The sequence below is a fragment of the Melanerpes formicivorus genome, unplaced genomic scaffold (assembly GCF_026170545.1).
Source record: "Melanerpes formicivorus ecotype bairdi unplaced genomic scaffold, bMelFor1.0.p_v2 SCAF_38, whole genome shotgun sequence".
Taxonomy (NCBI): Eukaryota; Metazoa; Chordata; class Aves; order Piciformes; family Picidae; genus Melanerpes; species Melanerpes formicivorus.
In genome coordinates, this window is record NW_027142390.1 from 714,841 (window position 1) to 825,343 (window position 110,503).

Sequence of the window (110,503 nt, forward strand, 5' to 3'; positions counted from 1 at the left end):
GCTGCTCCCTGCAGCCTCGGGGGGGAGCGACAGGAAGCATCACCGTGACTGGCACATGAGAAACCAGCAGCAAGGCAGTGCCAGCACGAGTGAGTGCAGCCTCCTCTCGGGGTGGCTCTGCTCAGGGCATGCCAGGGCACTCCCCAGGCACTCCCAGCAGCCTGCCTCAGCAGCAGCTGAGGGGCTGGCCCGGGCTGGGCAGGCAGGGGTCAGGCACGGCTGTGCTGGGCCAGAGCTCTGGTGGCAGGGGGCTGCTCCTCTGCCCACCTGTGTGTCTCAGAGCTGCAAAGGCAGCACAGACAGCACACGGTGAGCTTAAACCCAGGGAAAGCAGCAAGCAAACAGCAGGGGGTAAGCAGCAGCGCTGCTGCTTCAGGCCAGCCCTTCCTGACACAGTCCCACGCTGGCACTTGCAGCTCCAGCCTGGCTGCTGCAGCTCTGCAGCCAGCAGAACCAAGCTGCTCACACGCAGCTGGCTTTGCTGCTGCTGCTCCCAGGTCCCTGCTCTCCTGTTGGGAGAGCTTCCCCGGCTTCCCCACGGCACATCCATTGTGTGGCACTGGGCTTTGCTCTGAAGCTGTGCCAGCCACTGCTCAGCAGCATCTCCTCACACCCTGAAGCTGCTCTGAGCTGCATGGGAACAAAAGCCTAACGCAGCGAGCAAAGGGAAGGAGGGAGGAGAGGAGACAAATCCAATTAGAGTCTCTCTGCAGACAAATTGTCAAAGGCAAAGCCATGCTGGGAACAGGGGGAGCAGAGCAGAGCTGTGGAGCAGGGGCAGGAGGCAGAGGCTGTCCCTGCCTCGCTCCTGCAGTCGCTCTGCATTCTGCAGGCACACGCAGGGGAGGCCACGCCAGGGCTGCGCAGCTGTGCCTGCAGCTAATTGCTGCGGTGCTTCAGCTCCCTTGGCAGCGCTCTCCCCGAGCCCGAGGAGCTGCAGCATCCCTGGGGATGGGCCCTGCTTCCCTGCCCTGGGGTACCAGAGCCCTGCCGAGCTCCAGCTGCAGCCTGTGTGCAGGAGCCGCGCCGAGGGCCTGCATGGAGCATCCCTGTCCCCAGCACTGGCAGGGGGGCCGCTGGCCCTCCTCAGAAGGTGGCAGTGCATGGCTTGGGCATGGCAACACTGGGTGGCTGTGGGCATCTGCCCAAGCCCTGCTGCAGAGCCAGGAAGGGGCCCTGGCCCGTGCCAGCTGTGCTGATCCATCAGGTGTTAGCAAAGTGCTTGGGTTGCTTCTGGGAGGTTTGATGTGTGCTGCCCCAGGAACCAGCCCCAGCGGCACAGCTCCTGGGGTGCAGGGGGTGCAGGGCTTCCTTCAGCAGTGCTGTGCCCCCAGACAGGGGCAGAGTGAGCAGAGCACTTCACTTATCCCTGACTCTGCTTGAGGAGCCCTCAGCTGGCACCGCAGGAGCCCCCTGCGCTTTACCAGCCCTGTGCTCCTGGGGCGGGTTGCTGTGGCACCGTGGCAGCGCTGTGACTGGCACAGGACCCGTGCCAGCCAGAGCTGTGGTCAGTGGATGCACTCTTCCTCTCCCCAGTCCAGCAGAGGGGGGTGGTGCTGGCTCCTCGGGGCACTGGTGGTGGTCGCTGTGAGGGCACCCAGGCAGAGGCTGAGCCGGCTGCAGCCTGGGCACGTCCCAGCGCTGCCAGAGCCCAGCGGCGCAGCGCCTGCTCCCCTCAGCTCCTGGAGCTGTCATTAGCCTCAGCTGCTTTGCATGCAGCTGAGCTGCTGGGGAGCAGCAAATCCCTGTGTGATGGATTAACAGCGAAGCCAAGAGCTCAGGAGGGGCTGCTGGTGTCGCTGCTTTCTTGGTTGTGCCCCGGGGCAGATGCTCCCTGGGACACAAGAGCCATGAACACCAGGCTGAGCCCCCTGCCCTGCCTTGCCTGAGCACCAGCTGGGCTTAAACCCTCCTCAGGTGCCTTCAGCTGCAGCCAGCTGGCTGCCCTGCTCGTGGCCAAGCTGCTCTCTGCTCTTTCCTCTCCTTCCTGCACTTCTCCTGTTTTCCCCTTTATCAGCTCTGTCCCCTGCCCCAAGCAGCACCAAAGTGTAGCAGGAGGGAGGCCTCCTCTGTCTTCAGAGAGGAAACTGTTGTAGTAACAATGAATGAGGTGGTCCTTTCCCAGCATCAGGACCCTCTGATGCTCCTTTCTCAGCATCAGGACCCTGTGATGGCTCTCTCCCAGCATCAGGACCCTCTGATGCTCCTTTCTCAGCATCAGGACCCTGTGATGGTCCTCTCCCAGCATCAAGACCCTCTGTGATGGTCCTCTCCCAGCATCAGGACCCTGTGATGCTCCTTTCCCAGCATCAGGACCCTCTGATGCTCCTTTCCCAGCAGCAGAAGAGCGCTGCCTGCTTTCCTCCCTCTCGCTGCGCGGGTGTGGGAAGCTGCAGGGCTGAGCCGGGCGGCAGGGGAAGGGTTGCCCGGGTCTGTCACCGAGCAGGGGGCTCAGCCCCAGCCCTGCAGCCCGCTGCAGGAAGCGCAGCGCCGTGCTGGAATTCCCAATGAAGCTGTGAATGCGGCGCGGGGCTCCGGCAGGAGAGGGCCCCTGCGGCCGGCTGGATGCGGCTCTAAGGAGGGGGCTGAGCTGTCCCTGAAAGCGGCTTCCCTCCGGCCCCTTTCCCCCATCCATCGCTGTCATTCGCACGCCGCTCCCCCTTGGCAGGGGCCGGCCGGGCGCTGAATGCCGCCGGAGCCCCCCGCACAAAGGCGCTTTGTGTGCCGGCGCTGCCCGTTCCCAGGCTCGGCCGCTCCCGCCGCAAGCCGCCGGCTGCCCAACGGGGAGCACGGCGCCCTGGGGGTCCCTGCCTGGCCTGGGGGGCCCTCCGCCCCCGTGCCTGGGTCCAGAGAGCAGGGCCGGGGAGGAGCAGCTGAGGGAGCTGGGGGTGCTCAGCCTGGAGCAGAGGAGGCTGCAGCCGGGGGGGGATGGGCTCTGCTCCCTAGGTGACAGGAGGAGAGGAAATGTCCTGAAGTTGTGCCAGGGCAGGGTTAGGTTGGAGAGGAGGGAAAAGTTCTGTGCTGTAAGAGTGGTCAGGGGTTGGCACAGGCTGCAGAGGGAGGTGGTGGAGTCCCCATGCCTGGAGGTGTCCCTGAAACGTGTGGCCATGGTTTGGGGGCCATGGTGGGGTCGGGCTGGTGGCTGGACTGGGTCTCGGGAGGCTTTTCCAACCCAACCCCTCCGTGGTTTCAGCACGCAGTGCAAGGCAGGGAGCAGGCAGGGCTCCAGCCCCTCTCCAGCAGCTTCACAGGGGACAGGGGTGGAGGCAGCCTGGGTGTGCTGTGTGGGGAGCTGCAGCACCCCGGGGGCCCTGCCCTGCTGCTGCTGGAGCGAGGAGCAGCAGGGTGAGCTTCAAACCCCACTGAGCCAGGCTGAATCTCGGCGGCACGGGCAGCCACACACAAGCCTGGCATCAGCAGCACCCTCAGACCAAAGCAGGAGTGCTCACTCCGTGTGCAGATGAGGACAGAGGGCTGTGCCCTCGGTGTCCCAGCTCAGCCCCCCCATTCCTGTCCCAGTGGGCCCCGTGCCCACCCGCAGGCTCCTCCTGCCCTGTGCCCCTTGCTGCCAGGCGCCAGAGGCAGCTGTTGGGCATGCAGGGAAGTTCAGCAGCCCCTGGCCCTGTGCTGAGCTGGCAGGAGGGCCTGCTGTGAGGGGCAGTGGTGCTCTGTGAGGGGCACACGGGCAGGGGCACCCTGTCCCCAGGTAAAGCTCTGTGACCAGAGCAGGTGCAGGCTTCTGCCATCCTGCACTCAGCGGTCCTGGGGCCCAGAGTGCCCAGACCCAGGGCTAGCAGGCTGGGTGCTGCAGATGGAGCCAGACCCGTGAGGCCCAAATGAAGGGCAAACAACAGACAGCAGTGAGCCAGGTGGCAGAAGTCAGGCAGTGCCCCACAGCCCCTTGCCAGGCTGCAGCCTTCCTGCGGTGTCAGCTGGGCGCTGGGGGTCTGCCCCCTCAGCCAGCCCCGCAGCTGCCCTGTGCCCGTGTGCCAGCCGCGGGGAGGGGGCAGGCAGGGCTGTCCTGACGCACGGGCAGCAGCAGGGGGAGGCTGCAGCGCGCTGAGGGGCGCTGCTCTCAGGCCTGGGGAAGAGAAGCGCTGTGGAGGAGCCCAGGGCGGAGCTGGAGGCTCCCATCCCCGTGTGGCTCTGCAGGACCCGGCTGCACGGCTGCAGCTGCTGCTGGGTGTGCCTGCCCATGCGGAGGGGCTGGGGGACCGAGCACGGGCGTCCTCAGCGCAGCACCAAGCTCCTCCTCCCCTGCAAGTTCTTTTTTTGGTCTGTTGCTACAGCAACTCCCTGCTAAGAGCAGAGATGACAGCAAGATAGTACAGTTTGCAGCCACTCATCTGACTCTGGGTTTGCCTTCAGCACTCAGCCTCCTGCGCCGTGGAAGGCTGCAGATGGAGACTCTGCCTCCCTGCCACATGAACTCCTGCCCTGCCTCCCCTCCTTCCCTTGGAAACCCATTCCATCAGCTGGACTCCTGTGAAGGGTGCCTGAAGACACCCTCTGCATCCCTGCCTGTGGACGTGGTGCAGCCTGAGGCACAGCTCCTGCTCTGCACCACGGCCCCAGAGCGTCCACAGGCTTGGAAAAGAGGCAAAGCGTCCTTGGCAAGTTTGGCTCTGCAGCTGGATCGGTGCCCGTGGTGCAGAACACAACTGTTGGATCAGAGTGACTGCAGCAGGGGCCCCTGGGCCCAGGGCTGGGTTTGGTTTGAAGCAAGGCTGCATTCCAGCTCCTTCTCCCCACCCCACAGAGGATGTTTCTGGGAGGGCAGAGCAAGAGAAGGTCCTGAGTCTGCGTCTCTGGGCTCGCTGCAGCACACACAGCATGGCCCTGTGGTGGCAGAGCACAGTGTGTCCAGTGACCCACACAGGCTTTGGTGGCACTGCCTCCCTCAGAGCCCCAGCCCGTGGCTGTGGGAGGTCAAGAACTGCACAGGGCCAGTTCCAGCTGGAGGCTGGAGCAAGTGTCCTGTCGCTGTGTCTGACTGCTGTCTGTGTGTCCCATGTGATGGGCACTGCTCTGGGGAGGGTGAGCTGAGCCCACTGCTGCAGGAAATGGGTGCAAGGGCAAGGAAGGCCAGGGAGGTTTGTCTTAGGTGACACAAAACCTGCCTGTAAAGCTGTGAGGGGCTGCTGAGAGCACCCAGGGCAGAGCAGCACTGGGCCAGGTCACAGCCAGCTGCCAGCCTACACAGCTTTGTACCCAGGCCTTGGGGCTTGTGGGGAGCTGTGCCCCATGGGGGGAGCTGCTGTGGTCCCATGGGCAGGCAAGGAGATGGCACCAGGCTGTGTGGAGTAGCTGCTGAGGCCTGAGGACAAGATTACATCTAAGGAGTGAAGCAGAAAGAAGGCTCCTGGCACCTCTCCCTGAAAGCTGTTGAGCAAGGGCGCTTCTGTGTGGGCTGAAGCAGTGCAGGGCAAAGGACTCCAACTGCCCTGTGGGTAGGACTCCAGCAGCCACCCGGATTCCAGGTGCACAGCTTGGGTGTCAGTAGGCAGCAGCTGTCCCTCCCCAAAGAGCCTGGGACACCAGAGAGCTGCAGGGACAGCTGTGCCCCTTCCTGGCCGGGAGGAAGGACGCTGGGGCTGTGCTGGCTCCCATGCTGAAGGAGGGAGGCCACCTCCGCCCCTGCCTGACCCCTGTGCTCTGTGCCATGGGAGCAGGGGCTGGGTGTCCTCCCCCTGCAGCCCCAGCTGCATGGGCAGCAGCAGGACCTGCAGATCCCAGCAGGAGAGCACAGCCCTGACCCCACAGCCTCAGCGACCTCCCTGAGCAGAGGAGCAGATCTGCAGCAGGAAGCTGTTGCCAAGAGACCTTTCACAGCTGCCCAAGCAACCTGCAGCACAGCTTTGGCCCTGCAGTTACATCACACGGAGCAGGCTGAGGCTCAGACACCTTGCACAGGAGAGTTCCAGCGGCTGGGAGGTGATGCTGCTGCCAGGCTGGCCTCCAGAACTCTGCTTTTAGCCACAGGGGAACATGCCCCTTGCTGCTGCAGGGCTGAGTGTCTCTGGAGCAGGGTTTGCTGCTGCAGGGCTGAGTGTCTCTGGAGCAGGGTTTGCTGCTGCAGGGCTGAGTGTCTGTGGAGCAGGGTTTGCTGCTGCAGGGGTGAGTGTCTCTGGAGCAGGGTTTGCTGCTGCAGGGGTGTCACTGGAGCAGGGTTTGCTGCTGCAGGGCTGAGTGTCTCTGGAGCAGGGTTTGCTGCTGCAGGGCTGAGTGTCACTGGAGCAGGGTTTGCTGCTGCAGGGGTGAGTGTCTCTGGAGCAGGGTTTGCTGCTGCAGGGGTGTCTCTGGAGCAGGGTTTGCTGCTGCAGGGGTGAGTGTCTCTGGAGCAGGGTTTGCTGCTGCAGGGGTGAGTGTCTCTGGAGCAGGGTTTGCTGCTGCAGGGGTGAGTGTCACTGGAGCAGGGTTTGCTGCTGCAGGGGTGTCTCTGGAGCAGGGTTTGCTGCTGCAGGGGTGAGTGTCTCTGGAGCAGGGTTTGCTGCTGCAGGGGTGAGTGTCACTGGAGCAGGGTTTGCTGCTGCAGGGGTGTCACTGGAGCAGGGTTTGCTGCTGCAGGGGTGAGTGTCTCTGGAGCAGGGTTTGCTGCTGCAGGGGTGAGTGTCACTGGAGCAGGGTTTGCTGCTGCAGGGGTGAGTGTCTCTGGAGCAGGGTTTGCTGCTGCAGGGGTGTCACTGGAGCAGGGTTTGCTGCTGCAGGGGTGAGTGTCACTGGAGCAGGGTTTGCTGCTGCAGGGGTGTCACTGGAGCAGGGTTTGCTGCTGCAGGGGTGAGTGTCTCTGGAGCAGGGGGTGAGTGTCTCTGGAGCAGGGTTTGCTGCCCTGAGGCAGCTCTGTGTGTGTTTAGCAGATCAAGGAAACACTTAGAGGCCAAGGCTGGAAACAAAGAGTGCAGGACTGCTTCTGCCTGAGGAGTTTCCCTTCCAGGAGGAATTGCTTTAAGCCAACATTACCTCTGCTTCCCGAGCACACAGGAGCTGCTGCCCTGGAAGTAATCTGCATTAGCCCTGCTGGAGTGACCACGTTGCCATGGTGACTGTTGCTCTCCCTCTACCTCAAGTATTTGTGATGATTAAATCCCATCCCATCCTTCACTTTAAACTCCTGTGCTGGAAGTGCCACCAAGTGAATTCCAAGGTAATCCCTCCTCTGAAGCAGCATCAGGCAGAATCCCACAAAGGCTCTAAGCCACTGATACTTAGTAGAGATGATGAATTCCTGTCTGGGCTATTCTCCTGCAGACATCACTGCTGCCTCATTCTCAGCTGAGCAGCACAAAATCCTGAGGCTCTTGCTGAGTTCCAGGACAGTTTGGGTTTTTTCACCACTGTGGCCCTGTTCTGGTACAAGTTCAACATCCTCAGACCCTCAGCTCTGACCTCAGAGGCAGCCACACACTGGAGCCCATCTGGCTCTGTGGTGGGCACTGCCTGTCATTGGAGGTGGTGGTCCTCACTCTCCTGACACCCGGGGGGGTGGGAGGAGCAGTGCCCACCACTGGAGCAGTCTGTTAGCAGCTGGCCCCTGCTGCCCTTTGGCTCTTTGCAGAGAGTGGGCTCCAGGCTCCTAGCCTGGTGGGCACTGGGAAGGGCAGGCAGTGTCCCTGTGCTTCCAAGCCTGCAGTGCTTACCCGGGGGAGCTCTCCTTGCCTGGGGAAGTCACACCCCCGGCTGTCACAGGATCTGTCCAGCACAGAGCTCCCTGGCACCCTCCCCAGATGCCTCATGTTCCCAGAGGATGACTCTCTGACACTGCTCTCCCTGGCATCCCCTCTGCAGGCACCGCCCTGGGCACACCAGCTGTTTGTTGCCCATCCCCAGAAACTCCTCACCCAGCCTCGGCAGCAGTTTGCACTGAGTTCCTCTCTTCCAGCCACCTCCCTGCATGCAGCCTTTCGACTCCTCACCTGCCTTCTGCACCTCCCTGCACTGCTGAGGGCTCACAGCCCAGCTGGAGACAGCTGTGGGCACAGCTTCCTGTCCTTCTGGCCCTCTCTCACCCTTTTATCTCAGTTCAGCAGCCGCTGGTTTTTCTTGCAGGCTTCCCAGCTGCCCCTGGCTGAGCTGCCCCTGGCTGAGCTGCCAGTGCTCCTGCAGCCATGTTTCCCTGATCCCACCCCACCTGCCTTGCCAAGAGCAAGGGATCACAGGATCACTTTGGTTGAAAGAGACCTTCAGAGCAGGTGGCACTGCTCCCAGCTCAGCTCTCTACTTCTCCAGCCACCCATTTGGGGGCCCTGGTTGCTCTGTGGGTCTGCAAAGGTCACAAAGTGCATCCCAGTGCATGGCTTGCTGGTGTTCCTGCCCCTTCACAGCCTGGTGGCTGCCAGGCTCTGCTTGCTCACCTCCTACAGAGGCTGCTCCTCCACACCCAGTGCATTGAGAAACTTCTTTGGTGTGAGGCTGCTGGAGGCCTGGAGCAGGCTGCCCAGAGAGGTTGTGGAGTCTCCTGGTGTGGAGACTTTCAAAGCTCACCTGGATGTGTTCTGTGTGACCTGCCCTGGGTGATGCTGCTCTGGCAGGGGGTTGGACTCAACGATCTCCAGTGGTCTCTTCCAACCCCACCATGCAGTGATTCTGTCATTCATCCTCACAGAACAACTGAGCCCAGAGTCATGAATAACTCCCCAGCTGCTCCTCTCCCTGCCACAAGAAGCTGACCCATGCTCATGGCCACTGTTCCCGTGCCTGCCCACCCCATGTCCCACCTCTCCTTGTGCCCAGAGGGTGCCTGACGCAGCAGCTGCCCTCCCTCTGCAGAAGGCCCTGAGCCCCTCAGCCCTGCCAGCCCAGGAGCGATGGCTGCTGAGCCCTGAGCCCTGCTGCTCCACAGCATCCCTGCCAGCGCTTCCTTTGTCTGCCTCCCCTGCAGGGCTGCTGCTGGCTGCTGCAAGTGCAGAATGCTCTTCTGTGCTGCTGCTGGGGCTAGGTACATTATTTGTTTAATAGGCCTGGGTCAGTTTTTGTAAGCTGGTAGAATAACTGTGAATCATCACAGCTCCCTCAGTTCACCCCACACAAGGCGGCAACAAAAGGATTCATTGTGCGGAGCGGCAGCAGAGCTGGGGCTGCAGAGAGGCCACGCAGCAGGTCTGGCTCCCCGGGGGCTGCAGAGGCCATGCAGCAGGTCTGGCTCCCCGGGGGCTGCAGAGGCCATGCAGCAGGTCTGGCTCCCCGGGGGCTGCAGAGGCCATGCAGCAGGTCTGGCTCCCCGGGGGCTGCAGAGGCCATGCAGCAGGTCTGGCTCCCCGGGGGCTGCAGAGGCCACGCAGCAGGTCTGGCTCCCCGGGGGCTGCAGAGGCCACGCAGCAGGTCTGGCTCCCCGGGGGCTGCAGAGAGGCCATGCAGCAGGTCTGGCTCCCCGGGGGCTGCAGAGAGGCCATGCAGCAGGTCTGGCTCCCCGGGGGCTGCAGAGGCCATGCAGCAGGTCTGGCTCCCCGGGGGCTGCAGAGAGGCCACGCAGCAGGTCTGGCTCCCCGGGGGCTGCAGAGGCCACGCAGCAGGTCTGGCTCCCCGGGGGCTGCAGAGGCCACGCAGCAGGTCTGGCTCCCCGGGGGCTGTTGTAAGGGACCGAAGTATCTCTGTGGCCCAGCACCATCGGGAAAGTCATTAGGGATGATGGTTTGGAGCATGGGTTGAGAGCTCCTTTCTCTGCCTCAAGGGGCTCCTCACCTGGGTATCACAGTTGCCAAATGTTTTGTTGTTCATCTTAGAATCATTTGGGTTGGAAGAGACCTTTCAGACCATGGAGTCCAACCCTGCCCCAGCACTGCCAGGGCACCACCACCCCATGGCCCTCAGCACCACACCTGCAGGGCTCTGAAACCCCTCCGGGGATGGGGACTCCACCGCTGCCCGGGGCAGCCTGGGGGAGCACCGGACAACCCTTTTGGGGAAGAAACTGCTCTTCATGGCCAACCTGAAACTCCCCTGGGACAACTCGAGGCCACTTTTTTCCTTGTCCTATCACTTGTACCTTGGGAGCAGAGCCCAACCCCCACCCCACTGCAGCCTCCTCCCAGGGAGCTGCAGAGAGCAGTGAGGTCTCCCTCAGCCTCCTCTGCTCCAGGCTGCACACCCCCAGCCCCCTCAGCTGCCCCTCCCCAGCCCCGCTCTGCAGACCCTTCCCCAGCTCTGCTGCCCTTCCCTGGCCCCACCGTCCGTGCCGGGGCGCGGCGCCACGTGCAGCGCAGGTCCCTGAGCCCCGGCAGCGGCGCTCGGGACAGGGCTGCGCTGTGCCGCCGCTGTGCAGCTGCAGGGCGCCGCGGGCCGGGGACACGGCGGCTGGGGTGCCGTTACCGCACCGAGGACGGCCCTGCGCGGCAATTAACAGAGCGCCTTCCACGCACAGAGCTGCGGGGCCGCCGCGGGGACATCGCGGCCGGGGGGTACCGGCCGAAGGCTCCCTCCCGCCCCCGGCGGCCCCGCCCCGGGGCCGCCACCCCCCGCCCGCAGGGGCCCCGCCAGGCACGGGCCAGGGGAGGAGGAGCAGGGGCGCGAGGAAGCCCGCCCCGCCCCCCCCCCCCGGCGGCCCGGCCCCGCCCCGCTCCGCCCCGCGCGCAACCTGAGCGCGGGAGCGGCGCCAGGGCCCCGCCTCGGCTGGCGGCGGGCAGCGGCTCGGCTGGGCTCGGCTCGATTCGGCTCCGCTCGGCTGGGCTCGGCTCCGCGGCTCTCGCCGGGGCCCGGGCGCTGCGCGGTGTCCCCGGCGCCGCCAATGAAGGCAGCCGCGAGCGGCGGCGGGGCCGCGGCCGGGTGAGGCGGAGGCGGCGGCGGAGGCGGCGGGGCTGTCGGTGCAGAGCGGAGCGGAGCGGAGCGGAGCGGAGGCGAGCGGAGCGGAGGCGGGTGTCCCGTCCCGGCGCACTCCGCGCCCTCCCGCACGATGTCATCGCAGGGCAAGTTCAAGAAGGACAAAGAGATCATCGCCGACTACGAGGCGCAGGTCAAAGGTGCGCAGCGGGGCCGCTGCAGTGCGGGCGAGGAGCGGGGCACGGCGGCGGTGGCGGAGCCGCCTTTGTGTGCGGGGTGCGGCGGGGCGGGGGCCGCGGCGGGGCCGGCGCTGCCTGCGGGAGCCTGCGGGGAGGGGTGGGGGCCGGCGGCGACCCCTCCCCGCGGGCGCTGCGGCAGCACCGGGCGCGGGCACCTCCCGGCCCCGGGTCTGGCGGAGGCACAGGCTGCGGCAGCCCCGGCTCTGCCCGCCCGGGCGTGGCGACCGGCGGTAATCGCCAGTTGCCGGTAACCAGACCCAAAAAATCCTTGAGAAACGGGTCCGTGTTGACGGGAGAAGGTGGCCCGCGCCCTCCGGGGCTCCCGCGGCTCCGCGCCGGGCAGCCGTGGCTCGGGGAGCGCTCCCCGCCTGCAGCGGTGGGCTGGGGGAGCCGAGGCGAAGCCCAGGTTTATTGCGGTGATTCGGTAAAGAGCGAGGGGGGATGTGGATCTTGTAAGGCTTATGTAAGCAACTTCGCCGTGCATCAGGCCCGGCGCTTTCGGGGGACATCATCATCATCATCATTATGCAAGTCCTGGTGTTGCAGCATGGAAACCTTGGGAGCGGACTGCTCCCTTTGGAACTCGTGGGGAAGAATGTGATCAGAGGTGCTGTCTGCTGAGGCACCGAGCATCACAGCCCGGGCTCCACCGGGCATCACAGCCCGGGCTCCACCGGGCATCATGGCTCCACCTGTCTTTGCCCTGCAGTTAGACCTAGCGTGGCAAAGTTGGTACCGGTGAAGGAGCAGCGATGGCTGCGGGCTGCGGAGGGTGTGTGGTCAGGAGGAAGCGGAGCCTCTGCAGCCATCTCCCTCTGAGCAGTGCAGGGCTTTTGCTGTCAGGAGCAGGAGGCAGATTTCTTTGGATAACCTGTTTGTAGATCTCACTGCAGCCATTCTGAGTTCTGTTAGCTGATGGCAGCTCCTCCTCCCATCTCCAGCCTGAGCACACTGAGCTCCTTCCCTAATGCCTTTGCGTGGAGCTGCCCCCCTCCAGCCCCCTCTTACCTCAGGCTGGGCTCAGCGCTGCCTTTGGATGGGTGTTCCCCGGGGGGATGTGTTCCCCAGAGGGATGTGTTCACCATTTTGTCATCAGCCAGCCTCTGGCTGAGGCAGGGCTGATTAAAATGATAACCCAGCTTGCTGCCAATTAACCCCTGGACGTGCTAACCGGCTTCCCTGGGGTCCCCGAGGTCACCGTGCGTGGCGGGTCTTGGGCTCAGCTGGGCGCTGTCCTCTCTGCACATCCAGTGCCTGGAGCTGAGGCTGCTGAGGTGCTGCAGCGCGGTGCCAGCTGGAGGGGCTTTGGGGAAGGGGCTGTCTCTTGGTTTCCTGCCATTGTTTACTTTCTTGCTTCTCAATCTTTTGTAGTTGGCTCTGAAGAGTGATGTAACAGTCACAACACGCTCTGCTCAGTGCCAATTACCTTTCTGCTTGTGTGTAATTTGGGCAAATTGATGTTATTGCTCCCTGCAGTTAGGCAGATGAAATCCTCTCCTAGCTTGTGGTATTGTTCTGTGCCACGGGAGGGGAGCTGCTCCTCCAGGGCTGCTGTGGTCCTCTCAGAGGTGGCCTGGCCCAGGTAGTTTCTTCTCGTGGGCTTGGGGCCGCAGAGGGGCTCCTGGCAGCTGGCCCCATCAGGACTGGGGCTGGGCTGCTCCCAGAGCTGTGCTGCTCCCAGAGCTGTGCTGCAGGCATCTCCAGCATTTTCTCTCCTTGCTGTTTGTAAGTGGAATATCCATTTGCCGTGATGGCTCTTGGCCTGGCTGCTGCAGCCTCATGCTTTCCATATGGCAGCCAGTGAGCGCCGGGTGCTGCAGAAGGGCTTTGATTGCACCACAGCCATCGGGGCTGGGCTGCTGTGCTGGGCAGCTGTAACGCAGATGGAGCTGCCTGATGGGCTGGAATCATTTCCCTGGCTCTGCTTTGTGCCTGGTGACACCTCCAGAAGTGACTGCTTGCAGGCGGAGGGCACTCGGTCTGGGGTCTCATCACAGTCAAGGTGCATTTGGATGTGGTCAGGGTCAGCTGTGCCTGAAGCTGGGGCAGGAAGAGTCTGACCCCAGTGTCCGTGTGTGCTGCCTGCCTGCTGCCTTTGAGGTGTGGGCAGCTCCATCAGGCCCCTTACAGGAGCAGTGTGTTCTCAGGGTGACCTCGGTGAAGGGGCTCTGGAGCTCATGGCTGTGTCCTGGCAGCTGTCCCCCTTGCTGTCATCTCCCTGCAGGGACCTGGGTGACTGTCCTGCCCACCTTGCCGAGCTATCAGAGGAGGATGGACATCCAGCTCCAGAGGAGTGGTGGCAGAGGTCTCTCGTAACCCATGTGCCATCACTCAGCAGGGGCAGTGGGAGGAGAGGGAGCTGAGCAGGAAGGTTTAGTGCAGAGCAGTGCTTGGTGTCTCTGGGGCCCCAGGAGGTGAGGATGCTCTGCAGAGGGAGAGAGGCTTCCTCCTCGGTGAGTTGTGTGCTGAGTGTGCAAGCACAGCAGATCTGTGTGGTTGATGTTAGCAGCCCTGGCAGCAGGGAGGGTTTGCCATCACCTCAGCCTTCTCCTGAGGCTGTGGCAGTGACCATCAGCAGCCCCCTCCAGCGCTGCTCCCCTTCTGCAGGGCCTCTCGGCTCCTCCTAGGGCTTTCATGTAGGCCACCTCATTATCCCAGTTTCCCCATTTGCTTCCCTCGGGGATTTAGTCATTATTCTGTTCCTATCTGAGTCCTGCCAGCCTGCTGAAGATGGATGCCCAGCTCTCCAGAGGCACTAAGATGGGAAGGAGGCAGGGAGGAAGGGGCAGCGCCGGGAAGGAGGCGCGGACGAGGTGCTGGCACGGCAGAGCTGCCAGATGAGGATGATCAAGGATGGATGTTTGCAGGAGTGAGGGCTTGCTGGGCAGGATGGGGCTGGCTCTGAGCACGGCACAGGGGTGGCCTCCATGTGGGGCAATAGGACAGCAGGGAGGAGGGTGGGAAGCCCTGCCTGAGCCTGCCAGGGAGTGCCTTGGCGTGGCTGGGAGTGAAAGGGACTCGCAGCAGAGGGCTGGCAGGGCTGGAGGTGCTGCTGGGCAGTGTGACCTGCCAGGCAGCCTGGGGGTGCTGAGGTGCCACCTGGGCTCTCTGAGGCAGTGACCATCCAGCAGTGGTGGTTGGACTCAATGGCTTTGGAGGTCTCTTCCAACCCAAGCTGTCCTGTGCTGCTGTAGGATCCTTGGCTGCCCGCTGGGCGTGAGGGGCAGCTGGGCATGGCACAGTGGCAGAAGCAGGCTTGCCTGGGCTGGCTTTGGGCAAGGTGTGCTGGAAGCCCTCATGCTGGCTGCTGGGAAGCAGAGCAAAGGCCTGGGAGGGTTTGGGGACAGCCTGTCACTAACAGCAGCCAGGGCCCCTGGCCTCCTGTGCTAGGGGCAGAGGAAGGGTGGCTGAGGCCAGGCACTGTGTGGGGAGCAGCAGCGGCTGAGCGGGGTCTGGCTGGGCAGCCACCAGCCTGCCCTGGGCTGATTGAGCAGCCATAGGGGCTGCCTATCGCCTGCCCCTCCCTGGAGGTTGTGTCTGCTCGTCTGGGTGCAAAGATAGAAGGTGGGGGGTGCAGGGCTGTGGGAGTCCATCTGGAGCTGTGGAGGGGCCGGGGGGTGCCCGAGGCTGCTCTGGAGTGGGGCTGGCTGCCCTTGCAGCTCTGCAGCGTTTGCCATCTGCCCCTGCCTGGGGAGCTCTCTCTGTGCCCCCCCCCAGAGCACAGCCCCCGCTGCCAGGCTCCCTGCCACGCCATGGGCTCTGCTGCTGCCCTGCCCTGCCTGCTGCCCTGCCCTGGCTGCTGCCCTGCCCTGCCCCGGCCGCTGCGCTGCCTCCTCGCTCCGCTGGCAGCAGAGAGCTGAGCCCTGGCTGCAGGGCTGCCAGCAGCTCCCTGCCTGATCTTACTAGAGGGAAAACCCCGAGGCCCCCTTTCAGGAGGCAGGTTTTCTCCCGTGCCTGCCCGGCCCTGCAGGCAGGAGTGGCTGCACTGAAGAGGGAGGGCAGCGCTGCGTGTTCCCAGCGCCGCGGTGGGGCTGCTGCCGGGGTCTGGGTGCAGGAGCTCCTGGGGCGCACACCTGGGGGCTCTGTGCTCAGACACACCTTTCTCATCGGTCCCTCTGGCCAGGGAGACAAAGCAGTGTCCTGCCCTTGCTACTGCCAAGGCCATGACTGGGGCTGTGCAGCAGCAGGGACTGGTGTGGGGGATGTGGCTGCAGCCATCTGCGCTGCAGCACCGTGGGCCCTGCAGCAGGCTGGGCAGCGTCCCCAGGGGCTGCTGGTGCTCACCAGGCTCCACAAAGCTTTCCTTCTGCCCTGGCAAGGTTCAGGTCTCTGTGTGAGCTGTTTGGGTACGGTTGGCAGCGAGGCTGCTGCGGGTCAGTGGCGGCTGGTGGGTGAAGGGCATCCCTGGTGGCCCTCCGGAGCGTGGCCTTGGAGGGCTGCGTCTGGCTGCAGGGTGGCAGAGGGATGGTTCCCTGCTCTGCTGTGTCAGGGGCAGCAGAGCTGGAGCTTGGATGGAGCTAGCACAGAACAGCTTTACCAAGGCTTTGCAGGGCTGGGGCTGAAGCTGAGCTCTGCTGCTTGCTCCTCCTGCACAGGAGATCTGCAGCTTAGCTCAGCCTGCCTCTGCTTGGTAGCTTCCTTCCACTGCTGCAGGCATCGCCTCCCTTCGCTCTGCCCTCATCTCCTCCCTCTTGCTCCCTCTCCACGTTGCTCAGGACACTTGGGGAAGTTCCTTTGCTGGGACTGTGGCTCAAGGGGGAGTCTTGGTCCCAGCTGGAGGAGGCATTGAGGCTTGAGCCTCAACAGCCCCTTGAGTGAAATGGTTCTGTGCAGAAGGGAAGCAAGATGCAGCTCCTGGGTGTGCTGCTGGGACACTGCTGAGTGCTGAGGACAGAATCAGACAGAGGATCTCCACTGGCTTCATTGTCTGGCCTGGCAGAGTGTGGGAAGGGTGACCTGAGGGCCAGCTGGGAGCCTTGGCCTGGCTCTGGTGCCTTTGGTAGAGCCATCTGCAGCAGATGGCAGATGCTGATCAACCTGACCCAGTGTCTGCTGTGGGGCTGCAGCAGAAGGGCTGCAGGAGGAGGGCTGCAGCAGGAGGGCTGCAGGAGGAGGGCTGCAGGAGGAGTGCTCAGCATTGCTCCTTTTGGGCTGGTTCCCGAAGGGGGTTGCTGATGAGTACCTCCAGGGGCCCGTGGGGGGCTCTGATGGCATGGCCCTGGCACGTGGCTCTTAGAGACCTCTGCCTGGGGGCCTGGGAGGCCAAGTGCAGAGAGCAGAGCAGGGCAGATGTGGCTCCTGATAAGGATGAGCTGGCAGAGAGGGTTCCTGCAGGGCTGAGGTCCTGAGTGCTGCAGCAGGCTGGGAGGGTCCTGCTGAGTCAGCAGCTCCTGCCTGCTCCCTGGGGGTGCTGCTGGGGTGGCCTCCCTGGAGTGCCTTGGGTTTGGGGCTCCTCTGCTGTCAGAGGGGAAGCTGCAGGCTGCAGCTCTGGCTCCAAGCTCCCCAGGAGAGGGCAGAGGTCACAATTGGCAGCTTCTGAAACCCTGGGGCTCCTGTGGGAGCAGCCCTGTGGAATGGAAGGCAAGGCTGCTCCTGCAGCCTGGGCACAGCCTGGGCACAGCCTGGGCACAGCCTGGGCACAGCCTGGGCTGCCCATGGGAAGGGGCTGGGGCATGGTGCCCACACTTTGGTGTCTCCTGATTCATCAAAGAAATGGAATCCAGCTGTGTTTGGAAGTGGGGGTGGTGGGGAGGCCTCCTCTGGGCTTTGCTCTGCTGTGGAGGGCTGGTGGTGTCCCTGGGCTGGGCTCTTGTGTGGGGCCAGGGGGGAGTGTGTGGCTGAAGGGCACCGGGCTGGGCATCCCCAGCGGCTCCTCTGGCTTGTGTGGGTGCCGAGGGGGCTGCCCCATGGGGAGTGCCCAGGCCCTCCAGCATCTCCCTTGTGCCAGGGGCTGTCCTGCCTGTGGTCAGCAGTGCTGGCTGGTCAGCCCAGCCCAGAGGTCACGACCTGTGCTCAGGAAGGGGTCTGGGGACATGCAGGACTCTGCTGGGAGCTGATTGCAGTAGCAGGGAAGGGATTTGGGCTTCGTAAGGCCAGCAGGTGCCAGGGTGCAGCAGGGTGAGTGGCAAGGGTGCAGCCCTCTCAGGATACAGCTGGTGGCCTGGAGCTGCTCCTGGCTGCAGCTGAAGGGTTTGGAGGGCTGCAAGTGCAGCAGCAGAGGCTGCAGGTGCTCAGCAGCTCCTTAGGAGGCTCTGCAGGGTCTGGGTGCAGGGTTGCAGCACCTCTCAGGGGCAGGATTTACTCCCCCCTGCCCTGCTGGCCTGTGGAAGGTGGGGGGAGCCCTCCCCTCCCCCTGCAGCTCTGGTGCCTGAGCCTGGCTGTGTTTGAGTGGCTGCTGGCCAGGCTGCCCCCTGAGCACGGCAGCAGGCACCTCCTGAGGTGCAGTGGGCACTCAGGCACTGGAGCTGCTGAGAGGCTCCTGGGCATGGAGGGCTGTGAGCAGGTGGTGCTGGGCTGGGCAGGGGCCATGCCCCTTGTGCCAGCCTCCAGCAGCTCAGATGTGAACTCCCCTCCCCCTGCTTACAGCCCGGGTGGCTGCTTCATCCCCAGAGCTGATTTCATCCCAGGAGGCTCTTGCTGAGGAGGCTCTTCCCCTTCCTCCTCCTCATTTCCTGCTCGTGGCTGCTGTGTGCCTCACCTCTGTGCCCTGCTGGGCTGGAGGGAGGGCAGGGCAGGCGGGGGGCAGCTGAGCCCACGCAGCCACACTGCTGCTCATGGCTTGAACCTGCCCCCCCGGCTGCCCAGCAGTGCCCTGGGCTGTGCTTGGAGCTGGGGAGAGCTGCAGCAGCCTGGGCTGTGAGCCTTGCTCTGAGGAGCTGGCCCCAGGGGACCTGTCCTGGTGTCCCTTGTCTCACCTCTAGAGGACAGCTGCATGGGCTGGACCCTGGCCCTGACCCTGCAGAGCTGCAAGGGCTGGCAGCTGCTGTGGGCTTTGGTTTGTGGTGGGGCTGTTCCTGCCTGGAGCTGGCATATCCCAAGGGCTGAGCACTCCAGCAGGCAGTAGTGCCCAGCTGGGCATGCTGAGGTCAGCACTGTTGATGCCTCAGGGTGGGATGGGGCTGCCAGGGAGCTCAGGCAGCTCCTGTCCCCGTGCAGAGCACTGCACCACGGCTGGGTACCTTGGGTGCACTGCCCTGTGCCCTGCAGCACCACAGCAGTGCTCAGAGAGAGGCCCTGGCACTGCTGAGGGCACCCCTGGCAGAGCTGCAGGGTGGGCAGGGTGGCCCTGGGTTCAGGTGGCACTCCTGCTGCTCAGGCTGGGGGTGCAGAGGGGTGGGGAGGTGGGCAGGAGGGCAGCAGTGGGGAGCAGGTCCTGGAGCTGCAGCCTGGCAGGAGTGCCACAGGCAGGTGCTTTTGGCCTCTGCTGGGGGGCTGTGGCCCTGCCCAGCTGTCTGAGGCCTGGCTGGCTGTGGGGTCTGAAGCCATCTGAGCAGTGCTGACAGCTCCGGCCGAGGCCCCTGGCTGCCTCTGCCTGTGGGTTGGACTCCAGTGCTGCTTCCTGCTTGCTGCCTGGGGCAGCTGAAGTGCTCTGTGCTGCAGGAGGGGCTGCATCCTCACCCTGCTGCTGCAGGCAGTGAGCAGCTGCACGTCCTGAAGGTGCAGCTCCAGCTGCAGTCTGAGCCTCCCTCCATCCCAGACGGGGAAGCAGGAGCTGTGCAGGTGCCCTGAGGCTCTGCTCGCTGGCACAGCTGCCCGCCCTCCGTGCTGCCAGCCAGCTTCAGACCTGGCAGGGGGCTGGGGCTGGGTGTGCACAGCAGCCAGAGTGAGCTGGGGAGGGGGGGAGGTGGCCCTGCTGTGCAGCTGGCTGTGCATGGTCTGCACCCTGCAGGGCTGTGCCCAGGGGCAGCTGTGAGGCTGAGCCCCCCCAGCAGCCCTGTGCAGAGGCTCAGCAAGGCCTCCCTGCCTGGGCCCAGCTTTGCCTCTGGCCTCTCTGTTTCACTCCCACGGAGTGCAGTCAGTGTGCTGCAGCCACTCTCTGTGCCCTGCTCTGCTTTCCCCTCCCCAGGCAGTGGGAGCTGTGCTGTTGTGGTGAACCCAAGCTGGAAGCCAGGACCTGCATCAGCTCTGTCTCTTGGGAGAGCTCAGGGGGGGCATGGGGAGGGTGGCAAGATCTGAGCAGTGCTGAGCCACTTGGGGTGTCCAAGGCAGCTGGGAGCAGGCTCTCAGCAGCAGCTCCTTCCCAGGCCACCCTGCTGCATGGCCTGCAAGGGCCCCACCTCTGCCTGCAGCCTCTCCTGCACTGCCCCAGGCCTTGCCCTGCTCCTGCTCAGCTCCCTGCAGCAGCAGCCAGCAGGCACTGGCTGAGAATGTCACAGAGCTCTGAGTTTAACCATGGCCAAGTGCTGGTGGAGTCCTTGTCCTTGGGGCTGCCAGCTGAGGCAGGTTGTTGTCGTTGCAGCAGTGGAAGAGGTCAGCTCAGAGCTGCAGGGGAGTGGGAGGAGGAGGAGGAGAAGCCCAAACAGGTTGTTTGCCTCCTGCTGATCACGCAGCATGTGCTGAGCTGCTCCCTGAGCAGAGGCCTCCTCACTGCAGCTCCCTGAGAGGAGGCTGGAGCAGGGGGGGTTGGGCTCTGCTCCCTGGCATCAGTGATAGAGAGAGGAGAAGGCTGAGATTGTGCCAGGGGAGGCTTGGGATGAGGAACAATCTCTGTCTGCAGGAGTGGTGAGGGACTGGCACAGGCTGCCCAGGGAGCTGCAGCTGTGCAGGAGCCCTGTGGCCATGGCACCTGGTTTGGTGGCCACGGTGGGGTTGGGTTGCTGGTTGGACTGGAGGATCTTGGAGCTGTCTCCAGCCCTGCTGGCTCTGGGGTCTGTGCTGCTGGCTGGGGAGAGCTCTGGGGGGCAGGCAGGAGAGGCAGGGGGCAGGGGAGCATGCAGCAGCGGTGCAGCTGTCCTGAGGCACTGGGCAGGAGGTCATGCTGCAGGGCACACGGCAGAGAACTCCTCCAGGAGGAACTTCCACCGGGGTTAAACAATGCCTGGGGGAGCTGTCTCGGCAGGGGGCAGGGACAGCCGAGTGCCCCTGGGCACTGCAGAGCCAGCCCTGCTCCCGGGCACCCTGCGGGCACAGCGCTCCTGGCCCTGGGCACTGCGGAGCTGGTGCCACAGCTGCAGCCTGGCTGCGTCCTGCTGCACCCAAAGGCATCACCCCTGGGTGCTGGGGCCCTGGGGAGCAGCGGGCATGCCTGGGGGGCTGCCTGGGGCTGCAGGGGGGGACGGGCACGCCCGTGCCAGGCTGCAGAGTGGGCTGGCACTGCAGCTGTGAGTGCTGGGGCAGTGAGGGTGGTGGTGCTGCCTGCCTTGGAGGGGGTGGCACTGGGGCTGCTGGGGGGCTGCAGGCAGCGTGCTGAAGATGAGGCACAGCAGGGCTGGAGCCTTGGCTTGAACCTGCTGAGACAGGAGGTGGTGGTGACACAGCTGCTCTGCTGGGCACAGGGGGGCAGGACAGGCTCCACCAGAGGGCCTTGGCCATGGCAGCAGTCTCAGGGCTCCTTCACAGCTGCCTGGGTGCCAGCTGTGAGCCTCAGCTGCCCTGGTGCCTGCCAGGGCCTTGGCATCGCAGCAGCACGCCGAGGGCTGCCACGGAGGCTTGGCCACGCTGGCACCCGGCGCCTGCTGCAGTGTCCTTGGCTGTGCTGTGCCCCTGGTGGCAGCAAGGACAAGGCTGAGCTGGGCACAGCCAGGGGGGCACTGTGCCCAGCAGGGGCAGGAGGAGTGGTGGATGGCTCTGCCCTAGCTTTGGGGTCTGCAGGTGTGCAGAGCTCCCTGCCCCCTGCCGGCAGCTGCAGCGCCCCCTGCCGGCAGCTGCAGCGCCCGCTGCCAGCCTGCCCTGCAGGTGAGTTGCTAGGCTGGCAGCACAGCTGCTCCCTGCAGGCTTTCCTCACTGAAGCACTGGCACAGGCTGCCCAGGGCAGTGCTGGAGTGGCCATCCCTGGCTGTGGGCACGGTGCTGAGGGCCATGGTGACCTTGCAGTGCTGAGCTGGGGGCTGGGCTGGAGGGTCTTGGAGCTGCTGCAACGACAACAACCTGCCTCAGCTGGCAGCCCCAAGGACAAGGACTCCACCAGCACTTGGCCATGGTTAAACTCAGAGCTCTGTGACATTCTCAGCCAGTGCCTGCTGGCTGCTGCTGCAGGGAGCTGAGCAGGAGCAGGGCAAGGCCTGGGGCAGTGCAGGAGAGGCTGCAGGCAGAGGTGAGGCCCTTGCAGGCCATGCAGCAGGGTGGCCTGGGAAGGAGCTGCTGCTGAGAGCCTGCTCCCAGCTGCCTTGGACACCCCAAGTGGCTCAGCACTGCTCAGGATGAAGCCTTTTGTGTGCCCTGGGTAGCCCTGGCAGGGCCCTTCTCGGTGCCCCTGCCGGTGCCCGCGGGGCGCTGCCCGCCGCGGCAGCTCGCTGCTGCTGGTGGCTGGCTGGCAGGGTGGGGATTGCTTGTTCTAAGCCCAATTACAGCTGACAGCACTGAGCTGCTTATTTACAAACAGATCCATCTGCTGCTGGCCTGCCTGAGAGCACTGCCAGAGCAGCTCCAGGCCCCAGCTGCTGGGGGTGCCCAGGCTGGCACTCAGCGCGGCCGCAGGCAGCCTCCCCCCGGGGCTGGCATGGAGCCGTGTGGCACGCTCAGGGTGGGAGCTCAGACCCTTGGGAAGGGGCTGGGGGTAGGCACCAAGGCCCTGGGGGAGCATGCTGTGCCTCTTGGGTCTGCAGGGGGGAGGCTCTGGCTGGTGAGAAGTGCCCTGAGCTGAGAGCATCCTGCTGCTGGGCAGCAGCAGCCTGTGGCTCCGGGGGACCAGGGCAGCAGTTCTGGTGGCAAATGTTCCCCAAATGGGTAGCAGGAGGAGGGGCAACGGCTTGGAGCTGGAGGAGGGCAGATCTAGGCTGGGCATGGGGAAGAAATTCTCAACAGTGAGGCTGGGGAGGCTCTGGCACAGGCTGCCCAGGGAGGCTGAGGCTGGGCAGAGCCTGGCACAGGCTGCCCAGGGAGGCTGTGGCTGGGGAGGCTCTGGCACAGGCTGCCCTGGGAGGCTGAGGCTGGGGAGAGTCTGGCACAGGCTGCCCAGGGAGGCTGAGGCTGGGCAGAGCCTGGCACAGGCTGCACAGGGAGGCTGAGGAGAGCCTGGCACAGGCTGCCCAGGGAGGCTGAGGCTGGGCAGAGCCTGGCACAGGCTGCCCAGGGAGGCTGAGGCTGCCTCCTCCCTGGGGGTGTTCAGGGCCAGGCTGGATGAGCAGCCTGGGCTGGGGGAGGTGTCCCTGCCCCTGGCAGGGGGCTGGGGCTGGGTGATACTGCAGGTCCCTCCCAGGCCAGAGCCCTCCAGCATGCCCTGGGGGTGTGATCCAGCCCTGCTTCATCCAGCACCTGCAGCGTGCTGGCTGGGGGCAGCTGGCTGGGCAGCAGTGATGGGCAAAGGGATCTTGTGATGCTGTGTGGAGGGAGAGGGCAGAGCACAGTGAGACCATGAGGATAAAGCCTGAGTGTTTTGAGGCTCATTTGCTTCCTGGCAGTGAGGTCTGGGGCTGGGTTTGCTTCAGGGCTTGCAGATCCCTCAGCCTGCACAATCAGCCAGGGCTGGGCACCTGCCCTGCCTTGCTGTGTCCAGGCTCAGTGCTGGTTGGAGTCCAAGGCTCCCAAGAGAGGCTCCTCCTGAGCTCAGGAGTTGGGGATTCCCCCTGGTGAAGTGGGGTCCCAGAGCCCCCAGCCTGGGCCCCCTGCAGGGCACTGTGCCTGTGTGAGCTTCCCTTCCTCACATGCTCTCAGGGTGTGCACTTCAGAGCTTCCAGTGAGTGGCTAAGTCCTGACCTCCAGCTGGCTCCCCAGCGCTGGGGGCAGCCAGGGCTGGCTGGGAGGGTCTCAGATGTTGCCTGTCAGGCTCTGTGCCAGGCTGGCCCTGCCTGCTGCCACCCTCAGCTCCAGCAGCTTGCCCCTAATGAGCTCCCTGAAGGCCTCCCCGTGGGACCTCCCCCGGAGGGGAGCAGCCCAAGGCCATCAGAATGATAAAGGCCTCGAGAGCTCTGCCTGCTGCTTTGTGTGCAGGGATGAGGGAGCCTCCTGCCCCGCTGCTGGAGGCAGCCTGCAGCCCTGGGCAGAGCTTGCAAGTGGAGTGCAGTGGAATACAGCTCTGCTCTGGCTCGGTGCAGCCCCTGCCTGGCTGCAGCTTCAGCTCTGCCTGGCAGTGCAGGCACCCCTGGCAGATGCTCACCTGATCTGCTCAGCCCCCGGTGGGAGATGTGCCTCACTCCCTGCTTGCTCTGGGAGCTGGCCTTGCCTGGGGTCAGGCTGGGCTGTGAGCAGCAGCTGCCTGGTGCTGATGGAGAGCAGCCATCCAGCAGCAGCTCCTCCTGGGGGCAAGGCTGAGGCCAGGTCCTCCTGCTGCCTGCCCTGGGCTGAGCAGAGCCTCCCTCTGCAGAGGGAGACACCCAGCAGTGCTTCCCCCGGGCTTTACTTCTTAGTTCTGTACACCACGGATCCAGGCTGCAGGTTCAGAGCCTGCCTGCACTGGGGACTGCAGGTCCTGCTGCTGGGGTCCAGGCTGTGCCTCCCACCCTCGTGGGCTCCATGGCAGAAGGTCTGCAGGGCAGGCTTAGGAGATCCATGCAGTCAGAGAAAGGTTTGGGTGGGAAGGGACCTCCAGAGGTCACCTAACCCAACCCCCCTGCAGTGAGCAGGGACATCCTCTGCTGGATCAGGCTGCTCAGAGCCTTGGGTCAGGGCAGCCCTTCAGTGGTGAGATCCTGCTGCAGGCCCAGGGCAGGAGCTCTGCTCTGTGCCCCTGGTGGGGATGGAGGCAGCCTCAGTGGGTGAGCAAGAGCTGTCAGTGCTGCTGGAGCCCAGCACTTGGGGCTGCTTTGCATTTATCAGCATGCACCAAGGATTCCCAGGCTGCTGTGGGAAGCAGGCAGGGGCAGCAGGGAGTGGTGGATACCCCTCAGTGAGGCACAGCAGAGCGTGGTGGGGCCACTGCCAGCTCTGCCCTGCAGCTGTGTGCCTGCTGCTAAGTGCCAGCTGCTCAGGGAGCCGCTCCTGCTCTTGCTGCCAGTGCTGCCTCCCCTCAGGGAGGAGAGCCTTCGGCCTCTGGGGTGAAGGTGGAGGTGTTCCAGGTCACCCTGGGGAGCTGCTGGCCTGGCCCTGGACAGACAGCTTCAGATTCTCAAGTGCTTTGTCAGCAGGGAGGGCAGGAGGGCAGCAGGGGGGTGTTGTGTTGGGGTGGTACAGCTGCTGCTGGCTTGGGTCACAGCTGTGCTCTGCTGGCTCCAGAGCAGGGGAGATGCAGAGCCTGGGGTCACATCAGAGGGGTGGCCTCAAAAGCCTTCCCCACTTGGTTTGCTCTGGGTTACAGCTGGGCAGAGGCTGCTCTGAAGGCCAGATGTGATGTGATGAGATGAGAGTGCCTGGGCAGGCAAGGATCCTGAGTGAGTAATGCGTGGAGAAGGGCAGGGGAAGCACAATGAAGCTAAGGTCAGGGGACAGAGCAGGGGACTGTAGCTGGAGGCTGCGTGGCCATGTGCTGGAGGAGAAGAAAGATGACCTTGTGCTGGTTTGGTGCTTGCTGTGCTCCACAGCTCCCTGAGAGGAGCCTGGAGCTGCTCCTGTGCACCACTGCTGCCTGGCTGGGCTCAGCTGGGCTCTGCAGGAGCAGCCCAGGACCCTGGGCAGAGCTGCTGCCCAGGGGGGGCTCTGGAGATGCAGTGGGGGTCAGATGGCTGCCTTCATCTGGGTGCTCTCTGCGGGGATGAGGACACTGAGCTGCTCACTCTGGCTGCACTTGACTGCTGCAGCTTCCCCCCCCCTCCCCCGTGGCGCCAGGGGCAGCTTCCCCCCTCCCCCGTGGCACCAGGGGCAGCTTCCCCCCTCCCCCGTGGCGCCAGGGGCAGCTTCCCCCCCCCCCTCCCCCGTGGCGCCAGGGGCAGCTTCCCCCCTCCCCCGTGGCTCCAGGGGCAGCTTCCCCCCTCCCCCGTGGCGCCAGGGGCAGCTTCCCCCCTCCCCCGTGGCGCCAGGGGCAGCCCTGTGCTGCTGCAGCGTTCGGGTCGGCGTTGGCAGTGCTCGGGAAGAGCTGCCAGCGGCTGAGCCCCTCGTGTAGCAGAGGCTCCCAGCGGGTGGGTGATGAGTCGCTGTGGGGCAGAGCCTGGGGTCTGGCTGCCTGCAGGAGGCCTCAGCTGCCCCCACGCTCACCCAGGGGCAGTGCAGCAGCCGGCAGCAGCGCTGCAGGTCGCTGTGGAGCCCAGGGGTGCCCACGGGGCTGAGCCCCCTGGAGTCTCGCCCCGGGAGGCAGAGGGCTGTGGGATGCTGTGGTGATTGCTGACAGGCAGATGAGGGAAGATGGGAGAGGTGCTGCAGAAGGCTCTGCTGGGCTCCAGCGAGTGGTGCTGGCTCAGCAGGACCCAGGCCAGGCCAGCAGCGCTTGCAGCACAAGATCTGGACGTTGGGAAACGGAGCAGAACGCAGCAGAGGCCGAGGGCCAAGCAGGGTGGGGAGGAAGGAGCAGGGAGGGCTGAGCTCCATCCCCGGCTCGGGGGGAGGAGGGGTGGGCAAGGGCTTGGCTCCCCCGCGCCGCCGGGCAGGGCTCCGAGGCTGCCCGGGGGGCGAGGCGGCGGCGGGGGGGTCGCTGCTGCCAGGTCCCTCTGCGGAGCTGTGTCCTGGTGCCTGCCCTCGGGCCCAGCCTGCCTCTGCCTGCCTGCTGCGGCCGGGGGGCTCGGCGGGCACCCAGCCCCGGGGGGCGCGCAGGAGGCACGGGGGGCGAGCAGGAGGCACGGGAGGCGAGCAGGAGGCACGGGGAGCAGGAGAGCTGGGGTCTGGGAGCTGTGTGGAGGCAGTGTCCCGGCGAGGCAGGGCAGAGGGGGGCAGCCTGCGGAACATGAGATGATTTGGAGTATTTTTGGCTGATCCTTCAGGCTGGGAATTTGTTTGCAGCAGAGCAGTGGGGGAGAGAGGAAGGAGCTGTCTGGTCTGGTGGAAAAACCAGGCTGGGGAAGCTGGGGGCTGAGGCCCTGCTGGGATCTGTTCTGCAGCTGCTGGGGGGCTGCAGCCTGCCCGGGCGGGGGGCATGCCAAACCCACTGGATGTGAGCTGCCCCAGGTGCCCTGCCTTGGCGGGGGCCGGGGCTGGGTGATCTCCAGAGGGCACTTCCAGCCCCTGCCGTGCTGGCTGCAGGCTGCTGCTGGGGCCCTGACACCTCCGAGTCTCCAAACTGGGATCGCAGCTGGAGCCTGAGGGTGTGCAGGGGGGTGGCCGGTGGCAGGGGGAGGGGGGCGGTGGCAGGGGGAGCGGGGCGGTGGCAGGGGAGGGGGGCGGTGGCAGGGGGAGGGGGGCGGTGGCACGGGGAGGGTGGCAGGGGGAGCGGGGCGGTGGCAGGGGAAGGGGGGCGGTGGCACGGGGAAGGTGGCAGTGGCAGGGGGGCGGTGGCACGGGGAGGGGGGGCGGTGGCAGGGGAGGGGGGGCGGTGGCAGGGGGAAGGTGGCAGTGGCAGGGGGGCGGTGGCACGGGGAGGGGGCTGCCGGCTGCCTTCTCCTGCGTGCTGTGGGGCTGGCGATCCATCAGTCTGCACCATCTCCGCAGACTGCAGCCTGAGCTTATTTTAGCAGCGCAGCAATCAGCAGCAATTAGCAATCTGCTGCGGGGGGAGGCTGCCAGGGAAGCAGGCGGCAGCCCTGCCGCATGCACTGCGCCCGGCACCCCCTGCCTGCGGCTCCCCGCGGCCGGCACGGCCCCGCCGCAGCTCCCGGGGCTGCGGGGACCCTCCTCAGCCTGGCACCGATCTGCTGCAGCTGAAAGAGAGCAGCTGCAGCTCGGCAGCGTGGGGCTCTGCTCCCAGCTCAGGTGTCGGGGTGCGAGGGGTGGGAGCAGGGCGATGCCGGCAGCGCTGCGCAGATGGCTGCAGCCTGAGCTCCAGACGAGGCTGCAGAGCCCTGTGAAGGGCAGAGCCCTGTGAAGGGCAGAGCCTGCCCCAGGGTGTCCCAGCGTGCCCAGTGCCCCTGGCGCTGGTGGGAATGCCAGGGGTGGGGCGGGCCAGGCAGCGAGATCTGCTCTGTTCACAGACTCCTAGAATGGGTTTGGCTGGAGGGGACTCAAAGCTGATCCAGTGCCAGCCCCTGCCAGGGGCACGGACACCAGCCCAGGCTGCTCAGGGCCTCACCCACGCCTTGGTCTGCTTTGCCCTGCTCGGTGCCCTGTAGTGTTTTAGACAGACGTTCCCTGGCTGGCACCTCGGCCAGCCCCAGCCCCATGGTTTGCCCTGGGAGAGGGGATGGCAATGCCAGGAGTCAGAGAGCTCTGCAGGCCTGAATGGGAGCGGGGGGAGGAAGGCGTTTGGCGTTGCAGCGGTGCAGGGACAGGATGCTTTGAGGGGGCAGATGCCAGTCCTGCAGGCAGTGCCCCGCTGGTGGTGCCCGCCGGGGAGCACGGCACAGCCTGGCAGAGGAGCCGGGCGGGCACAGCTGGGTGGCTGCTGGCACCCGTGGGTGCTGCGTGTCCTGCCGGTGCTGCCGAGGAGCTGCACCCCCTGCGCACCCAGCGCCGGCCCCGCCGCTGCCTCGCCTTGCTGCGAGCCCTCTCCATGGCTGGGCTGAGGAATGCGGGGCGCTGGGGAGAGCCTTTTCATCATCCTCTCCTTTATTCCGTGCGGGGGCTCGGGGGTGATTCACAGCCCTGCGCAGCCCTTTATTCCTGCCACTCTGAATGCCTTCTCCTTTGCATCTTAATAGCCCCAAGCACAGAGCTCTGCTGACGCCAGCCAGGGGCATTCAGAGTGTCAAAGACTTTCTCCGGCGGCCCCGGCAGACAAAGCCTCCTCTGAACCCTGGCCGCGGGCTGGAGGGAGCAGGGATGGAGCCTCTGGAGCTGCTGCAGCCTGTGCCAGCAGGGCAGCCAGGAGATGGCTTTTCTCTGGGGCAGAACCTACCATCTGCTTCGGGAGGCTTCCTTTTGTTCTTCTCCAGCCTTCAACAAGCCCCACAGCAGCCCTGCCTGCCTCTTCTCTTTAATGCTTTAATTGGTTCTTAGGGGCTTCTCCCTGCCGCCAGGGACAGAGGAGGAGCAAACCCACTGAGCCCAGCTGTTCCCTTTCCCCTTCCCATCCCCTCCCTGCTCGGGAAGCAGCTGGGGATGGAGCTCACCTGGGCAGGGCTCCTGGCTGTGGGGACCAGCTGCTGGTGCAGGCAGAGATCCCCCAAAGACAGGGCCGGCAGAGCACTGCCAGCAGAGCACTGCCAGCAGTGGCTGGGTGGGCTTGGAATGGACCTCTTCCAAGTGTGGCTTGATGAAAACCGGCCCCAACCAGGCCAGACAGACTCCAAACACTCCCAGGGCTGTGTCGCTGTGTCCTTGGACTCCTCCACCTCCAGTCCCATCCCTTACCCCTCCCAGAGCATCAGCACAGGCAGTGCTGGGCAGTGGGGGCTCACTGCCCTGTGCTGCCCGGGCAGGCAGGTGTGGGGACAGCTGAGTGCAGGCAGCCTGTGGGGAGCAGAGCCATGACCCCCCCAGCAGACCCAGGCTGGGTGAATGCAGGCCCTGCAGCTGCAGCTCTGAGTGCAGTCTCCCTGTCTCAGAGCATGCTGCTTCCCCTGCTGACTCCTTGCCCCATGCTCCCTGGGGCTCCTGCTCCCCCCTGGCAGTTGTGTTCCGTGCTCGGTGCAGCCTCCAGCCCTGGCACCTCTGGGCCTGAGGCTGAAGTTAAGAATAGGAACTGCCTGGGTGGCTTTGCCTGCTGGGGCTTTGGTTTCCTTCCCTTTCCTGCCCGAGGAGCATGGGCTGTCCCAGCAGGGCAGAGCTGCCTGCACAGGGCAGGGGAGTGGCTGCTCTGCTGCCCCCCAGCCTCTCCTCCCCTGCTGCTGGGCACTGTCCCTTCGGGAGCCGCTTGGCCACTGCCAGCTCTGCATCCAGAGTCGGCCTGGGAGGGAGGTGTGCTGGCAGCAGCCTCTGGGGGTTTGGGTTGCAGGAGCCAGTGGTGACAGCCAGCAGCTGAAGTGGGCACTGCGACCGTGGGTGAGGAGCAGAGGGACTGGCAGTGCCTGGAGAGCCAGCTGGGAGATCTGCTGCCCATGGCTCATGGCAGGAGAGCTTTGCCTCTGGGAGTGCTTCCCAGCTGCTCTGTGGTGACTCCAGGGCTTCATGGTCACCAGCACAGCTTTGATCTGCCCTTGTCCTCTTTGCTCCCTACCTAAGCCAAGGGGGGCTGGGTACAGGTGGGCTGAGCACCTCCAGCGCTTCCAGGCAGCCTTACAGCGAAGCTCCAGTCTGAAGCAGTGAAGTGTGCTGCTGCTGGCTGCCACCGAGGCTGCTGCTGCGTCCTGCTGGCTGCCACCGAGGCTGCTGCTGCGTCCTGCTGGGTTGGGAGTGTGAAAGGCTTGGGGCAGGTCACCTGCAGGGACCCACTGCCAGCTCCTGCTGCAGGCTCAGCACAGCAGTCCTGCCCAGGTCCTGCTGGGGCTCAGCCCCCAGACATCCTTTGAGCCTCTGCTTCCAGCATGGTCGTGCTGGGGGTACCTCAGCTGGGCCTCTTCTGCTCCCAGTCATGGCTGTGTGTGGTGGGAGGGCTGGGCGGGGGTGGGGCAGATGATGGCTCGGAGCTGGTTCACTGCAGGACACATTGTGTGGGACCTCCCTGGCTCGGTCTGGGCTGAGCTGGGACCAGCACCTGGGCTTTGGGGGGGCTGGGTGAGCCTGGGTGAGCCTGGGTGCAGGGCCTGGGGAGCAGCAGGTGCCTGGCTGGGACAAACCTCCTGCCTGTGGTCTCCTGCGGTGGGAGCCTGCGCTGGCCGAGCAGTTCTGTCTTGAGCTGCTGGCGGCAGCAGCCTTGTTTGTCATCGAGGAAGATGACCTAGAAAGATAAGAGAGTGTGCTGTGTCTGCCGGGGTGGAGTTCCCCTCCGGCACCGGGATGGAGTAGCTGCGGCGCTCCCAGCAGGCTGTCAGGAGAGCATCTCCTGCTCGGGGCAGGCTCCTCCACACCTGCTCTGCCCCAGCCTCTGCTCCGGGAGCAGGCCCAGCCTCAGCTGCTGTGGTGCTCACGTGTGGGCACTTCCAGCTGCAGTCTGAATATTGCTGTGACAAATGACAGTGAGGGGAGCTGGAGCTGCCCCCGGGGAGGATGGCCCTGCTCCGACAGCCCTCCAGGAAGGGAAGTTCTCTTCGTGGCTGGCTGCTTGTGCCCTGCAGGCACGGTGGGGAGCCCATGGTGAGCTCCAGGCTCCTGGCTGTAGCCCCCAGGAGTGAGGGTTGAAGGGGCAGGGACTGGGGCAGGCTCCAGAAGCCAGCTTGGTTAGCAGCAAACCCAGGGTGGTGCTTCCCTGCCCCTGCCAGCCCTGAGCCAGGGCTTCCAAACCGCCTGGCCCCACATCTGCTCCCTGGGCATGCTCCCCCCAGGGCCCCCCCAGGCTTGCCAGGAGGGCAGGGGGTTCCCAGGAGGGCAGGAATCACCTAGGTCAGGGTCTGGTTTCTTACTTTCAGTTCCCTTTTCCGTGGCTGTGAATGGAGAGGTTGTGCTGCAGCCTGGGCAGCAGCTGCCTGCGGGCTCAGGGGGCACAGCTGGGGCTGCTCCCTGGCAGTGCCTCTGGTCTGGCTGTGTTTGAGGTGGGCTGGCTCCTGAGGAGCTCCCCTAGGCTGGGATTAAAGACATGCAGGAAGCTCCCCTGCAAAGCAGCAGTGTCCCTGGGCTGCTCTCAGCCTTGCAGCAGCCTCAGCCTGTTCTGTGCTGGGATCCCAGCCCCCTCCTGGCAGAGCAGAGCTGCCCCTGGCTCTGTCTCACCATGAGCCCAGCCTCTGTCCTTCCCAGGGCAGGAGGAGCCTTCCCTGCTTGCCCTGGGCTGTCTGCTCTCCTGGACACACAGCGGCATCCCCAGAGCAGCTGGGGGTGGCTGGGCTGTCCCCAGCCCCTGGGCTAGAGGCTGCTGGCAGCTTGGCTTGGCCCTGCTCTCCTGGTTGTGCCCAGGGAGGAGGAGGACTCTGGAAGCTTTCATCCTGTTGCCAGAGAAACCTCTGCCTTTGTCTGCCCCTGTCTGAGCAGCTGGAGCCTGGGGAGCTGGGGAGGGGGTGGTGTGCAGGATGCCACAGCTCCGGGAGGAGGAGGAGGAGGGTTCTCACTTGTGTGGGGTCCAGCTGTGGACTGTGGCTGGTGGGGCTGGGCCATGTGGGGCTCCCTGCCCCACGGCTCTGCTGCCTGGAGTGTTGCTGCATCCCCATCCAGGCTTTCCCACTTCTGGAGCAGGCTGGCTGCTGTGGTGCCTCCTCCTGCAGCTGAGGCTGCAGCCCTGCATCAGCCTGAGCCCTGCAGGCCTCTCTGCCCCCTGCTTTCCCTCACCTTCTGCCCGTGTGGAGCTCCTTGGCTTGAGCTGTCAAAGCCCATCCTGAGCTCCTGTGCCTTGTGCTGGCTCTGCAGCCTGCCCAGGAGCTCCTGCACGCAGCCACCCTGCTGGGGCCCTGCTGTGCTCAGCCCTTCCTGCAGCACTTGGGTAGGGCTTTGGGTGTTGGTTTCTGCCAGCAGTTCCTGTGAGTCCCGGGGTCAGCCCAGGCCTGCTGAGCTGCCTGCTCTGCTCCTGCAGACCTGCAGCATTCCTGCTCCCATCCTGCTGGTGCTGGGCAGAAGCTGGGCTGGGGGCTCTCTTTCCTGGCGAGGTTTGCTCTTCAGGCCAGCCAGGAGAGCTCTGCTGCTAGGGTCGTGGGCACTGCTTGAACCGAGGGAGCTCTGAGCCCAGCTTGGGTCATGTCTTTGAGACACCTTCGGCTCCCTTAGTGCTGCTGTCCAGGGCAGCTTCCCAGGTCGTTTCCCCCTGCTGCGGGGAAGGACTCCAGCAGCTGAGTCCCAGCGGTAGCCCTGCACACTGCCCTGGCTGCAGCTGCCTGCTGCTGCTTCTGTTGGTGTCCCTCCTGCTCCTCTGCTTCCTCAGGGCCACTGAGAGCTGCTCCGGAGCCCACCTTGGCTGGCAGCCCCGGGGGTGCCCCAGGGGTGCCCCGTGTGCCCCGCTCTGGGGGTGCCCCGTGTGCCCCGCTCTGGGGGTGCCCCAGGCGTGCCCCGTGTGCCCTGCCCCGGGGGTGCTCTGGGGGTGCCCCATGTGCCCCGCTCTGGGGGTGCCCTGTGTGCCCTGCCCCAGGGGTGCCCCGGGGGTGCCCCGTGTGCCCTGCCCCGGGGGTGTCCCGGGGGTGCCCCGGGGGTGCCCCGTGTGCCCCGCTCTGGGGGTGCTCTGGGGGTGCCCCGTGTGCCCTGCCCCGGGGGTGCCTGTGCCGAGGCCGGGAGGGGACAGCTCCCCGGGGCGGTGCTGCTGACGCCTGTGCTTGTCCTCTCCTCCCTGCGGCTGCAGAGATCCGGAGCCAGCTGGTGGAGCAGTTCAAATGCCTGGAGCAGCAGTCGGAGTCGCGGCTGCAGCTGCTGCAGGACCTGCAGGAGTTCTTCCGCAGGAAGGCAGAGATCGAGCTGGAGTACTCCCGCAGCCTGGAGAAGCTGGCCGAGCGCTTCTCCTCCAAGATCCGCAGCTCCAGGGAGCACCAGTTCAAGTGAGCTGCAGCCGCGGGGCCGCCGGGGCCACAGCCGGCCCGCGGGGGGCGCTCCGAGCGCACGGCCCCGCAGCCCAGCGAAGGAAGAGGTCGGAGGAGACCTCCTGCCCCAGCACTCAGCAGGGCTCACGGAACCCTGAGGCTTGGAGTGCTGGGGCCAGGGCGCTGCGGGGCCAGGGCGCTGTGGGGCTGGGCGCTGCAGGATGCTGCGGGTGAGGGCGCTGCGGGGCCAGGGTGCTGCAGGATGCTACAGGGTGAGGGCACTGCAGGGTTAGGGCAATGCGGGATGCTGCAGGGTTAGGGCGCTGCAGGATGCTGCGGGGTTAGGGCTCTGTGGGATGCTGCAGGGTTAGGGTGCTGCGGGATGCTGCGGGGTTAGGGCGCTGCGGGATGCTGCGGGGTTAGGGCGCTGCAGGATGCTGCGGGGTTAGGGCGCTGTGGGGCCGGGGCGCTGCAGGATGCTGCGGGGTTAGGGCGCTGCGGGATGCTGCGGGGTTAGGGCGCTGCGGGATGCTGCAGGGTTAGGGCGCTGCGGGATGCTGCGGGGTTAGGGCGCTGTGGGGCCGGGGCGCTGCAGGATGCTGCGGGGTTAGGGCGCTGCGGGATGCTGCAGGGTTAGGGCGCTGCGGGATGCTGCAGGGTTAGGGCGCTGCGGGATGCTGCGGGGTTAGGGCGCTGCGGGATGCTGCGGGGTTAGGGCACTGTGGGGCCGGGGCGCTGCGGGATGCTGCGGGGTTAGGGCGCTGCGGGATGCTGCAGTGCCGGCGCGCGTGTCCGTGCCCTGCGGGCGCTGCCCTGAGCCGGTGCTGTGCCCGCAGGAAGGACCAGCAGCTGCTGTCTCCGGTGAGCTGCTGGTCGCTGGTGCTGACGCAGACGCGGCGCGAGAGCCGCGACCACGCCACCCTCAACGACATCTTCCTCAACAACGTCAGCGTGCGCCTGGCGCAGGTCGGCGACGACGTCATCAGGCTCTTCAAGAAGGTGGGCAGGGGCCTGGGGGCTGCCGGGGCACCGAGGGGGCTCGGGGGGGGCTGCCCCCGGCGGGCTCCCGAGGCGCAGTGGAGGCAGAGGACGGAGGCCTGGGAGCTCTGCCCGGGGAAATGGGAAGCCAGAGCAGGGCAGGCCCAGAGCAGCTCCCCGCAGACACCTCCAGGGAGCTGCTGCGGGGTGGGGAGGGACAGGGTGCAAACGCTGCGAGGTGACAGCCAAAGGCTTCTGGAGCGTGGAACTGCTGTGGAAGAGCTTGGAGCGGGGGGGGGGGTGAGGTACCTTGCCCCACCGAGCTGCCAGGAGGTGCTGCAGAGCAGAGCTGCGCCAGGCAGAGACAGAACCAGAGTGCTGTGGGACGGAGGGGACCTCCAGAGCTCCTGCGGTCCCCCCCCTGCCGTCAGCAGGGACATCCTCCAGCAGAGCAGGAATATCGCTGCAGCCTCTCCAGGGGGTGCTGGCCCAGGGCCTGTAAAGAGCCTGAGGTGCCAGGGGAGGAGGAGGGAGGTGTCCCCCGGTGCCTGAGCTGGCAGCAGTGCCAGGGATGGAAGGTGGAAGTGTGGTGACCTTGGGAGGGCTCCTGCAGGGCTGCAGAGGACAGGGCAGCATCTGACACCCCCAGGCCGGTTGGGTGAAGCTCCAGGGAGGAGCAGGGGGCCAGGCAGGGGGCAGGCCCTGGGGGGCAGGCAGTGGCTTGCTGGGGAGTCATCCACAGGAGCCCCAGGGAGGTGTTTCCGGGGGGGGCACCGGCAGTGCCTCAGGGGGGTTGGGATGGTGCCTTGCTGGAGCTCCTGAAGCAGAGGAGCTGCTGAGATACAGGGGGGCTGCTTTGTGGGGTGATGCCTGCTTAGAATCAGGGATCAAGAGGAAGGGGAGGCCAGGGGGAGGCTGAGCTGTGTCATGGTTGCCCTCAGCATGGATCCCACCTTGGGGGCGTCCAGGTTACTGCAGGGACACCTCCAGGCTGACCTTGAATGCCTGCAGGGGTGGAGCCTCCACCACATCCCTTGCAGCCTGTTCCTGAGGGGCTGTGGGGCCTGGCAGCCGTGTCTGCTGGGAGGCATGGGGCACATGAGGGGCAGCAGGAGCAGCCTGGGGACAGCCTTGCTGGGACGTCCATCCCAGCCCTGCAGCTGGCAGGGGGAGCTCAGGGGAGGAGGAGGAGGAGGAGGAGGCCTTAGCTGCTCTGTGCACACCCTTGTGCCTGAGGCACCCCTGGGAGCCTGCAGGAGCGTGGGGTGCAGAGGGGTTAAAGCTCTGCAGCTGTGGCTCCGCTGCTGGCTGTGGCTGGCTCTGGGGGGGGGCTGGGGGCCATTTTTCTGCAGAGCTGTCACACTGAATCCCTCCCAGCCAAGATTTATCCATGGGCTGTGACACACTGTGGGTGCAGGGAGGGGCTGGCAGGGTTTGGTTTGTAGATGCAGAGGGTCTGGGGAAGCAGGGGGGGTGTCTGGAGAGGGGGTGTCTGGGTGGGTGGCATCTGCAGGGGTGGCATTTGGGGTGTGGGGAAGCACAGAGCTAAGGAGCAAGTGCTCAGCACCATGGAAATCTGCTCCTGGTCCCCTCGCTGCCCTGCCTGCTCCCAGGTGTTCACCAGGGAGCTCTGGCCTCCTGCTGAGCAGCAGCAGCCCTGGCCTGGGACATGCAGGCTCTGCAGGCAGAGGGCTGCTCCTCGGGGTGAGCAGTGGTGTCCCCTCAGCAGGGGCTGCAGAGCTCTGCAGGTACTGAAGGGTGCCCCAGAGCTTGGCAGCTGGGGAGCAGCCTCCTGTGCAGCCCAGCCTGGCCTGCAGCACAGCCTGAGCAGCTGGAGTGAGCAGCTGGAGTGAGCAGCTGGAGTGAGCAGCTGGAGTGAGCAGCTGTGTGCCCTGCCTGCTGCAGCAGGAGCCCTGCTGGCGAGGGAGGCAGAGCAGGGAAGCTCAGCTGGGCAACTCCCTGGAGCTGGCAGCCTGAGCCCTGCTCCTGGCACTGGAGATGGCCAGGGCAAGGTGTGGATGTGGCTGACAGGCAGGCAGTGAGGGGAGGTGCTGAGATGGCACTGCAGAGATCAGCCACTGGGAGCCTGTGCCCCATGGGACCCCAGAGCACCTCCACCGTGGCCTCTCCTCCCCCCATTTCTGCTGCCTGTAGTGCACTGCAGTCTCACTGTGCCTTTCAGAAGCGCACTCTGAGTGTGACAGAGTCTCCACTCTGCTTCCTTTGGTCTTGCAGAGCAAGGAGATTGGCCTGCAGATGCATGAGGAGCTGCTGAAGGTCACCAACGAGCTCTACACGGTGAGTGGAGAGCTGCCCCTGCCCAGCCTGCCCCTGCTCAGCCTGCCCCTGCTCAGCCTGCCCCTGCTCAGCCTGCCCCTGCCCCTGCCCAGCCTGCCCCTGCCCAGCCTGCCCCTGCCCCTGCCCCTGCCCAGCCTGCCCCTGCCCAGCCTGCCCCTGCTCAGCCTGCCCCTGCCCAGCCTGCCCCTGCCCCTGCCCAACCTGCCCCTGCCCCTGCCCCTGCCCCTGCCCAGCCTGCCAGGCCGTGGCTGCAGCCTGATGTCTGTGCAGGGCTTGGGGAGGCTCTGCCCCTCTGCTGCTCCTGCTTGTGCAGAGAGACTCAGTCCTCCTGGGCCCTGCTCTTGGAACTCCTCCAGGCAGGGACTGCCCCAGCCTGTCCCAGTGCCACTGCCTGAGTCCTTCAGCTCCTCCCCAGGAGCTCTGCCTGAGCCTGCTCTTCAGCACGAGGTCAGGCCTCTCCTGCCTTGTCAGGGCAATGTGAGAGCAAACATCAGATCCCGAGGGCAGGTGATGAGAGGGGACAGGGTGACTAAAGGCATCAGGAGAGAAGAGCAGATGTGCTCCTCTGGCCAGCTCCCTGAAAGCCATCAGCCTGCCCTGAAGGGAAAGGCTGTGGCAGGAGCTGTGCCTGCAGTTTCCCTGGCACTGGCTCAGCATCCATCCAGAGCCTGACATTCAAGGGGAGGTGTGGCTGCAGCCCAGCCTGGCACTGCCCGTGCCTGGCAGCAGCAGCAGGAGGAGCACTGAGTGGTGGCAGGAGACAAACTCCATTTCCACCTGGGAGCTGCAGCTCCTCCAGCTTCAGGCTGGGTTCCACTCTCAGGGAGGCAGAGCAGGGCATGTGCAAGTGTGAGGTTGGGTCAAGAGCGACTCCAGGCTGCCTTTGGCCTCCTGACAGCCCCTGTGCTGCGGCCCCCTGCCCTGCAGCCCCCTGCCCCGGCTGCAGAGCTCTGGGAGACGTTCCTGCACATGGAGATCTCTGGCCGTGGGTGTGCTGGGGGAACATCCAGCCCGGCCCTGCAGCGAGAGGGGGTGAGGAGGACAGCTCCTGCGCCACCCCTGTGCCAGTTCAGCACAGGGCCAGAGATGAGCTCAGCCCCAGGGGGCTTTCCCTTGCCCCCCTAATGCCACCACGGCCTCGGCCGGCCCCGGGGCCTGCCGCAGGCTGCCCGCGGCTCCGCTCAGCGCTGCCCGGGGTGGCTGCGGGGCAGGGCACTCACAGGCTGCTCCCCTCAGGTGATGAAGACCTACCACATGTACCATGCAGAGAGCATCAGCGCCGAGAGCAAGCTGAAGGAGGCTGAGAAGCAGGAGGAGAAGCAGTTCAACAAGGCAGGGGACAGCAGTGTGAACCTGCTGCGGCACGAGGAGCGGCCCCAGCGCCGCAGCTCCGTCAAGAAGATTGAGAAGATGAAGGAGAAGGTGAGGGCAGGGCAGGAGCCGTCTGGGGCCGGGCTCAGGGGGCTCTCTGCCCAGGCAGGGCCCTGCTGTGGGGGCTGTGCTTGGCCTTCTGGCCAAGAGGGCACTCTGAGCCCCGCGGCTGTCCCAGGGTCCCTGCCCGGGCTGGGTCTGTAGAGCTGCAGAGCTGCTGCCTGCACAGGCTGCTGGCTCCAGCAGCTGCAGTCCAGCTTCAGCACATCCCACGGAGCTCAGCACCTCCCACGGAGCTCAGCACCTCCAGGGCTGTCCTTCTCTTCCTTTTGGAGAGCAAGCAGCAGCTTCCCCAGCTGGGACCTGCTTGCTCCACGCTGTCCCAGCTGTGGGACATGGGCAAGCAGCAGCAGGCTGCAGCCTGTCCTGGTGGCTGGGGGTTGGAACTGGGTGAGCTTGGAGGTCCCTTCCAACCCAGCCCTCTCTCAGTCTCTGAACCTTTGAGGGTCCCTTCCCCTCTCTGCAGCCTGTGGTCCCATGAGCCCTGCCCCGTGCCCTGAGGCTGTGTTTTGCTCCCCAGAGGCAGGCCAAGTACTCTGAGAACAAGCTGAAGTGCACCAAGGCCAGGAACGACTACCTGCTGAACCTGGCGGCTGCCAACGCTGCTGTCAGCAAGTACTACATCCACGACGTGTCCGACCTCATCGACGTGAGTGCTGCCCCGCCCCCGCCCCGCCCCCGCCCCGCCCCTGCCCCCAGCCTGCTGGCTCCTGGCCTGCCCTCCTGCCTGCTGGGGCCCAAGGGGTTAACCACCCTTAGCGGGGGGGGGCTTGCTCTGCACCGGGCTTTCCCCCACCCCCCCTGCTGCTTTTTCACCCCCAGCTCCACTCTCTGCCTGGGCTCTGCCCCAGCTGCTGGGGCTGTGAGCAGAGCCAGGGCTGCCACTGATCCCAGGCTGGCTTGGGTTGGAAGGAGCCTGAAGCTCATCCAGTGCAAGCCCCTGCAGCCAGCAGGGCCATCTGCAACTGCAGCAGGCTGGTCAGAGCCCCAGGCAGCCTGACCTGCAGCGGTGCAGGCACAGGGCACCCACAGCTTCTCTGGGCAGTGCTCAGAGCTGGCCTCCCCTGACTCTGCTCATGTGAATTGCTCTCTCCAGTCCCTGGGTGAAAGCTGGAGTTTGGTGACTGCAGGCTGTGAAGCAGCCTGAGCCAAGCATGCTCCTGGCCTGAGCTCATGCTGCTAGGGACTGCTGCTGGAGTGCTCTGCACCTTGCCTGCTGTGTCAGAGCTTGCTCAGCTCTGGCTGTTGGGGACCTTAGCAGATGTGGTGCTTCCCTCCCTGCTCAAGCAAGCTCCTGCCCTGACCCCTCCAGCTCAGATCTGTTCCTCTGAGCATCCATTCCAGCAGGGGCTGCAACCCCTGGGGTGTTTGGGACCCCTGGGCTGTCCTCTTAGTTCTCTTTGGCATTTAAGAGGCCATGTGAGAAACTAACAACATGATAGAGCCAGCTGAGGGCTGAGAACCTTGGCTTGCTCAGGGGCTCTCTGGTCCAGCCAGGGCTCTCTGCTCCCCCTGGGGGCTCTCTGCTCCAGCCAGGGCTCTCTGCTCCCCCTGGGGGCTCTCTGCTCCAGCCAGGGCTCTCTGCTCCCCCTGGGGGCTCTCTGCTCCAGCCAGGGCTCTCTGCTCCCCCTGGGGGCTCTCTGCTCCCCCTGGGGGCTCTCTGCTCTCCCTGGGGGCTCTCTGCTCCCCCTGGGGGCTCTCTGCTCCAGCCAGGGCTCCTCTCCCTGCTTCATTTGGTGTTTTTTTAAGCAGGAATGGTTTGCTTCCATGGAGCCCTGGGGCCTTGGATTTCCTGGAGAGTTACTGAGCTCTGCTTAACTTCTGACTGTTTATATTATCCCTCCCAACTTTATTTCCTTGCTGACACTTCCACTGCAGTCAGCAGATGGCTTTTCTCCTGCACTCCAGGAATCCCTTCAGGGGCCTGGAACTGGAGCATCCTCAGCTCTGTGCAGCTGAACTCCCTGGTGACTGATGCTGCCCTCCAAAGGGAGCAGAGGGCCAGGAAGAGGGTTTGGGGTTAGCTCAGGGCTTCACCAGGCTCCCAGCAGTGTCCTTGCATTGCAGCTCCTCTGCCCTGTGTCACCCAGGACACAGCAGGGTGCTGGGGGGCTCACCCCTCCCTGTCCCTGCACGGTCAGGGCCGGGAGCAGCTCATCTCCCCCAGGCCCCTGCTGGCTCTGGTGTCATCTGTCAGGCACAGCCTCGACGCTGGCTCCTGTGACAAAGCCCTGGAGCTAATCTGCTCCGAAGAGGAGGAAGGTCCCAGCTGCTCTGGGAGAGGCTGGAGAGTCCTCCCAGGGCCCTGGGTTTAATGAGGAATGGAAAACTGGATCAGAGGAGCTGTGAAGTGGCACAGAGTGCCCCTCCCTCCCTCCCTCAGTCTCCAGTGGCCTCTTTGTTTTGTGCTCTGGCGAGGAGGAGAAGAGCCCAGAGGCAGACCGGAGGAGGCTGGGGCTGCACCCCTGGGCTCCTCCCATTCCTGTCCTTAACTGTGACCAAGTTAATCTCCTTGGCCACGAATGTGGAGTGGGGATCGAGCTGCTGATCCATCCCTCTGGAGTCCTGCCTGCAAAGCAGTGGCCACATGCACTGTGTCGACCAGAGCCAAATGGGACAGGGCCGGGGCAGCCCCTGCCGAACCTCCCAGCCCGGGGCAGCCCCTGCCCTGCCCTGCCCTGCCCTGCCCTGCCTTGCCCTGCCTTGCCCTGCCCTGCCCTGCCTTGCCCTGCCCTGCCCTGCCCTGCCCTGCCTTGCCCTGCCTTGCCCTGCCTTGCCCTGCCTTGCCCTGCCCTGCCCTGCCCTGCCCCTGCCCTGCCAGCCTGCTGTGGATCGTCTGGGAGCAGCAGCTGCTCCTGGCTGCTGTCTGTGTCTGAGGGAAGCAGCAGCAGTGCAGGGGGGCTGAGGATTCCCCACTGCAGGCTGCTGCCAGAGGGTTTGGTCCCTGGCACGCTGGGCTGCTGGCTGTGGTCAGGTGAAGCTCAGCCCAGGGAGCAGATGGAAGAGCAAAGCTGCTCTGCCAGGGCTCTTCAGCTGGCTGCTCTCAGCTCCCAGTGAGGCTCTGGGTTTGGGGGCAGTGTCAGGAGAGGAGGCCACAAGCTCCAGACAGAATGTGTAAGGTGTCTGCAAGGGAAGAGGAGGGAAGAAATGAGGAGAAAGGGAACAGAGGAAATCCAAAGCCCCAGACACCAAAAACCCTTCAAAAGAAGATGCTCTTGGGAGAGGAACTGCGCTGGAGGGGCTGAGGGGCAGAACGAGTTGTGGGCTGAGAGTGGAGCTCTGGGGACTGCAGAGTTAATGAAGTGGAGCTGGGGTCTGGGAGCTCTGCCCTGCAGCTGGGGACCTCTGCTTACAGTCAGTCAAAGCTCCTGCTCTGGGCCTTGGCTTGGTCACTGCTGGGCTCAGGGAGGACCCCTCCTTCCCCAGCGGGACCCAGCACCCTTCCCTGTGTGCCTACAGCCAGAGAGGGTCTTCGGGAGCTTTGCTCTCCTTGGTTGCTGCCCCAGGCGAACACTGAGGCTGCTGAGCCCAGGCTGCTCCTTGGGCAGGGGCTCTGGTGCCTGCTGGGCAGTGCAAGCCAGGCTGTGCTGTGCAGGGGGACCCTGCCTCTGCCCAGGGACCCTTTCCAAGCCTGCATTTGTCAGGGGCTGCAGGAGGAAGGCAGCCTGGAAGCACAGAATGGAATTGTTTGGGCTGAAAGAGACCTCTGGGATCCTCCAGTCCAACCATCAGCCCAGCACCACCACGGCCATCACGCTGTGTCCCAGTGCCCTGGGCAGGGACCTCCAGGCCAGGTTGCCCAGGCTGCCTTGGTAGCTCCTCTGCTTCAGCCCTCCTGCCTGCTGCCGTGCACGCCCCGCTGCCGGCCCCCGGGCCGCCGCGCAGCCTCCTCAGCCTGCAGAGCAGGGCGGGGGCGAGGCTGTGACCCTGCCCTGCTCGGTGTCCCTCAGTGCTGCGACCTGGGCTTCCACGCCAGCCTGGCCCGCACCTTCCGGACCTACCTGTCGGCGGAGTACAACCTGGAGACGTCGCGGCACGAGGGGCTGGACCTGATCGAGAGCGCGGTGGACAGCCTGGACGCGCGGGGCGACAAGCACGCCCTGATGGACCTGTGCCACCAGGCCTTCTGCCCCCCGCTCAAGTTCGAGTTCCAGCCGCACATGGGCGACGAGGTACTGCCCCCGGCCCGGCCCCGGGCACGGCGCTGCCGGCTGCCCGCTGCTGCCAGCTGCCCGCTGCTGCCCGCCGCCGGGGCTCCGCGTCGTGCCCCCGGGGCTGCCCGGCCTGGCTGCCTCCCGCCCCCGCGGCAGGGTGCAGGGTGGGAGGGACCCCCAAAGGTCACCCCCTGCAGTCAGCAGGGTCACCCCAGCTAGACCAGGCTGCCCACAGCCTCTTCACCAGCCCAGCCGAGGCATTTCTGAGCCCTTCCCCCTGTGCTGCCCTCAGGCTGCCGGTGGCTTTCCTCCCTTCATGGGGCGCTGGGCTCCCCAGTGAGGGCTCCCCCTGCCAGCCTGCCCTGCCTCCCTCCCGGGCAGGGGCGCTGTGCTTGGGTCCCTGGGGCTGCCCAGCAGCTTGGTGCAGTAGGAGGCCTGCAGAGGGCAGCTTTCACATGCTGGGTGGCGAAGGCCCTGTGCTGGCCTGGGTCCGGGCTCTGCTGGTGGGAAGCTCCCTGGGGGCTGTGAGGGGCTCCTGGGTGCGATCACCGAGGTGTTCCAGTGCGTGTGTGCTCAGGGCGCGACCTGCTGAGCCTCTCCTGCCTCTGCCCCGTGCCAGGTGTGCCAGGTCAGTGCCCAGCAGCCGGTGCAGACGGAGCTGCTGATGCGGTACCACCAGCTGCAGTCTCGCCTTGCCACCCTCAAGATCGAGAACGAGGAGGTAAGAGGTGCCCAGGGTTGTGTGGCCTCCTGGGCAGCTCTGCTGAGCCTGGCACCCATCACACTGGGGCTCTGCTGCCCTGCTCCTTGGGCATGGACTCAGAGGATGGTTCACAGAGAGGGTTGGGTTGGAAGGGAGCTCAAAGCTCATCCCGTGCCAACCCCCTGCCAGGGGCAGGGACCCCTCCCAGCAGCCCAGGCTGCTCGAGGCCTCATCCAGCCTGAAAGGGAGAGCCACAGCCTCCCTGGCAGCCTGTGCCAGTGGCTCCCCAGCCTCACCCTCAAGAATTTCCTCCTCCCTCTGCTCCCTCTGCCCCCCTCTGCCTCCTCTCCCTCTGCCCCCTCTGCCCCCTCTGCTCCCTCTGCTCCCTCTGCTCCCTCTGCTCCCTCTGCTCCCTCTGCTCCCTCTGCTCCCTCTGCTCCCTCTGCTCCCTCTGCTCCCTCTGCTCCCTCTGCCCTCTCTGCTCCCTCTGCTCCCTCTGCTCCCTCTGCTCCCTCTGCCTCTGCTCCCTCTGCCTCTGCTCCCTCTGCTCCCTCTGCCTCTGCTCCCTCTGCCCTCTCTGCTCCCTCTGCCTCTGCCCCCTCTGCTCCCTCTGCCCTCTCTGCTCCCTCTGCCCCCTCTGCTCCCTCTGCCCCCTCTGCCCCCTCTGCTCCCTCTGCTCCCTCTGCTCCCTCTGCTCCCTCTGCCTCTGCTCCCTCTGCCCCCTCTGCTCCCTCTGCCCCCTCTGCCCTCTCTGCTCCTTCTGCCTCTGCTCCCTCTGCCCTCTCTGCTCCCTCTGCCTCTGCTCCCTCTGCCCTCTCTGCTCCCTCTGCCTCTGCCCCCTCTGCTCCCTCTGCCCTCTCTGCTCCCTCTGCCCCCTCTGCTCCCTCTGCCCCCTCTGCCCCCTCTGCTCCCTCTGCCCCCTCTGCTCCCTCTGCTCCCTCTGCCCCCTCTGCTCCCTCTGCTCCCTCTGCTCCCTCTGCCTCTGCCTCTCCCTGCAGAGCTGAGGGCCCCCAGTGGCTGCAGCCAGCCAGAGCTGCCTGTGCCCTAGTGCTGGCTGGTGCCAGGCCAGTGGCAGGCCGGTGCCAGGGCTGTGCCAGGGCTGTGCCAGGCGGTGCCAGGCCAGTGGCAGGCCAGTGGCAGGCCCTGCCAGGGCGGTGCCAGCCGGTGCCAGGCCGGTGCCAGCTGGTGCCAGGGCTGTGCCAGGCTGGTGCCAGCCGGTGCCAGGGCTGTGCCAGGCGGTGGCAGGCCGGTGGCAGGCCGGTGCCAGGGCAGTGCCAGGCCAGTGCCAGCTGGTGCCAGGGCTGTGCCAGGCCGGTGCCAGCCAGTGCCAGGGCTATGCCAGGCTGGTGCCAGGGCAGTGCCAGGCCGGTGCCAGGCGGTGCCAGGCGGTGCCAGGCCAGTGCCAGGCCAGTGCCAGCTGGTGCCAGGCCGGTGCCAGGCGGTGCCAGGCGGTGCCAGGCCAGTGCCAGGCCGGTGCCAGCCAGTGCCAGGGCTGTGCCAGGCCGGTGCCAGGCCAGTGCCAGGCCGGTGCCAGGCCGGTGCCAGGGCTGTGCCAGGCCGGTGCCAGGCGGTGCCAGGCGGTGCAGCCAGCTGTGCCGCGGCAGGTGCGGAAGACGCTGGACGCCACGCTGCAGACGCTGCAGGACATGCTGACCGTGGAGGACTTCGACGTCTCGGACGCCTTCCAGCACAGCCGCTCCACCGAGTCCGTGCGCTCCGCCGCCTCCGACACCTACATGAGCAAGGTCAGCGTGGCCAAGAGGAGAGCCAACCAGCAGGAGACAGAGGTCTTCTACTTCACGGTGAGCGCCCCTGCCGGGCAGGGCTGGGTGCCCGCGGGTGGCTGCGCGCCGAGAGGGGCTGCAGGGTGCCGCTGGGCGGGGGCCGGCGCTGCCTGCTCGGTGTCTGCCTTGGCCTCCTCTGGAAGGAGCAGCTGGGGCAGAGCAGCTGTGACCGCAGCCTTGCACAGCTCTGCTGCAGCGGCTCGGAGCAGGGCAGCAGACCCCTGCCAGCCTTGCAGCTGGCACTGCCCCGTGGAGACCTGGAGAGTGCCACAGCTGCAGCATCAGCCAAGCCTTAGCTGCATCCAGGGCTCACACTGCCCCTGGCCTGGGGGGGCGCTAAAGGCTCCTCTGCACCCCATGCAGGGAGTGTGACAGCTGGGCCTGGCAGTGCCTGGCTCTGGCCTGGCAGTGCCTGGCTCTGGCTGTGCCATGCTGGGCCTGGCAGTGCCTGGCTCTGGCTGTGCCATGCTGGGCCTGGCAGTGCCTGGCTCTGGCTGTGCAGTGCCTGGCTCTGGCTGTGCCATGCTGGGCCTGGCAGTGCCTGGCTCTGGCCTTGCAGTGCCTGGCTCTGGCTGTGCCATGCTGGGCCTGGCAGTGCCTGGCTCTGGCCTTGCAGTCCCTGGCTCTGGCTGTGCAGTGCCTGGCTCTGGCTGTGCCATGCTGGGCCTGGCAGTGCCTGGCTCTGGCCTTGCAGTCCCTGGCTCTGGCTGTGCAGTGCCTGGCTCTGGCTGTGCCATGCTGGGCCTGGCAGTGCCTGGCTGTTGTGTGCAGGGGGTAGAGGCAGCTGTGCTGTGTCTCCTCTGCCACCTCAGTCCCAGCCTTCGTGCCCAGGCAGGTCTGAGGCCCTCTGCAGCAGCCCCCATGGAGCATGGCTGGCAGGCTGGGCTTGCACAGCTCCTGCTTTGCCTTGGTCCCAGGCTCAGGGAGCAGCTTCTCTTCTGGCTTGTGCTTGGGGTTGTATTTGATGCCCCTTGCAAGACTTTGCCCTGTGCCATGCCTCCCTCTCCCTCCTCTGTGGAGCTGCTTCCTCTGTGCTGTCAGCGGTGCCAGACAGCCCCAGGGCAGGCAGGAGCTGTGCTGCACACTTGCTGTCCCCAGTGCTGTGGCTGGGCCCTGCCCTGGGAAGCTCTGAGGCTCTGGGAGTGCTGGCTCTGCACCAGAGCCCTGCACAAAGGCACAGCTCCTGCTGGGCAGGGAGAGCCTCTTGGATCAGCCAGGCTGTCCCCAGCAGCCTGACAAAGGCAGCCCTGCTGCGAGCCCTTCCTCTGGAGCTGCCTGTTCCAGGCAGGAGGGGCAGCACCCAGGAGACTGCAGGGAGCTGGGGGGCTGAGCAGGGAGCAGGGAGCTGAGCAGGGAGCTGGGGGGCTGAGCAGGGAGCAGGGAGCTGAGCAGGGAGCAGGGGGGCTGAGCAGGGAGCTGGGGGGCTGAGCAGGGAGCAGGGAGCTGAGCAGGGAGCAGGGGGCTGGGGGGCTGAGCAGGGAGCAGGGAGCTGAGCAGGGAGCTGGGAGCTGAGCAGGGAGCAGGGAGCTGAGCAGGGAGCTGGGAGCTGAGCAGGGAGCAGGGAGCTGAGCAGGGAGCTGGGAGCTGAGCAGGGAGCTGGGGGGCTGAGCAGGGAGCAGGGAGCTGAGCAGGGAGCTGGGGGGCTGAGCAGGGAGCAGGGAGCTGAGCAGGGAGCTGGGGGGCTGAGCAGGGAGCAGGGAGCTGAGCAGGGAGCTGGGAGCTGAGCAGGGAGCTGGGGGGCTGAGCAGGGGGCTGGGGGGCTGAGCAGGGAGCTGGGGGGCTGAGCAGGGAGCAGGGAGCTGAGCAGGGAGCAGGGAGCTGAGCAGGGAGCAGGGGGGCTCAGCAGGGAGCTGGGGGGCTGAGCAGGGAGCTGGGAGCTGAGCAGGGAGCTGGGGGGCTGAGCAGGGAGCAGGGAGCTGAGCAGGGAGCAGGGGGGCTGAGCAGGGAGCTGGGGGGCTCAGCAGGGAGCAGGGAGCTGAGCAGGGAGCTGGGGGGCTGAGCAGGGAGCAGGGAGCTGAGCAGGGAGCTGGGGGGCTCAGCAGGGAGCAGGGAGCTGAGCAGGGAGCTGGGGGGCTCAGCAGGGAGCAGGGGGGCTCAGCAGGGAGCTGGGGGGCTGAGCAGGGAGCTGGGGGGCTGAGCAGGGAGCTGGGGGGCTCAGCAGGGAGCAGGGGAGCTGAGCAGGGAGCTGGGGGGCTGAGCAGGGCTGTGGAGTGTTGGCAGTGCCCAGCCCCTGCCCAGCCCTGCAGCACAGCTGGGGTGGGCTCTGGGGGGGGGGGCTGCCAGCCTCGCTGAGCCCCTCCAGCAGCCCCCTGGGCAGGGCTCCATCAGTGGCTGCCTGGAGCTGCCTGGAGCTGCCTGGAGCTGCCTGGAGCTGCCAGCAGCCTGAGCCCTCCCTGTCTGCTTCGCTCTCGTGCCAGAAATTCAAGGAGTACCTGAACGGCAGCAACCTGATCACCAAGCTGCAGGCCAAGCACGACCTGCTGAAGCAGACCCTTGGAGAAGGTGAGTGCTGGGGCTGGGGGCACCCCCTGAGCTGCTTCCCTCAGTGCTGAGATCCAAACCCACACCAGGGCAAGGGGATCCTGGCAGGCAGAGCAGAGGCTGCCTGAGGGTGAGGAGAGGGCCTCCCACCCCACCCCTGCCCCTGCCCCTGCCCCTGCCCCTGCCCCTGCCCCTGCCCCTGCCCCTGCCCCTGCCCCTGCCCCTGCCCTGCTGCCTTTGCCCAGCCCTCAGGCAGAGGAGCACTCAGTGCAGGGCCCTCAGGTTGCCTGGGCATGGACCTCACCTCAGGCCAGCCCTCAGAGGCAGCTGGAGTTGCCTTCCCTTGCCCCTGGCTAGCTTGGGCCTCTAATGTCTTCTAGTGGTGGGGGCTTGTCTGGCAGCCAGCTCAGCCCTGCCCAGCACCTGGGCACGTTCAGCTTCTTTTTGCCAGCAGCCCTGGGCCCTGGGCTGGCAGCACTGAGCCCCCAAGGCAGCCCTGGCCCCCCTGAGGCAGCCCTGAGCCCCCAAGGCAGCCCTGAGCCCCCTGAGGCAGCCCTGAGCCCCCAAGGCAGCCCTGGCCCCCAAGGCAGCCCTGGCCCCCCTGAGGCAGCCCTGAGCCCCCAAGGCAGCCCTGGCCCCCCTGAGGCAGCCCTGAGCCCCCAAGGCAGCCCTGAGCCCCCTGAGGCAGCCCTGAGCCCCCAAGGCAGCCCTGAGCCCCCCTGAGGCAGCCCTGGCCCCCCCAAGGCAGCCCTGGCCCCCCAAGGCAGCCCTGGCCCCCCCAAGGCAGCCCTGAGCCCCCAAGGCAGCCCTGAGCCCCCTGAGGCAGCCCTGAGCCCCCAAGGCAGCCCTGGCCCCCAAGGCAGCTCTGTGTGGCTGTGCTGTGTGCTCTGAGGGGGCTGTGTGCAGAGCTGATGGACCTTGTGTTTCCCCACAGGTGAGAGAGCTGAGTGTGGAACAAGCAGGTGAGCTGCTCCCCTCCATGGCCCCTGGGGCTGGCCCTGGGCAGGCTGCTTGGCTTTGCTATGGGCACAGCTCACTGGGCTGCACATCCCCCGTGGTGCCAGGCTGCAGGGGGTGCCCCCAGCCCCACATCACTGCCCTGCTGCTGAGCTGCTGACAGAGGGGCCCCTGCTTGGCTGTGGTGCCACTGCAGCTGGCTGGCTCTGAGCTGCTGTGCCAGCTGGTGTGTGCCAGGCCCCCAGCACAGCTGGCTTCAGGCAGTGCAGCACAGGGGTGGCCACCCACCCCCTGCCATCCCTGCCCACCTGAGGGCTTTGATGTGTCTCCACCAGCCCCCCAGCTCTGGCTGGGGGTGCAGAGCAAGCCTGGGCTCTGCTTTCTGCCAGAGGAGATGGTGCTGGCTGAATGTCAGAGGCAGGAGGCTGTGACCTGTGTCCAGTCCTTAGAGCATCTCCCCAGAGTGCTGGAGGCTTGCTCTGAGCCTGCTGCTTCCCCAGCAGGGCCAGCAAAGCCTCCCAGCACCTCCCAGAGCCAGAGTCCTGCAGTGCTCTGGGTGGGCAGGGACCCCCAGAGCTCCTCCAGCCCAGCCCCCTGCCCTCAGCAGGGACAGCCCCAAGCAGGGCAGGCTGCTCCCAGCCCCAACCACCCTGCCCTGCACTGCTGCCAGCCAGGGGGCAGCTCCCAGCTCTCTGGGCAGCCTGGGCCAGGCTCTCCCCACCCTCAGCCTCAAACCTTTCTCCCTTCTCCCCACTCTGAGTCTCCCTCTGGGAGCCCAAACCATCCTCCCTTGTGCTGTCCCAGCAGGATCCCTGCTCTAGAGTCTGTCCCCAGCCCTCTGATTGTCCTCCTGAAGCACTGCAAGGCCACCAGAAGCTCTCCCTGGAGCCTTCTCCTCTGCAGGCTGCCCAGGGCCAGCTCTCCCAGCCTGGCTGACAGCAGAGGGCTTCCAGCCCTGCCAGCACTGCTGTGCCCTGCCCTGGCCCTGCTGCAGCAGCTCCCTGCCTGTGCTGTGCTGAGGACCCCGGGGCTGGGCCATGCAGAGCTCTGTGCTGCCCTCCCCAGCCCTGCCTCAGTGCAGGGCTTCCATCCCAGCACAGCCCCAGCCCCCTGCAGGAGGTGCAGGAGCAGATGGGGCCTGGGCTGCCTTCCCAGGCAGGAAGGAGGTTCCTGAGCAGAGGGCAGGGCAGGAGCCCTGCTCCCTCTCCTTCTGGTCGGAGGGGCTGTGCTGCTGGCACCAGGCTGGCTGGCAGCAGGGCTGGGCACCCTCAGGGCTGCAGCACAGGCAGGGGGATGCCCTTTGTGCAAGGACAGGCTGAGCTCTTCACCTGGGCTTGCAGTCAGGGGTGCAGGGAGCAGCTCTGCTGTGCTTCTGAGCTGCCTACCCCCGGGGTCTGCTGCCTGGTCCCAGCCCTGCCAGCTGCAGCCAGGCTCAGCCTGGCCTGGGGGCCCTGCAGGCTGAGGCCATGGCAGGCAGGAGAGGAGCTGGCACCTGGTGGCGGGGTGCCCGGCCGGGGCTGCTGGGCAGAGGGCAGGCCCCCGGCAGCCACAGGCACTGTGTGGTCATGGCCCCCCGGAGAGGTTTGGCAGAGCCCTCTGAGGTGGTGGAGTCCAACACCCCCCAGGGCCACAGGCTGCTGCTGCAGGCCGTGGGGCCGGGCCGTGGGGCCGGGCCGTGGGGCCAGGCTCTCGGCAGGTGCCTGGGTGCTGGTGCAGGGGGGAGGCTCAGGGCTGAGCCCTGGGGCGCTCCCGGGGGGCTCCCTGCCGCTCTCAGCCGCGGCCCCGCAGTGCATTCCTGCTGCTGTTGCTGATGTCTTCTGTTCCATTCTCTCCCAGGCCCCCCTGCCTGCCCCCTAAGCCACAGAAACTGAGGAGACCTAGGCCCCTCTCAGTCTGTAGCCATAGGCTCTTTCACGGCAGCCTGGAAGCCTTCGTTCAGGTACTCGAGCCTGGAGGACCTGCTGAGCGCTCAGGCTGCAATGGTGGCCTCCTGCTGCCCGCCCCGGGGGCGCTGCCCCTGCCCCCCGCCGCCCCCAGCGCGCCTCCGAGGAGTCCTCCCCGCGGCCGCCCTGCCCCCGGCGCCCCTGCGGCTGTGCCGGCTCAGCGCCGCCAGGGGGCGCCAGGCACCGCCCAGGGCATCACCCAGCAGCGGCAGAGCTGGGCACACAGGGCACCCCCAGCCCTGGGGGGGGCCAGAGGAGGGGGGCCAGAGGAGGGGGGGCCAGAGGAGGGGGGGCCAGAGGAAGGGGGGCAGAGGAGGGGGGGCCAGAGGAGGGGGGGCAGAGGAGGGGGTGCCAGAGAAGGGGGGTGCCAGGGAAGGTCCAGCTCTTGCAGCTACTCAGGGCTTTGATCCTGCATGGGGAAAGCTGCAGGGAAGGCTGCAGGGAAAGCTGGAGGGGGAGCTGCAGGGAAAGCTGCAGGGGGGAGCTGCAGGGGAAGCTGCAGGGAAGGCTGCAGGGAAGGCTGCAGGGAAGGCTGCAGGGGAAGCTGCAGGGGAAGCTGCAGGGAAGGCTGCAGGGAAGGCTGCAGGGAAGGCTGCAGGGGGAGCTGCAGGGAAGGCTGCAGGGGAAGCTGCAGGGAAGGCTGCAGGGAAGGCTGCAGGGAAGGCTGCAGGGGAAGCTGGAGGGGGAGCTGCAGGGAAAGCTGCAGGGGGGAGCTGCAGGGGAAGCTGCAGGGAAGGCTGCAGGGAAGGCTGCAGGGAAGGCTGCAGGGGAAGCTGCAGGGGAAGCTGCAGGGAAGGCTGCAGGGAAGGCTGCAGGGAAGGCTGCAGGGGGAGCTGCAGGGAAGGCTGCAGGGGAAGCTGCAGGGAAGGCTGCAGGGAAGGCTGCAGGGAAGGCTGCAGGGGAAGCTGCAGGGGGAGCTGCAGGGAAAGCTGCAGGGGGGAGCTGCAGGGGAAGCTGCAGGGAAGGCTGCAGGGAAGGCTGCAGGGGGAGCTGCAGGGAAGGCTGCAGGGGAAGCTGCAGGGAAGGCTGCAGGGAAGGCTGCAGGGGAAGCTGCAGGGGGAGCTGCAGGGAAAGCTGCAGGGGGAGCTGCAGGGAAGGCTGCAGGGGGAGCTGCAGGGGGAGCTGCAGGGAAGGCTGCAGGGAAGGCTGCAGGGGAAGGTGCAGGGAAGGCTGCAGAGGAAGCTGCAGGGGGAGCTGCAGGGAAGGCTGCAGGGAAGGCTGCAGGGGAAGGTGCAGGGAAGGCTGCAGGGAAGGCTGCAGAGGAAGCTGCAGGGGGAGCTGCAGGGAAGGCTGCAGGGGAAGCTGCAGGGGGAGCTGCAGGGAAGGCTGCAGGGGGAGCTGCAGGGGAAGCTGCAGGGAAGGCTGCAGGGGGAGCTGCAGGGGAAGCTGCAGGGAAGGCTGCAGGGGGAGCTGCAGGGGGAGCTGCAGGGAAGGCTGCAGGGGGGAGCTGCAGGGAAGGCTGCAGGGAAGGCTGCAGAGGAAGCTGCAGGGGGAGCTGCAGGGAAGGCTGCAGGGGGAGCTGCAGGGGGAGCTGCAGGGAAGCTGCAGGGGGAGCTGCAGGGGAAGCCCTGTGCTGACAGAGCCTTGGATTAGGTGCAGTGAGAGGCCCTGCCCAGCCCTGAGCCCCCTCGAGGGCAGCCCTGAGCCCCAGGGCAGGTGCCAAGCAGCTGCTGTCGTGGGCACAGGGTGGGCAAAGCTGCTGATGGTTTAAACCTTGTGATTAGTCCTCCCTTAAGCAGGGTTTAAGGAGGCAAAGCTCATTAGAGGGCAGCCTGAGCAGCTCTGGCAGGGCAATGATCTGCTGTGGGAATGCAGCCAGCAGAAGGCTGCCCTGTGCTGGGGGAGCTGCTCAGGGCTGGGCTGTGCTGCTGGGGCTCTCCTTCAGGCTGGCAGCCTGCAGAGCCATGGCACAGCTCTGGAGCTTCACCAGCATGGGATCATAGCCTGGCAGGGGCTGGAAGGGACCTCTGGAGATCACCTGCTGCAGCTCCCCCTGCAAATGTGGCTGCACCCAGAGCAGGCTGCACAGCAGTGTGTCCAGGCCTCCAGCACCCTCACAACCAAGAACTTTATCCTCCCCTTCAGGTGGAGCCTCCTGGGTGCCACTCTGTGCCCCCTGCCCCTTGTGCTGTCCCTGGGCACCACTGAGCAGAGCCTGGCCCCAGCCTCTTGCCCCCCACAGCTCCTTCAGCTCTTGCTGAGCATTGCTCAGCTGCCCTCTGGGGCTGCTCTGCTGCAGGCTCTCAGCCCCAGGGCTCTCAGCCTCTGCTGCTCCCAGAGCTGCTCCAGGCCCCTCAGCAGCTTCCCAGCCTCCCCTGGACTCTGCCCAGCAGTTCCCTGTCCCTCTGGACCTGGGGAGCCCAGAGCTGGGCACAGCACTCAGCTGTGGCCTCACCAGGGAGGGGAAGAGGGGGAGGAGAGCCTCCCTTGCCCTGCTGCCCACACTCTGCCTCAGGCAGCCCCAGACACCAGTGGCCTTGTGCAGGAGGGCCTGCTGCTGGCTGGTGGGGAGGGGGCTGTGCCCCAGGCAGGCTCTGGCCCTGTGCCCCAGGCAGGCTCTGGCCCTGTGCCCCTGCAGGGAGAGGCAGGGCAGGAATCCCAGAGGCTCCTCCGAGGTCGGCGAGGCCGGGGGGCAGCGTGGCAGGGGGGGAGGGGGGACACCCCGCTGGCCTGGGTTGGCCCCTGCTGAGCTGCCATTGCATTTGAGCCTTCACAGCCTCCAGAAGGGATCTCACCTCTCTCCTGGCCTGTCCCTGCTTAACCTTCTCCTTTCTTCCCCCTGCTGCTTTTCTGTGCCTCAGAGGAAGGAGGAATGCTCGCACCAGGAATCAGGTACTGGGGCCCTGCCTGCTGGGGCCCTGCCTGCTGGGGCCCTGCCTGCTGGGGGCAGCCAGCCCCCGGGGGCAGCCAGCCACACAGTCCTCTCAGGTCACCCAGTCCAGCCTTGTCCTGACCCCCCCTGGCCAGCAGGCCACATGGGCACAGGTTTGTGGCAGGCCCTGCAGGGCAGCAGCTCTGCGAGGGAAGCCAAAGCTGCTCCTGGCCTCGGGCAGCTCGTTCTGCCTGCTGGCCTGGGGGTCCCAGCACAGCTGGCAGCAGCTCTGCCTCCAGCTGCAGAGCTTGTGCTGAGCTCTGGCCCTGGGAGCTGCTCTGGCAGGCTGGCAGAGCACGGGCCCTGTCCTGGCTCAGCATGGCACCTGTGAGCCTGTGGCAGCCCTGCCCTGGCTCCAGCAGACACTGAGCTGTGAGGCTGTTGGTGCCCAGCTGCATGCCCCAGCATGTTGGTGCCCAGCCGTGTGCCCTGATGCCCTGCTGTGTGCAGCACCTCCTCCTGCCTCTGCTCTCACTGAACCTGGTGGCACTGATGTGCAGGCTCTGGGCTCACAGCCTCTAACAGCTCACAGCCTCTAACCTCTCCTGGTTCCCACCCTGCAGTCTGTGGCTCTGCTCTGGTGCAGGCCCCCCCTGTGCCACCACCAGGCAGTGACTGCTCTGCTTTCCCTCTGCACCAGGACTCTGGCCAGGCCATCCCTCTGGTGGTGGAGAGCTGCATCCGTTACATCAACCTCTACGGTGAGTGGGCAGGGGGCAGGGGGCAGGGGGTGGGCTCCCTGCAGGGGTGCTGGATGTGCAGCTTCTGTTCCTGCTCCTCAGGCAGCCCCAGGCCAGCAGGAGCCCTTGGCTGGGTCTTGCCCCGGGCAGGGGTGGTGGCAGGCTGCTCCGTTCCTGCCCTGGGGCTCTGCAGGGCACCAGCTGCCAGCCCCTGCTGGCCCCCAGCACAGCTAGGGCAGGGAGCACCAGCTGCCAGGCCCTGCTGGCCTCCAGCTCCCAGCCAGGGCAGGGGGCACCAGCTGCCAGCCCCTGCTGGCCCCCAGCACAGCCAGGGCAGGGGGCACCAGCTGCCAGCCCCTGCTGGACCCCAGCTGCCAGCCAGGGCAGGGGGCACCAGCTGCCAGTCCCTGCTGACCTCCAGCACAGCTAGGGCAGGGGGCACCAGCTGCCAGCCCCTGCTGGCCCCCAGCACAGCCAGGGCAGGGGGCACCAGCTGCCAGCCCCTGCTGGCCCCCAGCACAGCCAGGGCAGGGGGCACCAGCTGCCAGCCCCTGCTGGCCCCCAGCACAGCCAGGGCAGGGGGCACCAGCTGCCAGCCCCTGCTGGCCCCCAGCACAGCCAGGGCAGGGGGCACCAGCTGCCAGCCCCTGCTGGCCCCCAGCACAGCCAGGGCAGGGGGCACCAGCTGCCAGCCCCTGCTGGCCCCCAGCACAGCCAGGGCAGGGGGCAGAGCCCTGCTCTAACTCTCTCCTTCTGCAGGCCTCCAGCAGCAGGGCATTTTCAGAGTCCCTGGCTCCCAGGTGGAAGTCAATGACATCAAGAACTCCTTCGAGAGAGGTGAGTGGCCAGGCTGTGCCCCCTGCTGGCACTGCCAGGGGGGGCTGGGTGCAGCAGGTGCTGAGGAAAGGCTGTGCTGAAGCCTTTCTCCAAGAGCCACGGGGGGGTCACCCCTCTGGAGCTGTCCCAGGGTGGTGTCCCCAGCAGTGGTGAAGGGAGCAGGGCTGGGGGCAGAGACCTTCCCCACAGCCACCGAGAGCATGGAGGCAGCAGAGAAGCCACAGCAGAGTTCTCTGGGGGATCCATTTCCCCCTTGCCCACAGCCATGGGTCAGGGGAGGAGCAGCCTGGCCTGGGGCCCCCGGTGGCAGCCTGGGAGGTGGAGCTGGCAGCGACTGGGATGAGCAAATCACCCCCGGGGGGCAGGGCAGGGCAGGGCAGGGCAGGGCAGGGCAGTCTGCTGCCACCACGTGAAGGGGAAGCCAGGCTGAGGGAGGCCTCCATGGCATCAAGCTCTGAGCAGCATCAGAAGGCTCAGGATGAAGGTGGCCAGGCAGCAGCTGGAGGATTTGCACAGCCAGTGGAAGAAGGAGCAGCATCCAAAGCCCAGAGGCACTGCCAGCCCCTCAGGGCTGCCAGCCAGAGCCTGTGCCCTCCAGCCCTGCCCTGCCCTTCTCCTCTGGCTGGCACCCACTGCTGCCTGCATCTGCTCAGCTCTGAGCTGCTGCTGCCTCTGCAGGAGTGCAGAGGGCTGGAGGCTGTGAGGAGCACCAGACCCAGCCACTGTCCTCTGCAGGAGGTGCAAGACGTGCCCAGGGAGCTGGGCTTGGGCTGGGCAGGCTGCAGCGGCTCTGGGCAGCTCTGGGCAGCTCTGGGCAGGCTGCAGGATCTCTGGGCAGGCTGCAGCAGCTCTGGGCAGCTCTGGGCAGGCTGCAGTGGCTCTGGGCAGCTCTAGGCAGCTCTGGGCAGCTCTGGGCAGGCTGCAGCAGCTCTGGGCAGCTCTGGGCAGCTCTGGGCAGGCTGCAGCAGCTCTGGGCAGCTCTGGGCAGGCTGCAGCAGCTCTGGGCAGCTCTGGGCAGCTCTGGGCAGCTCTGGGCAGGCTGCAGCAGCTCTGGGCAGCTCTGGGCTGGCTGCAGCAGCTCTGGGCAGCTCTGGGCAGCTCTGGGCAGGCTGCAGCAGCTCTGGGCAGCTCTGGGCAGCTCTGGGCAGGCTGCAGTGGCTCTGGGCAGCAGTGGGCAGCTTTGGGGTCCTGCTGAGCTGGGCAGAGCCTCCTGCTGTGTTGGTCCAAGCTGCCAGCAGTGCTGCCCCCGGGCAGGTGAGGACCCCCTGGCTGATGACCAGAACGAGAGAGACATCAACTCTGTGGCTGGAGTCCTGAAGCTCTACTTCCGGGGGCTGGAGAACCCTCTCTTCCCCAAGGAGCGCTTCCAGGACCTGATCTCCACCATCAGTGAGTGCCTGGGGCAGGGCTGGGGGCACAGGGGCAGGGCTGGGGGGGCAGGGCAGGGCTGGGGGCAGGGCAGGGCTGGGGGCACAGGGCAGGGCTGGGGGGGGCAGGGCAGGGCAGGGCTGGGGGCACAGGGGCAGGGCTGGGGGCACAGGGGCAGGGCTGGGGGGGGCAGGGCAGGGCTGGGGGCACAGGGGCAGGGCTGGGGGCACAGGGCAGGGCTGGGGGCGCAGGGCAGGGCTGGGGGCACAGGGGCAGGGCTGGGGGGGGCAGGTGCTCCTCTGAGCTCTGCTGCTGCGGGGGAAGCTGCTGGCAGAGGGGATGAGGAGCGTGGGTGGGCAGGGCTGGGGGTGAGGCAGGGGCCCAGCACCCTGCCATGGCTCTCTGGGCACCGTGAGGGTCAGCAGAGGTACCCTCTGAGCTCAGGCTGAGGAGCAGCCCGGGCAGAGCGCACCCCCGGGGGGCACCTGCCCCGCTCCGGCTGCCCCTGCGGTGCCAGGCCCCCGGGCCCCAGCTGTGGTCCCTGCCCAGCGGGCTGCTCGCCCTGGCACCAGCGCCCCCGGGCCGTGGTGCCTGCTGCCGAGGAGGCTGAAGGGCTGCCGTGTCCCCCCTGTGCTGCAGAGATCGAGAGCGCCCCCGAGAGGGTGCAGCAGATCCAGCAGATCCTCATCACCCTGCCCCGCGCCGTGCTCGTGGTCATGAGATACCTCTTTGCCTTCCTCAACCAGTGAGTGCCTGCCCTGGGCCTGCTCTGCTCCCTGCCAGGGGCACCTGGGCTCTGCTCCCTGCCAGGGGCTCCTGGGCTCTGCTCCCTGCCAGGGGCACCTGGGCTCTGCTCCCCTGCCAGGGGCTCCTGGGCTCTGCTCCCTGCCAGGGGCACCTAGGCTCTGCTCCCTGCCAGGGGCACCTGGGCTCTGCTCCCCTGCCAGGGGCTCCTGGGCTCTGCTCCCTGCCAGGGGCCCCTGGGCTCTGCTCCCTGCCAGGGGCACCTGGGCTCTGCTCCCCTGCCAGGGGCTCCTGGGCTCTGCTCCCTGCCAGGGGCCCCTGGGCTCTGCTCCCTGCCAGGGGCACCTGGGCTCTGCTCCCCTGCCAGGGGCTCCTGGGCTCTGCTCCCTCCTGAGCCCTGCCAGCTGTGCCCAGGGCTGCCCAGCAGGGTGCCCGCTCCCGGGGGGGTCTGGGGCACCTCTGAGGCAGCTCTGTGCCTGCAGCCTGTCGCAGTACAGCGATGAGAACATGATGGACCCCTACAACCTGGCCATCTGCTTCGGGCCCACGCTGATGCACATCCCGGAGGGGCAGGACCCGGTGTCGTGCCAGGCCCACGTCAATGAGGTCATCAAGACCATCATCATCCACCACGAGGGCATCTTCCCCAGCCCCCGGGAGCTGGAGGGGCCTGTCTACGAGAAGTGCATGACCGGGGGGGAGGAGTACTGGTGAGCCGCGGGGCGGGGCGGGGCAGGTGGGGCGGGGCGGGGCGGGGCGGGGCGGGGCAGGCGGGGCGGGGCGGGGCAGGGGGCGCTGCAGGGCTGTGCAGGGCTCTGGCTGCGCTCCCGGCGGGCGGAGGGGGGGCCCCAGCCCCAGCCCCAGCCCCAGCCCCAGCACTGCAGCAGCAGGGCTGTCAGCGGCAGCGCTCTCTGGGAGGGGAGGGGAGGGGAGGAGAGCTGTAGGGAGGCTCAGCCCTAGCAGTGAGGGCAGCGAGGCCAGGCTGAGAGGGCGCTGGGTGAGCCTGCCCTCTGCAGAGGGCTTCGTGCCCTTGTCCCAGGGGCCGAGCTGGGTGAGCTGCTGCTGTGCACCTGCCCTGCTGGTGCCCTCAGGCTGCCTCAGCGCCCTGCTCCATGCCAGGCTGCAGGCTCCTGGCTCTGAGCACCTCAGGAGGGCAGAGGAGCCTGCAGGCTGCCCCAGCAGTCCCTCCTTGCCCTGGGCAGGTTTGCTTCCCACCTGGGCTGTGCTGGTGCAGACACGCAGCTCCCCTGGGCTCTGCTCACCTCTCTCCTGCTGACTCAGCAGCACAGCCCTGGGTGGGAGCCTCAGGAGCCCCCTCCCCTGCTGCTGAAGCTGCTTCCAGCTGCAGACCACAGAAGTGTTTGGAGCAGCCCAGCATCTGAGGTCAACTCTAAGCAGAGTGCTCCTGGGCTGGAGCCTGTGAGCAGGACCTGCAGCTCCGGCAGCCTCTGCTGGGTGCATGAATTCCCTTCCCACAGCTGCCCTGCACCACCCCCAGACCCTTCCCTTCTGTCACTGCTGGAGGCCAGAGGGCTTTGCCATGGGGGGGTCAGTGGTGCACAGCTGAGCCCCCCTGGTCCAGCATGGGGACCCTCCCAGCCCAGCTGCCAGAGGAGGGCAAGCGCTGGCACACCCTGGGCAGTGCCGGTAAGAGGCTGGCACCGGTCTGTGTGTGGCTCCTGTGCCCTTGTGAGGCCTGCCCTGCCCTGGGCAGCTGCAGCACCCTCACGGGGCAGGCTGCAGGGCACAGTGCTGGAGGCAGCCGCGGAGAAGGGACTGGAAGGTTCTGGCTGGGTCCCACTTTGTGTGGCCAAGCACAGCCGAGACGCCTGGGCCACGGCACAGCACCCTCTGGGCCCGGGCACGGCGCTGGCCGCGTCTGCTGCCTGCTGCGGCTTCGGGTGACCGCCTCAGGCCCGGCAGAACCGGAGCCCTGCGTCCCTCCAGAGGCTCAGGAGCAGCCCTGCCTGCACCCTGCCTGCGCCCTGCCTGCGCCCTGCCTGCCTGTGCCCTGCCTGCCTGTGCCCTGCCTGTGCCCTGCCTGCACCCTGCCTGTGCCCTGCCTGTGCCCTGCCTGCACCCTGCCTGTGCCCTGCCTGCCTGTGCCCTGCCTGTGCCCTGCCTGCACCCTGCCTGCACCCTGCCTGCCTGTGCCCTGACTGCCTGCACGTTGTGTTCCAGCGACAGCCCCCACAGCGAGCCAGGCACCATCGAGGAGGGCGACCATGACAACGGCACAGAGCCACACACCAGCGACGATGGTGAGCGGCAGGGGCTGCCCGGGGGAGTGGTGCTGCAGGGGGGGAGCGGTGCTGCAGGGGGGGAGCAGTGCTGCAGGGGGGGAGCGGTGCTGCATCTGGGGGCATCATCAGCATTCCTTGAGGCCCTGGAGGAGGCCCTGGAGGAGGCCCAGCCCCAGGTCTCTCTGAGCTGCTGGGGGTTCTGTAGGGCACGAAGGTGTGGGGGATGATGCCCACGCAGGGCAGTGCCAGCTGCCCCCAGCTGGGGGGCGTTGTGTCACCGCTGGCAGCCCTCGGGTCTGTGGGAAGCCCCAGGGGGGCCGAGGCAGCGGCTCAGCCTGCAGCCCGGTGGGGAAGGCTGCTGCGGTGCCTGCAGCTGTGCCTGCAGCAGGCTGTGCTCTGCCTCTGCTTCTCTGCCCCTGCAGAAGTGGAGCAGATCGAGGCCATCGCCAAGTTTGACTACGTTGGGAGGTCCCCTCGGGAGCTCTCCTTCAAGAAGGGAGCGTCGCTGCTGCTCTACCACCGCGCCTCCGAGGACTGGTGGGAAGGGAGGCACAACGGCGTGGATGGCCTCATCCCCCACCAGTACATCGTGGTGCAGGACATGTGAGTGCTGCCCCAGCCCCGGCTCCGGCCCCGGCTCCAGCTCCAGCCTCAGCTCCAGCCCCAGCCCCAGCCCCAGCCCCAGCTCCGGCTCCAGCCTCAGCCCCAGCCCCAGCCCCAGCCCCAGCTCTGGCTTCAGCCCCAGCCCCAGCCCCAGCTCCGGCTCCAGCCTCAGCCCCAGCTCCGGCTCCAGCCTCAGCCCCAGCCCCAGCCCCAGCCCCAGCTCTGGCTCCAGCCCCAGCCCCAGCCCCAGCTCCGGCTCCAGCCCCAGCCCCAGCTCCAGCCCCAGCCCCAGCCCCAGCCCCAGCTCCAGCCCCAGCCCCAGCTCCGGCTCCAGCCCCAGCCCCAGCTCCAGCTCAGCCGCAGCTCAGCCCCAGCCCCAGCTGCAGCTCAGCCCCAGCCCCGGCTCCGGCCCCGGCTCCAGCTCCAGCCCCAGCCCCAGCCCCAGCCCCGGCCCCAGCTCCAGCCCCAGCTCTGGCTCCAGCTCCAGCCCCAGCTCCAGCCCCAGCTCCGGCCCCAGCTCCAGCCTCAGCTCCAGCCCCAGCTCCGGCCCCAGCCCCGGCCCCAGCCCCAGCTCCAGCCCCAGCCCCAGCTCCAGCCCCAGCTCCAGCTCCGGCCCCAGCCCCAGCCCCAGCCCCAGCTCCTGCCCCAGCCCCAGCCCCAGCTCCAGCCCCAGCTCCAGCCCCAGCTCCAGCCCCAGCCCCAGCCCCAGCTCCAGCCCCAGCCCCAGCTCCTGCCCCAGCCCCAGCTCCAGCCCCAGCTCCAGCCCCAGCCCCAGCCCCAGCCCCAGCTCCAGCCCCAGCCCCAGCTCCAGCCCCAGCCCCAGCCCCAGCTCCGGCTCCAGCCCCAGCCCCAGCCCCAGCCCCAGCTCCAGCCCCAGCCCCAGCCCCAGCCCCAGCCCCAGCTCCAGCCCCAGCCCCAGCCCCAGCTCCAGCCCCAGCTCCAGCCCCAGCCCCAGCTCCAGCCCCAGCCCCGGCCCCAGCTCCAGCCTCAGCCCCGGCCCCAGCCCCAGCCCCAGCCCCAGCTCCAGCCCCAGCCCCAGCCCCAGCCCCAGCCCCAGCCCCAGCTCCAGCCCCAGCCCCAGCTCCAGCCCCAGCTCAGCCCCAGCTCAGCCCCAGCCCCAGCCCCAGCCCCAGCTCCAGCCCCAGCTCCAGCCTCAGCCCCAGCTCCAGCCCCAGCCCCAGCCCCAGCTCAGCCCCATCTCAGCCCCAGCCCCAGCCCCGGCTCCAGCCCCAGCTCCAGCCCCAGCCCCAGCTCCAGCCCCAGCCCCAGCTCTGGCTCCAGCCCCAGCCCCAGCTCCAGCCCCAGCCCCAGCCCCAGCTCCAGCCCCAGCCCCAGCTCCAGCTCCAGCCCCAGCTCAGCCCCAGCTCAGCCCCAGCCCCAGCCCCAGCTCCAGCCCCAGCTCCAGCCTCAGCCCCAGCTCCAGCCCCAGCCCCAGCCCCGGCTCCAGCCCCGGCTCCAGCTCCAGCCCCAGCCCCAGCTCCGGCCCCAGCCCCAGCTCCAGCCCCAGCCCCAGCCCCGGCCCCAGCTCCAGCCCCAGCTCTGGCTCCAGCTCCAGCCCCAGCTCCAGCCCCAGCTCCGGCCCCAGCTCCAGCCTCAGCTCCAGCCCCAGCTCCGGCCCCAGCCCCGGCCCCAGCCCCAGCTCCAGCCCCAGCCCCAGCTCCAGCCCCAGCTCCAGCTCCGGCCCCAGCCCCAGCCCCAGCCCCAGCTCCTGCCCCAGCCCCAGCCCCAGCTCCAGCCCCAGCTCCAGCCCCAGCCCCAGCCCCAGCCCCAGCTCCAGCCCCAGCTCCAGCCCCAGCCCCAGCTCCAGCCCCAGCCCCAGCCCCAGCTCCAGCCTCAGCCCCGGCCCCAGCCCCAGCCCCAGCTCCAGCCCCAGCCCCAGCCCCAGCCCCAGCTCCAGCCCCAGCCCCAGCTCTGGCTCCAGCCCCAGCCCCGGCTCCAGCCCCAGCCCCAGCCCCAGCCCCAGCCCCAGCTCCAGCCCCAGCCCCAGCTCCAGCCCCAGCCCCAGCTCTGGCTCCAGCCCCAGCCCCGGCTCCAGCCCCAGCTCCAGCCCCAGCCCCAGCTCCAGCCCCAGCCCCAGCTCTGGCTCCAGCCCCAGCCCCAGCTCCAGCCCCAGCCCCAGCCCCAGCCCCAGCTCCAGCCCCAGCCCCAGCTCCAGCTCCAGCCCCAGCTCAGCCCCAGCTCAGCCCCAGCCCCAGCCCCAGCTCCAGCCCCAGCTCCAGCCCCAGCCCCAGCTCCAGCTCCAGCCCCAGCTCAGCCCCAGCTCAGCCCCAGCCCCAGCCCCAGCCCCAGCCCCAGCCCCAGCTCCAGCCCCAGCCCCAGCTCTGGCTCCAGCCCCAGCCCCGGCTCCAGCCCCAGCCCCAGCCCCAGCCCCAGCCCCAGCTCAGCCCCAGCCCCAGCCCCAGCCCCAGCCCCAGCTCCAGCCCCAGCCCCAGCTCTGGCTCCAGCCCCAGCCCCGGCTCCAGCTCCAGCCCCAGCCCCAGCCCCAGCCCCAGCTCCAGCCCCAGCCCCGGCTCCAGCCCCAGCCCCAGCCCCAGCCCCAGCTCCAGCCCCAGCTCCAGCCTCAGCCCCAGCTCCAGCCCCAGCCCCAGCCCCAGCTCAGCCCCATCTCAGCCCCAGCCCCAGCCCCGGCTCCAGCCCCAGCTCCAGCCCCAGCCCCAGCTCCAGCCCCAGCCCCAGCTCTGGCTCCAGCCCCAGCCCCAGCTCCAGCCCCAGCCCCAGCCCCAGCCCCAGCTCCAGCCCCAGCCCCAGCTCCAGCCCCAGCTCCAGCCCCAACTGCCTGCAGTGGGGGCTCAGTGGCCTGGGCACAAAGCCTGCCCTTGCTCACAGCTCCCTGCCCATGTGCTGGCTCAGGTTTTCTCCGTCAGGCTGACAAAACCAGGCATCCAGTCCTGCCCCTCAGAGGGCCTGGCCCCAGCTGTCACTGGCCCCCCAGAGTGGCATGGCTCAGCTTTACTCCTGGCCTTGCCCCCTCTGTACGTTGGCCTGGCATCGGTCAGTGGCCACCTGGCCCCTAGGCAGACCCCAGGGTCCTTCTCAGGTGCCACTTCTGGTCCTGTACCTGGATAAGAGCAGGCCTGGAGAAGGACACAAAGATGATCCAAGGGCTGGAGCACCTCTGCTATGGCAGAGACAGGCTGGGAGCTGGGGCTGCTCAGCCTGGAGAAGGCTCCAGGGACACCTCAGAGCAGCCTTCCAGTCCCTGGAGGGGGTACAGGAGAGCTGGGGGGGGACTTCTGATAAGGGCTGGGAGTGCCAGGACGAGGAGGGGTGGCCCCAGACTGGAAGAAGGTGGATTGAGATGAGCCATGAGGAGGAAATTGGTCCCCATGAGGGTGGTGGGGTGCTGGAACAGGCTGCCCAGAGGGAGGCTCCTCTGGAGGCTCCAAGCTGGAAGTGTTCACAGCCAGGCAGGATGAGGCCCTGAGCAAGTTGGGCTGGTGGGAGGTGTCCCACAGCAGAGGGGCTGGAGCTGGGTGACCCTGAAGGTCCTTCCAGCCCCTCCCAGGCTGTGACTCGTTCCCACAGCAGCTGCAGCTCAGGGCAGGCATGGAGGTGATGTTTGCTTTTGCAGGCTCCAGGTGCTGCTGGGTGGTGGCTGTGGCCCAGCCCTGTGCCAGCTGAGGCTGCAGCTGCCGGGGGTGGTGCTCAGGTGCCCCTTGTGGCTGGGCTGCCTGCAGGGGCAGGGCTCTGTGCCTGATGGGGGTCTCCTCTGCCTAGGGACGATGCCTTCTCCGACAGCCTGAGCCAGAAGGCAGACAGCGAGGCCAGCAGTGGGCCCCTGCTGGACGACAAAGGCTCCTCCAAGAACGACATCCAGTCCCCAACAGACCACCTGCTGGACTACAGCTTCGGGGGCGTGCTGGGCCGGTGAGCAGCCCCCACCGCTGCCAGGCACCGGCACAGGGCAGGCTGCAGGCGGCACAGGCACAGGGCAGGCTACAGGCGGCACAGACACAGGGCAGGCTGCAGGCGGCACAGACACAGGGCAGGCTGCAGGCGGCACAGGCACAGGGCAGGCTGCAGGCAGCACAGACACAGGGCAGGCTGCAGGGCAGCACAGGCACAGGGCAGGCTGCAGGCAGCACAGGCACAGGGCAGGCTGCAGGGCAGCACAGGCACAGGGCAGGCTGCAGGGCAGCACAGGCACAGGGCAGGCTGCAGGCAGCACAGGCACAGGGCAGGCTGCAGGGCAGCACAGGCACAGGGCAGGCTGCAGGCGGCACAGGCACAGGGCAGGCTGCAGGGCAGCACTGCAGGGCAGGGAGGGGGGGAGGGTCTCTGTGTGCCTTGCTCTGTTGGGGCTTCACCTTTCCTGGCACTGTCTCAGGTCTGCCTGCCCTCTTGCCTTGGCCTGCTGCAGGTGAAGAGCTGGAGCTGCCCTGCTCCTGCACCCCAGAGCCAGGCGCTGCTCTGCTCCTCCCCTGAGCCAGGAGCTGCTCTCCTCTGCACCCCAGAGCCAGGCGCTGCTCTCCTCTGCCCCCTGCTGGGCGCTGCTCTGCTCCTGCACCCCTGAGCCAGGAGCTGCTCTCCTCTGCCCCCTGCTGGGCGCTGCCCTGCTCTGCACCCCAGAGCCAGGCGCTGCTCTGCTCTGCCCCCTGCCGGGCGCCGCCCGCAGCAGCCGCCCTGCCCCTCGCTGCTGAGGCTGACCTGGTGCTGTGCTGCTTCCCCGCAGGGTGAGGCTGCGCTCGGACGGTGCTGCCATCCCGCGGCGCCGCAGCGGGGGGGACACCCACAGCCCCCCCCGCGGGCTGGGCCCCGCCATCGACACCCCTCCGCGTGCCGCCGCCTGCCCCAGCAGCCCCCACAAGCTGCCCCTGGGCAGGGGCCGGCTGGAGAGCCCCGAGAAGCGCCGGCTGGGCACCTTCGGCAGCGCCGGCAGCATCAACTTCCCCGACAGGAAGGCCCTGGCCGAGGGGCACCCCCTGAGGCCTGCCTGCGGCTCCACCAGGCACAGCAGCCTGGGCGACCAGAAGTCCCTGGAGGCAGAGGCGCTGGCTGAGGTAAGAGGCTGGCAGGGGCCTCCTGCCGCCCAGGCCCCCGGGCGGGGCAGGGGGGCGGTGCCCCGGAGCCCATCCCTCTCGGCACACCCCCGAGGTGCAGAGCTGCAGTGGCTGCCGTGCGCCAAAGACCACAGCCAGCAGCCTGCCTGCATGTCCAGCTGTGCCAGCTGGTCCCAGGGAAGGCCACAGAGCAGCATTAAGCTTGGAAAAGCTCTCTAGGATCACCCAGCCCAGCAGCAGCCCAGCCCCCCCCCGGCCACCAAACCACGGCCCCAAGGGCCATGGCCACAGGGTTCTGGAGCAGCTCCAGCCATGGGGACTCCACCAGCTCCCTGGGCAGCCTCTGCCAGGCCCTGACCACTCTGGCAGCAAAGAAATTGTTCCTCCTCTCCAACCTAAGCCTCCCCTGGCACAATTCCAGGCCAGTTCCTCTCCTTCTGCTCCTGCCATGCTCCTTCTGCTCTGCAGCATGCTGCCAGCTTCTCTGTCCAGCAGCAGCTTGCCTTGGTGTGATCCCTGGGGCTGCAGCACAGAGCCTGCCCTGAGCCACTGCTCCCACTGGGGCACCAGGACTGGGTGGGTGGGACAGCAGCAGGAGCAATGTCTCTGGGCCTGGCTGCTGAGCAGAGTGTGGCACCATGCAGGGACGCCCTGGGCTGTGGACTGGGTGAATGCTGGGGATGGAGCTGGGTGTGCACAGCCCAGCACTCCTGGGGGTTGGTTTTGGTTCCCACCCAGCTGCTGTGGATCAGTCGTGGCCTTGAGGGCTGCAGGGCTGCGGCAGCGTGGAGGCTTCTGTCCCGTGGGAGATGTGGGCAGGGTGCTGCTCACCACAGCCCTGCTGCTGCCCAGGCTTTGCTTCCCCTGCTGCTGGTGACCAAACTCCTGCTGGCTGCTGGCTCGGGAGGCAGCCCCTTGTGTGGCCAGAGTTTGGGCTTTGCCTGCCGTGCCTGGGGGCCCTCCTCTGCGCTCAGAGACCCACGCACAGCCACGGGCCAGGGCCGGGGGGCCCTCGCGGGGTGGGCAGCAGGGAGCGTGGCAGGGTCCTGAGATCCCTCTGTGGTGCCGGCAGGACATCGAGAAGACCATGAGCACGGCGCTGAACGAGCTGCGGGAGCTGGAGCGGCAGAACACGGCCAAGCAGGCGCCGGACGTGGTGCTGGACACGCTGGAGCCCATGAAGAACCCCCCGCCGGGCGCCGCCAGCTCGGAGCCCGCCAGCCCCCTGCACACCATCCTGATCCGGGACCCGGAGGCGGCGCTGCGCCGCAGCAGCAGCTCCACGGCCGAGCTGCTGACCACCTTCAAGCCGGCGCTGTCCGCTCGGCTGGCCGGGGCTCAGCTGCGGCCCCCGGCGCTGCGCCCGGCGCGCCCGGCCGTGCAGCACCGCTCCTCCAGCAGCAGCAGCTCGGGGGTGGGCAGCCCTGCCCTCACCCCCACCGAGAAGCTCTTCCCCGGCGGCCCGGCCGACAAGTCGGGCACCATGTAGGGCGGCGCCGGCCGGCGGCGGGGCTCGGCCGGCCGAGGGGCTGAGCCCTGCTCCGCGGGACCCTCTCGGAAGGAGCCCAGGCCCCGGGCTGGGTGGCTGCCGGTCCACCCCCGGGCCCCCCCCCGGCCTGCAGGGACCCCTGCCGGGCGCAGCCTGGGCCGTGGCAGCGGTGGGCACCTGCCCGGCGCAGGACAGGGGCAGCCCAAGTGTACAGATCCCAGAGACTCCTCGGGCAGCAGCTTTACCTCACAACCCGGCTCTGCAGGGCCCCCTCGGGAGAGGTTGGGCTGCGGGGGGGCTGGCTGCAGGCTCCCCCTCCCCTGCGGCGTGTCAGGCACTGGGAGCCCACCCCTGCGGGTCACCTTCTGCACCTCTTGGCGCCTGAAATGGGTCGGGGGGGCGCGGGGGGGGTCTGGTCACTGCTGGGCTGGGGAGGCTCAGTGGGTGCCAGCTGGCTGGGGCTGCCTGCTCAAGCTGAGTGCTGAGACGCTGTGGCAAGCACAGCGCTGCCCCCCAGCAGCACCTGGCAGCAGAACCGAGCTGTGCCCCAGCAGCAGCAGCAGGCAGGGAGGAGGGCACCCCGTGAAGAGCTCAGAAGGCAGGAGGAGCAGTGCCCGAGGACGGTGACCTGCTCCGTGCCCCTTCCCCACGCTCTGCTGCTGGGTCTCAGACCCCAACCTGAGGACAGAGGGGCTGGGGGGGCACGGCACAGCAGCATCCCCTGGCTGAGGGCACCCAGGGTGTGGCAGGGGCTCTGCTGGGGCCCTGCTGCCTTGCAGGAGAAGCCTGAGCCATCCTTGAGCGCAGGAGCTGGGGGGCGGCCTGGGGGGTGACACTTTGCACTTTCTGTCCTGCACCCTGCGGTGCAGCAGCTCCGAGCTTATGCAACAGAACCTGCTGGCTCAGCTCCCAGCCCGGAGCCCAGAGGTAACAAATATGCAGGGAGGGCTGGGGGCTGGCAGCTCCCTGCCTGGTAACTGTGTCCTCTCGGAGCTCTCTCTGCTCCTCCTGCAGCTCTTCCCTCCGTGTGCCGCTCTGTGCCCACAGCTTGCTGTGGCAGTGGCAGCCCCGGGGTGGAACAGGCTGGCAGGAGGCTCAGCTGTGCAGAGAGGCTGCGCTGGTGGCTGCCTGACGCCCACCCCCCGCCGGCTCTGCCCCCTGCTCTGCTCTCTGGCCCTGGCTGGAGAGGCTCCCGAGGCCTCCTGCCTCACCCAGCAGCCTCCTGCCCCCGCCCAGGGCTTGGCTTTGTTCCCTGCTTCATCCTCCTCCTCCTCCTCTCTCCGGTGCCGCTGCAGACCCCGCTCGTGTGTGGCCGGAGGAGCAGCTGCCTGCCCCCTGGCCCTGCCCCCTCAGCCGGGAGCTCGCCCAGGCTGTGCCACGGCCGTGGGTACCCGCAGGCGCCGGGCACAGCCGTGGTGCCACAGCCGCAGGGGCTCAGCCGGGTGCTGGCCCCGTGCCACGCGTGTCCCTGTGCCCTGCCCCCGTGTGTGGTGCTGGCCCTGCTCCAGCGCTGGGCAGTGGCTGCCCACAGGGCCCCCGGGAGCTGCTCCCCTGCCCTTGGCAGGCAGCTCTGTCTGCAGATGAAGCCCCAGGCCTGTCCTGGGGGTGCTGGCAGTGTCCCCCTGGGCGCTGCTGGGGGGGCAGTGGCTTTGTCCCGGCCTGCTGGCACCGCTGGCATCTGTCATGACCCCAGCTGCTTCCCCTTGCTGGGCACTTCCCCGCCGTGGCTTTGTGTCACCTCCCCTTCCCTAGGCACACCCCGAGGCCAGCACCTCTCTGCTGGTGGCAGCAGGGGACCAGCCAGCACCCCAGAGGGCAGGGAGGAGACCCACTGGGCACTGGGGCTGGGTGTTGGCTCCTCTGGTTCTGGAGGTTTCCTTTGCCAGCCCTCGGGGCTTTGCTGCCCTGCCCCAGCTGCCCTGCCCGCAGCCCCGGGGGCAGTCCCAGCTCCAGTCTCTGTTAAGTTATTGCCTCTCCTGCTCCTGGGTCCCCTTCCCCTGTGGCTTTGTCCCAGTCCAGTTGTTTTCTCTTCAAGTGCCTTTTTGAGCACCAGAACAAAGGCTGGGGGTGGATGGCCTGGAGCTGGAGGCATCAGGCTGCCCTTGGCACGGCTGCCTGGTGCTGGAGGCAGCTTCGGGAGCCCCTTGCTGTGTCCTTCCCTCCAAGAGAAGCAAGCCAGGAGGTTCTGCTGGAGAATAAAGCTCCCCTTTCAACCCAGGGCTGCCGGTGCAGCGTGAGCTGCTGTACAGCTGGGGGCAGAGAGGTGTTCCCTGTAGAGCTGACCTGGCACCCCCTGGCACCCCCACACTGTAGAGAACCAGAACTGGAACCTGCTCCTGGCTCAGGACCGACCTCACCCTGGGCCTCCATACCTCCAAAGGCGTCAAGACTGTTGGCTTCAGAGAGAGCCCACGGGGGGCAGATGAGGGGAGGGGGTGGTGGGGGCACCCTCCCCGAGGGCCACCTCGCTCCTGCCGCCCCCCACCCCAGGGGCGAGGCCGGGGGGTCTGGCACAGCCCCGCACAGGGACCTGGGGTCTTCACGGTGCCGTTTCTCTGCTGTGCAGAGCGAGTGCCAGCCTCTGGCTCGGCTCCCGCGGACCCGGCTGAGCGCCCTCGGAGCTGCCCGCTCCCGTCCCGGTGCCATGGCCACCTCTGGAAGGGGCAGCCGGGCGCTCGCCCGCCCTCCCCGCGGCCTGGCACCGCCTCGGCCGGTGCTGCCCCGGGGCAGTGGCACCGCCGTGGCCTCCCCCTGTACAGAGTCCTCCCAGCGTGCCAGGCATGCCGGTGCCCGGCGGGCGCTGCCAGTGCGCTTGGCTCCTGAGGCTGCAGCTCCCTGTAGGTCGTTTCGTAGCCCCTGGACTGTGTTACCGACCCAGCAGCGTGGGGGTCTGCAGCCGCTGTCCCCAGGCTGCTCTGCTCCGCGGCGCTGGGCCTGGCAGCCTGTGCTGGGGGTGGGCTTGGTCGTGCCGGGGAGCCCTGGCTGCCCTCCTCCCCCTCCTCCTCCTCCTCCTCCGGTGTTGTCTCTGTGGCGTGTGGTGAGCTGCTGTTCAGCTGGGGTGTCTGAGTGGGTCCCCTGTGGTGTGTGCTGATGATGCCATGTAGATAAAGCCACTGGTTGGGTGTGGACTCCTCCCCTCCAATAAACCTGCTTCACTTTTCTCTACAGCTCTGCCTGCAGCTTCCACTGCTGCCCCCAGCCCCGGGGCCAGCCCCGGGCATCACCCAGCCCAGCCCCCTGCCCCAGCAGGGCTCCCACAGCAGCTTGCCCAAGAGCACCATGGCCGGGGGGGTTGGGAGCTCTCCACACCAGGAGACTCCACAACCTCTCTGGGCAAGAGCTGGCTGCCCCCAGGAGCCATGTGGGCCTGCAGCCTGCCCGTGGCTGCCACGTCCTGCCCGGTGCAGCTCAGCACGGGGGGGAAATGAGCAAATTCACAGCTCCTGGAGGCAGGGGGTTGGGAACTTTGTTGGCCTCCAGCTCTCCCCCCTGTGGATGTCCACCATATGCCCAGGGCAGAGAGGGCAGAGCCCATCTGTGCTCACTGTGGCTCTGCCAGCCCAAGCCAGCGAGCTCAGCGTGCCAGCCGGGGTGGCCTGAGGCCACGGGGGAGCAGCAGCCAGGGGACATGGCCTGGAGCCACCCAGCAAGGCTCCCAGTGCCGGGACCGGGACACGAGTGGCACCAGGAGCTGTCCCCCTCGACCCTGGCAGGAGCTGACCTCCAAGGCCAGAGCAGCTGCTGCCACCTCAGCACCACACAACCATCACCTGGGGACAGTGGCTGGCAGTGACCCACCAGGGGCAGGAGCCCTCAGGACAGAGCCAGCATGGCACAGCCCCGGGGTGCCCATCTCAAGTGCCCAGCTCTGGCCACACACAGCACAGCCCCGGGGTGCCCCTCTCAAGTGCCCAGCTCTGGCCACACACAGCACAGCCCCGGGGTGCCCATCCCAAGTGCCCAGCTCTGGCCACACACAGCACAGCCCCGGGGTGCCCCTCTCAAGTGCCCAGCTCTGGCCACACACAGCACAGCCCCGGGGTGCCCATCCCAAGTGCCCAGCTCTGGCCACACATGGCACAGCCCCGGGGTGCCCATCCCAAGTGCCCAGCTCTGGCCACACACAGCACAGCCCCGGGGTGCCCATCCCAAGTGCCCAGCTCTGGCCACACACAGCACAGCCCCGGGGTGCCCATCCCAAGTGCCCAGCTCTGGCCACACACAGCACGGCCCCGGGGTGCCCATCCCAAGTGCCCAGCTCTGGCCACACACGGCACGGCCCCGGGGTGCCCCTCTCACAGAGTGGGTGAGGGAGGCAGGCAGTGCCCTGTGCTGCCAGCAGGACGAGGGCTCTCCAGCCCCACCTCGCTGACCCCTTTGGAGCCCTGCAGGGGCCAGGCTGAGCACCTGGGGGGGGGGATGGCTTTGCAGTGGTGTTCCTGGAACCCCCCGGGGAAAAGGTTCCCAGCGGGTGGCCCTGGGCAGCAGCTGCCTGCAGGCTGTAAGGGGGCAAGCTGGGCACGGTGGGCACACTGCTCACACCCTCTGCTGCACCCGGAGACTGAAGCCCACCCTGCCCCTGCTTCCTGGCTCCATTTGGCAGGGCTTGGCCCGGGGCAGAGGAGGGTTTGCCCAGGACAGAGGAGCCTTGGCTCGGGGCAGAGGAGCCCTGGCCCGGGACAGAGGAGCCCTGGCCCGGGACAGAGGAGCCTTGGCTCGGGACAGAGGAGCCCTGGCCCGGGACAGAGGAGCCTTGGCCCAGGGCAGAGGAGGGTTTGCCCGGGACAGAGGAGCCTTGGCTCGGGGCAGAGGAGCCTTGGCTCGGGACAGAGGAGCCCTGGCCCGGGACACAGGAGGGTTTGCCCGGGACAGAGGAGCCCTGGCCCGGGACAGAGGAGCCCTGGCCCGAGCGCTGCCGCCGGCAGATGGCATCGGCCCCCGCGCCTTGCGCTGCCGGCTGAGCCCAGCCCTGCCCTGCGCCATCCTCTCGGGCTGCTCCCGGAGCCTCCTCACCGGGATGCAGGGAGCCTGGCAGTGAGCTCCTGCGCTCTGCTGTCCCTGCTCTGCCGGCTGGCGGCTGCGGGACCCGGGCTGCCCACCCTGTGCTCTATGCCCAGCGGAAGGGGCTGTGAGGGGTTGGTAACTGGCAGCTGTGGAGGGGTCTGCTCCAGGAGGGGTCCACAGCTCCCTCAACAGCCTTGTAACTGGTAGCTGGTGATGCTCCTGGGCTCCTCAGGCTCTGCTCTGTGGGGAGCTGGGAGGCTTTTAGCCTAGTGACAAACACATCCCCTCTGAATGCCCCTGGACCTCAGTGTCCAGCACAGTGCCAGGGACCCAGCACCCCTGGAGATGCTCCACCCCTGTGGAACCCTCCTGATCCTCTGCCTGATGTTTCCCTGGCACAGGAGTGCCCAGAGCAGCTGGGAAGGGAGCTGAGCTGTGCCCTGCTGCTGCCCAGGGTTGTCCCTTCCACCTGGTGGGGCTGGAGCAGAGCCTCAGCCCCTTGCCACTTTGCCCAGCACAGTCCTGCTGCCCTGCCCTCCACACCAGCTGCTGCCCACTGCTTCCCCATCGTCCCTGAGGGCACAGGCAGGCTTTGCCTGGCCCAGGCTCTGGGCACAAGGTAGCCTCTACCTCACAGCAGCTTATTCCCTGGCTGCTGAGGCCCTTCCAGCAGCTCTTGGCTCCCCTGCTGAGCAGGTGCCAGTGCTCTGCTCCATCAGAGCTGATGAAGAGCAGGCTGCAAACACCAGAGCCTCACTGATGCTGCCTTTAAATCCCCTGAGCTGAGGGCTGCTGGCCTGGGGAGGAGGCTGGAGCCTGAGGGTCTTTGGAGTAAGTTCAGCTCCAGCATGGCCTGAGGCTGTGCTGTGGTGAGTGAGAAGCTGAGCAGGAGGGAAAGCCCAGGCTGGGCCATGGGCTGCCAGCAGGCACAGCTGCTGCCCCTTGCATGGGCAGAGCTGGGGCAGGGGGCTGTGCCTGCTGGCTCTGCTGGGGTGGGCAGAGCTGATGGCAGCCGAGGGAGGGTGAGGTGCTGCAGCTGACAGCCCAGGCTGCTAACAGCTTTCATCCCCTCTCCTCTCAGGGAGCCCTTCTGGCTCTCCCCAGCTCCCTGAGAGGAGCCTGGAGCCAGCTGGGGGGTGGTCTCTTCTGCTCAGGAACATGGGGCAGGGTGAGGGGAAATGGCATCAAGCTGCCAAGGGGAGGCTGAGGTGGGACATGAGGAGCACCTCCTGCAAGGAAGCAGCTGAGCAGCATTCCCAGGGCTTAGCTTCCCATTCTGCCCCATTCCTGCCCACCTTGAGGCCACAGCTGGAGGACATCACGGTGCCAGCACTTGGTTACCTTCTGCCACACCAAGGAGCTCCCTGGGCAAGGTGCCCTTTGCCAAGCAGGTGGGACAGGAAGGACTGAAGTCTTTAACCAGTGCTTGGAGGCTGTCAGCACAGTGCAAGGGCTTGGGACCTCGGAGCCAGTTCTCGCTGCAAGCACTTCAGTTTCAGGAAGCATTTCATGTCCTGCAGTGGCTTGGGCTGGGGGGGACCCCAAGGCTCAGCCAGCTCCAGCCCCCTGCCATGGGCAGGGACCCCTCCCACCAGCACAGGCTGCTCCAGGCCTCATCCAGCCTGGTCCTGAACACCTCCAGGCAGGAGGCAGCCACAGCCTCCTTGGGCAGCCTGTGCCAGAGTCTATCAACTGAAGAGCCTCTGCCTCAGCTCCAAACCCTCCTCCCTTGTCCTGTCTCCAGACCCCTCAGCAGGAGCCCCTCTGCAGCCTCCCTGCAGGAAGCTGAGCAGCAGGAGGTGCTGCAGGGGTCCCTGGGACTGCAGGGGGTTGGAGAAGACGACCTTTGGAGGTCCCTTCCCACCCAAACCATTCTGTGGCTGCTGTGCCAGCTACCATGTGAGTGACCTCTGGCATCAGTGCTAAGCTCATGCCATGGTGCCATGGCCCCCCCCCCGGGGTGCAGCACCCCAGGTCTCTGCTGGGTTTTGATCATCCCAGGACAGAGTGAGTAAAGCTCTTTGGACAAGTGCTGGGCCTTGGCTGCCTCCAGGGCCATGCTGGTGCTGGTCTGCTGGGCCCTCCAGGCTCCCTGCCCTGCCACCAGCTGGCTCTGAGCTGTGGCTCTGGCTGGCAGGGTGAGGGCTCAGCCCAGCTGGCTGTCCAGGGGCTTGCTCTGACAGGGGCTCTGAGCAGCCCTCTCTGGAGGTAGTGCTTCGTGGTGGGGTTTTGTTTTGCTCTAAATCTCTCCAGATCAGACTAAATTTAGGCATGGAGCAAGCAGCAGATGGCTGCCAGCTCTCACCAGGGCAGGGCTGGGGCGCTGGGAAGTGTTTCTGAGCAGCCTCAGTGGTGGTGCTGAGCTCTTCCCTGCAGCTGGGAGTGCCACAAGAAACTTTCCACTGCTCTAAACGTTAAGGAATCTCTGAAAGCAGCCAGCAGCAGTCGGTGCAGGACGTGCCGCGGGCCGGGGCTGCCGCAGCGCACCGCGTTCCGCCGCAGCGCCTGCCCCGGAGCCTGCTCCCCGCGCCGCGCTTGGGCTGCTGGCAGGGCAGGCGTGCGGCAAGGCTCTTGCCCTGTTTGCGTCGGAGAGCGCTCAGCCCAGGGCAGCTGAAGCTGAGCTCTCTGTCTGTCACAGTGTGGGGCACCGCCCTGCTCTTCCCTGCCCTGCTCTTCCCTGCCCTGCTCTTCCCTTCCCTTCCCTTCCCTTCCCTTCCCTTCCCTTCCCTTCCCTTCCCTTCCCTTCCCTTCCCTTCCCTTCCCTTCCCTTCCCTTCCCTTCCCTTCCCTTCCCTTCCCTTCCCTTCCCTTCCCTTCCCTTCCCTTCCCTTCCCTTCCCTTCCCTTCCCTTCCCTTCCCTTCCCTTCCCTTCCCTTCCCTTCCCTTCCCTTCCCTTCCCTTCCCTTCCCTTCCCTTCCCTTCCCTTCCCTGCCCTGCCCTGCCCTGCCCTGCCCTGCCCTGCCCTGCCCTGCCCTGCCCTGCCCTGCCCTGCCCCCTGCCCTGCCCTGCCCTGCCCTGCCCTTCCCTGCCCTTCCCTTCCCTGCCCTGCCCTGCCCTGCCCTGCCGGCACCACGGCTGGAGGCCCTGGGGCCAGCCCTGGGCTCCCCGGTTAAGGGGGACAGGAACTAGTGGGGAGAGTCCAGGGGAGGCTGTGAGGATGCTGAAGGGTCTGAGGAGGACAGGCTGAGAGCCCTGGGGCTATAAACACCTGAAGGGGCCCCCAGGCTCTGTCCAGTGGTGTCCTGGGACAGCTGTGTGAGGAGGACAGGCTGAGAGCCCTGGGGCTGAGAGCCTGCAGAGGAGCAGCCCCAGAGGGGAGCTGCTTGGTGTCTATAAACATCTGAAGGGTGGGGGGCAGGGAGGGGCCCCAGGCTCTGTCCAGTGGTGTCCTGGGACAGGACAAAGGGCAATGGACACAAACTGTAGTCCAGGAGGCTCCACCTCAAGGTGAGGAGAAAGCTTTTCGGTGTGAGGGTGCTGGAGCCATGGAGAGAGTTGGTGGAGTCTGCTCTGGAGACTGCCAGGGCTCAGCTGGATGTGCTCCTGGGTGCCCCTGCTCTGGCAGGGGGTTGCACTGCGTCTCCAGAGGTCCCGGCCAGCACTCAGCACTCCGTCCTGTGAACAGCTCTGAAGCGGGGCTGGGGCACAGGCAGCTCTTGGCAGGGAGGATGTTTGACCCCGGGAAGCTGTGCACAGCCCGGGCAGGGCTGCACTGAGAGGTGTCTGCTGCTGAGGCAGAGCGAAGGGAACAGAGCAGCCTCTGGAGCTGTGCTTTGGGGCAGGACACCACCTGCCCCTGGAGCCCTCTCTCTGCTCACAGAGCAGCTCCCTACTGCTGCTTCAGTGGCAATGAGTATTCAGGGGGCTGGGGGAGGGGAGGTGCTCTCCCTCTGGGTGTTCTGTGCATATTAACAAGCTGTGACTCAGTGGCTCAGCCAAAACAAACCAGCTTGGTGCTGCACAGCAGAGCCCGAAGTGCCCATGGAGCAGCAGGAAGTGTTCCTGTGGGGGAGGAGAAGTGTCCTCACAGGAGGAGTCCTTGGGTTTCACCTGCTCCCTGGGACCCATCAGGCTGGCAGTGAGCAGGCCAGAGTGTTCTGCCTGGCAGCACAGCCTGGCTGGAGGGGGCTGAGGGGCTCCCCAGAGCCTCTGCCAGCCGGCAGAGCTGCTGTGGGCTGCAGGCTGTGGAGAGGAGCTGCCCGTGCTGTCTGAGGAGGGCACCGAGAAGAGCCTGGCCCCCTCTGCCCATCACCCAGCCCCCAGGTGCTTGTGAGCATTGGTGAGCTCCCCCTCAGCCTCCTCCAGGCTGCAGTCACTCAACCCTGCGGCAGGGCACCAGCAGCTCTCTGGCACTGGCGCTGCCAGCCTGGGTGCTGCGGTGCCCCCTCGGCGGCAGTGGAGCAGCCAGGGCTGGCCGGGGCCGGGGCAGAGGTGGTGCTGCTGCTGCCCATGTCCATGGCAGCCCAGCACAGCCCTCTGCTGAAGGTCGTTCCCATGGCAAAGGGCTGACGTCCGGCTGGGCAGAGGCAAGAGGCTGGGGTGGGGTGAGGCGGGGGGGCAGGGCAGCAGTGCTCCAATCTCACTGGCACAGCAGCCTGGCTCAGGGAATGTCTCCTGGAGGGTGCAGGGAGGACTCCCGCAGCCCTGTGCTGGGCATTCCTCACCCGCAGGCCTGGGGCCAGGGCGAGCTCCCCAGCTCGGGAAGGATGAGGAACTGCTGGAGCGCAGCGCAGGGCCAGGGCCGCTGAGGGGATGCAGGAGCTCTGCCGGGCCGGAGGAGGCTGCGTGGGGGCTGGGCAGTGCTTGCCAGCACCTAAGGGCAGCCAGGACGATGGGGCCGGGCTGGGCTGAGCTCGGTGGGGCCGGGGGACGGGACCGGAGCTGTGCCCGGGGAGCTGTGCCTGGGCGCCAGCAGGAGCTCCTTGGCTCCCCCCGGGCGCCGCCGCAGCCTCCTCCGGTCTGCCCTGCCCGGGGGGATCCTTCTCGGGGCTGGGCTCAGCCGCCCGCCCCGCCCCGCCCCGGCCTCGCGCCGCCCCGGCCCCGCCCCGCCCCGCCCCGGCCTCGCGCCGCCCCGCCCCGCCCCGCCCCGGCCTCGCGCCGCCTTCCGCTGCGGGACTACATCTCCCGGCAGCCCCCGCGGCGGTGGCGCGGCCGGGCCCGCGCGCAGGGCTCAGCGCGCGCGATTTGGACTGGCCGCCGGCCGGGGCCTGGCCGAGCCGAGCCGAGCCGAACCAGGCCGAGCCAGGCCGAGCCGAACCGAGCCGAGCCAGGCCGAGCCGAGCCGCCATGGCGCTGCCGGTGCCGGAGCCGCCGTGGCCGCAGAGCCTGTCCCGGCTGAAGGTGAGGAGCAGGAGGCCGCTGGCAGCACCCCGCGGCGCGGCCCCGGAGCGGCAGGGGGGGGAGGCAGCAGGGCGGGGGGGCGGGGGGTCCCTCTGCCCGGGGGTGGGGGCGGGGGTCTCTCTGCCCGGGGTGGGGGCGGGGGCGGGGGTCTCTCTGCCCGGGGGCGGGGGCGGGGGTCTCTCTGCCCGGGGGCGGGGGCGGGGGTCTCTCTGCCCGGGGTGGGGGTGGGGGCGGGGGTCCCTCTGCCCGGGGCGGGGGCGGGGGTCTCTCTGCCCGGGGCGGAGCGGGTTCCGTCCCTCCCGGCGCCGCGCGGCTCGTTGGCCGCCGCCGCTCCCCTGCCTGCGCTGCCAGCCGCCCCCCGCTTGCCCGGGCAGGACCTGGAGGACCTGCTGCGCTGTGGGATTTGCTTCGATTACTTCAGCATCGCCGTGATCATCCCCCAGTGCTCGCACAACTGTGAGTACAGCCCCGGCTGCTCCCCGCCCCGCAGCGCCTGCCCCCGGGGGCCGCAGCTGGGGGCTGCTCCCTGCCCCCCGCCCTCCTTTCCCCCCCTCCCTCCTTTGCCCCCCCTCCCTCCTTTGCCCCCCCTCCCTCCTTTGCCCCCCCTCCCTCCTTTCCCCCCCTCCCTCCTTTGCCCCCCCTCCCTCCTTTGCCCCCCCTCCCTCCTTTGCCCCCCCTCCCTCCTTTGCCCCCCCTCCCTCCTTTGCCCCCCCTCCCTCCTTTGCCCCCCGCCCTCCTTTGCCCCCCTCCTCCACCGGCTCCGTGGGTGCTGAGCCCCCAGGGCTCACCCCCGGCCTCCCCTCCTGTCCGTGGGAGCAGTGCCTGCTGTCCCGGGGGGAGTGCCCAGTGGGGGAGCCCTGGCACGCTCGCTGCTCCTGCCTTGGGTTACCTTTGCCCCCGCTGGAGCAGGGAGGGCCCAGAGGCAGTGCAGCTGTGCCCAGAGTGCTGGAGCAGGGGCCCAGGCAGGCAGGGTGTCGGTGGCAGGTCAGTGAGGGGCTGCTGAGGTTGTTCCCTCTGCCCTGGGGCTGTGTGGAGCAGAGGTGTGCCCTGCAGTGTGCCCTGCAGTGTGCCCTGCAGTGTGCCCTGCCCCAGGGACTGCAGGGCTGCCTCTGGCTTGGCCCTTGGACTCCTTCTGGGGCTGACTTGGCAGGCTGCTGGCAGGCTGCTCCAGGCCTCATCCAGCCTGGCCCTGGACCCCCCCAGGCAGGAGGCAGCCACAGCCTCCCTGGGCAGCCTGGGCCAGAGGCTCAGCTCCCTCCTGCTGGAGAGCTTCTCCCTCAGCTCCACTCTGACCCTGCTCTGCCTCACCTCCAAACCCTTCCCCCTGGGCCTGGCTCAGACCCCCTCAGCAGAAGTCTCTCTGCAGCCTCCCTGGAGGATCCCTTCAGCTCCTGGCAGCAGCTCTGAGGTGCCCCTGGAGCCTTCTCCTCTGCAGGCTGCACAGCCCCAGCTCCCTCAGCCTGTGCTCCCAGCAGAGCTGCTCCAGCCCTGGCAGCATCTCTGTGGCCTCCTCTCCAGCAGCTCTGTGTCCTTCCTCTGCTGGGGACAGCAGAACTGGAGGCAGGGTTGGAGCTGAGGTCTGAGCAGAGCCCAGGGGCAGGATCCCCTCTGCTGCCCTGCTCTGGCTGCAGCTGGGGCTGTGCAGGGAGAGGAGAGAGATGCAGCCCCAGGCAGGGGAGCAGGGAGCTGCTGGGGAGAGCAGTGCAAACACTGCTGCTGTGGGGCTGCTGTGGGGCTGCTGTGGGGCTGCTGCCTGGCACCCACCTCTGCTCCTCCCTGCAGATTGCTCCCTCTGCATTCGCAAGTTCCTGTCCTACAAGGCCCAGTGCCCAACCTGCTCTGTGGTGAGTGCTGTGCTGGCCCCAGCTGCCTCCTGGGGGCCCCCAGGGCCTTCTGCCCTTGGTCTGTGCTGAACAGTGGGTGCCAGTCCTGCCTGGCCCAGCTCTGCTGCTGGGGAGGGAAGGGGCAGAGCGTGGTGCTGCCCCAGCTGCCTGCTCCTTCAGTGGGGGGAGGTGAGGCAGCTGTCCCCAGGCAGCTGGCTGGGCGCTGGGGGCAGCTGGCTGGGCGCTGGGGGCAGCTGGCTGGGCACTGGGGGCAGCTGGCTGGGCACTGGGGGCAGCTGGCTGAGCTCTGGGGGCAGCTGGCTGGGCACTGGGGGCAGCTGGCTGGGCGCTGGGGGCAGCTGGCTGGGCACTGGGGGCAGCTGGCTGGGCTCTGGGGGCAGCTGGCTGGGCTCTGGGGGCAGCTGGCTGGGCGCTGGGGGCAGCTGGCTGGGCGCTGGGGGCAGCTGGCTGGGCTCTGGGGGCAGCTGGCTGGGCGCTGGGGGCAGCTGGCTGAGCTCTGGGGGCAGCTGGCTGGGCGCTGGGGGCAGCTGGCTGGGCTCTGGGGGCAGCTGGCTGAGCTCTGGGGGCAGCTGGCTGGGCGCTGGGGGCAGCTGGCTGGGCGCTGGGGGCAGCTGGCTGAGCTCTGGGGGCAGCTGGCTGGGCGCTGGGGGCAGCTGGCTGGGCTCTGGGGGCAGCTGGCTGAGCTCTGGGGGCAGCTGGCTGGGCGCTGGGGGCAGCTGGCTGAGCTCTGGGGGCAGCTGGCTGGGCGCTGGGGGCAGCTGGCTGGGCGCTGGGGGCAGCTGGCTGAGCTCTGGGGGCAGCTGGCTGGGCGCTGGGGGCAGCTGGCTGGGCTCTGGGGGCAGCTGGCTGAGCTCTGGGGGCAGCTGGCTGGGCGCTGGGGGCAGCTGGCTGGGCGCTGGGGGCAGCTGGCTGGGCTCTGGGGGCAGCTGGCTGGGCACTGGGGGCAGCTGGGGCCTTGCTCCCCTGCCTGAGGAGCTTTGCCCTTTCCTTGCCCTTTGCTTTCTGTCTGTGACCAGGCAGCCTCAGAGTCTGACCTGAGGAGCAACCGGACCCTGGACGAGCTGGTGAAGAGCTTTCAGTCTGCCAGGTACAGCCCTGGCACAGCCCTGCCTGCCCTGGCACAGCCCTGGCACAGCCCTGGCACAGCCCTGCCTGCCCTGGCACAGCCCTGCCTGCCCTGGCACAGCCCTGGCACAGCCCTGCCTGCCCTGGTCGCTGCCCAGGGGGCAGGGTGAGGTGTTTGGGGCAGGGCTCCAGCTGGCTCCATTCTGGTTGGTGCTGCAGAGCAGGCTGCTGCTGCTGCCAGCATGCTGAGCACTGCAGCTGAGTGCTGCTTGTGTCCCTGCCCTGCTGCCAGCGTGCTGAGCACTGCAGCTGAGTGCTGCTTGTCTCCCTGCCCTGCAGGCAGTGTGCTGAGCACTGCAGCTGAGTGCTGCTTGTGTCCCTGCCCTGCTGCCAGTGTGCTGAGCACTGCAGCTGAGTGCTGCTTGTCTCCCTGCCCTGCAGGCAGTGTGCTGAGCACTGCAGCTGAGTGCTGCTTGTCTCCCTGCCCTGCTGCCAGTGTGCTGAGCACTGCAGCTGAGTGCTGCTTGTGTCCCTGCCCTGCTGCCAGTGTGCTGAGCACTGCAGCTGAGTGCTGCTTGTCTCCCTGCCCTGCAGGCAGTGTGCTGAGCACTGCAGCTGAGTGCTGCTTGTCTCCCTGCCCTGCTGCCAGCGTGCTGAGCACTGCAGCTGAGTGCTGCTTGTGTCCCTGCCCTGCAGGCAGTGTGCTGAGCACTGCAGCTGAGTGCTGCTTGTCTCCCTGCCCTGCAGGCAGTGTGCTGAGCACTGCAGCTGAGTGCTGCTTGTGTCCCTGCCCTGCTGCCAGTGTGCTGAGCACTGCAGCTGAGTGCTGCTTGTGTCCCTGCCCTGCTGCCAGTGTGCTGAGCACTGCAGCTGAGTGCTGCTTGTGTCCCTGCCCTGCAGGCAGTGTGCTGAGCACTGCAGCTGAGTGCTGCTTGTCTCCCTGCCCTGCAGGCAGTGTGCTGAGCACTGCAGCTGAGTGCTGCTTGTGTCCCTGCCCTGCTGCCAGTGTGCTGAGCACTGCAGCTGAGTGCTGCTTGTCTCCCTGCCCTGCTGCCAGTGTGCTGAGCACTGCAGCTGAGTGCTGCTTGTGTCCCTGCCCTGCAGGCAGTGTGCTGAGCACTGCAGCTGAGTGCTGCTTGTGTCCCTGCCCTGCAGGCAGTGTGCTGAGCACTGCAGCTGAGTGCTGCTTGTCTCCCTGCCCTGCAGGCAGTGTGCTGAGCACTGCAGCTGAGTGCTGCTTGTCTCCCTGCCCTGCAGGCAGCAGCTGCTCCTGGTCTTGCCTTCCCCCCTGACTCCATCACCAGCCTGCAGCAGGCCTGCAGCTGGCAGCAGCCCCCTGGGGAGTGCTGCTGCCCAGGCAGCTGCAGAGCAGGAGGTGCCAGTGGCTGCCAGCCTGGTGAAGAAGGAAGAGGCCTGCACCCCAAGTGAGGCAGGGCAGCCTGCAGGGCACCTGGCAGCAGCAGGGCAGCCTGAGGCACAGCACAGCCTGGGGAGCAGCTCTGCAGAGCTCCACAGCACAGCTGCTGGAGAGGCATCCCCAGGGAGCCCTGAGAGCACCCCGGGCCAGGAGCAGCCTTCCACCTCTGTGCTGAAGGCAGTCAGGAAAGGTGAGAGGTGCTGTGTGCTGGCCTCTGCCCTCAGGCCCTGGCAGTGCTGGCTGAGTGCAGCCCAGCCCCTGCTGCCCCTGCTGCCCCTGCCCTGCCCCTGCTGCCCCTGCCCTGCCCCTGCCCTGCCCCTGCCCTGCCCCTGCCCTGCCCCTGCCCTGCCCCTGCCCTGCCCCGCCCCTGCCCTGCCCCTGCTGCCCCTGCTGCCCCTGCTGCCCCTGCTGCCCCTGCTGCCCCTGCTGCCCCTGCTGCCCCTGCTGCCCCTGCCCTGCCCCTGCCGCCCCTGCCCCTGCCGCCCCTGCCCCTGCCGCCCCTGCCCCTGCCGCCCCTGCCCCTGCCGCCCCTGCCCCTGCCGCCCCTGCCGCCCCTGCCCTGCCCCTGCCCTGCCCCTGCTGCCCCTGCCCAGCTGTGCTGCAGCCACGCTGCTCAGGCCAGGGCTTGGGCTGCTGCCAGGCCCCTGAGTGGAGCTCAGAGCTGGCAGGCTGCTGTGCTGTAAGAGCCCTGAGAGGCACTGCCTGCACAGCCCTGCCCTGGGACACCAGGAGGTCATTCCCCTGCCCCTGCTGCCTGGCCAGGCAGTCCCAGCACTCATCCTGCACTGCCTTTGGGGCTGGGGGGCTGGAGCCAGCCTCCAGTGCTGCCAGTGTCCCCATGCAGAGGCTCTGCAGGAGCAAGCCCTCCATCTCCTTTGCTCAGCAGCCTGCCAGCACCCCTGGGGCTGCAGGAGGGCTGCAGGGGGCTCCTTGCAAAGGCCTGCAGGGACAGCAGCAGGGGGCATGGCTTCAGACTGGCAGCAGCTGGACTGAGATGAGACAGGAGGGAGAACTTGCTCCCCAGGAGGGTGCTGAGGCCTGGCACAGGCTGCCCAGGAAGCTGTGGAGGCTCCAGGCCTGGAGGTGCTCAGGGCCAGGCTGGATGAGGCCTGGGGCAGCCTGGGCTGGGGGAGGGGGCCCTGCCCCTGGCAATGTCTGTGGCTGCTGCTTGAGGCAGGAGCCCAGAGGGGCTGAGCTGAGCTGAGGGGGGCCCTGCTGGCACCCCCTGGCAGCCCCAGCCTGGGCATGCTGTGAGCTGTGAGCAGATCTGCTGGGGGCCTGCACAGCCCTGAGCTGCTCCCTGGAGGGGAGAGGGGAGAGGGAGCAGCAGGCAGCTGTGCAGCACAGGCCCCAGAGCAGCTGCCTGCAGGGGCTGGCAAGGCAGGGCCTGGCCCCTGGCCTCTCCTCCCCTGCTCAGCTCTGAGCTCTGCCCCTGGGCTCTGGCAGCCCCAGCAGAGCCCTGCTGCAGCCACCAGCTGCTGCCTCTGCCCTGCAGTGGAGTGTCCTGTCTGTGAGGTGCCTGTGCCTGAGCAGTACATCAACAGGCACCTGGACAGCTGCCTGGGCAGGGAGGAGAAGAAGGACAGCCTCAGGAGGTGAGCAGCAGCCCCTGGGCAGGGGCAGGGCTGGGGGGGCCTGGGTCTGCACCCTGCCCTCTGGAGACAGCAGAGCAGAGTGAGTGAGGAGGGCAGCAGCCCCTGGGCAGGGCTGGGAGCTCAGCACAGGGAGTGCCAGGGGCTGGGCCTCAGCCTCCCCAGCTCCCTGCTGCCTGCCCCTGGCACTGTGCTGGCAGTGCCAGCTGCTGAGGAGCTGCTTCCTGCCCCAGAGGGGGCAGCAGCTGCAGAGCTGTGCAGCCAGGCCCCAGGGGCTCTGCTCTGCTCCCTGGGGGCTCCCTGGCTCAGCTGCTGTGGGGAACCTCCTGCTCTGTGCCTCTGGCCCAGAGGCTGCCAGGGCTGCCCCCTCCCAGCAGCTGGACTCCAGCCTGTGTCCCTGGCTGGCCTGAGCTGAGCCCAGGCTGCAGGCCTGGGGGGCTCCCCCCCTGCCTGCCTGCTCACCTCCCCAGCTCCCTGCAGCCTGGGCTCAGGAGGGGACCTCTCCCTCAGCCTTCCCTGGCCCAGTGCTGCTCAGGGGGCAGGCTGTGAGCTGAGGCAGCTGGGGGCTGCCCCTGCAGCCTGCCGCTGCAGTCCCATCCCAGCTGGGCCCTCAGCGAGGCCTGCCTGCTCTGCCCTGCCAGCTCTGCCCTCAGGAGGAAGCCCTTGTGCAAGGTGGTCTACAACCTGCTGTCTGAGAGGGAGCTGAGGAGGAGGCTGCGGGCGCTGGGGCTGTCGGCCCGGGGCAGCAGGCAGCAGCTGGAGCGCAGGCACCAGGAGTTCACTCTGCTCTACAACGCTGAGGGGGACTCCCTGCAGCCCAGGCCAGGTCAGGGGGGCAGGGCAGGGCTGGGGCTGGGGCTGGGGCTGGGGCAGGCCTGGGCTGGGGCTGGAGATGGGGCTGGGGCTGGGGCAGGGCTGGGGATGGGCACCAGGAGTTCACTCTGCTCTACAACGCTGAGGGGGACTCCCTGCAGCCCAGGCCAGGTCAGGGGGGCAGGGCAGGGCTGGGGCTGGGGCTGGAGATGGGGCTGGGGCAGGGCTGGGCTGGGGCTGGAGATGGGGCAGGGCTGGGGCTGCAGGGATCCCCCTGCCAGCAGTCAGCAGCAGGAAAGGGGGAGGAGAGGAGGAGTGGTCGGGGGGGGCCCTGCAGCTCCTTCCCCCTGCCCTGCCAGCACTGCCCTGCTCCCTGCCTGCCCTGCTCTGCCTGCAGGGGGCGCTCCGGGCTGCAGCAGCGGGGGGGGGGCAGCAGCAGCCTGGTTGGCAGCAGCCTGGCTGGCAGCCTGGGCACTGCAGGCTGGGGTAGAACCAGGCTGGCTGCAGCCACCTGAGGGGGGCTGGGGTTGGGCTCTGCTGCCAAGGCACAGGGGACAGGCTGAGAGGAGCCTCAGGGTGCCCCAGGGCTGCTCAGGCTGCCCATGGGGAGCAGCTCCTTGCCTGGGGGCTGGCAGGGGCTCCCCCAGGGGCTCCCCCCGGGCTCCCCCAGGCTGCCCATGGGGAGCAGCTCCTTGCCTGGGGGCTGGCAGGGGCTCCCCCCGGGCTCCCCCAGGCTGCCCAGGGCTGTGGTGCTGAGGCCCCGGGGGGCTGGGGGTGCCCTGGCAGGGCTGGGGGCAGGGCTGGGCTCCATCACTTGCAGGCCCAGGGCTGTGTGGTGCCTGCAGCCCTGCTGAGCCTCTCCTCTCCTCTCCTCTCCTCTCCTCTCCCCAGCTGCAGAGCTGATCAGGGAGCTGGAGAGCAGGGAGCGGCTGCGGGAGCAGCTGGAGCGCAGCCGGCGCAGCGCCAGGGTGAGGCAGGGCCTGGGCAGGGGCACAGCCTGCTGCTGGCACCTGGGCACAGCCAGCTCCTCTGCCCCCTCCGTGGGGCTGGCTGGGAGGCCTGCAGCTCAGCAGCTTCTGTGAGTGCCCTCTGTGTGCCCCCTGCAGAGCCTGAGCTTCAGCAAGGAGCAGACAGAGCAGGAGATAGATGAGCTCCAGGCTGAGTACCGTGAGTGACTGCCCCTGCCCTGCCCCTGGCCCTGCCCCTGGCCCTGCCCAGCCCTGCCCAGCCCTGGCACAGGCTGAGGCCTCCCACCCCCCAGCCCCACTGGCAGTGCTCTCTGGGGGTTGCTCATTGCTGCTGTGTGGCAGAGCCCAGCCAGAGGCAGGGGGCAGCTGGTGGCCTCCCTGGCACCTGGGCACTCTGCTGCCTCTTCAGGGGTCCTGCCTGGGCCTGCAGAGCGGAGCCCCTGTCCCCCCTGTCCCCCCCTGTCCCCCTGGGGCCCTGCCCTGCCACCTGCCCCTTGCAGGCAGCCAGCACAGGAGGCAGTTCCAGCTCCTGGTGGAGCAGGTCAGCCAGAGGTGGAAGAGAGGTGGCAAGAGGAGAGCAGAGGGAGCCCCAGGCACAGCAGAGGCAGCCCCAGGCACAGCTGGGGGCACTGCCAGGGAGCTGCCAGCAGCCACAGGTTGGTGATGTGTGAGACAGAGCTCTCTGGGGCCACACTGCTGAGGGGGCTGCAGAGGGGGGTGGGCAGGGGGTGGGCAGAGCTGGCTGTGCCTTGGGCATGTCTTAGCTGCCTGGAAGGGATCTTGGGCTGCAGCCAGGGCTGCTGAGCTGGGCAGGGGGCAGGGGGCAGGGGCAGGGGGCAGGGCTGGGCTGCAGCTGCTCAGCTCCCTGGCTGCAGGGCAGGATCCTCTGCCAGGGGGGCAGCAGCCTGAGGGGGGAGGCTCCTCCTGGCTGCCCCCAGCCCCAGAGCTGCCCCCTGCTGTGGCTCTGTGCCCTGGGCAGGGGGGGCTGCTCTGAGCTCCTCTCTGCACTGAGCTGGGGTGGGGGTGGGGCAGGGGGGTGGGGTCTGCAACCTGGGCCCAGGCTGCAGGGGTTTGACCCAGAGGGCTTGGCTTGGGCACTCCTGCTGACCAGGAGCCTCCCCTCTCTGCTTGGCAGGACCCAGGGAAGAGCCTCAGGCAGCCTCTGGCCCTGCAGGAGCCCAGAGCCTGCAGGCAGAGCCTGCTGGCAGCAGCAGTGCCCCAGGGCCCCTGGGGGGCAGGCAGAGCCCAGCCTCCCCTGAGCCCTCCCCCTCCTCTGGCTCCACCAGCAGGTGAGTGCAGCTCCTGCCCCTGCACTGTGCCAGGGCCTTGCCAGGGCCCTCAGGCCCTTCCCCTCCTGCTGCAGGGCTGTGGCTGAGCTGCTCCCTGCTGCAGGGCTGTGGCTGAGCTGCTCCCTGCTGCAGGGCTGTGGCTGCAGGGCTGTGGCTGCAGGGCTGTGGCTGCAGGGCTGTGGCTGCAGGGCTGTGGCTGCAGGGCTGTGGCTGCAGGGCTGTGGCTGAGCTGCTCCCTGCTGCTGGCCCTCAGCTGCTGGGGCTGGGGCAGGAGTGGCTGCAGGGCTCCCTGAGCAGTGTGCAGTGCCCAGCCAGGCTGGGAGCTGCTGGGGCAGAGCCAGGGGCAGGCTGTGCAGCCAGCAGAGCTTTGGCTCTTTGCCATCCAGCAGCTCCCTGCCCTGGCAGCTCTCAGCTGCAGCTCCAGAGGTGGCCTCAGGCTCCTGAGGGCTGCTGGGGCACTGCTGTGAGCAGTGAGCTGAGCTGCCCCTGCCTGGGCACTGCTGAGCTGCTGAGGGTGGTGAGAGCCTGGCACAGGCTGCCCAGGGAGGTGGTGGAAGCCTCCTGCCTGGAGGTGTTTGCAGCCAGGCTGGAGGTGGCTGTGAGCAACCTGCTGTGGTGTGAGGTGTCCCTGCCCATGGCAGGGGCTTGGAGCTGAGCCCTGAGCTGCCTTCCATGCCCAGGCTGGGCAGCACTGGCACCTGTGCCCTCCACCCTGCCCAGGCCTTGCCCTCCTGTGCCCCAGTTTGCCTCTTGTCTGCCCTGGGGCTGGGCACCAGCTGGGGCAGGCTGCCAGCCTGGCTCCCCAGCCTTGCTGCTCAGGGCTGAGCTCCTCTGCTGAGGGCCCAGCCCCCCAGCCCCCCAGCCCTGCTCTCAGGGGCATGCAGGGAGGCAGCAGTGGCTCTGGGGAGCAGCCCTGAGTGCTGACTCACAGGGCCTGAGAACCCTGAGCCCTGTGGCTGGCAGAGCCCCCAGAGAGCATGGAGTCAAACCACTGCATGCCTCTGCAGGCTGGGGCCCAGCCATGGCCTCAGCACCACAGCTCTGCCCCTCCGAGCCCCCTCCAGCCATGGGCATCCCAGCAGCCCCCTGGGAGCCTGTGCCAGGCTCTGAGCCCTCAGCCCAGGAGCTGCTTCTGGTGCCCAGCCTGGCTGCCTGGGGCTGGGAGAGCCAGAGGACATCCTGGGGAGGAGTGAGATTCCCTCCTGCTGCCACTGCAGCCTGGAGAGACCTGCCCCAGCCCTGCCCCTGCCCCAGCCCTGCCCCTGCCCCAGCCCCAGCCCTGCCCCTGCCCTGCCCCAGCCCTGCCCCAGCCCTGCCCCTGCCCCCTGCCCAGCCCCCTGCCCAGCCCTGCCCCAGCCCTGCCCCTGCCCCCTGCCCAGCCCTGCCCCTGCCCCCTGCCCAGCCCTGCCCCCTCCCCTGCCCCAGCCCTGCCCCAGCCCTGCCCCTGCCCCCTGCCCAGCCCCCTGCCCAGCCCTGCCCCTGCCCCAGCCCTGCCCCTGCCCCCTGCCCCAGCCCTGCCCCTGCCCCCTGCCCAGCCCTGCCCCCTCCCCTGCCCCAGCCCTGCCCCAGCCCTGCCCCTGCCCCTTCCCCAGCCCTGCCCCTTCCCCAGCCCTGCCCCTTCCCCAGCCCTGCCCCTGCACCCTTTGTGGGCAGGCAGAGCCCAGCTGTGCTGCAGCTGTTGCTGAGGGAGCTCACATCTGGCTGCTGTGTCCTGCAGCTCCTGCTCAGACATTTTGAGAGAGCCTCCAGAGCCTGAGCCCTGCTCAGCCTCCCCTGGCAGGTGAGTGGAGCCCCCCCGAGACTGCTGCCCTCACACACTGCTGGGGGGCTTGGAAGGGACTGAGGCTGGGGTTCCCCTGTGCCCCTGGGGTCCCCCTGTGCCCCTGGGGGGTCCCTGTGCCCCTGGGCTCTGTGCCCCTGGGGCTCTCTGCCTCTTTTCCTGGTGGATTTCTGTCTCTCCCCAGCAGTGTGCTGGCCCTGGGAGGTCACAAGGTCAGGTCTGCTCAGCCCCATCTGCCCAAGGGCAAGAGGAAGAGGAAGAGGAGCTAGAGCTGTGCTGCTGTGAGGCCCTGCAGGAGCCTGTGCCAGGGGAGCTGGGCACCTCCTAACCTGCTGAACCTGGCATGGTGTGCCCAGCTGCCCTGGCATGGTGTGCCCAGCTGCCCTGGCTCTGCTGTGCCCAGCTGCCCTGGCAGGGTGTGCCCAGCTGCCCTGGCTCTGCTGTGCCCAGCTGCCCTGGCAGGGTGTGCCCAGCTGCCCTGGCACTGCTGTGCCCAGCTGCCCTGGCAGGGTGTGCCCAGCTGCCCTGGCTCTGCTGTGCCCAGCTGCCCTGGCATGGTGTGCCCAGCTGCCCTGGCCTGCTGTGAGCTCGCTGGTGAAGCAGCCTGGGCTGCACAGGGCCCCTGCTCCTGCTGCCAGCCTGGGAAGCAGGCACTGGAGTGGGCAGCTGCTGCTGCTGCTGCTGCAGAGCCCTGGCTCAGCCTGGGGAGGGGCAGGGAGGGGGCTGGGGCTGGGGAGAGCTCCTGCCCTGCGGGGGGCTGCAGGGGCTGGGCAGAGCTGCTCTGGCTCTGGCAGGTCCTGGCTGCCTTGGTGCAGATCTGGGATGAAATAAAAGCAGTGGCACAAACCCAGAGCTGAGCAGCAGGGAGCTTGGTGTGGGGCTGCAGGGCAGCAGCAGCCTGCAGTGGCTGTGCTCAGGAGCTGCAGCTCAGCACAGCTGCACGGAAGGGGAGCTGCAGGGCTTGGGCTGCTCAGATGCTGAGGCAGGTGCTTGGTGTGCTGGGGCTGAGAGCCAGCAGCTCAGCTCTGCCCCCCCGGTGCCAGCAGCTCTGCCCCCCGGTGCCAGCAGCTCTGCCCCCCCGGTGCCAGCAGCTCAGCTCTGCCCCCCCGGTGCCAGCAGCTCTGCCCCCCGGTGCCAGCAGCAGCCTGCCTGGCTGCCCCCCCAGCTCCAGGGCTTTGATCTCCCTGAGTGCTGAAGGCACCGAGGTGTGAGATGGGCCCCGGGGCCCCCTGAGCAGAGAGGGACAGGAGCCTGCTGCTGGCAGCTGCCTGCGCTGAGCACCCTCAGGGCCTGCCCCAGACCCGGGCCGGGCAGCTGCTGGGCTGGGGGGCAGCAGTGGCTGTGGAGCCGCTGGGGGAGGCTCAGGATGAAGCCCTGGGGGGGTGTCCTGGGGGCTCACTCCTGTCCCCCGCGGGCTGCTGGCCCTGCCCGGTGCTGCTGGGGCCAGCTCCGGCCGGGTCTGCCTCTGCCGTGGGGGTTTGCTGCTCCCCTGGGGGCTGCACATCCGTCCCCAGCCCTGCTGAACAGCAGCAGGGGACAAACAACAGCGGCGGAGACGAAGTGTCCTGCCCGGGGGGGTCCTGCCCGGGGGGGGTCCTGCCCGCGGCCCGCCTCCCCACGCTGTCCCCCGGCGCTCCCTGGGGCTCTGCTCTGCCGTCAGCGAGGCAGGGGGCAGCTGGGGGGCAGGCAGGGGGCAGGCAGGGACCTGTGAACAGCTCCTGGCTGGGGCTGGTGCTGTGCAGGACCTGGGGATGCTCTTCCTGCTGCCCACGCAGCCCTCGCTGGGCACCATCCTGCTCCGGGCTGTGCCCAGCCCTTGGCCGGAGCCGAGCAGCCGCCCGTGGGCTCTGCCGCGAGGCTGGCTCGGGTCGGCCTTAAGCACCGTTTGCAGCCCCCCGGCCCTGCCGGGCTCGCTGCTGCAGGGGCAGGTGCGGTCCTGGGGATCCTCCGCTCTGCCCTGCTGCAGATCCAGACCCCACCCCCAGGTGAGTGGATCCCAGGGATCCCGGGCTCAGACCCCACGCTCCTGGGGAGCCTGCTGCGGGAGCCCCTGGGGAGGCTGCTGCGGGAGCTCCTGGGGAGGCTGCTGCGGGAGCCCCTGGGGAGCCTGCTGCGGGAGCCCCTGGGGAGCCTGCTGCGGGAGCCGGGCTGCGGGGGGTGCTGGGCCCAGAAGCTTTGGGAACGGCTGCCGGGGGCAGAAAATCCACCCAGGAGGAAATGGATTCAGCCACGGAGCTGTCCTCAGGCCGGGGCAGGAGAGCAAACCCCGAACCAAAGTGATCAGAGGCAGGAGAATGTCTCTGAGCAGGCTGCCCCCGGGGCTGCCGCAGGGCAGGGGCTCCACGCCTGCCCCCACCGCGGGTCCCCCCCGAACCCCCACCCTAACCCAGCAGCCGGGGGGCTGGGCAGGGCCGGGCAGGGTGGGGTGAGCTGCTCTGCAGGGGCCGGAGCTGCTCTCGGGAAGCAGAGGGCATTGGCACAGACATTGCCTGGCCCTGCCGCTTCCCACGCCGGGTGGCCTGGCTGCTGCTCGGCCCCTGCGCTCCGGAAGCCCTCGGCAGGAGCTGCCGCACGCTGCGCTCCGCTCTGCGCTTGCCGGCAATCAGTGAAGGCGCTGGCTGGGGGCCCTGCGCCCGGGGCACGCCGGCCTGCCGCCCCGATTCGCTCATCAGCTGCTGCCCTTCGTTGGGTTTCCTTCCTGCCTGCTGAAGCCATCCTCAGCTGCTGCCTCCCGCGGCCAGCCGGGCGATGGAGTCACCGCAGGGCACCCCCGGGGGGGTGCAAGGCCGGCTGGAGATGTCTCAGGTGGGTAAGGGACAATCAGGATGACAAACAGGATTGGGGCTGCTGGCCTGAGGGGGGTTTGCCGTGCAGGTGACTGCAGGGGGCTTGAGGAAAGTCACTGCTGCCTTGTGCCCCCGGGGGGGCTTCTGAAGCCATGGGAAAGGTTCATCCGGGGTGAGAAAGGGAAAGGCACCACCAAACACAGCAGGGAGAGGGAAGAAAGGAGCTGTGGGAAGGACCAGAGAGCACAGACCCCTTGCTTGGTGCGAGCTGTGCTCCAGCTTGCCCAGCAGCACAGTGCCCAGGGGGGGTTGGGAGCTCTGCACAACCTCTCTGGGCAGCCTGCTCCAGGCCTCCAGCACCCTCACAACAAACAACTTTCTCCTCCTGCTCAGGTGGAACCTCCTGGGCTCCAGTCTGTGCCCCCTGCCCCTTGTGCTGTCCCTGGGCACAAGGGATGCCCCAGGCCCCTCAGCAGCCTCCTCTGGACTCCAGCAGTTCCCTGTCCCTCTCACCCTGGGGAGCAGCTCTGTCCCCATGGGTCTGGCTGTGCCCTCCCAGCTGGAGTGGCCCCAGGGGGTGGTGCCAGGACACCAGGTCTCTGCTTGCCTGGCTTCTGCTTGTCCTGGCTGGGCAGCCAGCAGGGGGGCAGTGGGGTGGGGGTCAGGCTGGACAGAAGCAGAGGAAGAGCAAAGCAAGCAGTGAAGTTCTGCTCCAATCCCCAGCCAGCAGCTGGGAGCCCAGGGCTCTGTTACAGCCCAGATGTGTCTGGAGTTGCACCAGCCCAGGCCAGCCCAGCTCGTTCCCAGGCCCTCTGCAGGCTCCAGTGGCTTTTATGGGCTCAGAGGCCAGGAGGGGATGGACAAGGAGCACTGCAGCATGACCCAGGTCGCCATGGAGCCACCTGCAGAGCCCCCAGCCAGGCAGGCTCAGGAGCTGCGTGGAGAGAGCCTCTGCAGGGCTCACGTGGCTTGGGTGGAACCTGGGTGCCCCCCACCCCCTTCCTTCCTGCCTGGGTGCCCCCTCGAGCCTGGCAGGGCCAAGCTGGCTGGGCAGTGCCCCTGGGGTGGCTCTGGCCAGGGCTGTGACGCACAGCTCCGTCAGCACCCTGCCTGGGCCGAGCCCCTCGGGGTGAGGAACAGCTCCTGAGCAGCCTGGTGCAGAGGCTGCCTCCTGGTGCCTTCAGCAAGAGCTGAAGGAGCTGTGGGGGGCAAGAGGCTGGGGCCAGGCTCTGCTGAGTGGTGCCCAGGGACAGCACAAGGGGCAGGGGGCACAGACTGGAGCCCAGAAGGTTCCACCTGAAGGGTAGGATAAACTTTGTTGTGAGGGTGCTGGAGGCCTGGAGCAGGCTGCCCAGAGAGGTTGTGGAGTCTCCTGGTGTGGAGAGCTCCCAACCCCCCCCAGCTGTGTTGCTGTGTGACCTTCTCTGGCAGGGGGCTTGGCCTGGATGATCTCCAGAGGTAATTTCCAGCCCCTCCATTCCCTGACTCCCTGCCTGGGGGACTGCAGGGCTTGGTGTTTCCAGGGACTGGCCCAAGGCTGGAGCTCTCCAGAGCCAGTGCAGGGGAGAGGGCTGGGAGCAAGGGCTGGGAGGAAGACAATTTCCCATGCAGAAGCAGCAGCCCAAGCTCCCTGCCCTGCTCCCAGGCTGCACTGCCTGGGCCACAGCCATGCAGGAGGCTCCTGGAGCTGCTGCAGCTCCCTCCACAAACCACTGGCCTGGACTTGATGTTTTGCCAGGCTCCTGTGTCTTGGGGGCTGTAAAGCTGGGATTCAGGAGAGCTCTTGGAAAAAGGCAGCTATTTGGAGTGTCAGCCAGCCCCAGGGGGAGTACATTTAGCTGTGTGCACCACTTGTGGTTTGCATTACTCCAAAGGGGGTATTTTTAAACCCAAAACGTTCCCAGCTCCACAGCAGCTCCGAAGGGGCTGAGCCCAGTGCCCCAGAAGCCTTCTTGTTCCCACAGGGCTCTGCTGGCCACCACCTGGGATGGGTTGCTGGTCCCATGGCAAAGCTGTGGCTGCCCCCCAGCTAAGGGGCTGAGAGCATTCCCCACTGCTGTGGGGCCATGGACATCTCCTGTGGGGGCAGGAGCTGGGTGTTGTCCCAGGTGACACCATGGATGTGTCCCTGTGCTGCCTCAAGCTCAGGGCTGGGCCCTGGGGTGGCCAAGCTGGGCAGAGCCTGCTGGGAGCTGGACTGGGAGTGCCTGGGAGGAGGACTCCTGATCCTCCCAGCCTGCCTGGCCTCACTGCTGGCCCCTGGGCTGGAGGGGAAGCCAGGGAGGGCCAGGATGACTTTGGTGCCTCAGGGTCCCTGCTGCCAGCCCAGCGTGGTGCTGGAGCAGCTCGGTGTCGGCAGCCCACGGCGGGCAAGAGGCAGCCCAGGGCTGGCAGCCGGCGCCGGGGCAGGGACCTGCTGCTGAATTTGTTCTCCACCAAAGAGGTTTCTCCATTGCTGCTCTTGGGGGAATCTTTGGGGCTCACCAAAACAACCAACCTGGCTGCCAAAGCTGAGGGCCAAAGCCAGGATGAGGAAGTGCAGGGAAGGGCTGGTGCCAGGCCCCAGAGAGGGGCTTCTGCCTCCAGGCTGCCTGGGGCACCCAAGCCCTGCAGGGGGGGGTTCCTGGTCCTGGTTTTCCTGGGCATGTCCTCATGGCTGGGCAGCAGGAAGGCTTTGGCTGTCCTGGCAGGTGGCACAGCAGCTGAGAGCTGCCCAGAAAGCTCTGGGTGAAGCTTGTGCAGGCACAAATGGGAGGGAGGTGGCTGCTGGGAAGGGGACAGCAGAGGTGATGGCCTTGGGGAGCTGCCTGGGTGCTGATCATAGAGGCATGGAATGGTGGTGCTCAGGACCAGGCTGGATGAGGCCTTGAGCAGCCTGTGCTGGTGGGAGGGGTCCCTGCCTGCGGTAAGGGGCTGGAGCTGGCTGAGCTTTGATGTCCCTTCCATCCCAACCCCCTCTGTGATTCATGCTGGGGCCGAGAGGAGCAGGGGCTGCTCTGTGTCCCCTGAGGTGAGAGTGCCCCCAGCACTGTCCCAAAGCAGATTCACCTCCTCTTGGTGCCCTGCAGGGTGCTGCAGGAGCTGTGCAGGAGCCAAGGGAAGCGGTTCACAATGGGAGAGGTGAGGCAGTGGCACAGGCTGCCCAGGGATGGGGGTGAGGCTCCAGCCCTGGAGATACTCAAGCTCAGACTGGATGTGGCCCTGGGCAGCCTGCTGCAGCTGGAGGTGCCTGCAGCGGGGTGGCCAAGGAGAGCTTGGAGGGTGCCTTCCAACCTGATGCACTCTGAGGAAGGTTGCAGCCCAGGCCACCTCCTGCAGAGCTGTCCCAGAAGCGGCAGGGCAGGGAGGGCAGGAGCACAGCCTGGTGAGTCGCTGTCCCAGCGATTCCCACAGCAGCTTTACGACCGGGAGGAGCAGGAGCAGGGACCCTGGAGGGGAGAACTTGCCAAAGAATCCAACATTTCTGCGTCCTGCCTGCAGCTGAGGGCTCCCAAAAGCCTTTAAAAATAACCACGGAGCTGCTGGCTCCAGGCTGAGCTTGGGGTGTGGGCAGGGAGCAGCGCCCTGGGCCGTGGGGGGAGCTGGGGGGGAGTTGGGGAGGGGGTTTGCTGGGAGCTGGGGGCTGCAGCAGCCCGGGGGGGATGGCTCTGCTGCAGCCCCCGGTTTGGGCTGAAGGCCTGGGAGTGCCCCAGGGGCTGCCGCTGCTGCCAGGCGCAGGGAGGGGACCTGGGGGGCGCTAGAGGCTCTTCGGAGCTCTTGGGTCCCTGCTGCCCCTGTGGGGGGTCTGGGCCCGGGGACAGGCAGTGGCTGTCCGGGACAGGCAGTGGCTGTCCTGCCCAGCCCGCGGCGCTGGCGGCAGCCGATGTCGCACACGGAGATGTTGTAGGATGGCTTCGGAGCGCTCCGGGCCACAGCTCCTTGAGCTCTGCGTAGGGCACCCCGCGGGCGCCGGGGCTCGGTGCCCAGGGCTCCGCCGTTCTCCTCGGGTCTCTCGCAGCCCACCCCGGCTCGGAGCGGCCCCGCCAGCCCCTGCCCATCACCGTGGGACCCGCCGGAGCCGGCGCCGGTGCCTCCGGTCTCGCCGCTCCCTCTCGCGGCGGCCGCTCCGAGCGCAGGCACCGCAGGCGGCGGGACCCGGCCCCGGGACCCCGCACCCCCGGCGCGGCAGGATCCAGCCCCGGCACCCCGCAGCCCCGGCAGGGCAGGACCCGGCCTGGGGACCCCGCACCCCGCAGGGGCAGGATCCAGCCCCCGCCCTGGGGCCGCTGCAGGGCGGGGCCGCAGGTAGGACGGGACCCCAGCGCTGCCTCGGGGACCCCCCCCAGGACCCGTCGCGGGTGGGATGCCCATGGGGCGGGAAGAAGATGCCGGAGCAGGGTCTGGGTGGAGGGGCCCGGCGGATCCGGGGGGCTGGAACAGGGACACGGCGCCGCTTTCCCGCAGCCGAGATTTGTCTGGGGGCAGGAGGCTGCGGAGGCGTCGGGAGCACTGGGAGGGGCCGGGGAGGAGCCGGGCAGAGCCCCCCCGGCCCCGGGGACGGGGCTGTGGACATGGAGAGGGCTGGCGGCTCCTCCTCGGAAGGCAGGGACGGAGCAGCACAGCCCGCGGGGTGCGAGCACCGGGAGGGAGCCGCCTGCGGCGCGGACACGGCGGGCGCGGCCCCGGGACCCCTCTGAGAGGAGCTGCCGCCAGCCTCGGTGCCACCGGGCTCTATGTGGGACGGAGCTGGCCATGGAGAAGTTGTACCTGGCGGGGAGCAGCCTGTGGACCATCAACGGCTCTCTGGCGAACGGCAGCCTCCGCCTGGAGAACCGGAGCTCCTCGGGCAGGAACAGCACCACCGACCCCCTGAAGAGGAACGAGGACATGGCCAAGGTGGAGGTGACGGTCCTCTGCCTCATCCTCTTCCTCGCCCTGACCGGCAACCTGTGCGTGCTGCTGGCCATCCACACCAGCCGCCAGAAGCACTCCCGCATGTACTTCTTCATGAAGCACCTCAGCATCGCTGACCTGGTGGTGGCCATCTTCCAGGTGCTGCCCCAGCTCATCTGGGACATCACCTTCAGGTTCTACGGCCCGGACTTCCTCTGCCGGCTGATCAAGTACCTGCAGGTGGTGGGGATGTTCGCCTCCACCTACATGCTCCTGCTGATGTCCCTGGACCGCTGCCTGGCCATCTGCCAGCCGCTGAGGTCGCTGCACCGCAGGGCCGACCGCGTCTCGGTGCTGCTCACCTGGCTGCTGTGCCTGCTGGCCAGCATCCCCCAGATCCACATCTTCTCCCTGCGGGACGTGGGCAACGGCGTCTACGACTGCTGGGCGGACTTCATCCAGCCCTGGGGGCCCAAAGCCTACGTCACCTGGATCACCCTCACGGTCTACATCATCCCCGTGCTGATGCTGAGCGTCTGCTACGGCCTGATCAGCTTCAAGATCTGGCAGAACGTGAAGCTGAAGACGGCGCCGGGGCCCGGGCCCGGCCCCGGCGCGGCGCTGAGCCCCGGTGCCCGCGGCGGGCAGGCCTTTGCCAGGGTCAGCAGCACCAGGCTCATCTCCAAAGCCAAGATCCGCACCGTCAAGATGACCTTCATCATCGTGCTGGCCTTCGTAGTCTGCTGGACTCCCTTCTTCTTCGTGCAGATGTGGTCTGTGTGGGACACCAATGCTCCGCACGAAGGTAGGTCCAGTCCTGTCCTCTGCTCTCCTCTCCTGCCCTCCCCGTGCTGCAGGGGCTGCTGCAGGGCCACCCACAGCAGCCACGAGCTGCTCCAGGCTGGGTCTCGGGGGTGGGCAGGAGGCAGGAGAAGTCCTGAGCGTGGAGAACTGTGCTGGCTCTGGAGCAGGCTGCCCAGAGAGGTGGTGCAGCCTTCTTCTCTGGAGACTCCATCTGGGGCGCTCCCGGGCCAGCCTGCTCTGGCAGGGGGCTTGGACTGGCTGATCTCTGAGCTCCCTTCGATCCCCACCAGCTGGCAGCACCGAGGGGCAGCAGTGCCTGCGCCTGGCCGGGGCAGAGCCCAGCCCCGGAGAGATCCGTGGCTGCCACAGCGCAGGGGTCAGGCTGTGTGGGTGGTGGCCTGGGGGCTTTCACTGTCCCCATCAGCTCAGCCCTCCTGGGGGGCCGCCTGGGGGTCCCTGGTGGTTCGATCAGGTGCTGGGAGCTGCCTGGGAGCTCAGCCCTGCCCCGGCTGGAGGAGGAAACTGCGCAGCACCAGCGCTGACCTCTCTGCTGTGTCCTTCTCTCCCCCCTCACTTCTCTGCTTTTCCCTGCTCCTGCTCTCTCTTTTCCCTCTCCTCTTCCCCCTTTCCCCCACCCCAGGCCCCTGCTGCTGTTGTTTTGTCCCTGACTTCTCAGCCCCTGATTTATGAGCCAGGGCTTTTCCTACAGGAGCCAGGGGCACCCAGTTGCCCTTTTTTATCCTTGGTGCTGGCTGCTCCTGGCTCTGGGGCTGCAGAGAGAGGGAAATAGCTTCTCCTCCTTGGTCCCACATGCCTGGAGCTCTGCAAGTCGCTGCTGTCCCCAGTGGAGGTGGCCAATGCCCCTCTGTGCCTGCAGGGACATCCAGGCTGCTTTAGAGAGCTCTGTGCAAGTGTGCAGGGTGCCAGGAAGGGCAGGAAAGGGCCTCCAGGGGCAGCTCTTTGGGCAGCCTGAGCCAGCCCCACAGAAATGCTGAGCCTGGGGGTGTCAAAGACCAGCCAGGAGCTTACACTGTGCTCCCCTTTGCCTTCTCTGAGCCTCCTGCAGCCACACAGTGCTCTGTGCAGAGCCCAACGTCTCCTGCAGCCCCTGGGCGGCTCTTCTGCCAGGGACTGAAGCTGTGGCCTGGCTCCAGCTCTCCAAAGTGCTCTCTTCCGCTCCTTTGCTTTCAGGAGGAGCAGAGCCCAGCCTGGTGCCCCCCCAGGCACTGCTGGCAGCCAGCCCTTGCTTCAGGCAGGTGGAAACTGCTCCTGTGTGCTTCCCGGGGGCAGCCAGGTCCCGGCCGTGGGCTGGAGCTCAGAGGGCTGCCACCGGGCCCAGCCTCCAGCAGACCTCTGCTCCCTGAACCCTAACCCTCTCCTCTTCCTCTCCCCTCTCCTCTTCCTCTCCCTTCTCCTCTTCCTCTCCCTTCTCCTCTTCCTCTCCCTTCTCCTCTTCCTCTCCCTTCTCCTCTTCCTCTCCCTTCTCCTCTTCCTTTCCCCTCTCCTCTTCCTCTCCCCTCTCCTCTCCTCTTCCTCCCTTCTCTCTTCCTGCTGGCTCTCTTCTCCCCCTCCTCTCCCTCTCCCTGGAGCAGGCTCTGTGCTGCACACACCCCGTGGATGAGGGACATTGATGTGGCACTGAGCCTTGAGCCAAAGTTGGCTTCAAGCAGCCGTGGAGGCAGCAGTGGGGCTGTGACTCTGATGGAGTGGTGCCTTCAGCCTGGGAGCTGCTGCCCTGGCCCGTGGGCAGTGAGTGATGCCATCTGTCCCTGCGTGGGCATCACAAACCCCTTCCACTCCTGCAGCAGCTCCTGCAGCAGAGTCCTGCCCAGGCACTGCCCAGCCCTCCTGACACCCCCTGGCGCCCCTGGGATGGGGGACACCGGGAGCCTGGTGAGGAGGAAAGGTCCCTGAGGGGCAGAGCTGGCTCCTGGCAGCGCCTCTGAGGGTTCTGCAGGCAGAGATCCAGGCTGAGGACCTGCCCTGCTCCGTGAAATCCAATTTGTCTCCCGCAGGGAGGGAAGAGCTGAGTCAGCCGTGGCTGGGAGGGCTGGAGAGCAGGATGCTTGGGGAGAAATCGTTTGATCTCTTCCAGGGCTTGTGCCTGGGATGTGCGAGCTGCTCCCCGGGGACCTCCTGCAGCGGATGTGGGCAATTAAAGGCGGTCGGAGCAGGCACCTCCGGGGCAGGAATTATTCATGAGCTGGCTGGAGGGCAGCTGGGGAGCCAGAGCTGGGGCTTCTCCCTCCTCCTGCACCTCAGAAACCCTGCGTGGAGCTTTGCAGAGGCAGAAAGGGACCAGAACCACCAAGACCCAGGTCCTCATGGCTGCTGTGAGCCCTGAGAGCACAGGGAGGGGAGAGGATGGGCTGGGGACAGAGGGTCAGGGGGGCAGAGGGGCTGAGGACAGAGGCAGCAGAATAAAAGCCCTGTCCCTGTCCACAGCCACTTCATGGAGCCCACAGGGGGCTGGGGCTGCCCCTCCTTGTCCCAGCTGCTGTGGTGGGTGTGGGTCCCACCACCCCCCCTCATAGAACCACAGAATCCTTTTGGTGGGAAGAGACCTTTCAGATCGTGGAGTCCAACCCTGAGCCCAGCACTGCCAGGGCACCACCACCCCATGGCCCTCAGCACCACACCTGCAGGGCTCTGAACCCCCTCCGGGGATGGGGACTCCACCGCTGCCCGGGGCAGCCTAAATTCACAGCCCAGGGCCCAGGGAGAGGATGGAAGCCACCAGTCTGCCTCAAACTGGCCACTGGGGGGGAGCTGCAGGGGGGGAGCTGCAGGGGAGGAGCTGCAGGGGGGGAGCTGCAGGGGGGGAGCTGCAGGGGGGGAGCTGCAGGGGGGGAGCTGCAGCAGTTCTGGGGGAAGAACACTGCAAGAAAGTTGCTTGAACCCTGACTTGCTCACAGCCTCCTCTGTGCTGCTGTCCTGCCCGTGGTGTTCCTGCAGGCAGAGCAGCCTGTCCCTGGCATGGGAGGAGGCATCGTGGTGCCAGCAGAGCTCAGGGCTCCTTGCAGAGCCATCACAGTGCCTGCTTGGAACCCCAGGCTGGTTTGGGTGGGCAGGGACCCCCAGAGCTCCTCCAGTGCAGCCCCCTGCAGCCAGCAGGGACAGCCCCAGCCAGGGGCAGGCTGCTCCCAGCCCCAGCCAGGGGCAGGCTGCTCCCAGCCCCAACCAGGGCAGGCTGCTCCCAGCCCCAACCAGGGGCAGGCTGCTCCCAGCCCCAGCCAGGGGCAGGCTGCTCCCAGCCCCAACCAGGGCAGGCTGCTCCCAGCCCCCAGCCAGGGGCAGGCTGCTCCCAGCCCCAACCACCCTGCCCTGCACTGCTGCCAGCCAGGGGGCAGCTCCCAGCTCTCTGGGCAGCCTGGGCCAGGCTCTCCCCACCCTCAGCCTCAAACCTTTCTCCCTTCTCTCCACTCTGAGTCTCCCTCTGGGAGCCCAAACCATCCTCCCTTGTGCTGTCCCAGCAGGATCCCTGCTCTAGAGTCTGTCCCCAGCTTCCTGATTGTCCTCCTGAAGCACTGCAAGGCCACCAGAAGCTCTCCCTGGAGCCTTCTCCTCTGCAGGCTGCCCAGGGCCAACTCTCCCAGCCTGGCTGACAGCAGAGGGCTTCCAGCCCTGCCAGCACTGCTGTGCCCTGCCCTGGCCCTGCTGCAGCAGCTCCCTGCCTGTGCTGTGCTGAGGACCCCGGGGCTGGGCTGTGCCGTGCCCAGGGCGCCGTCCCTGGCCGCCCTGCCCTGACTCTGTGCCTTGTGCCCTGCAGCCTCCCCGTTCATCATTGCCATGCTGCTGGCCAGCCTGAACAGCTGCTGCAACCCCTGGATCTACATGCTCTACACCGGGCACCTCTTCCACGACCTGCTGCGCCGCCTGCTCTGCTGCTCCCGGCGCTGCCTGCAGTCGCGCCCCGCCTGCCGCCTGCCCGCGGCCAGGAAGAGCAACTCCTCCTCCTTCGTGCTCAGCTGCAAGAGCCCCAGCCAGAGGAGCTTCGTGCAGCCCTCCACCACCTGAGGACGGCTCCCCCCGGGGCCCGGCGCTGCCGTGCCGCCCCCGGCGCTGCCCGCTGGGCTCGGAGGCGCAGGGGCTGCGTGCAGAGAGCTGTGGATGTGCCTGCGGCAGCCGCGGGGCTCCTCAGCTAACCCAGCTGGGCCTGGGGCAGCGCTGCTGAGCTCCAGCTGCCCGTGCTGCCCGGGGCCGGGCGGCAGGGACCCGCTCCAAGCCCTCTCACCAGTGACCTCGGTGGCATTTCGCTGCTGGGAGGCGCAGGCTCTGCCCCAGAGGGTCCTGAGCTGCTGGGGCATGTGCACAATGCCCCGTGGGGTGCACAGGGTGATGGGTGCCACTTGGGCACCAACCCCACCTCTGCCTGCAGCGGGAATCCCATGGGATGCCAATGTTTGGCACCCTGCTTGCTTCACCCGAAGTGCTGTGGGGCAGAGGCTTTCCCAGCCCTGCAGCCCTGCAGCCCTGCAGCCCTGCAGCCCATCCCTGCATCTCTCTTCCATCCCTGCCTCCCTGCTCAGTGCCAGCACCCCTTCCCCCAGCTTGAACCCCTAGGAGGCACAGCACAGGGCAGCCCCCTGGGCAGTGGGCACAGAGCTGGGGCAGGGGCAGCTCTAATGCCCAGGTGTCTCTGTGCCCCTGCTCCATGCCCCACGTTTGCTGGGTGTGCTGCAGGGCCTCTCCAAAGCTGGGCTGGGAGAGTGGCTCTGTGGGGCTGGATGGAGGCCCCAGAGCTGAGCTCCTGCCCTGGTCTGCTGCAGGCTGGCACCGTGAGCTGCTGGCACCCTGAGCTGCTGGCACCCTGAGCTGCTGGCTCCTGCCCGTGCCTGGAGCTTCTCTGGGCAAGAAGTTCCTGACAATAAAATTTTCTGACTGTGTCCTGGTGGAAGGTGGCAGGGGAGGGGCAGCAGCAGCACCGGAGCCAGGGGAGGGAGGGAAGCAGCCCCCGGGCTCAGGACCCTGCGGGGCGATGCTCCTGTGCATGGAGTCCTGCGCCAGGCGCTTGAGCTCTGCCCCTGGCTTGCTGCCATCCTGTGGCGCTCCCTGGGATGTCTGTGCTGGGTGGGAGAGCTGAGGCGAGGTGCAGGTGGCAGCAGCTGCCCCACGGCCCCGGTGGCAGTGGACTCTGGTGGCTGTGGTTGGATGCTTCTGGCTCTCCTCACCTCCTGCCTCCTCCCAGCGCAGCAGCTGCGGGGGACGTGCAGGAGCAAGGTCTGCCCGAGCCAGGGGAGGGCTAGGCTGGAGGGGAGGAACAATTCCTGTGCTGCCAGAGTGGTCAGGGACTGGCAGGGGCTGCCCAGGGAGCTGGTGGAGTCCCCATGCCTGGGGGGTTGCAGAACCCTGTGGCCATGGCAGCTGGGGCCAGGGTTTGGGGGCCGTGGTGGGGCTGGGTAGATGCTGGCCTGGGAGGGCCTCTCCAGCCCAACCCATTCCACGGCTGGGTGGTTTGACCTCCCACCTTTGGGAGGAGCATGACAAAGTGTCCTAGAGGTCTGCTTTGTGTTGTCTCTGCCATCCCCAGGTGCAGCTCCAGGGCTCCTCTGATTTGCTGCTAGCAGCTCCAGGTGAGCTCTCAGCACAGCTGCTGAGCACCACCCAGCACCCTCAGCACCTTTGACCAGCCTGCTTTAAACCCTCAGGGAAGCTCAGAGCCTTTTCCTCCCACCCTCACCTCCTTCCTCCCTGGCAGCAATCAGCTCCTGCACAAGATAAGGGCTGGGGGAGCCCAGGGTGGGCTGCACCCTCCCCCTGCCAAGGAGCTGGATCTTAGCTGGCTTGGCACACAGAGCCAGGAGGCAGCTCTGGGACAGGTAGGACCTTGCCTTACAAGCCCTGGCTGCGGTCACTGGTCGTGGTTGTGGGGTGGGGAGGCAGCTGGGGTCCCCCCCAGCCATGCCTGGAGAGCCTGAGCTCCCCAGCTGAGTGATGCTCCAGCCCAGGGCTGAGCTCCTGAGGGGGGGAGGGGAGAAGGGGAAATGGGGATGGGGAGGGTGGGCTCCAGGCTTGTCCCAGTGGAAGGAGATCAAATGTGCTGCTGAAGAGCTTTCCCTGGGGTCAAGAGCAAGGGAGCTGCTGGCATGGGTGAGGTGTCCCCCGTGTGCAGGGAGCCCCTGGACCCCCGTGGTGGGGAGAGCAGAGTTCAGGAGGCTTTGGGGCTGAGGCCAGGAGCTGCTGGAACAGGAAAAGGAAACACAAAGCAGTGCTGGGGTTGCTTAAACGACTTTTATCCCCCCCAGCAGCTCCTGCTGCGTGGGGTCAGAGCCTTTCCCCCCGCCACACATCTTTTGTCCCTCCTGCACCTCCCTGCCCCTCCAGGTGGGCTGCTGGGTGCCCCCGGGGGCTGTGTTGCTGTGGAGCAATGCAGTCCAGAGTCCCAGGCCGCTGGAGGAGCCCCAGCAGCCAGCCTGCCTCTTCCTGCTCCCTGGCACGGCTCTAGAAGAGGCTTTGGCTCCAAGGCTTTGCTGGGAGCCGAGGGGAAGGGCAGAGGAACACAGCAGAGCAGAGCCCTGAGTCAGCAACGTGCTGGAGGCCAGGGCCAGAAACATTTGAGTGCCTCAGAGCTGGAGCCTGGCTTCTGGAAGAGGCAGTGCAGAGGAGCTGGCAGCACAGGGCAGGCCGCAGCTCCCCTCACCCCTGTGCCCACAGCTGCTCCTTCCTCTGCTGCCACTGCCCACCTCGGGGGCACTGGCTGGGGGGAAGGGCTGGGGCAGAGTGCTGGGCGTGGGGCAGAGCCCCAGGGCTCAGCATGGCCCTGCCCCCTCCCTGTGCCAGGCCAGCAGCTCAAGCAGGGCCAGCCCTCGCTGTGGCACAGAGATGCTGCTGCAGCACCACGGGGCAGCCACCCCGGCAGCGGTGTCCCCAGGGCTTCCCTTCAGGCCATGCCTGGAGAGCTGCCAAGCCTGGGTGCCCCTGGTGGTGCTGCCCCTCTCTGCACCCTCCATGCCATGGTGGTGCCCAGGGCAGCTGCCCCCTCTGCCGGGCTGCCCACCAGGCAGGAGGGTGCTGCCTGAGGTGGCCCAGCCCAGCAGATGCCCCCAGGGGGCAGCGACCTTGCCTTGCCCAGGATGCTTCCAGCACCAATCCTCCTGGGTCCCAAAGCTCTGCAGCCCTGCCAGGCAGAACCAAGCTCCTGGGCAGCCTGTGCTGGGCAGCCTGTGCTGGGCAGCTCTGGGCAGGTCACACAGCACAGCAACCCCTGCAGCCGGCAGCAGCTCCCAGCCAGGCGCCTGGAGCAGGAGGCAGCCGCAGGCAGGCTCTGGGCCCTCGCAGCCGCAGGCTGTGGTCCGGGAGATGCCGAGGGCCGCCCCGCACGGTGCCGAGGGCCGCCCCGCACGGTGCCGAGGGCCGCCCCGCACGGTGCCGAGGGCCGCCCCGCACGGTGCCGAGGGCCGCCCCGCACGGTGCCGAGGGCCGCCCCGCACGGTGCCGAGGGCCGCCCCGCACGGTGCCGAGGGCCGCCCCGCACGGTGCCGAGGGCCGCCCCGCACGGTGCCGAGGGCCGCCCCGCACGGTGCCGAGGGCCGCCCCGCACGGTGCCGAGGGCGCTGGAGGGCAGAGGGCTCGTCCCGGGCTGCTCGCCAAGCCTCCAGGAGCTTCGCTTCTCCTAGGGCTGGCTGTGGGGTGCGGCGGGGGGCAGCCCCGGCAGGGCGCTGGGCACGGAGCAGGGCAGGGCAGGGCTGGCAGCCGGGGCGCGGGGGGAGGGCGGCCGCGGGCACCTAGGTCTCCTTCCGGAGAGCCACCCGGACGTTGGAGCAGACCTTGGAGAGCGCCTCGAAGAGGGGGTCGCAGAAGGTGTGGATGCAGAGCGAGTAGATGCGGCTGACGCACTGGATCTCGATCAGGTAGCTCTTGATGCAGGGCACCACCGCCCAGATGTGGCAGAAGGAGATGAGGGCGAAGAGGAAGCCCCAGAGGACGGCCAGGGGGATGCCCAGCAGGGCGGAGAGCAGCCGGTAGCACCAGTACTTGCTGACCGTGAAGGTGGTGTAGCTGCCCTTCCACACCCCGTCGAAGCTGTAGGTCCCCACCGGCTCCGCGATCACATCCTCGAACTCCACCTGCGGCTCAAGGGGCCACGGCTCAGAGGGGCTGCGGCTCAGGGGGGCTGCGGCTCAGGGGGGCTGCGGCTCGGGGGGCTGCGGCTCGGGGGGCTGCAGCTGGGGGGGCTGCGGCTGGGGCTGCTGAGGCTCAGGGGGGCTGCTGAGGCTCAGGGGGGCTGCGGCTCAGGGGGGTCTGCAGCTGGGGGGGGCTGCGGCTGGAGGGGCTGTGCTCAACAAGGGCTCCCCAACAGGCGGGGGATTCAAGGGAGGTGAGAGGGGACCCCGAGCCGGGGACATTGGGGACACCTGGGCCAGACTGGGGAGGCTGGACCCTCTGAGCCCCCCCCTCCTTCCCCCCCCAGCCTGCTCGCTGGGCTGCTTCGGGGCAGAGGAGCCTTGGGCGGCTTGAGGAGGCTCTGGGAGCTCCCACGGCTGAGGAGGCAGCAGCCTGGCCGAGGGGCAGTGTCAAAAGCCCCCAGGGGGCTCCTGAGGGTCTCCAAGTGGGAAAGGCAGGGCTGGGGGAGTCGGGCTGGCAGCTGGGGCCAGGGGTGGGCTCAAGGCACTGCTGTGACCCCTCGGCAGCTGCTGCTGGCACCTCCGGGCTGGGGAGCAGGTAGATGTTCCCTGAGGGGGCTGCCTGGCACAGGGGGAGCGGGCTGGAGGCTGTCCTGGTCCTTGGCAGCATGGCAGGGTGCTGGTGCCCACAGGCTGGCACCTGGTGCCAGGGTGGTGTGGCACAGATGTGGGGCAGGCTGCTGGGCACCTGCTTGAGGCACTGAGGGGCCTGGCAGCTGCCATGGGCACCTCTTGCTGTGCCACAGGGGTGCCCATCCATGCTGTCACCCCCCCAGCTCAGCCTGGGGGGTTAGCTGTGGCAGAGCTTTGGTGCACAAGTGCAGGCTGCATCGAGGACAGAGGCTCTGGCTGTGCTGTGCCCCCTGGCACCTCACCCACTCTGAGCTCTCAAATAGCTCCAACAAAGCCCTGCCACCCCCCCGGGCCAAAGCTATCTCTGGTGCCGCTCTGCCAACGCCCAGAGCAGGCAGAGGGCAGCCTGCAGGAGCAGCTTTGCTCAGCCAGAGCTCCTCGGGGGCAAAACTAGGACCCAGGAGGTTGGCTGCAGCCTTCTGCGGCCCTCTGGGAGAGGCAATCTGCTGCCACCTGGGACAGCAGCCCGCTGGGAGCCCAGGGGCTGGAGGTGAGGCTCTTCCCAAGGCTGCTCTCGAGGCAGTGGTGCAGAGCCACAGAGGTGGGCTGTGGGCTGCCCCTGACCTTGGCTCCCCACCCCTGGCACCGAGCAGGGCATCTCCCAAGCTGGGCAGTGCACCCATGGCAGCATGGCATCGACTGGAGCCGTGCGGAGCACCCAGCTGGGCCCTGGTGGGTGCTGGCCCTGGCTGTGCTGGCCCTGGCAGTGCTGGCAGCAGGGTGCTGGCCCTGGTGGGTGCTGGCCCTGGTGGGTGCTGGCAGCAGGGTGCTGGCAGCAGGGTGCTGGCCCTGGCAGGTGCTGGCCCTGGCAGGTGCTGGCCCTGGTGGGTGCTGGCAGCAGGGTGCTGGCCCTGGCGGGTGCTGGCCCTGGTGGGTGCTGGCAGCAGGGTGCTGGCCCTGGCTGTGCTGGCAGCAGGGTGCTGGCCCTGGCTGTGCTGGCCCTGCAGCCCAGGGCACAGTCGCCTCCGGGGGGATGCACCCCAGGGGCTCGGAGCCCTGGCTGAGGCCAAGCACACGCAGCATGGCCACAGCAGGGTTGGAAGGGACCTTCGAAGCTCACCCAGAGCCGGCCCCCCGCCACGGGCAGGGACCCCTCCCACCCGCACAGGCTGCTCCAGACCCGGCCCCGAACACCTCCAGGAGGGGGCATCCCCAGCCCCCCCGGGCAGCCTGTTCAGCCTCTGCTCCCTGCCCCCTGCCCCCTGCCGAGGCTGCTGGCTCCGGGGGGGTGGGGGGAGCCCTACCTTCACCACGTCCTCATTGATGTGCTTCGGGTCCCTGTTGACCAGGTCGATCTCCTTGGTGTGCTGGTCCTTGATGATGATCCTCTCCTCCAGCTCGCTGTGCTCCTCTGCCATGGCTGCTGGGCACTGCCAGGGGCCGGGGCCGGGGCCGGGGCTCTGCCGGGGGAGGCGCTGCCCCCCCCCGCCCGGAGCAGCTGCCCTGGCCCCTGGCAGGGCTCCAGGCTAAAATTAAAGCCCAGCCCCTGCTGGCTGCTGCGAGGTGTCCCTTACAGAGCTGTGCTGGGGCACGCCGGGCTGGGGGGCGGCTGGGGGGCTGGGGGTTAACCCCCTGCAGGCCTGGGGGCTGCAGCAGCACCTGGAGCCCTGCCTGGGCCGTGCCCCAGCCTGCAGGGCTGGCTGTGCCTAGCTGGGGTCACCCTTGGTCCCTGGCAGGGCTGGCAGTGCCACCCGCGGCGCTGGGGCTGGCAGGCAGCCTGGATGAGCCTTGCTGGTGGCCCAGCCGAGCCTGGCGCTGGCCCTGCCTGCGGGGCTCCTGTGCTGATGCAGCCCAGCAGAGGGGGGGAGGGGAGGAGGGCCCCGAGGGGGCTGCGGAGCTGAGCAGGGCTTGGCTGCCCCACAGCTCAGCTGGCATGGCCCAGGGCATGGCCCAGGGCTGGAGGGCATCTGAGCTGCAGCAGGCTGCTGCCTTCTGGAGCTGCCAGGGCCCGGCCAGGGCTGTCTGTCACAGTCACAGGGGAGGCTGGCAGCCTGGCCCAGGGGGCAGGGGGGGCTGGCAGCCTGGCCCAGGGGGCAGGGGGGGCTGGCAGCCTGGCCCAGGGGGCAGGGGGGGCTGGCAGTGTGGCACAGGGGGGCAGGGGAGGCTGGCAGCCTGGCCCAGGGGGCAGGGGGGGCTGGCAGTGTGGCACAGGGGGCAGGGGAGGCTGGCAGCGTGGCACAGGGGGCAGGGGGTGCTGGCAGCGTGGCACAGGGGGCAGGGGGGGCTGGCAGTGTGGCTGTGGGGCACAGGCTGTGCTCCCCAGGGCCCGGCCCTGCTCCCCCTCTCCGTGGCATCGCTGCTGGCACTGCTCTCTTGCTGCTCCTGGCAGTCCCCTCCCTGGCTTTGCTGTGCCAGGCGTGGGAGGGGGGAGAATGTGGAGCCCCTGGGGGGCGGCTGGGTGGGTGAGGAGCTGCAGCAGCAGTGGAGATTGTGTTGCACTATGAATAGCCTCAGCTCTGGGGCCTGCAGGCCCTGAGTGGCTCAGGGGGCAGCAGCTGGTGCTGGGGCAGCAGCTCAGGGGGCAGCAGCTCAGGGGGCAGCAGCTCAGGGGGCAGCAGCTGGGTGCAGGGGCAGCAGCTCAGGGGGCAGCAGCTCAGGGGGCAGCAGCTGGGTGCAGGGGCAGCAGCTTAGGGGGCAGCAGCTGGGTGCAGGGGCAGCAGCTGGGTGCAGGGGCAGCAGCTGGGTGCAGGGGCAGCAGCTCAGGGGGCAGCAGCTGGGTGCAGGGGCAGCAGCTCAGGGGGGCAGCAGCTCAGGGGGCAGCAGCTGGGTGCTGGGGCAGCAGCTTAGGGGGCAGCAGCTGGGTGCAGGGGCAGCAGCTCAGGGGGCAGCAGCTCAGGGGGCAGCAGCTGGGTGCAGGGGCAGCAGCTTAGGGGGCAGCAGCTGGGTGCAGGGGCAGCAGCTCAGGGGGCAGCAGCTCAGGGGGCAGCAGCTGGGTGCAGGGGCAGCAGCTCAGGGGGCAGCAGCTGGGTGCTGGGGCAGCAGCTGGGTGCAGGGGCAGCAGCTCAGGGGGCAGCAGCTGGGTGCAGGGGCAGCAGCTCAGGGGGCAGCAGCTCAGGGGGCAGCAGCTGGGTGCAGGGGCAGCAGCTCAGGGGGCAGCAGCTCAGGGGGCAGCAGCTGGGTGCAGGGGCAGCAGCTCAGGGGGCAGCAGCTCAGGGGGCAGCAGCTGGTGCTGGGGCAGCAGCTCAGGGGGCAGCAGCTGGGTGCAGGGGCAGCAGCTCAGGGGGCAGCAGCTCAGGGGACAGCAGCTGGGTGCAGGGGCAGCAGCTCAGGGGGCAGCAGCTCAGGGGGCAGCAGCTGGGTGCAGGGGCAGCAGCTCAGGGGGCAGCAGCTCAGGGGGGCAGCAGCTGGGTGCAGGGGCAGCAGCTCAGGGGGCAGCAGCTCAGGGGGCAGCAGCTGGGTGCTGGGGCAGCAGCTGGGTGCTGGGGCAGCAGCTCAGGGGGCAGCAGCTCAGGGGGCAGCAGCTGGGTGCAGGGGCAGCAGCTCAGGGGGCAGCAGCTCAGGGGGCAGCAGCTGGGTGCAGGGGCAGCAGCTCAGGGGGCAGCAGCTCAGGGGGCAGCAGCTGGGTGCTGGGGCAGCAGCTGGGTGCTGGGGCAGCAGCTCAGGGGGCAGCAGCTGGGTGCTGCTGGAGCAGCTCTGCCACCCTCTGCAGTGGCTTCCCAACCAGAGGATCATTCTGGCTGGCAAAGCCCTCTCAGCTCCCCCAGCCCAACCAGCCTCTGGCTCTGCCAAGCCTGGGGCTCAGCCATGGCCCTCACAGCTCTGCCTCTGCAAAGCACCTCCAGGGATGGCCCTGCCCTGGAGCAGCCTGAGGCCCTTTGCTCTGGTGGGGCAGGGGGCTGTGGGCAGGGGGCTGTGGGCAGTGCCCAGGGCTCTGCCCATCCTGGGGACACAGTGTCCTGCTGCTGGTGCCCCGGCTGGGCTGGGCTGTCCCAGCAATGCTGCTGGCTGCTGCCAAGCCTGCTCTGAGGGAAAGCAGCCCCAGGGAGCTCAGGAGCTGCTGCTGCTCCTCAGCTGGGGGCAGGGGGCACAGCTCTGGGGCAGCTCTCTCCCTGCTGGTGTTTGTGTCTCCTCTTGGTCTCAGCTCTTCTCTCTCACCCCAGCTCTCTGCATTCCTCTGGGTTTTTGTTCCCAAATAGCCTCTCTTGGCTTCTCCTTATCAAGTGAGAGCTCTGCTGCTGCCTCACTCCTGGCAGGGCCAGCTGGGCAGGCTGCTGGGCACGTTTAACCCCCTGGGGTGCAGCTGACCCCAGCCTCGCCTCTGGCACTGCTGTGTCCCTGCTCATTGCTCTGCTCTGTCCCTTCCAGCAAAGAGCAGCAGGGCCCCAAGCTGCAGGGCTGGGAGCCAGGGGAGGAGGGGAGGCACTGCCAGTGTGTGGAACACCACTGCCAGGCTCAGAAGGGTCCTCTGCACCAAGCCACAGCCAGTGATGGGAACTCAGGCAGCTGGCAGAGGCTTGCTGCAAGAGGATGTCCCCAGGGCAGGAGCTGAGGGAGCCCCACGGGGGGCAGCTTGGGTTCTGCCCCAACCACCTTGCTCTGCTCCCCCCAGCCCAGTCCTGAGGTCAGCACTCTGGAGGAGAGCAGGAGCCAAGGCCAGGCCTGCAGCTCCTGCACTGCTCAGCTGCTGGCACCCAGGGCTGGGGCTGGCACCCAGCTTAGGCCTGGTGGGGCAGTGGGGTGCCTGGGGGCCCTGGGGTGGCCCTGGGGTCCTTCCCCAGTCTTGGGCACCTGCTGTGCTGCAAGGAGAGCCCACAGAGAGCCTTTGGCTCTGCTCCTCCCTGAGTGTGCAAGGACCAACCCTGACTGTCCTGAGCTTGCAGGGGAAGCCTGGGAGGCCAGAGCTGGAGAGCCTCTTGCAGCCTGGGCTGCAGCCAGCCTGGTGCTGCTGGAAGGGAGCTCTGGTTGGTGCTGTCAGGACTGCACTGCAGCCCCCAGGCTGGCAGCTTTTGACAGGAGAGATGTGAGAGGAAGGAGGGCAAAGAGCTGAGCCCCTTGGGAGGCCAGGGGAGAAGTCACCCTGGTACCCTGGCACGAGCAAGGGGAGCTGGAGGAGTCTGCTGCTGGCCTGGCCAGGGGCTGCTGCAGCCCTTTGGGGTGGCTCAGGTCCCCTTTGCTGCCCAGGGGCTTCTGCAGTGCTCCTTGCTAGCTGCTCCAGTGGGGCTGGAGGGCTGGGGGCCAGGGTTGGGAGCTCAGCAGCTCAGCCCTCCTTGGAAGGGCTCTGAGCTGGGCTGTGAGCAGAGCACTGCATGGAGCTGCAGAGCACTGCATGGAGCTGCAGAGCACTCCATGGAGCAGCAGAGCAGTGGCTGCTGCCACTCAGGAGCTGATCTCATGGCAAAGACGTGCAGAGGGACCCTGCCTGGCTGGGGCAGGGCCAGGAGCCCCCAGTGCCTGCAGACAACCCCTCTGAGGCCCTGGAAGGGAGGGGCAGGCTGCTCCTGACCCACAGCAGAATGCAGAGAGCTATTTCCAGCCCGGGGAGCTCTGCTGCTGGCAGCTGCTGCTCCCTGCCTTCGTCTCCTGACCTATTGTGGTGCTGCTGGCAGCCAGGAGCTCAGTGCTGGGAGGACTCTGGCTCCAGCAGACCCAAAGCAGCAGTGCTGGGGCTGGCAGGGCCTGGGGGGCCCTGGCAGGTGCCTGAAGTCTTGGGGTGACTTTAAGCCAGAGAGGAGAGGCCAAGCCTGTGAGCAGCCAATGCCCCTGGGGTAACCTGGGAGGTGCTGCCCCGTCCCTGGGGGCACTGCAGGCTGAGCTGCCTGGGGGCTCTGGGTGGGCACTGCAGGGACCCTGCACTGGACCCTCCCAGCTGCCTGCTCAGCCCCAGCAGTGTGGGCTCTGGGACCCCCATGGGCAGTGCTGCAGGCACCCAGGGGCAGCAGGGGAGCTCTCCCCACAGCACTTTGCTCTCTCTCCAGCACCCTTTGGGGCAGCCAGCACCAGGGAGTCCCAGAATGGGTTGGGCTGGAAGGGACCCCAAAGCTCTCCCAGCCCCTGCCATGGGCAGGGACCCCTCCCCCGGGCAGGGACCCCTCCCCCCAGCACAGGCTGCTCCAGGCCTCATCCAGCCTGGCCCTGAGCACCTCCAGGGAGGGGGCAGCCACAGCCTCCCTGTGCCACCTGAGGCCTTGTTTGACTTCCTCTCCACAGCATCCCCTGGGGAGCTGCACCAAGCCCTGCCCTGTGCTGGGCTCTGCCCAGGGAGGTGCCAGGGGCCTCCTCTGCAGCCCCATCCAAGCAGTGGTGCCCAGCACCGCTGGCAGGGAGCTCTGCCCCCAGGTTTGCCTTTCCTCTGGGCTGTGTTTGCTGCAGGCAGAGGCAGCCACATGCCCTGGGCAGATGCTCTGGCAGCTCAGGGCTCTCCCAGCCATGAGGAGTGAGCAGCCCTGGGGCCTGGGCCCTGGCATTTATTTAGGCTGGCTGCAAATCCAGGCTGGGGGGGAGCAGTGGAGCCCTGCAGGATGCTCTCACGTCCCCTGGAGCACAGCCAGGAGCTCAGCTCTGCTGCTTTCATGGCAGCAGGGTGCCCCAAACCCCTCCTGGGCCCTGGGACGGTGCCAGGGGAGGGCAGCAGGGCTGGGGAAGGCTCTGCAGAGCAGGGCTGGGGAGGGGCAGCTGAGGGGGCTGGGGGTGTGCAGCCTGGAGCAGGGGAGGCTGAGGGAGACCTCACTGCTCTCTGCAGCTCCCTGGGAGGAGGCTGCAGCCAGGGGGGGTTGGGCTCTGCCCCTAGTCACAGGCCCTGAGCAGCCTGGGCTGGTGGGAAGGGTCCCTGCCCCTGGCAGGGGGCTGGAGCTGGCTGAGCTCTGAGTCCCTCCCAGCCCCTTCTGTGCATCTGGGGCAGTCAGCCTGCCCTGTGCTGCTGTCCCCAGCGCTGGAGGAGGGCAGCAGCCAAGGGGAAGCAGTGGCTGAGCTGCCAGCACTTCAGCTCCTCTCCTCCTGCAGGAGTGTCCTGCTGGGGCAGGGGGAGGCTGACCTCTGGCTTTGGCTTCTAGAGGCCACAAGGCCCTGGAGATGCCTGGCTGGGGCTGGGGCTGGGGCTGGGGCTGGGGCAGTGCCTGGCTGGGGCTGGGGCTGGGGCAGTGCCTGGCTGGGGCTGGGGCTGG

General features: G+C 67.7%; 4 protein-coding genes across 8 annotated transcripts; 3 read left to right on the forward strand and 1 right to left on the reverse strand.

The window, feature by feature from the left end:
• The first annotated feature begins 10,638 nt into the window (after window positions 1–10,638).
• On the forward strand, window positions 10,639–65,458 carry SRGAP3 (SLIT-ROBO Rho GTPase activating protein 3). 4 transcript variants are annotated; one of them, XM_068157744.1, is made up of 22 exons: window positions 10,639–10,952; window positions 32,335–32,527; window positions 33,346–33,508; window positions 35,723–35,785; window positions 37,022–37,207; window positions 37,737–37,865; window positions 41,167–41,388; window positions 41,990–42,091; window positions 43,678–43,875; window positions 46,275–46,359; window positions 47,273–47,300; window positions 49,132–49,234; window positions 52,751–52,811; window positions 53,550–53,627; window positions 54,882–55,016; window positions 55,635–55,740; window positions 56,222–56,449; window positions 57,921–58,000; window positions 58,405–58,585; window positions 62,303–62,452; window positions 63,258–63,585; window positions 64,658–65,458. In XM_068157744.1, exons 1-22 carry the CDS (start codon window positions 10,886–10,888, stop codon window positions 65,072–65,074), a joined length of 3,303 nt encoding a protein of 1,100 aa, XP_068013845.1. In that variant the 5' UTR covers window positions 10,639–10,885; the 3' UTR covers window positions 65,075–65,458. The 4 variants fall into 4 exon arrangements, 3 of the variants coding, with proteins under 3 accessions (XP_068013845.1, XP_068013847.1, XP_068013846.1); XM_068157746.1 differs by lacking the exon at window positions 49,132–49,234 and adding an exon at window positions 52,040–52,070; XM_068157745.1 differs by lacking the exon at window positions 10,639–10,952 and adding an exon at window positions 24,365–24,454.
• Window positions 65,459–75,272: 9,814 nt separating this feature from the next.
• On the forward strand, window positions 75,273–86,901 carry RAD18 (RAD18 E3 ubiquitin protein ligase). Its single transcript, XM_068157684.1, has 13 exons — window positions 75,273–75,417; window positions 75,792–75,873; window positions 77,200–77,261; window positions 78,278–78,348; window positions 79,584–79,933; window positions 81,239–81,338; window positions 81,977–82,161; window positions 83,040–83,116; window positions 83,255–83,315; window positions 83,617–83,772; window positions 84,252–84,405; window positions 86,123–86,185; window positions 86,370–86,901. The coding sequence occupies exons 1-13, from the start codon at window positions 75,364–75,366 to the stop codon at window positions 86,452–86,454; spliced, it is 1,500 nt and encodes a 499-aa protein (XP_068013785.1). The 5' UTR covers window positions 75,273–75,363; the 3' UTR covers window positions 86,455–86,901.
• A 6,464-nt stretch (window positions 86,902–93,365) lies between these two features.
• OXTR (oxytocin receptor) lies at window positions 93,366–99,527 on the forward strand. 2 transcript variants are annotated; one of them, XR_010989659.1, is made up of 3 exons: window positions 93,366–94,648; window positions 96,743–96,965; window positions 98,417–98,504. XR_010989659.1 is itself a non-coding variant. In XM_068157747.1 (2 exons), the coding sequence occupies exons 1-2, from the start codon at window positions 93,703–93,705 to the stop codon at window positions 98,662–98,664; spliced, it is 1,194 nt and encodes a 397-aa protein (XP_068013848.1). In that variant the 5' UTR covers window positions 93,366–93,702; the 3' UTR covers window positions 98,665–99,527. The 2 variants fall into 2 exon arrangements, 1 of the variants encoding a protein (XP_068013848.1); XM_068157747.1 differs by lacking the exon at window positions 96,743–96,965 and having other exon boundaries at window positions 98,417–99,527.
• A 2,654-nt stretch (window positions 99,528–102,181) lies between these two features.
• On the reverse strand, window positions 102,182–104,812 carry CAV3 (caveolin 3). The gene is made up of 2 exons (XM_068157748.1): window positions 104,648–104,812; window positions 102,182–102,713 (listed from the first exon to the last, which is right to left on the reverse strand). Exons 1-2 carry the CDS (start codon window positions 104,759–104,761, stop codon window positions 102,372–102,374), a joined length of 456 nt encoding a protein of 151 aa, XP_068013849.1. The 5' UTR covers window positions 104,762–104,812; the 3' UTR covers window positions 102,182–102,371.
• Between the last annotated feature and the right edge of the window lie 5,691 nt (window positions 104,813–110,503).

Bases quoted from the DNA above. Each gene is read 5' to 3' on its own strand.
- SRGAP3 (XM_068157744.1), top strand. From the start codon at position 10,886: ATGTCATCGCAGGGCAAGTTCAAGAAGGACAAAGAGATCATCGCCGAC. The intron at 43,876-46,274 runs GTGAGCGCCCCT...CTCTCGTGCCAG, and splicing joins CAGAGGTCTTCTACTTCACG to AAATTCAAGGAGTACCTGAA. The intron at 58,586-62,302 runs GTGAGTGCTGCC...TCCTCTGCCTAG, and splicing joins TACATCGTGGTGCAGGACAT to GGACGATGCCTTCTCCGACA.
- RAD18 (XM_068157684.1), top strand. From the start codon at position 75,364: ATGGCGCTGCCGGTGCCGGAGCCGCCGTGGCCGCAGAGCCTGTCCCGG. The intron at 81,339-81,976 runs GTGAGCAGCAGC...CTGCCCTGCCAG, and splicing joins AAGAAGGACAGCCTCAGGAG to CTCTGCCCTCAGGAGGAAGC. The intron at 82,162-83,039 runs GTCAGGGGGGCA...TCCTCTCCCCAG, and splicing joins CTCCCTGCAGCCCAGGCCAG to CTGCAGAGCTGATCAGGGAG.
- OXTR (XM_068157747.1), top strand. From the start codon at position 93,703: ATGGAGAAGTTGTACCTGGCGGGGAGCAGCCTGTGGACCATCAACGGC. The intron at 94,649-98,416 runs GTAGGTCCAGTC...TGTGCCCTGCAG, and splicing joins CACCAATGCTCCGCACGAAG to CCTCCCCGTTCATCATTGCC.
- CAV3 (XM_068157748.1), bottom strand. From the start codon at position 104,761: ATGGCAGAGGAGCACAGCGAGCTGGAGGAGAGGATCATCATCAAGGAC. The intron at 102,714-104,647 runs GTAGGGCTCCCC...CTTGAGCCGCAG, and splicing joins TCAATGAGGACGTGGTGAAG to GTGGAGTTCGAGGATGTGAT.